The following is a 144,179-nucleotide window of genomic DNA, read 5'->3' as shown; positions in this document are numbered from 1 at the left end:
TGGTGAAACACTCAAGACTTTCCAAGTGTACTCGCTTGTCGGTCTGAACTGCATCTACCATGATGCTCAGGGGCGACTCTGCTGGGAGGTGAAGCAGTGTGCTCCCACACCCTCCTTCTACTTAAAGGCTGCCCTCGAGCAGCTGTGGGTTGACGAGCTCGTGGAGAGGCACCTGCGCGCCTGGAGAGATACTACGTTCCAAGGATACGGCAGCCTGCTCAGCAACCCCGAGTCATTTTGCCTAATCTCTGCTGAAGAGGGATAATAATCCAGAAACACGTGTTCAGAGATGGCCAGCACTAATCTGCACCAGCCTGGTGAAACACTCAAGACTTTCCAAGTGTACTCGCTTGTCGATCTGAACTGCATCTACCATGATGCCCAGGGGCGACTCTGCTGGGAGGTGAAGCAGTGTGCTCCCACACCCTCCTTCTACTTAAAGGCTGCCCTCGAGCCGCTGTGGGCTGACGAGCTCGTGGAGAGGCACCTGCGCGCCTCGAGAGATACTACGTTCCAAGGATACGGCAGCCTGCTCAGCAACCCGAGTCATTTTGCCTAATCTCTGCTGAAGACGGATAATAATCCAGAAACATGTGTCCAGAGATGGCCAGCACTAAACTGCACCCACCTGGTGAAACACTCAAGACTTTCCAAGTGTACTCGCTTGTCGATCTGAACTGCATCTACCATGATGCCCAGGGGCGACTCTGCTGGGAGGTGAAGCAGTGTGCTCCCACATCCTCCTTCTACTTAAAGGCTGCCCTCGAGCCGCTGTGGGCTGACGAGCTCGTGGAGAGGCACCTGCGCTCCTGGAGAGATACTACGTTCCAAGGATACGGCAGCCTGCTCAGCAACCCCGAGTCATTTTGCCTAATCTCTGCTGAAGACGGATAATAATCCAGAAACACGTGTCCAGAGATGGCCAGCACTAATCTGCACCCACCTGGTGAAACACTCAAGACTTTCCAAGTGTACTCGCTTGTCGATCTGAACTGCATCTACCATGATGCCCAGGGGCGACTCTGCTGGGAGGTGAAGCAGTGTGCTCCCACACCCTCCTTCTACTTAAAGGCTGCCCTCGAGCCGCTGTGGGCTGACGAGCTCGTGGAGAGGCACCTGCGCGCCTGGAGAGATACTACGTTCCAAGGATACGGCAGCCTGCTCAGCAACCCTGAGTCATTTTGCCTAATCTCTGCTGAAGACGGATAATAATCCAGAAACACGTGTCCAGAGATGGCCAGCACTAATCTGCACCCACCTGGTGAAACACTCAAGACTTTCCAAGTGTACTCGCTTGTCGATCTGAGCTGCATCTACCATGATGCCCAGGGGCGACTATGCTGGGAGGTGAAGCAGTGTGCTCCCACACCCTCCTTCTACTTAAAGGCTGCCCTCGAGCCGCTGTGGGCTGATGAGCTCGTGGAGAGGCACCTGCGCGCCTGGAGAGATACTACGTTCCAAGGATACGGCAGCCTGCTCAGCAACCCCGAGTCATTTTGCCTAATCTCTGCTGAAGACGGATAATAATCCAGAAACACGTGTTCAGAGATGGCCAGCACTAATCTGCACCCACCTGGTGAAACACTTAAGACTTTCCAAGTGTACTCGCTTGTCGATCTGAACTGCATCTACCATGATGCCCAGGGGCGACTCTGCTGGGAGGTGAAGTAGTGTGCTCCCACACCCTCCTTCTACTTAAAGGCTGCCCTCGAGCCGCTGTGGGCTGACGAGCTCGTGGAGAGGCACCTGCGCGCCTGGAGAGATACTACGTTCCAAGGATACGGCAGCCTGCTCAGCAACCCCGAGTCATTTTGCCTAATCTCTTCTGAAGACGGATAATAATCCAGAAACACGCGTTCAGAGATGGCCAGCACTAATCTGCACCCACCTGGTGAAACACTTAAGACTTTCCAAGTGTACTCGCTTGTCGATCTGAACTGCATCTACCATGATGCCCAGGGGCGACTCTGCTGGGAGGTGAAGTAGTGTGCTCCCACACCCTCCTTCTACTTAAAGGCTGCCCTCGAGCCGCTGTGGGCTGACGAGCTCGTGGAGAGGCACCTGCGCGCCTGGAGAGATACTACGTTCCAAGGATACGGCAGCCTGCTCAGCAACCCCGAGTCATTTTGCCTAATCTCTGCTGAAGACGGATAATAATCCAGAAACACGTGTCCAGAGATGGCCAGCACTAATCTGCACCCACCTGGTGAAACACTCAAGACTTTCCAAGTGTACTCGCTTGTCGATCTGAACTGCATCTACCATGATGCCCAGGGGCGACTCTGCTGGGAGGTGAAGCAGTGTGCTCCCACACCCTCCTTCTACTTAAAGGCTGCCCTCGAGCCGCTGTGGGCTGACGAGCTCGTGGAGAGGCACCTGCGCGCCTGGAGAGATACTACGTTCCAAGGATACGGCAGCCTGCTCAGCAACCCCGAGTCATTTTGCCTAATCTCTGCTGAAGACGGATAATAATCCAGAAACACATGTCCAGAGATGGCCAGCACTAATCTGCACCCACCTGGTGAAACACTCAAGACTTTCCAAGTGTACTCGCTTGTCGATCTGAACTGCATCTACCATGATGCCCAGGGGCGACTCTGCTGGGAGGTGAAGCAGTGTGCTCCCACACCCTCCTTCTACTTAAAGGCTGCCCTCGAGCCGCTGTGGGCTGACGAGCTCGTGGAGAGGCACCTGCGCGCCTGGAGAGATACTACGTTCCAAGGATACGGCAGCCTGCTCAGCAACACCGAGTCATTTTGCCTAATCTCTGCTGAAGACGGATAATAATCCAGAAACACGTGTCCAGAGATGGCCAGCACTAATCTGCACCCACCTGGTGAAACACTCAAGACTTTCCAAGTGTACTCGCTTGTCGATCTGAACTGCATCTACCATGATGCCCAGGGGCGACTCTACTGGGAGGTGAAGTAGTGTGCTCCCACACCCTCCTTCTACTTAAAGGCTGCCCTCGAGCCGCTGTGGGCTGACGAGCTCGTGGAGAGGCACCTGCGCGCCTGGAGAGATACTACGTTCCAAGCATACGGCAGCCTGCTCAACAACCCCGAGTCATTTTGCCTAATCTCTGCTGAAGACGGATAATAATCCAGAAACACGTGTCCAGAGATGGCCAGCACTAATCTGCACCCACCTGGTGAAACACTCAAGACTTTCCAAGTGTACTCGCTTGTCGATCTGAACTGCATCTACCATGATGCCCAGGGGCGACTCTGCTGGGAGGTGAAGCAGTGTGCTCCCACACCCTCCTTCTACTTAAAGGCTGCCCTCGAGCCGCTGTGGGCTGACGAGCTCGTGGAGAGGCACCTGCCCGCATGGAGAGATACTACGTTCCAAGGATACGGCAGCCTGCTCAGCAACCCCGAGTCATTTTGCCTAATCTCTGCTGAAGACGGATAATAATCCAGAAACACGTGTCCAGAGATGGCCAGCACTAATCTGCACCCACCTGGTGAAACACTCAAGACTTTCCAAGTGTACTCGCTTGTCGATCTGAACTGCATCTACCATGATGCCCAGGGGCGACTCTGCTGGGAGGTGAAGCAGTGTGCTCCCACACCCTCCTTCTACTTAAAGGCTGCCCTCGAGCCGCTGTGGGCTGACGAGCTCGTGGAGAGGCACCTGCCCGCCTGGAGAGATACTACGTTCCAAGGATACGGCAGCCTGCTCAGCAACCCCGAGTCATTTTGCCTAATCTCTGCTGAAGACGGATAATAATCCAGAAACACGTGTCCAGAGATGGCCAGCACTAATCTGCACCCACCTGGTGAAACACTCAAGACTTTCCAAGTGTACTCGCTTGTCGATCTGAACTGCATCTACCATGATGCCCAGGGGCGACTCTGCTGGGAGGTGAAGCAGTGTGCTCCCACACCCTCCTTCTACTTAAAGGCTGCCCTCGAGCCGCTGTGGGCTGACGAGCTCGTGGAGAGGCACCTGCGCGCCTGGAGAGATACTACGTTCCAAGGATACGGCAGCCTGCTTAGCAACCCCGAGTCATTTTGCCTAATCTCTGCTGAAGACGGATAATAATCCAGAAACACGTGTCCAGGGATGGCCAGCACTAATCTGCACCCACCTGGTGAAACACTCAAGACTTTCCAAGTGTACTCGCTTGTCGATCTGAACTGCATCTACCATGATGCCCAGGGGCGACTCTGCTGGGAGGTGAAGCAGTGTGCTCCCACACCCTCCTTCTGCATTTAAAATGACTAGTAACTGCCACCAAGACATTCGTATAACTTGGGGTGCCCGAATTAGCCTGAATTGTCACTCTTGTAGGAGTGTTTTGGTTAGTAATTGTGTTGGTACTGTCATTGGCAGTGCTGACGAGGCCCCTGGCATTTATTTTGTTACAGATTAAGCACTGTCTAACTATAACAAATCTACCATACCTACCTAGCCTCTTGAGGATGTACTATCTTGCCAATATCCTCCCTCAGTTTCTGCTCTCACAGTGTGCTAGTTGGAGTAGGAGTCTCAAAGTTGACACGAGAATGGACGTAAGAATGAATTGATATGGACGTAAGAATGATTTTCATATGGTTGACCTCTGTAATGGCACTGAGAACATAGAAAAGACAATGGAAGGGAATACAACGTGTGAAATTACCAATTGCTAAGATGAAAGAATTCATTCAATGTTTTTGTTGTGATGTATTCAGTGCTTACACCCTTTGTGGCACGAAAAATACCAGCTGCAGGATGGTTATGAAGGCTCTACTGGTGGGGTCTTCAAACTGAGGGCAGCCCCCCCTTGGGGGTCTCAAGTGACCCCGGAGGCGGGAGGAGGTGGGGGGGTGGCAGGATGTTGACAAACCAAGCATTATGCCAATAATAGTGCTCCGTTTAAGCTGAAAAGAATAAGCGGCAGAAAGTTGCTCCGTAATGGGCCATCACTAACATGCTTTGTCATTTATATCCTAGATGGGAGTATGTGTCAAAAGGGAAGGGACTCCAAATATTCTACAAAACTCCCACCCCCAATTCTAATAATCACACTGTTGCCAATCATGTATTTCATTGCATTTTTAAAGCGCTATCAGAACTTAGCTGCAATGTTTCAAATACGTCTAAACATATGTAAACATTGCTAATTTAATAGAATAATTGTGAAAAATTCTGAAGGAGCCTGATGATTTTTTTTTCTTCACTGGGGGGTGCGGCAATAAACAGATTGAAGACCCCTGCTCTACATTCAGTGTAATATAAGGCAATAATGTAAGGTGGATTTGTAGAGCTCTGCTTGTCACCCGTGTTTGTCTCCAGGCACTGAAATGGAGGCTTATAGGATAGGAAACAATCCACCTTGGTCACTGTGGGTTGTCATTTCCTCCCCTACAGCTTGTTGCCAGTAAATGATAGTTGAGGCTGAAGCAAGTATCAGTTTGTTACAGTAGGAGCCGGAGGCGTCGAAGGAAATGAAGAAGAACATTGGTGCAGCGGTTCTTAACCTATTAACAAGCCCTAAGCAATTTCTATGATTTGAACCTCTAAACAATAAACAAACTACAGAAACAAGTTCACATCAAGCAAATACACAAATTATTAAAGACTATTTAATTCACATACAAAAAAAGTATACAGACTTTAAAATTGTAATTTTAGAGGGAAAGTTGGAACATTTCAAAGTTTGGTTTTATTTCTGAAACAGGAAGCAGTATGCTAGACTCTAGCAGATTACAGATTTTCTTTTTTTTCTAATGCATTCTTTTTGTTGGCTCATACCAGTTCCTCGATTGAGACCACTACACTCTGTTTGGAGCACTTATGCTGCACCCATATATAAAGCTTAGAATAATAATTTAGGGCATTATTATTATGCTGCTCAGTCGGACCGCCGACCAATATCGTGACTGTCAGGAGACCGCACAACAGGCAGATGGCAGTCTGACCACTGGATTACAATGAAACTGCTCCATACCACGACGGCTTGTGCTGCAGCCATTAAAAATGGCCGCAGCACAAGCCGCTGTGGTATGAAGCACCTCCATGCACCATGTGCTATGCACCCGGTGCCATGTGGTGCATGGCACATGATGCATGGAGGTGTGTGGGGGCACCACAAGTGTCCCCAAGACCACATTGCTGTGGCTTACGAGGGACTAGGGCCCTGCTTGACACCCCCAAAACCCGTTTCCAACAGCCTTATCATGGCGGTCTATCCGAGATGAAAGGACTGTCAGAAAGGGGTATCGTAATCCCAACGGTGGTGCCTGCCTTGGCACCACCTCTTTTCAGGACTACAATTTCGATCACTGCCCATCGAGATCTGAGATCCTGGCAGAGGCAGCGGTCTTCCCTCCGGCAGCTTGTGGTCTGACTGCCGGCATTGTAATCCGGCAGTGAGACCGATGGCCTGTCGGTGGCGGTCCAACCAAATTCTAAATCAGCCCCTTCATTTTTAACCTTCACATTTACGAAGTGTTTTACAGTTATGAATTTTGCCTTTTTTATGTTTCTATACTTTATTGATCTGATATTATGACTTTGTTTTAAAAACAGTTGCAGACTGTCCTGGTCCCCAGGTTAAGAACTTCTATATCTCCTCCAGTCTGACCAAAGTGTTTGGAGTGTAGGAACTTTTTATAAGTTGCCTGCAGCAAGTACAAGTGCACTCAGTCTCCCATACCTTGCAAAATACATATAAAGCATGTCTTTACAAGTTCAAAACTGGCCTGATTTTCAAATGTTGGCCACTTTTTTAGCTACCCAGCTCACTAAAGGGGCCACTTTTATTTTGGTGCCCAGGCCTATTTTTTGCCAAAGTCCGACCCTGAGTACCACCTGCCACCTAATCACACCCCAAATGCATGCAGACAAATAGGAAAACTGGTTTATGTTGGTTTCATATCTCTGCTTCACACACAAACTTTGAATTCAAGAGTACAACAGTCATTAGTGCTGGCACCCAGAGCATTCTGTTTAGCATAGGTAACCGGAGCGTTCCATTGGCATGCTAATAAGATTTGAAGATGCATATGATGTCATTATCTTTATGAATGTAAATTATTGTTAAAAAATAATAGGTGCATAATCATTGTTTTTAAATATGTGAAAACAATAGAAAATATGGAGAATAATCTGTGGGAAGAGATTACATGTTTCGTCCCTATCCAAGTTTAGGACCCACAATGTGCCTTCATCATGGAATGGAATAAACAATGATACAGATCATTCCAGTACCTACAAGAGTGGCAATGCACAGAGATTCATTCTCAAGTGGTCTACAGACATATGCATAGCAGCTACACATAAACAAAGCATTAAAGCACTGGACAGTCATGCTCTGAGCCGCTGGATTTATGCAGCAATGGAGGACCATATTGTGCGGCAGGGCAAGCCAAATTATGAAGCTAGCAGGGGCGGCTCTAGGCTCATGGTGGCCCTGGGCAGGGAGCGTAGGTAGGGGGCCCTGGAAGAGGGGGTCCGGGCGGGTCGGGGCGCAGAGGGCCAGAGGCCAGTGAAGAGGGGGGGGGGGTCAAGTGTTTGGAAGTGGAACAGAGCCAGAGGCCCCCAAATCCCTGCCAGAGGCCGCCACACAAATATGTGTCCATCCTCAGAGGATTATTATATTAAGGATATATATTGGCGTGGTGGCCCCTAGGATTTGGTGGCCCTGTGCAGGTGCACAGCTTGCACATGCCTAAGGCCGCCCCTGAAGCTAGAAAAAAAAAATTATGACAGATTATACAGCACATTCTGTGGCGTTATCCGGGCACTGTTTTACCACAATATTTACCAATATCTGAGTAAAACTGCCACCCATTCTCATGCTCATTTAGAACAAGCAACGTCAACAAACAACAAAGTGCTTGAAGGAATGCTTGAATTAATCTAAAACAAAGCTAGCAATAATTACAGCAATCAACAACTTAAAACATGGCCAGTGTGCAGCAAATTCAATACCCTTTGATCCACTTTTTGAGAACTGTGACTTATAGAGAAGTTGATTAATTATGAGCTATAGCTGTCAAATTCATATTTATGCAGAAAACACTACAGCCAAATAATTGTGTTTTTCTGTGCCTATGGTTGGTATTTAACAAAATATGTGCAGAATAATTGGTGTATCCTACACACTTTATTTAGTCAACACATGAACATGCATCAATTCATCACAGTTCATTTCATTTAAGTTAATTTATGAAAGCATAAGGAATTGTATTGTATTTGCATTTATATAGTGCTTAGGCCCCCTGACGAGGCACTGAAGCAAGTTATGATGGACAGCACTCTGCAGCAGAGTATGAATTGCTGTAGTGTATCACAGTTCCAGGGGCCGTGATTGAGGGTAGAAGGATAGTCAAGTTTTATGAGTTTCATCTCAAAGTACATGTGATAAGGTTATAGCCATAACTACTTCTTGTTGAAGAAGGCTGATGAATAAAATTACAAACCCAACTTGGACAAGTTTTTGTATCAAAATATATACATCTAAAAATCTGAAAAGATGGAAGAGGAAAATAAGAAAGGATTGTAGCGCAAATAAGTCCAATTGTCCCACGGGTCTCAATGTGGTCTCTATGTTCTCCTTGGGCACCATGTTCTCAATTGTCTGCAAAATCAGAGCGATTTGTTACAGGTGCACAGAGTTCTTTGTACTGTACATGTTGTGTTTCTTGTTGACTGCTGTGTTCCACGGTCCATGAAGGAATGTATGGCAATTCGACATTCTGATGGTGTGACGTGAAGAACCTCTCCTCTCACATTGTCTTGTAATGTTTATACATTTGTTGGGCCGTTGAATAGGCAGTGGCGTAGCTAGGGGAGTGGGGAGGGGTGGTTCACCCCGAGCAGCACTCTTTTTGGGGGCAGCGGAGTTGAGTACCACCACCCCCCCACCCCCGGGAACAAGTTGTCCGTCAGACGCCACCCACTCCCCCAAACAAGTCGTTCGTCGCCTGCCGCCCCCCAACCCCGCTCTTACCTGCACCGGGCAGCATCCTTAGGGCCTACCCCAGGTGGCAGTAGGTCTAGCTGCGCCATTGTGAATTGCTTTGTGTCTAGATCCTTGCAAGGGGTGATGTCTGACGAAGGGATAAAGAATGTGAGTTTGATTGTGCATAACGTTGTTGGAAAGTTACAGTATGGGGTGCTATCTTAAAATGGAAGAATTGTAAGTAAGAATCTACCATCCTCTAAAGTTATTGATTGCCTTGATGAATCTGAGATAGACTTAGATCTTGTCTTCACAACAATAGAGACACCAATTATCCTACATTAACTCACAAAAAAGATCAACAATGAATCTGCATTGGTGTTGTCATTCACCAGATAATCCCTTCTTGCATCTTTGGGATACTACATGGGTGATCGTTTCTTCATCAGATCATTTGAGTTGTTGGGCATATTTCATTGGGTTTAGCTCTAACCATTACCAAGGACCCATCTAATGCAGGAATTCTCAGTGCACACTTTCCAAAAGGTTAGACCTAGTCCATAGCAATGATATTAGAAACATCCTTATGAGGTAAAAGAAGATCAATATTTTCTATAAGTGTTCCTGTATTGTTTCCACTTTCAGGCAGAGTCACGGTTCTCCACGGGCGTTTGCGAGATGAGACGCTACACAATCCAAAGGAAAGTAAACAGTAGCATGATTACATTTTGCATATTAACAGTATGTTTGCTCTGAGATCATCAAGAACTGCTGAGATCATCATTTTATGGGATTTTGTAAAGTTTGTAAAAATTTCCTCAAATCAGCAATTAGTCCCTACCGACCACCACTGAATACTGTGTATATACTGAATTTTAATCTTTTCAACTTTTACATTGTTTTTAACTAATTACTGTTCTTGATATTCCAATGTATTTGTATAGCATACTTTTATGATTTTAAAATAATCGAATAAAGTGATTTTGACTCTGACTCAGTATGTTTGCTCTGAAAGTTAATGCATGCTCAACTTACAGAGCGCATTGTCTCCCATATTGTACCTAAAGTTAGTGTAACAGGGTGGTACAGGTGCAAAGACCTTGAAGATTTGACCGAAAGCTGAAATTACTGAATTAATTTGATCCCTGTTTGTATGGAATCTTAATATCAAATTAAACCAGATACCAAAAGTGGGCACATGGATGATATTTGTTGGTGGATTTTGTTGTTGTTGCAAGATTACACATTTTACGGAGCTCAGCCTTGGCAGTGCTCATTTCATACATATTTGACCAGGAGATTGTACTGTCACCAAGCCCTGACATGTATTGGAGAGAGGCTACATGGCACACAGAGCATTAAGAGAAGAGAAATGTGGTATTTCGAAAATGGTAATGTCAAATCCATCTTTACTATTAAAGAGGATTTATCACCACCATTCCAAAGCTATTAAACATGAATAGCTACTCCTTTCCAATCAGAATTTAAAGATTAAAAGGCATTTAATGATACCTCAATGTTAGCCTATGGAAGCAGTAGGCCTCACAGCAGTGAAAAACAAATTTAGCTGTTTGTCACTGCCAGGCCATGTAAAAATTAAAAGTACATGTCTTTTCTTTTTGTTATACAGCTCCTAACCTTAGGGTCACTTAGAACCTACTGTTGGGGTGACATGTATGTAACAAGCATTTGCAATGCAATAGGTCTCGCATTAGGAAAGTGTGAGCTATAGGTATTGTAAATGAATTTTTTTTAAAATATGTGTTGGCTTTGAAAATATATAAATTAATAGCATTGTTATTCACAAAGCCAATAGCTTACACTTTCCTAATGCGAGTCCTATTGGCTATGGCAATGCTTGTTGGTAGCAAGCAAGGACAGTGCTGTTGTGGTGCTGAGTGATGATGTGGTTGGGCTGAGTGATGTGGTGGTGTATTAGAGTGATGTGGTGGTGTATTAGAGTGATGTGGTGGTGTATTAGAGTGATGTGGTGGTGCCCCTGAGTGATGTGGTGGTGTCCCTGAGTGATGTAGTGGTGTCCGAGTGATGTAGTGATGTCCCGAGTGATGTGGTGGTGTCCCTGAGTGATGTGGTGGTGTTCTTGAGTGATGTGGTGGTGTCCCTGAGTGATGTGGTGGTGCCCCTGAGTGATGTGGTGGTGTTCCCTACTGATGTGGTGGTGTCCCTGAGTGATATGGTGGTGTCCCCGAGTGATGTGCTGGTGTCCCCGAGTGATGTGCTGGTGTCCCTGAGTGATGTGGTGGTGGTGTCCCCGAGTGATGTGGTGGTGTCCCCGAGTGATGTGGTGGTGTTCCTGAGTGATGTGGTGGTGACCCTGAGTGATGTGGTGGTGTCCCTGAGTGATGTGGTTGTGTCCCTGAGTGATGTGGTGGTGCCCCTGAGTGGTGCCCCTGTGTGATGTGGTGGTGTCCCTGTGTGATGTGGTGGTGTCCCTGAGTGATGTGATGGTGATCCTGAGTGATGTGGTGGTGTCCCTGAGTGATGTGGTGGTGTCCCTGAGTGATGTAGTGGTGTCCCTGAGTGATGTGGTGGTGCCCCTGAGTGAAGTGGTGGTGCCCCCGAGTGATGTGTTGGTGCCCCTGAGTGATGTGGTGGTGTCCCCGAGTGATGTGGTGGTGTCCCCGAGTGATATGGTGGTGTCCCTGAGTGATGAGGTGGTGTCCCTGAGTGATGTGGTGGTATTCCGGAGTGATGTGGTGGTATCCCTGAGTGATGTGGTGGTGCCCCTGAGTGATGTGGTGGTGCCCCTGAGTGATGTGGTGGTGTTCCTGAGTGATGTGGTGGTGTTCCTGAGGGATGTGGTGGAGTCCCAGAGTGATGTGGTGGTGTCCCCGAGTGATGTGGTGGTGCCCCTGAGTGGTGACCCTGAGTGATGTGGTGGTGTTCCTGAGTGATGTGGTGGTGCCCCTGAGTGGTGACCCTGAGTGATGTGGTGGTGTTCCTGAGTGATGTGGTGGTGTTCCTGAGTGATGTGGTGGTGTCCCTGAGTGATGTGGTGGTGACCCCGAGTGATGTGGTGGTGTCCCCGAGTGATGTGGTGGTGTCCCTAAGTGATGTGGTGGTGCCCCTGAGTGATGTGGCGGTGCCCCTGAGTGATGTGGCGGTGCCCCTGAGTGATGTGGTGGTGCCCCTGAGTGATGTGGTGGTGTCCCTGAGTGATGTGGCGGTGCCCCTGAGTGATGTGGTGGTGCCCCTGAGTGATGTGGTGGTGCCCCTGAGTGATGGCGATTGCTTACTCAATAGCTAGGCTCAACCTGATAAAAAGGGGAGTTTAAGGCTAGGCAAGTGGTTTTAAATGCAAAGTCGAAATGGCAGTATACTGCACACACATGCCCTGCAATGGCAGGCCTGAGACAGGCTTGAAAGACTACTTGTGTGGGTGGCACAACCAGTGCTGCAGGCCCACTAGTAGTATTTAGTGTACTTACCCTGGGTACATGGTATACCACCTTACAAGGGACTTCCAGGTAAAATAAATATGCCAATCAGGTATATGCCACTGTCAACATGTTTAAATGAGAAGCACATGCACTTTAGCGCTGGTCAGAAGTGGTAAAGTGCTCTGAGTACTAAGACCAACAAAAAGATACAGCCAAAACTGGAGGGAAGCAGGCAAAAAATTGCGGAAAGACCACCCTAAACATAACAGGTCCAACAATGTAGTGTTTACCTAATTAATTCAATTTACAGAAAATTAATATTATGGCTATGCTAAAAATTGTGAGAAGAATACAGTTTCTAATAGAGACATTGAAATAGCAAAAAATGGAGCGCTTGAGAATAAAGAGCAGATGAAACATACAAAAAAGGGTTTGGGGAAAAGGGCAGAGTGACATAGGAAAGAAGATGCAAGAGGGTACTGAGAATGGTTAGCTACCTTCTGCAGGGGTGCAGGGTGGGGTGGGTGGGTTGGGGTATTTTTCTGAATGTTTTTTAGTTTCTACGGCTCTTTTGTGTCCCTTTCTTAGGACGCCGTGGCTGTGCGTGTCTCCCATGGTGTGATTGCTTGTGAGGATGGGGGGTGAGCTACTTTTACTTTATACGATATTGATTGCACATATATCCTGACTTGCACACCCCACCCCCAACAACGTGGTCCTCAGTCACTTTGCTCGCCCTTATCGCTGTGGGGGTGCGTGCAGCAGCACGGCGTTCCTTCTTTTCTTCCTTTTTAGTGCTCCCCCCTTTTTCTTATCTTCTGGGTCAGTATAGCGAATGACTGTAACTCCTGTTGCCGTTCTGGTTCCTCAGTTATGTACCAGTATAATAATTTGGTGGTCGGTGGGCACGTGACGGGCTACGATGGGCACTGATTGGAAATATGGCATCTATATTCTGATTGCTGCAGACTATTGCTGATAACCGTTTTTATCGATGCCTTAATGTTTTGATGCCTGATTCGTGACCCGCTATGGGAACTCAGATGATTAACTGCAACTGATCCTGCTATAATTTCTATTATAAAATTAACCTTCTTTGATCCTGAATCCAGCGGTCGCACTCAGCTCCTCTACGATTGAACTACTTGCTTGCAAAATACTGGGTGACTGCCGTGAAACCCCCTTATTGATTTACGTGCTTTTCATATTGTTTCGTGGCCGGCCTAATTGGTTGTAGGCCCGTATTTGTATGCTACTATCTGCACAATAAAGGTTTTCAAAAAAAAAAAGAGAATGGTTAGCTATGGGTGAGACAATAAAAGAGAGCGAAGTGAAGAAGAGGAAGGAAAGAGTATAAGACTTGAGGCAAAGGGGTGGATGGATTAGGTAAGTGAAAGAATTGGAGGGGACGAGAATCAAAAGAGTGGATAAGGTCAAGAGTTCATAACTCTAAAGGGAAGAGGGAAAGAATGAAAAGAGTAGAAAACAAACTAATTGAAATTATAATATTCACCTCTGTAGAATAAGTTTATAACCAATTAAATATGCCAAGTTCAAAAGCTTTTACCTGCAGGTTACAGATATCTCAACAGCTAGCACTGTCAGTCTCACTGGAATTGTACAAGTACACGTGTGGGTGGTGTGGGTGGTGGTGTGAGGACAGAAGTAGATCAAAGGGTAGTAGTAACTGTAGTGCTAATCGTGCAGTTTTAGCCAACAGGAAGCAGGGTGTACAGTAAATCTCATGCAACGAACGTGATTATTGTGAAACTCTTCTGTGAGTCTTCAGGCTGTTCTGTCCCCTTGTGCTGTTTGGAGAACAAACAAACATAGGATGCGAATAAAAGCCAAATAATACTGATCAAATGTAATTTCCCACAAGTTGTGACCTTGATAGCCTTGGAGAACATGAGTTGTACAATTCACCTTTGACAATAGTTTCATCATCCACAAAAATGGTCTAACTGTGTTAGTTCCGTTTATTTTCATGACTTCTAAAGCAATAAAAGAGAATAAAATCAACACCTGAATCGCAAACATGCTTTATTGGATAAGGTATGTATAAACTGGAAACCCGTTCCTTAAATACCGGTTGAGTTTCGGCTTTCAATACAAAACAAAGGCTGCCTGGTCACTCCAGGTTAAAAATGTCATGCTTTTACCACATTTACTTTGATGATTGTCTGTAAAAGCCACAGTTAGGTCACACATTGTATATGATGGACCACAAATGCTTGTTTTTCTTGCAAATCCTCATTGGCGTTCAAGATGGCACTGGAGTGGGCACTAGAGAATATTTAACAAGAGCGAGTTAATAAAACAAGTGCACTGGGTTTTAACCAATATATATACACATAGATACATATATATATATATATATATATATATATATATATATATATATATATATATATATACATATATATATATATATATATTTTTTTTTTTTTTTTTTTTTTACTGCTCCCAGCTTGGTGTCGTCGTGCGAGGTGCACTCAAGGAGAGGCGAAGAGCTCCAAGCTTCAGCTCCAATAAACAGGTAAAAAGGCACCAGTCTGCTGTTCCCTTTTCACAGTCCTGCTACCATCGTAGATGTGATGACTATGACACGACAGACGCTGGACGCTAGGACCCTGTGGGTCACAGGGTGGTGACCAGGTCACCGGACACCACTTCCTGCAGAGGGACAGGAAAGGACATTCTGCAGCAGGACAAGGACGAGGACGGACGTGCCCTGACGGACGGACACCATATAATAATAAAGAATTATCTCCTCACACTACCTGGTGTCCTGAGTGGTTCCTGCATGCTGCGCAGCGACGATACGACATCTGGCGACGAAGGTGGTCGGAAACGGTGAAACTACGCGACCACGAGACCACAGGATCAACAGAGCGGCTGCGGAGGTCGCTGCAGGTCGCTGCTGACGCAAGGAGCTACACGGGAGCCCACCCCGATAAGCGTCCAACACAACGAAAGCAGGAATAAAAGTGCGGTAAGAGGAGCAGTAACGGAAGCGGCAGAAGCGCCGGGGAGAAATTGAAGAGCGCGCTAAAGAAAACAGAGCGCGTAGTATCGCGAGAGCGATCGAAGTCTCGGCGGCCATTTTAGAGACAGGCAGCAAGGACCAATAGCAACGCGGCCACAGCAGTCGGCCATTTTAAAGTCAGGCAATAGCGAGATTTCGATCGCGAAATCTCGCGAGAAGCAAGGCAGCCATTTTGTGAAGGACAATAAGAGAAAAGTGCACCAAAAACAAAAGGCAGCCATCAGAAAGCCAGGCAAGACGACTAAAAAGGCACAAGAAGCACCGAAGAGGCTGAAAAAGGGACAACAGTGTCACCATAAGAAAAGAGTATAAAAGAAGGAAACAAAGAAGAAAGATATCAACATAAATAGCTCAAAATAAAAGAGTCTAAAGAAAATGCCAGACACAAAGTCACAGAGTGCACAATACCGCAGACCAGTGCCTTTCATTGTATCGGAGCCACAAGTGGGCATCCGGTGGGAAAAATGGATCATAAAATTTGAAAGATACATGAAGGCGACTGACGTGGTAAATGAAAAGAAATTAGACCTATTCTTAAACTTAGTGGGGGATGAGGTGGATGATCTCCTCATAACACTGCCACAGAGCGAACTAGAAACATACGACAAATTAATAAAATGCCTGACGGCCAAGTTCGACCCGCAAAGAAACGTCGACTTTGAGAGATACTCGTTTCACATGGCATATCAGCAGCCAGAAGAGTCAATGGATGACTTCGCAACAAGACTGAGGAAGCTAGTAGCACATTGCGAATTTGAAAAGTACGACAATGAACAGGCACTTCGCCTCAAACTGATAGAAGGCTGCCGAGACACGGAATTTCGCACAAGGCTACTAAAAGAACCGACAACAGTAGACAAAATTCTAGATCTGGCAAGGGCAGAAGCAAGAGCAATGATACAAGCAAAACAGATGGACCGAAAGGGAGAACAAATACATAGAATGTCAGACACCGGCAAGAAAGGGAACTGGAAAGGAGGACAGAAGGAACAAGCGGCAAAGAAACAAAGTTCCCAATGCTACCGGTGCGGTTTGGAATTCCCTCACAGAGGATCATGCCCAGCATTTGGTCAAACATGCAGAAAATGCAACAGAAGTAACCACTTTGCTACCATGTGTCAAGGTGGACAGTTCAAAAGTGAACGTGGCAGGCCCGGAAAGCCAAGAACAGCAACAACAAAACATGTACGACACATGGAAGCGACGGAGAGGAATTCGTCAGGAGAGTCAGGAGAAGAAGAAGAAGAGGATGAAACAACAAGAAAGGTAGAACGCCTATATCTCATGACCACGGATGAAGGGCATGAAGAGGAACACATCAGACTAATAGACAGGAAATCAATAAAGAAGACGGATTGGGTGACCATTGAAGTGGGGCCCCATCAAACAAACTTTGTACTGGACAGCGGAGCCACGTGCAATATCATGTGTGCAACAGAATATGATAAGATGAAGACGAAGCCGCCGCTACAACCGTCAAGTGTAAGAGTATTCACATGGGGTGCCCAAAATCCCGTGACAAACATGGGAAAATTCACAGACACCATGACGCATAAGGGCAAGACTGTCATAGAAGAAATACATGTGTTACGAGGAGACATTCCCGCACCGTGTCTATTGAGCAATGTAACTGCAGAAGTGATGGGCCTTCTGAAAATGATGTATCACATGTCGGAAAAGGAAAGCATACTACAAGAATTCCCAAAACTAACGGAAGGATTAGGAAAGCTAAAAGGAAAGCAAATAACATTGCACATAAATGAGGCTGTCAGGCCAGTCGCACAGCATCACCGAAGGGTCCCAATACATCTACAACCTCAAGTGGAGGAAGAAATAAAGGCCCTACTGGCACAGGACATCATTGAGCCAGCAGAAGGACCAACACCATGGGTGTCCCCGATAGTGGCTGTACCGAAGAAAGACACCACACAGATAAGAATCTGTGTGGACATGAGAGTACCGAACACAGCCATCGAAAGAGAAAGACATCCAGGGCCACATCTGGACGACATGATAAGCTGCCTGACAGGAATGAGAAAATTCTCCAAATTAGACTTGTGCAAGGGATACCATCAATTGGAACTGGACGAGCAGTCCAGATACATAACGACCTTCTCAACGCACCTAGGACTGTTTCGCTACAAAAGGCTGAGCTTTGGAATATCTTCAGCAGCAGAAATATTCCAAGAAACGATCAGGCAGATAATAAGACCGATAACGAACAGTCTTAACTACAGCGATGACATTCTGGTCTTCGGGAAGTCAGACGGAGAACATGACACGGCACTGAGGGAAGTATGCTCACGGCTGGTAGAGGTAGGCCTGACAGTAAATGAGAAGAAATGCGAGCTGGGAAGAGAAGAATTAGTGTTCTTTGGACACATATTCCAACGGAAAGGAATGAGGCCAGACAGGAGTAAGATAGACACGCTCGAAAAGACGAGTGAACCAAAAGACGTCGCTGATGTACGCTCGTTTCTTGGCCTGGCCAGCTACTGCTCGAGGTACATAAAAGACTTCGCAACGGTGAGCACACCATTAAGAGAACTAACAAAACAAGGGCACCCATTCAAATGGACCACAGAATGCACAAAAGCGTTTGAAGAAATAAGAGCATCAGTGACGGCAGTAGACCATTTGGCGTACTTCGACCCGAACTTATGCACTGGACTAACAGTAGACGCCAGCCCGGTAGGTCTGGGTGCAATACTAGCACAACACAAACCTGGGAAAGATTCACCTCGACAGATAGTAGCATACGGGAGCAAAAGCCTGTCAGATGTTGAGAGAGCATACTCTCAACCAGAAAAGGAGAGCTTGGCAGTAGTATGGGCATGTGAGCACTACCACATGTTCATATATGGAAAACCGTTCACCATAGTGACAGACCACCAAGCGCTAGTGACTATCTACGGCAACCCAAAAGCGAAAATACCACCAAGAATAGAGAGGTGGGGAATAAGGCTGATGGACTATAATTTCAAAATAATACACAAACCAGGCAAAGACCAAAACCCAGCTGATTACATGTCGCGACATCCGCTCCCATATCGGACCGGTGGTAACACAATGGCAGAAGAATACCTGAACTTCATCGTGAAACAAAACACCCCAGCGTCAATAACGAGTGAAGAACTGGAGCAAGAGACAAAAAGAGATCTGACGATGAAGGCAATAGGAACGGTAGTGAGGCTACAGAGATGGAGACATGTTAATAGCAACACCGTCACAGAAGAAGGGGTCGACAAAGAAGAACTGCTGGCATTCAAAAAGATCAGCGAAGAACTGTCGGAGACAGAGAACGGAATCCTGATGAGAGGGTCAAGGATTGTAATACCACCCAGACTAAGAAAGAGAACAATTAAGATCGCACATGAGTCACATAGAGGAATAGTAGCGACAAAGAAGATGTTGAGAGAAAGAGTGTGGTTCCCAGGACTAGACAGCATGGTGGAGGAAGAAGTGTCACAATGTCACACCTGTCAAGTAACTGGATCATCTAGTAAGCCCACACCGTTGAAGATGTCGGAGTTGCCATCAGCAGTATGGACCGAACTGGCCGCAGATTTCTATGGGCCACTGGAGACCGGAAAATACCTGTTGGTAGTCATCGACGAATTTTCGAGATTCCCAATAGTGAGGGAAGTGTCCTCGACATCGGCAAGTGCCACCTTACCAGTGCTAGACGACATATTTGCTGCCTGGGGCTCACCACAAACATTGAAAACAGACAATGGTCCTCCATTTTCAGGAGAAGAATTCCGCAGGTTCATGGACTACCTGGGAGTCAAACACAGGAAAATAACTCCCCTGTGGCCACAAGCCAACGGAATGGCAGAACGATTTATGGGGACCATCAAAAGAGCCATCAAGCGAGCAAAACTGTCACAGATCTCAATTGGACAGGCGCTCTGTCAGGTGCTGCGAGATTATAGGAACACTCCTCACAGCGCCACGGGCAGATGTCCAGCAGAACTGGTGCTAGGAAGAGCAAGCAAAACCAGACTACCACAGATAGAGGCCATAGCAGACACCAACAGACAAGAGATCGCTGAAAGAGACAGCAAAGAGAAAAGGAAAATGAAAGAATACGCTGACAAGAAGAGAAATGCGGCTGAACACCAACTAAAGGAAGGAGACTTAGTAATAGTGAAACAAACACAGCAAAGGAAGTCTGACAGCCCTTTTGCAAAAGATCAGCTGGTAGTGACTGGAGTAAATGGGTCAATGGTGACTGCAGTCTCAGACCATCGGAAGGTAACAAGAAACAGCTCACACTTCAAGGAGTTCAAGATGGAAGAAGGAGAAAGAGCAATAACGACACCGGAAGTGGAGGAAAGAGAGCAAGGAACAAACGGGGGAGTGACAACACAAAAAGAAGAAGGTGGAGGACAAGAACAAAGCGGAGAACAAAGACCAAGAAGAGAATGCAAAAAGACAAAGAGACTGCTAGAAGAAATGTAGAGTCTCTCTCTCTCTCTCTCTCTCTCTCTCTCTCTCTCTCTCTCTCTCTCTCTCTCTCTCTCTCTCTCTCTCTCTCTCTCTCTCTCTCTCTCTCTCTCTCTCTCTCTCTCTCTCTCTCTCTCTCTCCTTTTTGCCCTCTGTCACAAGACTTCACTGTGTGGACAGTATACCGAGAATTTGTGCATGTGGAAAAGTTTGTTGTGACACGGGGGGAGATGTGATGACCATGACACGACAGACGCTGGACGCTAGGACCCTGTGGGTCACAGGGTGGTGACCAGGTCACCGGACACCACTTCCTGCAGAGGGACAGGAAAGGACATTCTGCAGCAGGACAAGGACGAGGACGGACGTGCCCTGACGGACGAACACCATATAATAATAAAGAATTATCTCCTCACACTACCTGGTGTCCTGAGTGGTTCCTGCATGCTGCGCAGCGACGATACGACAGTAGCCTTACGCGTTTCGAATACTTTCTTCCTCAGAGGCTGATGGTGAAGGAAAGCAACATGCAGTATCCAATCACAGTCCCTTTTCTAGCTTGATAACACGAAGCAGGGGGCAACAGGGGCAAGTATCCCACGAGCCTCTGACATGGAGCAGAGGCGCTGGATCTGAAGACACACGCAGACTGGGGCTCAATCCATGAGCTTGAAATACCCACAGTAAAGAAAGATGCAACGAGAATGAAATGGATGCAAATAATAATCTTTTCCGACCACAACTCCCACAAAGCAGTGCACAGGCTCATCATGAGCAGCCCATCAGAGGGCGTGTTATCAAGCTAGAAAAGGGACTGTGATTGGATACTGCATGTTGCTTTCCTTCACCATCAGCCTCTGAGGAAGAAAGTATTCGAAACGTGTAAGGCTACGATGGTAGCAGGACTGTGAAAAGGGAACAGCAGGCTGGCGCCTTTTTACCTGTTTTTTGGAGCTGAAGCTTGGAGCTCTTCGCCTCTCCTTGAGTGCACCTCGCACGACGACACCAAGCTGGGAGCAGTAATATATATATATATATATATATATATATATATATATATATATATATATATATATATATATATATATATATATATATATATATATATATATATATATATATATATATATATATATATATATAAATGAAAATAATGCACCAGAAGTAATGCTTGCTTCAGTGATAGACACTCTTCTATTTTTGTTTTTATTTTATTCTTACATGAAGATACTGGTGGAATAAGTCTAGCATGTAAGTGTCTATTGTATAAAACAAGACAAAATACAAACAATCATATTAAATATACCAACTTAAAATTGCGAATAAATGTACATATAATTTTACAGGCGTAAAAGTACATTATTTTTATTCTTCAACTGACGAATATAACAAGAACTGTTTCAAAAGTATTTTGTGGCATTTTATGCTCAACCCTCGATCGTAAAGTTCTAGTAAATTTGTGAAATCAAAATCATTTAACCAGGTGACTTGAAACAGATCTCTGCCTCTGAAAAACGTATCTAAATTTAAGCTGACTTTAACCACAACTTTCCAAATGCATTATGATGTCCAGAGAACTGGTTAAATCTTGTCAGACAATAAATTGCGATTCATCGAATATCGACAGGCTTACTAAGGAATACTACGTTAGAATAAGATACATTTTTGAACAGTAGAAAAACAAATCTTGAAAATCCGTGACCACATTGAACAGTGAAGAAAGACTACTACATTGAGGAAAAGTCCAATTTCTTATCAATTAATCAAGCTGTGGTAGAGGACCTCAAATATAGTACATACCTGCAGATCATAAAACAAATGGGCTCAGCTGGTATTTTGCTTTTAAATGTATGCAAGGTCATAAAGAGCATAAACAGGCAATGTTCCTTTTCAAAAATCCACATTTGAAATACACAGTATGAAAAATCAGCCTATTTTGTTAGTGTCCCCACACACTGCTCCGTGGTACATTCTATAAGCTTCACCTACTAAAATGCTGCAGCACAGAACCCATCATGTTTTTCTTCTGTTGCAGTATAAGAAGTTGGCAGTCTAGTTCTTTAGTAGAACTCTGTAGATCAGCCATCACATATGACTTCTGCAGTGTGACAGGGCAACAGTCTTATAACAAGTAACACTTTATCCTGGCAGTCTATCCAACACACCATGTATCCTCAAAACTAACAGCATTGTATGAGGTACCAGTGCTGAACTTGGTCGGACTGGGACAGAAAATAAGACCGGGCAATTAATAAAAGTGGTATCAATTAGCCAATAACCAAAAAAAGTGGCAAATTGCAAATTAGGGAATTTTGATCTTGTATAAACACACTTTATATAAATGATTTTCAGGGAATTGGAAACTGTATGCATGTGTGCTTGCTGCAGCCAATGCTTGTGATAATATCATGCAAATCAACAGTAAAAACTAACCCATCAGATAATAAACTGGTCCACAATCTGCCATTAAAACAGCTCATGCACTGCTCTGTTAGACTCGCCTTTCTAGTAGTGCCAGATAGCCCTATAGGCTAGTCCGCCCCTGGTGCTCGTGTCTGTACAGCACAGCCGCAGACCTCAGTTGGTTTGCTGGTCAATGGCTCCATGGTTGGACAATTACAAAAAAAGACTATGGTTAAAAAATTGCGGCTCGCTATTATAAATTAAAATATGAGAGGTTTTGCAGAACTCATGTTGTGATAAAATCCAAAGTACACAATTTTAGGAAAATGTATTCTGAAGTGCTTTGGCTCTGAAACAGGGTACAAATCTATTAGGATATTAATTTTTATTTACATCAGTGATTGGGATTATCCACTAAAGAAACCTGGGTGTCATGATGTTATGATGAAAAGTCAGGACTCCAGTGCAAAGCCGAAATTATGTGATGGAAGTATAGATCTATAGATAGTCATAACAGCCCATCAGTCAGGGACTAGACGTTTGTTGTGGCCATATTGCAAGATCAGCCAGCCCAAGTCTGAAGGTTTGCGAAGAGAAGGTGCATTGAAAACCGGGCAGAAGAGTGACGGTCTGAGGGACCAGTAGGAGATACAATATGAAAGGAAGGGAAGTGAAAATATTTTTATACAGCACTATCACCTAATCATTTTCTTTGATTTTAACTACAAAATACACAAAGAAGGAGAGTGAATTATACATCAAAAATAGACATCTTATTAAATATTTTGTTTCATTCAGGAACAAAAAACGAAAAGATTGAAATTCGAATGGGACGGTTGAGGCGTTTCAAAATGTACTTTTAGTTCTAAAAGACGGTATGGTAGACTAGAGTAGCACTTTGTCATTTTTGCTCTTAAATTATGCTGTGTTTTTGTTGGTGCATACCAGTATTTTACTTGAGGCGACCAATTGTTCATACAAGATTCTGTTTGCAGTACTTGGTCTGCTTCTTCGAATTAAGATAAGGATAGCAACTTAATTTTTAGCCCACAGTTTCAAATTCTTTCCCATTTACAGATATGCCAACAAATGTTGCTACATTTCCAGCAAAAAGCAGAACATACCTTTAATAGAAGATAATACGTATATTTGTAAAGTGCAAGTTCACCCATTCCAGTACCATAGCTGAGTAGACCCACCCAGGTTTGAAGCTGTGACTGTAGAGGTCAAAAACATGTCCCTAGAGCAGTGGCATACGTCCACTGAGCCATCAGACATAAATGAGCAACAACCATTTACACCATTCTAAGGCAGTGGTCGAAGTACATTTAAAAAAGTATGGGGACTGTGATGCTGTGCGCAGGGGTCGGCAGGGTGATTGAATGTGGGGTGGAGTCAAAGGCGTGGCTAACATGACAATATATTTCTTTTACCTTCTGGTAACTACAATAAGGTACAGATGGGAAACATCCTTTACGACGCAACTTTTACTACGCAGTGCCTTTACAACGCAGGTTTTTCAACGCAAGTCATTACAACGAATTGCGCTGGGGGGCGCTGTAGGATAGGTAATAGTTTAATTTACTATCCAACACCTTCCCTACTATCCACGGGGACTGTAGTTGGAATAGTAAATGAAACTATTCACTATCCAGCACCCCCCAACGCAAGTCGTTGTAACGACTTGCGTTGAAAAACCTGCGTTGTAAAGGCATGCATGCTAAAAGCATGTGTTGTAACAACATACATCCTGTACAGATTCAATGAAAAATAAATGCAAGTTAAGTTATACAGCGGGATATGTACTATTGTACGTTATGAACCCTTTATTATTTAATACAGTGCACAAGAGAGCCACAAATTTGAATCCCAGTTGTAGTGGAGAATAGTGACTTGCGTATGTTTAATGCTAGAAGGTCCCAGCCCGTAACAGAAAGAACTGGGAGTATGTAAGTCATTATTTTAAACTTGCATTACATACAGTATAAGATAGGCTAATACAAATGTGCAAACTGGTTTAATATAAAGTGCTTCCAAAATATAGATTGCAGTAATACCCAGACTGTACATGGTGAATTATTTTTGTAACCGTCCATTAAAAGCACACACTTGACAGGTCAGCTGGTAACTCCCTTGCAATAAAACTGTCATCATGAAGCTCCAAGTGATTACATATATTAAAGCCAAGCACACTTTACAGTTTGCAGATGAACCAGTTGTGCACATTTATGTTTTGTTCAGGCAAGCAGGCACCCTGGCAAGATGTCTCGTTTAGCTCTCTGCCCCTCCCTTGGTTTCCGTGCAGGGCCGGACTGGGCGTTGCGGGCACCGGGCAATCCCCCGGTGCGCCGCAAGGGTGGGGGACAGTTTTGGGCCCCTGGGGGCCGTTTTTGTAACTGCACAGGAGAATCCCTGCCTGACACTTCTGCTAATGCATTTCAGCTCTCAGAATTAAGCGTCCAGTCCCGAGATGGTACTCTTTTCTCTAAAAGTAGGTGAACTGTTGTACTTTAAATTAGAAATGTATGGGCACGTCGTACCTCTCTGAACCCGCTCACCTCGACCACTGGTCTGTGGTGGTAAACTAGCGCTGCGCCAGCTCTTCAGCTGTTTCTGACAACACCTTAAACTTGTGGCCGAGAGTGGGTCTTAAATTAGCGCCTTCGAGTGTGCACTTTATGCGATAGCGCCACAGGAAGTGACCAGTGGTAGAAGAAAGCAGCTTAATCGAGACTAGTCAGCCTTGGTAGTTGACAACCCCTGGCTCAGGGCACAAGTCATAAAAAAAGAAGTGGGGGGACGCTGTCACTGGAAGTGACGTCACAACAGGAAGTGACGTTACGAAAGGTGCCGAGCTCCTCGTCCCAGAGAGGCCAAAGAGTGAAGTCCAGCTGTTTGGCAGGGGGGACAGCGTCCCCCCGGTAAAATAAGTGGGGGGACCGTGCCCCCCGCGTGGTACCCCGACTCGAGCCCTGCCCTGGCTACTGACAATTCCGGAGGAACTCTCCTAAAAGAAATTTAGGGCACATTTTAAAAATAATTCTTCTCTGGAGATGAGTAGGGAAAGTGCATGACTTTGGAAACTGAGACAAGTGCAAGCTGTGCCGTTTTGTAGACCAGGAAGGTGGCACGCAACAACGCTCATTCAGGGAAAGTGATTATTGTGACACTCCACTGGGAGTCGCTAGGTTGTCCTGTTCCCAACTGCGGTTTGGAGAACAAAGCAAAATGGGGCGTGAACGACAAAAGTTCGACCGATCAAAAGTCACTTCCGAAAAGTTGTGTCCTTGATAGCCATGGAGAACTGGGCAGGCTCCAGATGGCAACACTAACCAACCAGCTTAGAAACGGGGACATTTGGTAAGCCACATAACAGTTCATGTACACTGTCCGCATGTCTGGGTGAGATGAATGGATGGAGATATGCATGGCGAAATATGTGAAGTGTATAATGTGGGCTATCTCACTCCAAATATAAAATATTCGCATTTGTAGATGAATGTAGGACGTAACTAAATGTATTTTTATATTTTAAAATGTTGCTAATTATCAATAAAAAGTAAGTTTTGATATCACCCCGGGCGCATACTATTGTGAGCCCCTTTTAATTAGATAGGTTGCTAAGTTTACATTTTTGAGTTGCCGGAGGTCTTTGTTCACTGATGTTCTTGTGCCTTAGGAACTCCAATTTCAGAGCAGGTGGTCCTCTCTTTCTTATTATTAAGGGCCAGATGTACCACCCTTCCAATTTGGGGATCGCTACTTGGAATTTACAATGTGTTTCAGACACTGTTTGCGATTCCTAATCGGGTTGCAAATTCCCTGCCTCATTAATATTCATGAGGCAAGTGCAATTTGTGACCCATTGGGAATGGCCAGCATTCGCAGGGATGGTGTCCTGCTGGGGTCAGGGGACCACCATGTCTCTGACTGCTTTTTAAATAAAGCTGTTTTTTAAAAAAAAATGCAGCCCGTTTTCCTTAAAGGAAAACGGGATGCATTTCAAAAAGAAAAATGAAACATTACTGTTTCATTTTTTTTAAAGTAGGCAGTGGTCCCTGGGACCACTGCTAGCTCTTAAAAATTATTTCCCCTGCCAGTCACAAAGGAAAAGGGGACCCCTGGGGACCAATTCCCGTTTGCAAGTGGCTTACCATCTATTTGAAATGGGTGATAAACTGTGAGTGTTTTGCGGCCGCAAAACAATCTTATATTAAAGTGCAAGTCTCTAATAGGAAGGGACGCCCTTGGCTCGCCCCTTCCTAATAGGCAGTCGCAAGCCTTATTTTACGAGTCAGTAATAGGTTACCGACTCGCAAAATATGGTTTGTAAATAGGGCAGACCTATTTTGCGGTCGCAAACGGGCTGATTTCCCATTTGCAAAAAACAGTCATACATCTGGCCCTTAATACTCACCAACAACCTTCTATAGCACAGCTTAAGAACCTGAGGGCATAATAACAAGGCAGCACCATAACATTATCGCCGCTTTTGCGGCTGTTTTTGGCCGAAAAGCAGCAATAATTTTATCGCCCTATCAGCAAAGACACGCTATCGCGTGTTTTGCTGACTTAGCACCCATTTCCAGCACGCCTAACTTTGCATCGCTAATGAGATGCAAAGTAGGAATGTCTGTGAAATCAACCAGGGAAAATATTGTGAAGGCAGCTTCGCGATATTAACAAGGAAGAGTAGCGATTATTTAAATTGCGTTAAGCATGCCTTAACGCAGTAATTTAACGTCTGTTAAATTCCTGACTAAGGCATACTTAACATAGGGGTTGGATTCTGTGGCTAAGATCACAGGCCCTATCATCTAGGATAGCGCCGTTTTCCAACATGGAAAACGGCGATATCCACACAATCTCTGGAATTTTTATCGCCTCGGCGACTCGCGTTGTTGATAACGCCTTAACCGGGCGATAAATTCCAGAGATAGCCGGCAAAAAATATGCAAGCGCTAAGCGCGCTTTGCGATATTTATCACCAGTCCTTGTTAATATACCCCCTGGTTATTTATAAATATATTAATATATGCGTTCTAATTAGCACAAAGTGAAAAAATGAGCACTAAGGGTTCTTCCTTTCCAAAACTATTCTGATATTTTCATGGGAATTAACACATTTTCTAACAAGTGCCATCTCATCTCATTGACACATCAAGCAGGCTGCATATGTCTGAAAATTCTGATATATTTTCTATTCAAGTAGGCTACCAAGAGACATCTTGTTAAAACGTTATAGTATATTAAAATATTTTAATCCAAAATTGGAAAGAGGCATCAAAACTAACAACTTATTTCTTGTTAGGCAAAGATAACGACACTGAAAGTGACACGGATGCTGCAAGATAAACACCTAATAATGATAATAACAAAAAGTAGTTTGGTACATGTGAAGATAAAATTAAAAAGATTATACAATTTATGTAATCAGTCATAGTTAAGGTAGAAGCACCAGGAGATTTCCTAGTGAAATGAATGTCATACATTATTACTAAAAAACATTAACGTTAAGAAAACAAAATAGTAAAATCCAAAATCTATTTCAATAAAAATAGAATAGGCAAAATTATACAAAATGGTGTAAAAGGGATTAAGGGAATTCGAGTTTTTAATGTTGTAAACCAAAAAAATGACAACAAGCATTGGAAATGCAATCGGTCTCGCATTAGGAAAGTTTGAGCTATTGGTCTTATAAATGATTTTTTTTTATTTATGTGTTGTTTTTGAAAATAGCTAAATTAATAGCTTTGTCAATTACAATGCCAATAGTTATATCTTTCGCAAATGTGACACCTATAGCATTTGCAATGCAACATGTTTTGTATTTACGTGACTTATATGTATTGATATTACAAATAACAATGGATTTTAATTTTTTAAATAATTAATACTTAAATAATTAATTTAATTTGTAATGTCAATAGCTTTAAGTTTTGTAAATAACTTTTGTAAAGATTATGTTCAGTGTTTTTTATAGTGACGAAAATCCAAGAACAAAAGTGAAATATTAACATCTTTTTGTGATTTGTAATAAAGCTTGAAAGCTTGAAAATAGCTTGAAACATTAAAAGAACATATTTGAACCAGTGATGCTGTGGTGGTGCTGAGTGATGCTGTGGTTGCGCTGAGTGATGCTGTGGTTGCGCTGAGTCATGCTGTGTTACACTGAGTGATGCTGTGGTTGCACTGAGTGATGCTGTGTTTGCGCCGAGTGATTCTGTGTTTGCGCTGAGTGATGCTGTGTTTGCGCTGGGTGATGCTGGGGTGGTGTTGAGTGGTGCTGTGGTGGTGCTGAGTGATGCTGCGGTGGAGCGGAGTGTTAATGTGGTGGTGCTGAGTGATAATGTGTTGGTGCTGAGGGATGCTGGGGTAGCGCTGAGTGATGCTGGGGTGGTGCTGAGTGATGATGTGGTGATGCTGAGTGGTGCTATGGTGGTGCTGACTGTTGCTGGGGTGGTGCTGAGTGATGCTGTGGTGTTGCTGAGTGATGCTGTGGTGATGCTGTGGTGGTGCAGTGTGGTGCTGTGGTGGTGGATAGTGGTGCTGTGGTGGTTCAGTGTGGTGCTGTGGTGGTTCTGTGGTGGCACTGAGTGGTGCTGCTGAGTGATGCTGTGGTGGTGCGGAGTGATGCTGTGGTGGTGTTGAGTGGTGCTGTGGTGGTGCTGAGTGGTGCTGTGGTGGTGCTGAGTGGTGCATTCAGTGGTGCTGAGTGATGCTGTGGCATTCAGTGGTGCTGTGGCATTGAGTGGTGCTGAGTGATGCTGCGGCATTGAGTGATGCTGTCGCGTTGAGTGATGCTGTGGCGCTGAGTGTTGCTGTGGCGTTGAGTGGTGCTGTGGCATTGAGTGGTGCTGTAGTGTTGAGTGGTGCTGTGGCATTGAGTGGTGCTGTGGTGTTGAGTGGTGGAGTGGGGGGAATGGATGGATGGATGGAGCAAGATGGATGGATGGATGGATGGATGGAGTGGGATGGATGGGCTGAGAGGAGCTAGTTACACACACAAACATGTAAGCTCGTGGCTTGCTCCTTCTTCCGGTAATCGATTCCGTTCGGGCAGAGCAGAGCCGTGAGGACGGGGGTGGGGCAGCGTCTTTGGGTGTGGGGCAGTGGTCTCTGTGGTGGGGCGGGGCACAGAACCCGGAAAGGCAGATAAGTGTTTAGGAATGGGGGCACGGACAGTGGAGGAAGGCGAGAGCTGATATGTGAGAGAAACAGAGTCAACAAATGCTGGAAAGAGCAGAGATGGAAATATGTGGAAGGGAGGGACTGTGAATGGAGGAGGAGGTAGGCAAATAGAGGGAGGGTAGGACTGGGGCATGAGAAACTAGCAAGGGAGAAGGGTAGGCGGAGAGTGCAGTTTACCTTGGAACGATTGGCTTGATTCACTGTCAGTCAAATGTTAGATCCGTCCACTCGATTGCCTCTTTCTATGCTTTAAATGCAGCCCTTATCCACAATTAGACATCAACACACTCAAACTGCCACAGCTATTGCGAGCCTCTTCAACATACAGCCACACCAACTACACACCCTTATAAGCCCAAAAAACCTAATGCTAAGAAACCACACATCTTCCATAACAAAGAAAATGCTAAATGAACAATAGAGGTAAAAATACATCATTTGTTAAATTATGCGAGCGTAATGTAGTGAAGGAGAGTAGCCGCCAGCAGTCAGCCTTTGGAGAAATTGAATTACTACTTCAGTTTTCAAGTGCAGCAGGTAGACTGCACAAAGATAGAAGCAGTTAAAGAGCTTGGACAGGCAGGAAAGTGCACGTACACCGCACTTTACAATCAGACGTAACATGTTGGACATTAGACATTGGGTTTGAAAACTGGTAGTATTTATTGACGCTCTATGGTACTTTAATTTTATTTAGAGAAAGAAAATTAAGCAGCCGATGCCAAAACAACATAAATAAAACAGAACTTGCAACGGTTACAACGCAGCAACCGGTTTCGTATCAGCTTGGATTGCAGGCTTCATTCCTTACTTTATGCTCTAGCTATCATGTTTTCGAGTTCAGTTCAGTGTCACATTAAAAGAAAGCGATGCAATACTCATGATAGTGAAAGGGGTCATTAGCACTGCTCCAAGCTGGTCCCAAAGCCAGCCATTTCCCATCACGCTTTGCTACAGTTTAGTCGTAATTTTGTTTTTGCAGTGGCCTAATTCAGAGTGGAAATCCTATCATTTAGCAGTTCGAGGGCAGAGTGGAAAGTTTCTCATGTTTCAGTTAGGAGCAAAGTCGTCAACAGTTCTCGCTTTTCACAGGCTGCAACCAGCTCCGCGTGACGCCTTTCTGGAGGAGAAATAAAAGATACAAATTCAACACAAAAAAGTAGAGCGAAGAATAATGAACCTTTGACATAAAAAAAAATAAAAAAACGAGACACGGCCTGCCGGCCGTGAAAGTGAAAGTACGGCCGTCCGGCCGTGAATAATTAGGGGAGGAGCAACCAGGAGAGAGCAGGAGCGGAGGCCCCAAGCTGGGGAACAGATGGCTGGCGATTTGATGCTGTGCACGCGCATTTTAGCCTAAAAGCGCACGGGCACAGCATCAAATCGCCAGTCTAGTTAAAGTCTGTTTAAGCCCCTATAGTCTCGCAAGCTCAATGCGCATGCGCATTGACAGGCGAGACCTAAAAATGGCAGTGTCAGATAATCAAACTGGTCAAACATTTCGCCTCTGGATGCTTTCACTTTTTGGTCCTTCCCTCAGTGGAGCAAAGATGATAGTTAATCCATTGAGCGTTGTTCAGATTCAAGGACATCATCATCATTGCCTTTATTTTTTAGCCACTAAAAGCTTGGGGCATCATAACGGTGTCAGCCTGACACTGTTGCGAATTGGAACCGCCCAACCATTGGTTGGCGGTTCCGACTACACAATTTGGATGTAACGGGCCTACAGTGGCCCCCGCATGGCTCGTGGGTGGTGGGGCGGGTGCTGTGGGGGGGGGGGTTGCAAGAGGGCACTGGGTGGGTCAAGGGGGTCTGGTGGAGGGGGAAACTTACCTTGATGCCGGGTCCTGCGTCTCTGTTCCTGCTCTTCTGCCTCCGACTCCAGGAACAGTAAGCAGGCAGTCAGTCTCCCCCCCCTAAAAGCCAATGACAATGCTGCAATGCAGCGTTGTGATTGGTCTGAGCGCTGTGACTCGCTGCTCAGCCAGGGGCTGGAGGGGTGGGCATGTTCTCCATGCAGGCTGTAATGCAACCTTCATGGAGAACGGGGAAAGTGTGTATGACTGGTTTGGGCGGCCTAAGGAAGCCGACCAAAGAGTCATTGTGCAGTCAGGAGTGGGCAAACCACTCTTCCCCTGCTCCAAGAAGAGAGCAGCCCTGTCCGCCCACAAAGCAGCAGGACACAAAGCATAATATGTTAATAACTCTAAGTTATTATCATTTTATGTTTCTACTTGGCAGTGCTTAAAAGCAGTCAAGCGAAGCTCCTCCGCAGTTGCGGAGGAGATGCCACTGCCGGCCTATGGGTGGTCGGAAACATCCATTTTCCAATGGCAGCTTGTGCGGTTGGCAGAAAAGGCCCACAGCACAAGCCGCCATTGGAAAATATATGTTTTTAAACATTACTGCTCTGTGTGGCAGGCACCTCACTGTGCCTGCCACACGGTGCAGGGATGTTATGGTGCACCCCAGTGCCCATAGCAGAGGGGCTGGGGAAAATGGGGCCCGTCTAGGGGCCCCCAAAGTCACTTTCCGACAGCCTTTCCATGTCAGAAAGGCCAAAATGGTAAGGCTATCGGAAACCAACATTGTAATCCCAACTGAGGAGCCGAGGCTTGCACCGCCATCATTCATGGGATTACAATTCGGCTCCTCTTCTGATGGACTATATGAGCCCGTCAGAAGAGGAGCAGGATCCCCCGCGAGTTTCCCTGCCGTCATCGTAATACAGCGGTCAGAGGGAAACCCTCGATGCCGGGCGGAAAGTCTCCAAAAGTCTATCGAATGGCTTTCGGACCAACATCGAAATCGGGCCCTTAGTGTAGGCTAAAGCTGGAATCTGTAGCCGTCAAGGGTGATTTATTTGGAAAGGCTGAACTCTATAACCAGGCACAGTTCCACATGGCCATGTACCTTCATTGAGAGGTGTCCTGTTTTTCTTTATTGCCATAAAACTTTGCTTGGCAGTGAACTGGGGGGCAGCCAGATGACCCTTAGAGAGGAATTTGAGCTTCTGTTGTACCACTTGTGATCAGAAATCAATAGTTCTCCTGTTCTTTTTTCTGGCGTCCTTTAACGTCCAGGCAGCTTCTAAGGAGATGGTGGTGAGGTGCTATTTTCATCCTGTAATCTAGCCAGTGAATGGAGAATTACCTACATGAATAACTGGCAAAATCGTACTGGAGGACGGGTGACAGGGGCCCTAGTGCAAGCAAGGAAAAGCAACATAATTTACATTTTCTAAAAGCTACTTTTCTAGTACAGACGCCAAATAGATACTTTCTCCATTGAATAACAATTTTGATTTAAAAAAGTGGAAAATAACTTTCAACTAGGTTTCTAATATTTTAATATGTTACATTCGTATTGACCATTAGCCTTGCTCTAGGAAAATGAAACTTGTTCTATTCAATGAGAAACAGCATTTAGCAACTTTTCCCTCTGGCGATGTTCTTTTCTTAGGTATTTGACAAAGAAAGTATGTCCCACTTTTATACATTAAGCATCCATTCTGGGTGCCTAATGGGTGAACACACAGAAGTGACTTACCTAATGTATAAAAGTAGATTTCCTACATGACAGAGCTCTGTGCTCTGTCATGCATAAGTAAAGTGGTCATTTATTTGCTTTGCTGGGAAAGATTAGTTAGAAATTTGGGGCCAGATGTAGGTAATCCCATTTTACCGATTCTTAAATACCGAATCATACAGAATCGGTATTTCAGAATCGGAAAATGGGATGTAGGTAAAAAATGGGTAAAAATTACCGATTCTGTAACATTGGGAATCCCCAATCTGTATTTACCGATTCGGAAAATACCGAATCGGTAAATACCGAATCGGTAAAACCCATTCAACCCTATGGGCCTCCTGGCCCATAGGAATGAATGGGATTTACTGATTCGGTATTTACCGATTCGGTAAATATCGAATTGGTAATTTTGAAAAGAAGCCATGTGAGCCAGTCAAAAAATCAGGAACACCCACCACACCCCACAACAAAGCAACAGAGAAACCATGCAATCAGATGCAACTACCCCTCCCCAGTACCTGGAGGTGGCCACACCCATGCAGGTGCAGAGCAACTGAACTGTTTGGAGAGCTGGAGGAAACACAGAGGAGCAGACTGCCCTGAGCACAGCAGAGCATCAAGATGGAGTCCCAGGAAGGCCAGAAGGATAGAGCTAAGCGTAAGAGGAAGATGAAATTCAGCCCATCTGAACTCCAGGTGCTGGTGGAGGAGGTGGTGAAAAACCACACCCTGCTGTTTGGCAAACAGTCTCTGCATGTTGCAGAGTCTGTAAAACTGAACACCAGGCTGGAGATACAGACAAAAGCCAATGCCATTGGGGTCATGCATAGGGACATAGATAACCTCAAAAAAAGGTGGTATGATCTGCGGATCATCACCAAAAAGAAAATTGCAACACAGAGGAAAGAAGCTGGAGCCACAGGTGGTGTGAGGAGCCATGCACCAAGACTGACTGACCTGGAGCAGCTTGTTGAATCCACCCTGGAACCTGAAAGCATACATGGGATTGGGGATGCTGACAGCTCAGCTAGAGCTGCAAGAAAACAAGGTAAGATGCACTGACATGAAACTCCACCCTATTCCCTGGTCCCTTCCCCAATGTGGGTGTCTGCATCACAATCCAGAACTGGTTTTAGTTCTTACAACCAATGCATCATGGGAGAGGTAGTCATAGGGACATACATCATTGCAGTCAACATAGAATCCAGTATGGCATGCCACACACTACACCCATAAGCAGTTGAGGACTAGGCAATTGTGTGATATGAATGTGATTTAATAATGACACAGAGGTGATCAACACCACTGACCCATTGTCCATATCTGCCCGCAGGAGAGTCATCGGGCAGTACTGCGCAAGAAAGGGAGGAGAGTGCACCGGCAACGGAGATGAGGGAGAAAACACCAGACAGATCAGGACCAAGCACTGTACCTGAAACTTCATCCACAGCGCAGGCAGCCAGTGCACTGGAGCAAGCCACCACACCACAGCCACTGTCAACTCTGCTCTTTGGGTCACAGAGTTTGGAAGCACCTGCACTTTCCCCAACACCAACCTCAGGGTCCAGCGCCTGCAGGCAAAGGGCATTTTAGTGATGCATAGACAGGTTCGCATATTGAACAGCAGGATGTCTAACATTGACAGGGAGATTGGCTCCATGGCACAAGGAATTAACTCCATGGCAGAGGGGATGAGGGAAATGTCACAGTGCATGAGTGCCCTCTGTGAAAAACTAGAGAGTGACCACTCTGAGAGGCGCAGGGAACGTCAGTGCATGCAGCAACATACCAAAGCCATGAACCGGCTTGCCACTGCAACCACCCTGCTATGCCGGCGCTCAGTCACCATGCAGGATAACATTGTGCACTGTTGCAGTGATTTGTCGAGGGGGATGGGGAGAGTCCCCTCTGTCATGGAGGTTTTGCTGACAGAGCAGGCAGCCACTGCTGGAGACACCGGTGTCGGGGACACAGAAGACTCCACCAGCAGGAGTGGCTCTAGCACTCCTGTTCCTGACATTCGTAGGAGCAGCAGGCTCCAACCTGCTGACCCAGGCACCACTGCGCACGTTGACACACAGCCCCGTACATCCCGCACTGTAGTGCGTGGGCGCAAACATTGACAATGCCCTCAAATCACAGGACAGGTCACAGTGAGGTCAACTGTGGCCACCCAGTGCGGAATAGAGATATTGTACTACCATGGTCTGATATCAGTGAAGTGCTGTAGTGACTATTAAACTACGTACTTCAAACACTATGCATGCCTGTGTCTCCTTACTTACTTAGAAATATCTGCGTGTGATTTCTGGACGTCTCAGTCTACCATCTGTTGCTGGTGCTGCTCCTGCTGCATTACGGCTCTGCCTGTTCTGCTCCATCATCAATGTCCTCATGATGTGTGATCTCAGCCTCTGTGCCTTCCTTGGTGGCAGTATTGTGCAGCATGGCACAGGTCTCAATTATTTTGCAGCAGATGATTGGAGTGTACTGCTGTGCACCTCCACTCTTATGGAGGCAGCGAAACCTGCTTTTCAGTAGTCCAAAAGTGCGTTCTACAACGCTGCGTGTTGCTCTGTGTGCCACAATGTAACGCCTCTCACTCCTGGTAGATGGATTCAAGTAGGGGTGAGGACAAAGGACCGCAGAGCATATGCACTATAACCTAGGTGTAAAAGAGAGTGATAATTTGGCCCTCTAGATCTACAAAGATCTCCTCTCCCCCTCTTTGTATACATTAGTCACATACTCATGATTGATCCATCTGCATTGACGATCAGGGTGTGTCACTGTTATTTACCTAGCAGGTATCCATCCCCGAATTCTCCGGCAACAAGGTGTGTGTATATCCCACTATTCTGGAAGATGTAGGAGTCGTGGGTACTCCCTGGGAATTTGGCCACAATGTCTGTTATGATGTTGCCAGCGTTGCATATCATATGCGTTGACTTCCGGTTCCTGTAAATGTGTTCTGTTGCTGCAGGTGGGCATAGTGGGATGTGGGTGCCATCTATACAGCCTATCACGTGAGGGAAGTGTGACAGTTGATAGAAATCTGTTTTGGTCTTAGCAAGTTCCGCAGGTGTGTCAGGGAACCGAATGTAATGATGCATCCTCTGCATCATGGCCTCAAGGAACTTCCTGAAGAAACGGGACAGGCAGCTCTGAGACACACCACCTACTGCAGCAATCACACTCTGGTAGCTCCCAGAGGCAAGCAGGTGTAGGCTGCACAGCACCTGCACATGCGGTGGGATGGCGTGGGCCCTTGGTGTTGGGTGTTCCAGGTGTGGATGGAGGTCTCTGATCAAGTCCAGGATGGTTTGGGGGTGTATGCAATAGAAGGGGGTTCCCCAGAGCAAATAAGTGATATAGGCAGGAAAGAAGGGGAAATCACAGGAGCAAATAGAAAAAATCACCCTGCCAGGAAAAATAATCAATGGTCTCAGGTGGGATCCAGTTCTGATTAGGGGGAGCAATATCCAATGAATACCCACGACCAGGAAGGCAGATGGACCGCAGTCAAGTCATTCTTTGTAGAAAATATATATTTTTTATTTTATTTGTTTTGGTGCGAGTAGTCATATTTACAAAACAATCAGACAATAACAGGTTCAAAAATTCATAAAATCATCAGTACTGTTCGTCATTTCATGGGGAGAAATAAATTCATAGGAAAATACAGTGTTCCACTCACTCCGGGGGGTAAAACGGGGGTCTCAACAGACACTCACATCTAACAAGAATCATTCATACTCTAACTTGTTCAGTCACTTCATACGGGTAATTCACATTTGGCCTGCAACAAAAAAGATGGAGTTATGGTTGCATGGACGTGGGTGCAGCTTGGGGAAGGCAAGAAGGTGACATGTTGTTGCCGTTCCTTATAGTAACGCCGTATGGGACCATTGATTATTTTTCCTGGCAGGGTGATTTTTTCTATTTGCTCCTGGTTTGGGGGTGTAGCCTGTACCTTTGCAGTATCTCTGGCTCTGTCAGTTGGAAGAGCGTTATCCTCTGCTTGTAGACTTGCTCCTCCCTTCTCCATACCCTCTCTCCTGCTGCCTGTAGCCGTAGCAGCCTTGCTATGGAGTAGAATGCCGCCATTCTGGTTGCACTGCTGCATTTTGGGATCTTCTTTTATAGCCTGCACATGGTTACCACCTGCTTTCAATCCATGGTAAATACCAACTCTTAAATACCGAATTTCATGAAATTCCGTATTTTTTGGGTTTCCTACATCTCAATGGACTTTTTTTACCATTTCTTATTTACCGATTCGGTAAATAGGAAATCGGTAAATAGGGATTCGGTAAATTCCGATTCGGTAGAATACCGACTCATATTTACTGAATCAGTATATTTTTTACTCCTACATCTCATTTTCCAAATACTGGTCGGTAACGGCCGAAATTACCGAATTTCGGCCGTTTCCGACCGGTATTTGGCTACCTACATCTGGCCCTTGGTGTTAAACGGTTTGCAGTACGTTTGAGAAAAAGGCACACATGTAGTGATACTAAATGAGTATCATACCGAACCTAGTCTTAATACCACTACAAATATGTCCAAAAAGAAGCAATATGTAAGCAATAACCCTCACAGAAAAGTGTAAATCACTACTGACACCATCAGCCCTGTTCCTGCGTATATGAGTGGGAGCACTGGCGCTCCACTAGAGGCAGTTCTATGAACAGATGGAAGTTGGACAACCACAACGACACTATTACTGAAATTGTTGTGATCACTTCTATAGAAAACCAAAGCTACTTAGGTATTTTTCAAACTATGATCAAGATCTATAAAACAGGGCAGTGACTGGATACTCTGTCACAAAATATTTTGAGATGCAGACCAGGCCAAGGAGGCCACTGACCATATCAATACTTCCATTGCCTTATCAAAGTGGAAGCGTTGGATTAAAGTTTTTATTGGAAATGAAGTATTTTATTTCTGGTGAACATTGCAAGGTCCCTGATAAAAAAAAATTAAAAACTGATTATACTTTGGCTGACCTTGCTGCTACTCAACCTGGTCCGACAGCTCTGAATATAATATTTCTGGTCTATATTGTTAAGAAAAGAGTTACTAATATTCTTTATGAACAATATTTGATCCACTTTTTTTTCTAAAATGGATAGATGCCAGGGCCTTTATGTTCTTGAAGTTGTCCCTCCTTCTAAGTCCATCAAAGACAATAGAAAGTATTTCATACAAGATCAATATTTTTCTACTATTCAGATAATACTCATGAACATGCCAAAAAAGAGCAGCTCACAACGGAGAGACTCCAATCTATTTCTCCTCTCATAAAGGCTGAATTGCTTCTTCTTTCACAGATGATCTTTATTCATAGCAAACCCTCTTATTCTTGACAATGTCCATATAGTCCTTTGCAGCACTTCAACTCAGCCTTTTTATCAACACTAACTTCATCTTTCACAAAGGCATTTAATCAAAGAAGAGGTGTTAGAAAATCTGCTGAAACTCATGTATTGAGCTCATTTTCAATCAACAACACTCTGTTCAAAAGGTAAAAAAAAAGTTGAAAGCTGTCTCAAATCTCAAACTTTTCACCTCTTTTTTTTCTTTACCGCCATTACGTAATTGACAGGATATTCAGTCTGTGGACTGTTACCAGCTCCTGATCAGATGGTCCAACTGGGTCTTAAGGATGCCTTATTCATTGTCCCTGTTGATCAGGCAAACAGGAAATTTTTTCAAATCGTGCGATTAAGATATATTTTTCAACATACATCACTTCCATTTAGCATTTTTCTGCACCAGAAATGTATAAAACCAGCTGAATTTCGCTTTAGATTTCAACAAACCTAGTACTAATGTATCTAGAATATCCCATTCCAATGACCCAGTATTAGACATGGCTTCGCTCTCATCATTTATCGGATTTCAACCCTGATGATGGGGTTTGGATAGGCTTAATTGTTGTGAATTTGAGATAGAGGATGAATCTGAGGGTACAATGACGTTTTTGATGAATTTGAAGTAAGAGGGACTTTCTCTCAAGGAAAAGGGAAAACCTTTGGGTATTATGACTGGGCATAACTTGAACCCAGATGAAGAGATGCATAAGGATTTTATGAACAGTTATACTTTTACACCAATTCCTATCCATCAAACTTGTATACACTGGTGAGAACCTTAGAGGTTCCCCACCACAAAAGTTAATGACACCATCAACCTAACCTTAACTGTACTGTCAGAAGAGACACATTCCCAAAGTAGCAAGCCATTTCTGGGTAGGTCACTCTAATCAATGTAACGTGTACTAATTCTGTAATGCTAGAATATTTTGAAAGATTGCAATCATCGTTCCAGTGGTACTCCGTGCTTTGGAAAGGCCTGAGAGGTGCAGAAGACCAAACTCTAGGTCTAGGCCAAAATGGTGGTTCTGGCTGCCAAATACAGAACATATGAGGTCAGGGACAAGGCGACTGGCAAAGAGGGAGGTGGAAACGATATGCATCCCCGGAATCTGTATTGAGGGGCACGGCTTGGTCAATGACCCAATGGGAAGAGCTCCAGCATTTGCAAATTGCTAAAGAATATTATATGAGACCAGGAATAGTCAACTGCAGTGGTACAAAGCCTATCATCAAGGACTTGCCCCTCCCCAGTTATCTACCCAGAGATAGAGAGACATTAGATCAGCCAATATCTGAAGATTAAATCTGAGCGTAATAAGCAGTATGCCTATCGGAAAAACCCTGGGTTTCCCAATTAGTTCTACAGTTGTCCTTGTTATACCAGGAGGCCCTGCTGTATAATTTCTGCGGTGCCCATGTAGTTGTCATACATAAACAAGGTAAATCTACCCTTGAATGTGCCTCCTATCACCCAATCTCCCTGATCCAATACCGTATTGCTTCTTTTTTCCCAGAATCCAAAATCCTTGCTAAAGTGCTGTCCAACAACCTGGTGGGAGTGATCCGCACCTTGGTACACTGGGATCAAAATGGCTTCATGCGCAGGAGGGGCGTGCAACATTGTATACTCCACCTACATGTGTTGCAGACAAAAATCTCAATTGATTTTGAGAAGGCATTTTATACGATCGAACGGCCCTATCTGATGGCTTTCCTCGAAAAGATGAATATTGGTCAGAGATTTTATGCTATTGTCAAACTCCTCTATAAACTCCCATGGGAGGCAGGGTGAGTGAATGGATTGATATCTTACCTGTTCCCCATAAGGCGGGCCCGAGGCAGGGATGCCCCCATCCCCTCTCCTGTTTGCATTAGCAGATGAGCAGCCAGCAGAATGGATACGCATCAACACCCGGTTCTGTGGAATCCAAGTACATAGAGACCATGAAGCGCTCTATGCAGATAACTCCTTACCATATGTTAGATGCCCAAAGTACACGATCCCCTGCCTAATACAGATATGAAATATATATGAGGAATACTCAGGCCTTAGGGTTAACTGGGATAAATCAGTGGTGTTCCTTAGAGGGGCCTGGGAAGGAGGTCTACGGCCCTTTGCGGTGGGCCTCTGCCTTTAAATACCTGAGGATACATGTGCCCCTAGATCCGATGCGCTGCCAGGAACTTAATATAGATCCAATCCTCAGCCAGCTACACTCCCAGTTCGATGCATGGGACAAGTCGCTGGGTTTGATCATGGGCTGGGCTGGGGTGCCCTTTTTACAATGATTGATCTACCCCAATGGCTATATCTCCTTCACAATTTCTCACATACCCTCCCTGGGGGATTCTTCACCTAACTACAAGCTACCATTCTATTTCAGGTGACAAGGCCCTCACGATGGCATTCAATAAATGTGTGCAGCACCCATATGGTGGGGGATGGGGCTGGTGGACATTTGAGGATACTATCAGGCCTCACAGTTATTGCCTATTAATGACTGGCTGTACGCAGATAAGGTGGACTCCTCCGTTCAGTTGGAGGTGACTTGGGTGGGTTTACCGGTGCTCAGTGCACAGTTTTATTGCCACAGAGTGTCCAGGGATCGTCCTGAGGTTACCTGGAACATGATTGATTGCAGGCACAAGTCACTGCGAGACATTAAATATTGTGGGAGGCTTACTAAGCAAACCACTCTATGGTTTGGGATGTGGCTACCTGTGGTCCCTGATCTGGGAGTATTTGCAGGGTGGGAAACTATTGGGATCTCTACAATAGGTGACATATGGGAGGCAACACACACTAAATCTTTTGGTACGTTGCAGGATGAGTTTGTGCTCCACAGAACGCATTTTTTTCTACACCTCCAGCTCCGACATGCCCTGGAGAAATCAGTTGAACGGTATGGGGAGATTCCAGATTTTAACTCAGACCTCAGCTAAAACCTAAGCTGTTGATGGAGCGGCGTGGTGGAGGAACCATCTCCTCTATCTATAGAACTCTCATAGTTAACATGCCGGACCAGATGCATTTACTGAGGGAAAGATGGGAAAGCGACATTGGTGGAGGAGGACAGGGAAGAGGAGAAAATGGCATCTAGGGAGCTAGTGATACTGGTTATGCTCCGCCTCATCCAATTAAAATATTTCCACAGGGAGTATTTTACCACCGTTACGTTTACAAAAAAATGGGAAGGAGCCCCACCCCGGCTTGCAGTAAATATGGAGGAGCTGAGGGTACTATCTTGCATATGGTATGGAAGTGCCCAGCAATAGCTAGATATTGATCAAGTATACATGCAGGATGGCTGAGGTAGTGGGCATACCCACTGAGGTCACCCCCCTGGATGGTATTACTGGGAATAATGTCAGGCTGGGAAGAAATTGGGAGCACGGGCCTTGATAATTGCTAAATGGGGAATAGCACAGAAACAGAGAGCAGCTTCTACCCCAACTGTGGCAGAGTGGAAGAAATATTACACAATCTAGTACCCATGGTGGAATATGGTGGACTAGCTGGAAAATAAATGGGTCTGCAGTGGTGATGGTTGGGGGAAAAACACCAGGTGGGGTCAGCTGTATTGTTGTTGTCTTTCTGCTGTTCTACCTGCCTTGTTTTCCAGGAGAAATCTAATAAAAAGAGGTTTTTTAAAAAAAGATCCCAATCATCAAGGCACCGATCTATCTTTTCCACATACATTGAGATTACATATCACTCTCTTTAACACATGAAACCTCTGTGTAGACATATTTCACATGCAGAGTGGCCCAAATGAAGGAGAAAAGTTACTCGCTCTCTCTGATTATGCCTCAGTACCTCTCGGATACTATGTGTGAAGCTTTGAAAATATTTCTATGAAAATGTTGTTTTTCTCTGACAATAATGAAAATAATGTATGAATGAACTATTTCCTGATTGACGATTCTGTGTTACTAAAAACTATGCCTTGGCTAGATGAAATCAATATTTATATGTTTCACATGCAGCGCAACCCACATGCATTAGGGGAGATACTAGTCCTCTGAGTTTGGTTCTCAGGCCCTCTAAAATATGATATATTTAATTTTTTTGAACATCTGCAAAAAACGTACTTATTTTTCAATGATGACAATGAATGTAATGTATGACGAAATTCTTCGCTGCAATAAAGAGATGTTACTTTAAGGCATTAAACTCCCTTTCCACTCAAACAACGGTTAAAAAACGTATGTTCCAAGATGGCTGACACTTTTTTGACTCAGTCCATAGATGACTAATCACTACACCCTGACAGAAATAAACTGTCGCTACTAGAGCCACACTTGACTTTAACACCCCCTCACAAAATAGGGAACACACCTACTCCATTTACTGAAATTAAAATTACTAATATTTAATGATAAAACATTTCATGTCATAAACACATGCACTACCTACAAAATATCTCTTATGGACCAACTTCTTAGACAATCCAGATGCCAAGTACCTAAAGTTCATTATCTAAGGAAGGCTCCAGACAATCACCCTCCATAGACCACTTCTCCCACCTCACAGAGCGGGAGGGACAATAATGAGAATGGGAAGTTCATTCGAAAAGGTAAAGAATTCCTCAAAAGTGAATATAGCTGAAAGATTGTTTTATAGTTTTAGGTGACCTGTGTATACGCATTGTGGATAGGACAATTGTGTGTTTTATATGGAATATTTTATGATGTTTTAAGAATTGTGATTTTATGATTTGCATTAATGTAGTTTTAAGAACGTTTAAAGACCATTGGTCTAAATAAACTTGTTCTTGGAAATAAAAAAGATAATGAATTTTGATAGAATCCATTTGACGCAAGGACTAACAACATACCCTTCTGCACTGACTGCACTCCTTTTCTGCCACCAACAGGTAAGGGCTTCCTCCATGACACCCAAAATGTTTCTACCCTGGATTGCCCTCCTCCCCTAAGATCTAGCTACCTTCTCGAGGACCAGACATTTTAGTTTCCAACAGTACTTTCTTAAGAAAATATTATGTCTTCCGCAACTTATACACTTGGCTATTATGGTAATTCTTTGGTGCACGACACAAGTATGCAGTGTTACACAAGTGCAGAAGAAACAACACTGCTTGCACAGTCAGCATGATGGGCGCTTTTGCATGAGAACTAGTGCTAACTATTTCATGCACGGGTTTACATAATTAACTTAAGCACAGGGTTTAGATGAACAGGACGAAACACAGATTTGCTGTTTCTCTGGAACTCTGAAAATCTGAAGTCTATGATCATGATGAAACAAGGATTGTGCAAGCAAGAAGAGTAAAGACTAGACTAAATGAAAAGTGTTTAGGGTCATTTGACCATTTGAATTATTACGCCAAACTCAAGATTTTCAAACTGTACAAATACCTTTATATTATAACAAAGCATATGATTATTAATTACACCGGTGGAATTTCCAAATTGTAGACCTTTTGATGTGTCCATCAATATTGTCTTCTTCTTCACACTTTAGTCATCTGTTACAAAACCTATTAGGTTAGTTTGAAGACGTTATCAAATTTGGAATCCTGGAAATAAAGTCTTTGAGGATTTTCGGACAAGATGGTTTATTTCAGTCTTTTCAGTACAATTTATGAACCTTATAAAAAAATATCGGGCACCAAATACCATAAAATTGTACAAATCAGCTTGGAAGTCCTGTTCTCACAAGTGTGAGGTATCAAACATTGATTCCACTTTGACACAGGCAAGTATAATAGGACATTTAATACTCTTTAGGTCAGTTAAATCCATGGGCAATCACTTTTTAATCTACAAATTAATTGAGGTATTAGATTATCAAAACCCATTTTCCAGTTATTCTTCTGTGTGGTATGTGAACCTTGACTCCAATCCTGATTTATGCATTATTTTTTAACATTTGCTTTTTCTCCGTAACACAGTCCTCAAAAGTACTTTGACATTGACATGATGTGGTCCTCAATGTACAAAACCTCAACTAAATAAATAAATGGTATAATCATGAGAACGATAACGTTTAAGCTCTCTCGCAAAGTGTATTCATCATTTGCTATCCTCTCAGGTGTTGGGCTGCAGACGCATCCTTCAGATAATTTACCTTTTCTTTACACACATACGCAGTAAAACCTTTTCATGTATTATCTTGGTCTATCACTTTCTAGCAATGTTAAGTGACAGTCACTGTACATCTTTGTTTCCACTGATGGGTCACGGAGTCTGAAGGCAAGCTGCAGCAGTATCTAGCTGTGCTGCCCTTGTCACCTACTCCTATCAGAACACTAGTGTTTTTGGGAAAACAGAGGCATCCCCTCCATGATCCCCTCAGGTACTCTAGGGCAGAAAGCATAGACTTCTCTATTACGGCCTATTCCGCAACCAGAAACAGTCACTACCAACTATCGGTAGGCTGGAGCCTTCATTTTCTTTTCATGCAAATTCAATAACGGACTTACATTTTACTCGTTTTCAGAGAGGGAAAAATGCAAATTCCAATCCTGTTATTTTTATTTCCAAATAATTTATCCGATGCTGAAAAGTATTTTGCCTGACTTTTACCTTTGATTGAGTTGTACAAGAATGTATTGTTTAACAGGAATACATTACACATAGTAATATTTTATTTCTTTTTTCTGTTATTTTACTTTGTCTTGCAAGATGTTCCAATAATACAAATAATTGTGCATTTTCTGCTCTTCAAAACTTGCCCAAAAAAATGTCAAACTTGTGAAAAGAAATTGAGAGTATAAAGGGGACTCAATACAAAAAGGTATTTCTAGAATGTAATCTCTCTGAACATTGCCTCGTTTAAGCGGGGAACTGAAACACCCCACCTTGACTCTCCAGAAAGTGGATGGTTCTACACTACTGCTCTTAAGATTTACAGTTTCTGAAGCACACGCAATTATTTAGAATGTAATAGTACAATAGCATAAAGAGAAAACATTTTTTGTGTTCTTGGGCTTGTCCAATCCTTTTATTTTTCAAATATACTTTTAAGCCCTGAGGAATTCGTGGGGTTACACCCGTATACGATGAAACTTGTTGATATAAGGGAGTGAAAGACTTTGAAAAATAAAAGGACTGGACAAGCCCAAGAACACGAAAAAAATGTTATTCTCTTTATGCTATTGTACTATTACATTCTAAATAATTGTGTGTGCTTCAGAAACTGTAAAGTGTATGTTCAATCTTTTGATTGAGATATTAGGAGGAACTGGGTGAATATTCTCCTCTTCTGAATGCACAGCAGGACATATGTAATTTGCTTTATATTTTGTGTGAATTTGTATGAGCGCCTGAGGTCTCTATCTCACCCATCTTTGGTTACTGCTCTTAAGAGCCTAGATTGAAAGACTGCAGCTAATCAGTACGGAGGGTCAATTTCTCAAAGGTTAGCGGGCATACATTTCTCACAATGACCTACGCCTGGCCATTTTTAAACAGGTTACAACCTTCATAGTTACTTGATGTAATGATGTAATCAACTCAAGGATTTCTGCCCAACATTTTCCTGTAACTCATCAGAACAACTGCTGTTGTCCTAGTTTGTCTTCAATTGCAAACTTCTAGAAATAGATGCAACCAGCCAGCTGTACTGCATGATTGAATGAAACATGCTGGTTAAATCACTGAAACCAGGATGCACACTTGTTTGAGGCACTGATTCTGGGGTCGACTCATTGAAAGTCACTAATCATAGTTGGCATAGCTAAACCTCTAATGAGTGTCACTCTCCGCAAAGACAAGATTGTTCTGAATTAAAGAACATGTAAAACCTGTTGCTTTTCCAGAAAATGATGCAGGACCACCATTTTCAATCAAATATGCACTTTTGACTGCAGGGGGGAAGTATAGGGATGATTCAGGACTAGATTAACCCAATAACAGGAATCCCTTCAGAAGCCTCAAGCATGATCACGTGTGTAACTCTCTTGCTCTACTTCATTGCACTTCCTGAGCACAGCTGCAAGAGTAATGCATTCCACTACTCGTCATGTATGACACCCAATGTTAATAATGACCATTGACTAATGCATGCATTATCAATAAGACAACCAATTCTCTTTTTTCAGGATTGACCTCTTGGACGGCTTGCGCTTCTTTGTTTTTTTTTATAAACTCAACCTGAGGTGTTGTGCTTTTGCATTGTGCACTAATTTAATCTCACAGTGCACTTTTATCTTGCCAGTGCTCTCCATCCAGCCAAATCTTTGATGTCCTCTAATACACCCCTCAGAGTAGTTTTAGAAGGACGTATTGTTCCATAAATATGAAGTCCTTCCTTCACTTTCACACATCTCTGACATTTAATTTGACCTCTACATATATGCACTATTGACTAATGAAACTGTGATTGTCAAATACCTCTTCAGGTAAGTATGGACAGGGTGAAGATAATAGTCCATTTAAGCATTTAAAACTGATATTCCAGATAAATCTTAAATTTGCCAATCATCCATCTTTCTGATTAATGAATACAGGGGCGCCCTTTAATACTTAGATGACGGTCCACGACTGTAGGTTTCTGTTCTAACAGCTCAGGCTGGTCCTTTGTCAATAAGAGAAAGACCATTATTTGTGTTGGTTAGCTTATGAAGACATCTTGCAGCAACCTGTAGGTTTTAAACCTCTATCAAACTAATTTAAAATAGGGAAGCTTCTGAGGGCAAACATCAGTGATACTTTTTCATCTGTCTGTCTTCAGCAATGATTTCTGATGTGTCAGCTAATTGAAACACTTTTATTATAACTATTTATTACAAGGAAAGGGAGGGTAAAGGAGGCTCTCTGAGGGTTTAACGCTGCCCTCAAAATAGAGATTACAGGACAAATCCCTTCAGTCCTGTATAAGCAAACAACTAAACTTAGACTGTATTTGAGGTCAATCTAATGGTTAAATATGAATCTTAATAGTCAAGAATTCTTAAGTCAAGTAGAAAAATATATTAATTTCAGAAATTCTTCTAAGGCCTATGAAGAATTTCTGAAATTAATGAATCTTCCTCCTTGATTTAAGATTTTTGGTTATATTTAATCATTAGATTGACCTCAAATACAGTCTAAGTTTACTTGTATTATAACCACTGCTCTGCAGATGTAGAGAGCAGAAATGTGCTGGTTTGCTGTGTGTGTCATAGACAGCTGCAATAATGTAACCACAAAAGATAAATATAATATCCCCTGAATGTTGGTATAAAAACAGGCTATTGCTGCCGATGGGTGCTGCTATGATTTCCAGATATATATTCACTGTGGACACTAAACAGATCTACAGAGATGCAATTCCCTAAAAAAGAGTGGGGCTTTGTGCTTTACTTATGCGGAGTACAATTTCAGATTTGTATTGGTAGTTTGGTGCATTTACTGCAGGGATTTGTACACAAACAACATGTCAAATACAGATGAGGCCTATGCAGTCTTTAACACTTCTACAACCATTTAAAGATGTTTTAAGTTTAATGAGTATTTGTAGTTACATTTCAGATATTGTACATATTCCTAACGGATATTGACAGTTTTAAAAGTTATAACACTTATTATTAATTAATAAGAAGGTCAAATAAAATAGGCTTCCATTTTGGATCTTAAACAATTAATATTATTTGTATTTCTACAGTGCTGCAAAAAGATGAAATGGAAAGGAGGGGAGCCATTTGCCTTACAAGCACCTGAACAGTTGAAAAAGCCATATAGTTTCACCAATTTTGCAAAAGCAAGCAAAGTACCACAGGCCAGGATGCAGATTCAGACCAGGTGGCTGAGATGGTTTCAATCACCCATTAAAGGACGTAATTGGTTGGAACAGAGAAATCCCTATAAATACCTGTTATAACTTTCTCATAAAATCATTTTCACAAACACAGAGAACAAGACTTATTTCTTAGTTATGTGCTCTTTATTTTCAATGAGACACACTGGTAAATACTGTACTGTGTTAACTTCCAAAAGAATAAGAATAATTTTTATTTTAAGAAGCTGAAAAATGCCATCTATATTTACAAAGAATATTAACATATATGAAAATGCAAAGAAACATGAAAAATACAGTTTCAATATATACAATCTAAGCTTTCCAAACATTCACAAACAATAAATAACATTTTATGAAGTCATCTGTATTTGTAACAGTCTTCAAAATATTCAAGTTTCTTGGTACAAGCAAAACATGGTTGCAATGTGATTATTAAATCTATTCCTCATCAATAACATGTTGCATTTTTATTTCAAATTCAATAGTTTTATAAACCACGTTGTGCAACAACCTTTCCATTAATGAAGCAACATATTACTTGCAACCTTCTATCTTCAAGTTATGTTTACAGCCTGCCAACCATATCAGCAAGTCTAGCGACGTGAAGCTGCGAGAGATTAACCAGTGTTTCACTTGGTCCATGCATGCTCTTTTTTGTAGGCCGCAATGCAAAACAACCATCCCTGCTATATGATTTTTCATATATAATGAATAATGTTTTTGTGTTCCCCTTAAATGTAGATCAAAACATAATATTCAAATTGGTTGGTGAATCTGAGAGAGGCTACCTAAAAGTCAATTATGGCCTGTATCCTAACTTTTGCCCAATAATTTCTGCTCACTATGCGACTGGTTACGGAGAGTGTCTGTGGGAATGTTTATTAATAGAGGGCAGGCCTTTAGGAGTGAGTGTGGCAAACCTGTGTTTGCTTTGTGTGAAAAAAAATGATTTAGAAAACACAGGCAGGACAGAAAGTTAAGACAGTCTTAAAAGAATAAATGTCTCAGTAAAGTGGCGGTGATTCAATCTTAAAAATCTTCCATTAACAGGAACACCATCAATTTGGAAAACACGAAGAGTGATTTATAGGTTTTCCATACCCAAATATTTAAGACACAGTAAGTTCTAATTCTTTAATAGCAGTCACTGCAATATTGGAGCAGAAATGAAATGGAACACACTAATTTTGTACAAAAACAGTTACATATTATTTTATTTCATATCGATGTTCTGGGAGGCAGAAGTTAGACATTTTCCAGTTTGATACACAAGAATTTAACAAGTATGTAATGTAGGAATTTAGGTCCTTTTTCAATTACCACAATGTTTTCTCAGTCTATATAGCATATGTATGTTTACATATTCCAGCTTTTCTGTTGTAAAATGCTTCAACTAGCTTAAGCCTATGCATTTCTTTCCAGGTCTTATTAAATATACTTTCCAGTATTTCGGCCAGAACATTTAACAGTGCACTAGAGCAATAGATATGATTTGCAATGAAATACTGATCTGCAGCAGTAGGAAAACTGGCTATTCCTAAAGAATGTGACACCCCCATGCCCAGTTTCATTGAATCTAAGCCTAATGTCCATAGAGCCAAAGACTCTAGGGTTTGAACAATAAACTTTGACCAGGGACACTATGACAGGGCTGCCATGTGTGTCAGTGAGAGCATGGTCTTTGGTGGATATATGAACATGTATGTGTATATATGAATGGGTATATGTATATGGGTGAATGAGAGTCTGTGTTGTATGTGCTGTGGCAGAGGGAAGACCTTTCACTATATGTGGCACTATTACATGTAGAACACAACCACTGTTTTAAATGGGAGAAATGTACAGTGCAGAAAAATATTCTGCAAAAAAGGTTCATAATATTAAACATTTTTCTGAACTTTAAATGTTTCCCACTTACAAAATGGCAATATTTGTCAGCTATAAATATGACACAATGTCAACCAGTCACTGGGAACAAGATCCCTGCTGTGTGAAAATGTCACACTTTGAAATGGGAGAACATTATAGTGAAGAATTAACTTTATGTTTGTATGAATTTCATAAAACTCATCATTTAACTTTTCTCCCATTCCAAAGTGTGACATTTACAAACAGCATGCAGCGTGCACCCAGTGGCCTGTGGACACACTGCCATGTTTATAACAGACAAATACCACTATTTGTTTAAATAGGAGGAATTTAAAGTGAAGAAACATGCTTCATAAAATATTAAGACGTAATTGGCATTATTGAAAGTGGAGAAACACATTGACTCAATGTTTCATAGAAGCATTTTTATCCACTTAAAATTTCTCCCATTTAAAAAAAATGACAGTATTTGTCAGTTATAAATATATGACAGTGTCTACTGGGCATTGGGAGCAAAAGGCCTGCTGTTTGTAAATGCAACAATGAAATGTGATAAAATTCAAATGAAAAGTTGACTTAATCTTAAAGTTAACTCTTCATTTAAATGTTCTCCCATTTAAAAACATTCAGAAACATCATTTTGTTCTCATTCTCCAATATTGAGTAGACAATGATTATTTAAGAGTTAAATACCTCAGTGATTCGGTTCTTCACTTCTGTGCCCTGGGTCTTAAGTCAAACGCCAGCACTGCTCATTATCAGGCCCTGCTATCTGCAGCCTAAAGATAATAATGTAAAATAACAAAAGCCTTCCCTTAACTTTAAAAGGGAAACGTGACCCTGTGTATATTTAAAAATTAACTTAAGTTCGTGAGCTACTCCTAAGGTGTCTGTGAGTTACTGGTAGCTCGTGATTAACTGGTTGGAGGCGCTTGACCTAGATGTTTGGTGGAGCTGCTATGGTTAAACTACAACGTCATAAGGGTAACCTTGTTTCAGGAGTGGAGAATCCATGCTGGCCTTCAGAATACCTATATGAGGTACCATTTAAATATGGTGTCCCTAAATGGAGATTAATTGCATAGTCAATGGCTATCCTCAAAATGTGTCAAAGGCCCTGTCCTTCTGGAGCACTGTTGGGTATCCTTGTCTCAAGCTCTGTGGAAAATAGGTGCACCTATTTATTCCAGGAGGTTGCTGGGAGGTGTGTTGCAGGGTACAGAGGGTAGCAGCCTTGAAGGAGAGACTATTGGCCACTTCTGTGAACTGTGTGAACACATGGAATCACAGAATGTTTAGGCAGGAACTGTGAAAAATATAAATCTGTCATAAACATTCAGCATTATTTTATACACAAATAGAAAAACTGAGCCACCAAGGCCACTGAATAAGCAGCTGCACAGAGATCAGGAAGGTGTGGATACAGAGCTGAGGGCCATATAGAACATTACGTTTCTGTGTTTTTGCGTATTTCTATATTTCAGCTTCCAGTTTTACCACTGCTTTACTTTAATCACCTTAACATTTATATGTCCTACAATTTTCTTACAACAGTGGCAAATGCGAACAAGGAAAACAATAGCATCCTTTTCCAGGGTTGTTCTTTTTTGCAAGATAGTGACCGTACCCTCATCCATGGTCAGTTGTAAAGCAATGTTAGTGGTTATTGAGCACTGCATTATGGGTTGGGAATATAAGGTCTAACTACAGTAAAGTAGTTCCATGTGTCTAGATGAAGGGCAAAATGTCACTTTGCCTAGAGTTGGAAAACCCTTTGCAATAGCCCAGATTATATCTGTATGCTGCTTCAATCACTGGCTCGGAATTGTGAGATATGGTTTTATTTAGAAGGTCATGTCCAAAATCAATAGAGCATAGAGCTAAGTCTGATGCACCATTTCCTTACTTAAACATGTGGCAATAACTACATGGCTGTAGCATAAGATTACATTTTGCACTTCGAACAAAATCACGGTGGACCAAGACATCAAAAGAGTAAACCACATGTGAGATGCAAAATGAGTATGTCATTAAAGATATGTGCTCAACTCATGAGTACATAACAAATTAATGATGCACAAGTATTTCTGTTATTGAATAATATGCACTATACAAAAATGGTTTTGAGCTCTTACCCTTGCTCTAATGATAGGGGAATATATATCCAGTTAAGATTCAAAAATATATGCTTATGTTAATAACTGCTGGACACTACGACTTCTATTCGGTTTCTAAATCTGATCTTATATCGTCTCAAATGATTGGCTGAAATAAATAGAATTAAATATGATGTTTAACACCCAAGATCATTCTACTGTAAAGTGGTACATCAAAATGAGAACATCGATTATTCAGGCACCGAAAATATATGAATAAGTCATGTGATTATGTACTTCTTGAACCAGCTGAGATGGGTAACTGTTTTGCCAACAGGCAATACTGGTATCAAGCTTTGTGTGTGCTTGGTCAGTAACATCAAACTCCTTCTTGATTCTGAAAGTTGAAATTGTTTTTTAAATATTGAAGGTCTATTTCTTAAACAGCAACATGTCTTCTTCCATACACCTTCTCCACTGCTCTGCAGCAGCTCTGTATTTGCAATTCGAAATCTACAACACAAAATGAAAAGCATGTGTGAATTCCAGCAAAAGTATGCATAAATAACATGAAAGGTAAGAAACACATCAGTAGATACAATTGATATATTTTCCCAATCATAACACTTTCATTGCACTCCACTAATCCCCCAACTTCTGAATACACATCAGTGGTAAACAGTTGCATTGTCTAGTAGCTGTAAAAAGACTGACTGTTCAAGCAATAAAGTTATGTTACATTTATGTTATTATTACATATTGTAAAAGTAGAAAATACTAGAAAATTGGAAGTTTCACTAAAAGATAGCTTTTAGTCATGGAAAATCCTCTTCAAAAGAACACTGGTACCAGTCATTAGCAAAAGTTCTCGAAAAAGAATAGACTCAAGCAAATAGCTCATCAAGTTCATAACCCTTATTCCAGATCATTACCCCATTTCCTACATCTAGGAAACTGGGCCAGTAAAAGAATGCAGAAAAGGCAATATGATGCGCAAAAATGGTCGTAGAGACAGTTTTCCCACATTAGAAAGTAAAAATTAGAAGAGGCAAAACAGGGCATAAAGACAGATCCAATACTGTGCACCAACTGGGGGATTTCCATGCCAGACGCTACAACTGAACTTAAAATGAGACCGTCTGCGTAACATCACAATTTCAGCATATCATCAAAGAGAGATACAGATGAATACAATGAACTTCCATAAAAAAGTATGTGTTACTGTGGCATGTCTGTGCTGGATTATCTGCACTTTCCACCAAAAAAGTGATGTAATTAGCTGTATGCTGAATTTCTGATCCGTTCAGCGTAGGTCACAGAAGGCCCAATTTCCAGCATATCCACATAAGATAAACTTTCACAAAAGGAACCTAAATAAAACTCCAGGTTCCTAGCACAGGCATTTTATTAGGATGTCCAAACTGGAGTGAGGGGATCTCGGAGCCAACCAGACGGAAAAGTGGATCCTTGTAGTATTGTACGAGTTAAGCATTGACAATATGAGAGCCACTCAAGAATTTAGTTTGAAGGAAAGGAATGAAGGCAGGGAAAGGGAATATCTTTGTATCACTGGCTTATAAATTGTACAATAACATAATGAAGATGATGGGTTTCATCAAAGGAAGTGGTATAAATGGAAAAATGAGCGAACCTTGTTGCACAGACAAAGGAAGTTAGTAGTGATGGTTAAGAATGCCAAGGATACCAAGAAGTGATGGTGGTGAGCAGAAAAGGAAGTGAACTCTTGCAGTGTCTTGCCCTCCATGCTTTAGGAGAAACCCTGGACATATTGCACAGCTTGCCTACTTGAAGAAGCCCCAAGTTGAGAAGTACATTGAATGTTTGAAATGGAATTGTCATGAATGTTACACCTTTGTTGGTGTCCCTCCCATTATCAAAGGCGTCTCCCATTGCCGTTACATGGGGGCACCTATTTTGTCTTACCCATACCAACAACTATGAAAAACTCTGACCAATTAGTGGGGATTCATATTCATAAGCACCATATGCTTGCACAAAAATCTATGGTTATGATTGTTCGAGCCAGGGTATCTCATTTTCAGGCCCTGACGCCCATGAATGTCATAATGTACACAATATTTTAACAATCAGCCATATGGTCCTTTATTGCAACATTGTCTAAAGAGCTCACCATAGAGACTTAAAGCCACAAAAAGCAATCATAACTAGATATTCTGGAAAATGATTTATAAAAGTGGAATAATGTTGCAATATTTTTTTAAGTAACTATAATGCAGATCTGTGATTTTAATATGTTTTTTTAATCTTTGTTAATATTTGAGAGTGGAAACATGAGGTCTTCTCCTCGTTGTTTTTTTTACATACAAATTCATCTAGCAAGGTCAACAATGTGCCAATAGCTTTCTAATGGCTTTGAATTAGAAGTATGCAATGAAGTAGCACATTAAAATGTACTATTTGGGTCATTTCAAGGAAGCAGCTGTAATTTCCTCATGTATTTAGAAAGGAAGTTCGAAACTGAACTTCATAGAAGAGATGGGAAGTGCCTGGCCCATCTTACAGGGTGCAGTCTGACTAGAATTAGGCACAAGATTTATTGCAGTCATATAATAAAGCCTTTGCACTAAGGCAGTTTGGAGTACGTAAAGTACTAGTACTACTTTTGTACACTCTCTTACATGCTTTTGTGATTTGGGTCAGAAACATCTTAAATGCCAATAAAAGGTAAATATTTATTGGAATATTCTGATACAGTTACCACAAAAAGAAAGCACTGTGCCCTTGTTGCAACTTCACTAATAGGGGTTAGATGTTTTAAGTCCGATTCACGAAAGCATGTAAGAGTACGCAAAACATTACTCCTGTAGTACTTTTTTCCCCTCCTCGTAAATGCTACATTGATTTGGCCCCAGATTTTTGTTATGATGCTAGATGGAACTTAGCTCTGCTCGTTCTGTTAAGTCTTAGCTCTTAAAATGTATTAAGAGGTGCTGTAGTGTGTTGTGCATCAACTCCTAATTACTTTTACTCTTAGGGTATATTTAGTGAAATCCACGGTCTACAACCCTGAATTCCTAAGACTCGGACCCCTTATTCGAAAATGTTTTATTCTATTCAGTATAAAATTGTGAGTCGTCCCTAGGTGTTTAAGGGTGTTCTAGGTTTTGATGGGATCTGCAGTCTCACCACAATAGGCTGGAGGATAGTGAAGGCTCTAAAAACTTGGTCTTGGCATCTACTAGGAGCCAAATTAGCACTTAAAAGGCCGACTTAATGTGGTTACAAATCCTCAGACTCTATCACAGCCTAGCAACCTGATTTTACGGGAGATTATGTGGCCTTATGGCTAGAGGGGTCTACCTTGAAGCTGGGGAACTGGGTTTGAGTCTTCGAAGGGAAGCTCAATATCTTGTGATTCTGGGCAAATCACTTAATCTCCCCGAGCCTAAAAAAATTAATGTGTCCGGAGATAACGCAACTGTGCTGGAGTAAAGTGCTCTGACACCTTTGGGTTGAGTATGTGCTATATAAAACTCCCCCACCCCCAAAATGTGGAGCCTTTTCATATTGGCAATGAGATTTGAAGAGCATACTGTGCACACTGTTGCAGGTACTACAAAGATCTTGTCAAAAGATTCAAAATATTTGAACAATTCCAGCAAAGTCATTTAAAGTACCTTCCTTTGTCACAAACAAAGAATGTTTGTTGACAACTACTCCTTTCTGTGGGTTTTTTAACAGCAAAACTAAACAAAGTGAAATATTTCACATTGATATTTATAGAGGAGGTATAATGTAGAGATCTTACCAGTCATTCTGTTTGCTGGATGCATGATCTTGACATTTCACAAATACCACATGTCCCTTGCCCCTTTTCAATTGGGCGAGTGTACCATCCTTCGAGCAGAACACCAACCTGTGGATAAACAAACAGAGCCAAAGAGGTAAGCCCCAAATCCTGATTTTTGCTCAAATCTATCTTTTTAATTGAAAATCAGGAGTCAGATCATCAGCAGATATTCAGAATTACAACTAAGTAAATGATTGACATTTGAAAATTTACCATGGATCAAGCCATAATGAACATAGGGTGTGAATTACTCAAAATAAGATACTCATCTCAAATGATAACATGAACATGCCATGTTGAGCTTCAAAGAGGTTGGATCAGCAGACACGCAAGAGCTTGCATGCAGTTGTTTCAATGGACCAGTTAGGCAGAGGTCTTCAAACTTTTTGCTGCCGAGACCCCCCCCTGTGAAAATGTTGAAGGCGTAAGGAGTCTCTCCTAACAAAAATTTCTAGAATCTAGTACTTCTCGTCATTTACAACCATAAATGCCCCCAATTCCCACAGCAAATTATTTTTACAGTGGGGAAATAATATTAAACAGTGTTTAGCAAAGCAAAGGTCAGTGAGCATGGGGGTGTGGTCAGGGGTGTAGCTAAAAACAAAGGGTCTCATTTATGAAGAATTGGCATAGGGCAGCGCTGCAAGTGTTCTTGCTGTGCTTCCCTATGCCAGTGTGAAAGGGCAGCAATGCACCATATTTATAAAATACTGTGCATTCCTGTCATTTCCTCTTGCGTTGGCGCACACATTGCTGCCTAGCACCAACATAGCAAGCAAAAAATACAATGGGTATGGCTCTAATCAGTAAGGCTGAGCCCATAAATAGCAAAACAACCAGAGATGCCAGTACTGATCACTATTCAAATGACTTTGACGGACACAAAAGCTACTAGTCAGTCTGTGTACAGATTATCCAATAATCTTTATTTAATTGAAAAACACAATCAATTTTTTAATAAACTTTTTTTCAAGGGTGACAACGCCAGTTTTAACAAGAAATGTTAAAGAAGTGTTAGAAAAATATAGACACCACAACTAGTTCTGGAAGATCACAACCTAATTAATTCAATCAAAACTTTCATCTTTCATCCCACATTTCCTCAATCATACTACTCAACATTCACACACATACTCATGACCCCATAGGACAAAAAAAGAATTTTTAGACCTTTAAACGGACTAGGGGGCCTAAAACCAAACAATGCAAAAGTTCAATGTGAAGACTTGGCTGTGCACCAAATCTTTAGATAACAATAACAACGTCAAGAGAAAATTTAGACAACGCACAACCAGCCCTATCTGCCTAAGCAGAGCATTTGTTTGATATACAACATCAAACCAAAGGGTCTACGCGTTTCGAATCCCTTTTATTCTTGGGGTTCTCCTCAGGACACAGAATACTATTTTGTGGATCAACCAATGATCAATAAAGTTATTGTTCAACCAGGGGGGCGTAGTGAATTCGATTTTTCGAAAGATGGCGTCATGTAGGAGTCGGATTAGCTGACTTATGAAATGGTTGTACTTTCTGAAATCCAAGATTGTATCTAATGTGACCGGACGTCAGACGGGAAGAGCCAAGTAGTGTGGCGTAATTCTTGTTGCTTAAAGTCACAGTAATAAAGTTTCCGGCATGGCGTTTTGAATGCGCGGTTGCCGTAATCGTGACTGTCCCTTCATGCATTTGAGGCTGTGTTTTGCTCGAACGGCATGGTTCTTCGAGTGGCAGCGAAGTCTGCACTTCATGCGTTTGAAGCTGCGTTTTGCTTGAACAGCGTGGCTCTTCGAGTGGAAGCAAAGTCTGCTACTAGTGCCTCTGGGTAGCACCAACATAGGCAGGATTGTTTTGTGCAGGAAGGGGCACCTTTCTTCACAAAAACAATCCTGAGATGCGTTTTCTTCTTTCTAAGTGAGCTGCAGAATGAAGCATACATGGAAAGAGGAAAAAGCGAGGATAACTTAAAACATTTCTCCTCGTTACACCTCCGCTAGCGAGGCATAGGTTTTTGACGCTGCCCCAGGTTTACATGATTTTGTAAATATGGTGCTGCATCAAATTCCATGGGAACCCCATGCAACGCCCATGGAACACCTACTTGGCGCAGAGTAAGGCAGCGCAGTGAGCTGCTTTCTCTTATTCATATCTATGAGGCCATGCAAAGACGTGCCGGGTGACTTTGCGCCACCTCATAGGTATGGTTGAGACGCTTGTGCCGATGGAGTGTTAAAAAAGTTTTTCAGGTCTTTCACTATCAGGCACCTACATATAAAATAATGGGCAGCGTAACTGAAAAACAAATGTAAAAAGTTGTTACTCAGTGGGAAATGCCCTGTAGTACATTATGAAACCTGTATTAGTTAATGCACTACAGAGGTCTGTGTGTAACCAGAGAGACACAGAAATAAATCTTGGTTGGTGCAGTGGAGTATAGTGACTTGTGTATTTTTCGTGCTATGAGGTCACAGCCTGTGACAGAAAGCACTGTGAATATGTAAGTCATTATGTTATACTTGCATTGCATTACACAAAGTAGAGATAGACTGATACAAAATGTGTAAATAGGTTTACGATACAAATGGTGCTTCCAAATGTAGATTTTAGTCATACCAGAGCGCTTGTAATGCAATCTTTTTTTTCTTACATAACTGTCCCTTCAACACCTCCTCAGGGGTATTAAAGGCTATGTAAATACAGTTATGATTGAAAGCAAGCACTTCACAGCTCAGTTGTTAAGTCTTTGGACTACCACTAAAAAAACAAATCTTTGTCAACACAAAGCCTGAAGTGATTCACTGGTGCCAAGCACCCTTTGCACTTGCAGATTACCTAATAGGGCACATTCGCATTTCTTTCAGGCGACCAGGCACCCTGGCCTGAAAGCTTTTCACAGCAAAGGAGACTCAGCTGGAGCATTTTAACACCTTGGCTGCTAGGGGTTTTCCCGCTGGGTGCTGCCATTCCATAAATCCCACTTTACATGACACAATCGAAATTAGCCATCAAGGGACGGCTGTCTTTTTCCAAAACGAAAGCAAATGTTTTGGATTGTTTGCACATGTAAGGCTGGGGAATGTGCGACTCCACAGCCCCCCTGGGGGTCGCGCCCACAGATTGAAGACCACAAAACTGAAATTTATTTGCATACTCTGAGTATGCAAATAAAATTCTGTTTTGTGGGCCCATTCCAGCATAATTTTATATTTTTGTTTACATAATGATTTTGATTACAGGGTGGCGGTAAAAGGCATTTTTACTTTTTGGATTTAAGAGCAGGGGCGGGAATATGAAACACTTTTTAGCAGAGAGCGGAGTTATGTATATTCTTTTTCACAGTTTGAAATGCGTATAGGAAAGTAAGACAAGAAAGGGTCGGACACCTGCAAATGGCACTTTGAGAAGGTATTTGGGAAAGGGAAAAATGTTTCTTAGGAAAAATGTGTGGTACTCCCAAGATTCCATTGTGTAGGATGCCCATGGCTGAGAAACAGAAGGATTACAAAGCTAAACATAGAAAGATGGGGCTTTTACTATGTGTACCATCAAAGTACTATGAATGACGGAAAATAAAATAAACATTATGGGTTAAAAAGAGAGAATGAATGTGGGCTTTAAAGTTAAATACTGTGCAGTAATAAAACATATGGGAAATTTCTGAAACTATTAAGTTTGATTTAAGCAGGAACTCACAGCAAAGGAAAAGGCCCTACTTCATCCTGTGTTGGTTACCTTTAACGGCATCATAGTGACAGACCACCATCGAGAAAGAGGAATTTATAAGGCCTTTTCCTTAAACTCATAGAGTTAGTTTGGCACCCACAGAAGAAGCCGAAGTATCACATCCTGTACCTAGATCTTAATTCTGCAGTCCTGCACTTTATGCCTGGTGTTCCATGCATCTCACAAAACATATCTCGGGGTCACAGCCACCAGAGCAGTCCAGGCGGTGAGAACAATCAACCACATACAATATCCTATTTCTGCAATGATTACATTTTGCAGCATGATTGCTAAAATCTAATTTCAACATGCTTTATGATAATTATTGCAGATACATGCTTTAATGTGATGGACACATGATACACTGTGACAACAAAAAATATAGAACCTAAAAGAGCCCTACCCACCTGCATACCTATACCCAAATCTCTCTCCATCAAGTAGGCTGTTGTGGCCCTTTACTTATGTGTGGTCCTTTTTGTCCAACTCGCATTTCATTTTTAATTACTCTAGAGCACTTCTCAATGTGTGACTGGCTGATCCATAAATGTAATATAACCTATGTTATGTGATTCATCCATCTCCCAGATCTATCTTTCATACGGCCTACGTAACCCTTCTACATCCATCTCTTTATTTATCATCCATCTACAATTAGTAATTTTTAATTGTCTTTATCAATCTTTTAACGTCTCAACAAGAACTGGCCATCACAGGAATGATAGGTTTGTGTCCAGAGAAAACCATTCGTTTTTTTTAAAGAACCCTCACCCAACAACCTAGTTGGTGGCATGCTTCATCATCGGGTTCCCACCCAAGGCACTGTGTGCACCTCGGGTGTGCTGCGATGCCTGAACTTCAGCAGAGCAGGGTTTTTTGGTGTGTGTAGTGATTTGTGATTTAAAACATTTAATATTGGGGCCCTATGGCAGGGTTAAAAATTACAGGGGAAGTGAACTAGCCTCCCAAATGCCTCACTCTCTTGTTGATATTGATTTATCAATCTTTCCTCATCTATCTATACACTTTTTGCTTTATTTTCCTATCTGTTTCCTCCAACAGTGTTCATGTTTCTTTAATAGTTGTATCCATTTATCTTTATCCATTTATTTTAATTGATCTTCATGTATCCATTAACCTTCCTCAGTCAACTTTAATCCTTCTGTTATCCATCTGTTGTTTTTACGCTGTCTTTATCCAACTACGCAAAATATTGTGTATCTATAGCATTAGTCACTCACAAAACTTACCAGCAAAATTAAATCCAATCCTTCACATTTGTTAATAATGCCAGCAATGCACATTTGATGGACTTATTAATCTTATGATGCCTGTGGCCGCAGTTGATAAGCTAGTAGTCATTGTTAATGTTACTGCTGCAGGAAACTTCACTCACTATACAATAATGGATTGGTTGTAGACACCAAAATTTTCTTTTTCTAACTTGATAAATGAATGACAGTGACAGAGTAGAGAAAAACAATTACTTTTTTTGTGTTTCTCCTGATTTTACTCTGACTTTCTGGATGTCCAGCGTGTAGGTGGTCCACCAGTCTGACCAACTAAAGATTGAATCTTTTTCCCACTGCATCTTCAGCATTAGCAGATCTCCAATATCCACCTCAGTGTACAGTAAGAAGGAATAGGTCTTGTTCGTGGAAACCTCCGGCCTGCAAAATAAAACAGATGTATCGCAGACTTTAATATTGTCAAAGTGTTAAGTCCTAGTGACATAGGACATTCTCAATGTGTGGGAACACAATTACCACATCAAATCCAATGAGTGTAGTGCTGAAAAGGTAGATATATGCTAGAGAATGATGTAATGATGATCAAGGTATTAGCTTCAGTGGTTAAAAAAGAGTGAGTTATTGGGTCATGCAAAGAGCCTTCTCTTATACTAAAACACGTAAGTGTTTAAATATTCCGAAACCAACTTGGTTCTGAGCTTTGTGGAACTCATCTGTTCCAATTAAGGATTGACCCAAGGCCATAAAAACACAAAAGTTAACCATAGCACATGGACAATGTGAAAAATATAGATCTGTTAAAGTAGACAATTGTTGGAGTAAACGGAAACCATACTGCATATTATCATAAACTCGTCATTAGAAACATGGATGAAACATGCAATGATAAGTATCCAAAAACATCAAACAGTTGACTCACAATATAATTGCCATGTCGACGTGCTCATCATGAGTGCCATAAAGAGAGACCAGGAGTGGTTGATTTGTCATTGTGAAGTTCTTTTTCCCGAAGAAATGCACTTTCACTTGATAATGAAACACTGCAGTGGGAGAGTAAACACATTGCATCACTACAAGTTCATGAATATGTCGTAGCAGAACTCATTTACTCATTTCTGTTTCCTTTCCAAATGGGTGTCAGAGATGGAGGGTACAATGTTAGTACATGAAGCCAGATTTTGATGATATTGATCTAGGATAAATATCTATACAATGAGTATCAAAGGGAGTCCTTCAAATTTTTAAGCTCAACCTGAAAATCAGTCATGGTACATGATGGGATTTCATATTTTCACCTACCCATCAGGCCATACTGTGAGATGCTGCCGTTTAAGTCTAACATGTCTAAACAAATCTCTATGGATCTCGGTGAAGGATAAGTGTTGGTGTTAAATATACATCTGACTTTTTGACTAGTTTGTGTATGGAAAGTTTTGAGGTGATCCGTTAAACAGGAGCTGAGAAAAAAGGGAGGTCCCAAATCACGAAATCCCCATGCATTTTCCATAGACTTATACAATAAGGGCTACCGCAAAAACTGCAGAACGGAACTACACCAAATTTAGCAGGAAACTAGATCTTGGTTCGCAGATTGTGCTTTTTGGTGATTTTGTGTAAATCCATTGAGTAGTTTTTGAGAAATTAAGGGTCAGAAATATTTGTATATCTGGATGGTTGGGTCTGTGATAGTCCCGCAAGACTCTCGCGGGAGCACCAATTCAAAATAGAGTGTTCTGATTGGCCTTGGAGCTATTTTTTTCTTGGGCAATTTGCTCCCGCAGGACTCAGATACCCGCGGGAGCAAAAACTCGGATTGGCTGCCAGCAACATCCGATTAATGTTGCTGGCATCCATTACAGGACTCAGGACGTAATCCCCTGTCCTGTAGTTATGCAAAAAAAAATAATATAGGGGGGCAGGGTAGGGAAACCCTGATATCCTGCCCACCTTGGCCCCATGGGGTGAGGGGGACCCACCCAGCCAAAATTGAAAAAAATACTGTAATTTTTTCAGCAATCCTGCTGGATTGTTAAAAAAAATCAAAAGAACGTTGAGCTTCTTTGTTACCCCACAGAACCTGTGCTAATTTTCATGGATGCTTTCAAATAACTTTTAAGGTTGAAATAGCTCACATTTAGCAGATCTGCCAGATTTAGACTAAAGTGCTTGAGTGTGTTCGAAAGATTTGTCATCAATGTGCAATCCCTCCTTATAGGGTCAACGCATTCTGTGCCTATAAAGTTCCTAAGAGTATCTATCCTCCGGCGAGTGAAAAAGGTAGTAACGCCATCGTATTATGGCTGCCAATCCCATTATAAAAGTACTTACCAGACCCATTGCAAAGCGTAATGCCTCGATTGGTGCCATCATATTTAAATTGCAAGTAGAACGCAAGATCTACCCCTCGGTCTCTGTGCATAAAGTGCCATTGATCTATTGTTATAATTTCCGCACCCTATAACAATGTCAGAGGGATTTTCCTCTTATATACTGTTATTAAATGGTTAAAATACCTTCTTCCCATTTCGCCATAAAGTGCTTTATGTGCTTTAACATGAATAGTAATATTATATAATATAAGAAATAAAGGAAAGTACTTAAAGGCCTCTTTTTAATAGTCAAATGGCCACTTTTTCTGTGGAAGTTTGTCCGTAGGACTAGAGATCACAAAACACGACTGGAAGGGGTAAGCAAGTGACGAAGGAGTAGCTTATTGCAAAATACATTTAGATGTAAAACATCAAGGGGAATGCACATAATCCAGTGCTTAATTTGGCCGGGTGATGGGCACCAACTCAAATTTTTAGTGACTGAGACTTATATGTCACCACTGGTATTGTAATCCATAACAAGTGAGAATGAAAGAAAGAAAAGAAGGGAAAGATGGTGGAAAATGAAAAAGGGAGAAAGCAATCTGTAGGATTGAGATAAAGAGACAAGAAGTGCAGGGTGGTGGAAGAGAAAGGCATGCGCTGGAAGCAAGAATAGGGAACCTTGGTATTAGGTAACCATAGCATTTGGCAATTACGGTGGCAGGCTTTTAAGAAACGCTTTGAACTCTGCTCTTCTGTTTTTTTTCACAATTTAAGCACCAGTACAACTTCCAAGGTGGGTGAACATTAAGAGACACAAATGTGTAAAGACCAAGTACCAACACAAGGGAAACAGTTCTGGCAAAGGACAATAATAACTGAAGAGCCATGTAGGAAATATTTGTCCAAAACAGGTCCAGGGGGCTGGATCTATTCCAGAATTTCAAGATAACTACATACAATGTAGTTTCATACAATTATTTTAAATGGAATGTACAGTGGTAATACTGATATTTGGATTGACTGCAGCAATACTGAGCATATAAGGGACACATCAATTAGAAAGCTTTTCACTTAAGGGTAGACAGCGCTGGTAGTCAATGACTGTATTTGACTCTAGTTAAAATTTGTATCCGAGTATTTAGCTTCAGCACTACAAACCATTAATGACTAGTGTATTTAATAGCAAGGTGGTTCTATTGTTGGCTTACCCTACTAAATACAGATGGACACTGCGTATTCTTTATTGTCATAAAAAATCATCATTACAATGTAAAATCTACCAGCTACGACCCCATTTTTTTTTCACAGAAAATTAGAACGTGGCGTAAAAGAGATCACATATATAAAAAGGCGGTTTTGCTTCAGGTAAGGGAATTTAACCACTGTATTATGAATGTAAGTGATGGCTTGTTGCAACTAGTCCAGATATGACAATATTTCTATACTGTGCAATCTATCTACCTCAAGAAATAAGTAGAACCAGTTGGTACTCAATAGCGAAGAAGGAAAAAACTTTAACCACCACAGTCAGACTGCATTAGAGACATACCTTTGTATGGCATCTGAGATCGGGTCTTCAAATACATTTTGCTGCTTCGCTTGCCCCGAACCTTGTTGACCATATAGCCCAGGGTATTGCAGCGGTTCTTCCGACAGCTGAGACAAAGCCCCTTCTCGAACGCTTCCTTCGAGTTGCAACGATAAGCCATACTTTGCTTCTCGTCATGAAGCAGAGAGTCAATGAAGAGGTGAATAGAACGTTCATGAGAACACTTGACTAGCTGGTCAATATCTTAGAAAAAGGAAACCGGAAATAAATTAAATTGACAAAAAGTGATATCATTCAATATAAGTCATTCCTGTCATGAGTTTAAATTACAGATATGTGGTGTCTCCTCCCTACCTGTAACAGTAGGAAACTTAAAAGTAAGATGTATTGCTATATTACAGCCATTCAAATATAATTCCTGTACTTGTATCATGAAGTAATAAATGACCAAAGATTCACATAACTCAAATTATATAAAACCTCCAACTACTCCAATACACTGGATCTTAATACATTTGAATACAGTTATAAAATCACAAAATAGCTACCCCAAATTAAGATACTAAAAGTGAAAAAAAGTTAACTGCATGACATGGTTGCATAATTATCTAACACCTATCAAACAGAGTCAACCTTCTCTCTAGATTCTTAATGTCTCCAACTGTTAAGCTGCAAGGGCATAAAAATAGGCTTTAACAGGTCTCTCATCCACTAGGAACACCTGGAGGAATCTTTCATCATTGAATCCTTGCCCTGATACCTCGAGCATATGAGCAGGTTCAACCTTGACCCTCAAGGGAGCACTTCCAGGGAGAGGGGATCTAAGAATTACAATTTCATAAGGGATTTCCCAATTCTATTTAATTCACATATCCTTTGAGAAGGTTAAAGGAAAGTACAGTGCTTTGGACGGTTAATTACTCCTGCAGGTCAACTTCTGTCTGAAAGGACTATGGTAGTGGAAGTGGAGACAACCTTACAGCATACTTCCCTCTCCATATTTGTTTGATTTTGTGCATAAATATCTAGAAAAACACCATAGAATATACTAGCTTTTCTTTACATATTTAACATCCAGTCTTTTGGGATATTAAAAGATTCTTGAAATTTACGAGGAAGGTTGCAAGGTCTTAGAGACTCACCATAGAAAGATAAAACCTCAGTTGTCACATCATTTAACTCACCCACCCTCTTTTATCAGGATGATTGATCGCCTTGACTGGAGATATGTTTCTTAAATATTCATAGTCAAATAAGCAAAGCTTAATTTTGTCTATCGTCCAAGACATAGGTTTGATTATAATCTTGCCCAATATCTTTGGAACCAAATTGCCTTCTTGCTCAATTTACAGGTAAATGTATCGTAATGTAATTCTATCTATTCTAGCAATGTCGACAAATGACTTTTTGGGGTAATCAGTCTTTCGCCTTCCTCTGCAAATAACACTATCAACCTATCATGGCACGTGGCTTAATCTTCTGTAATACCACTCTCTTATTATTGAGAAAAAGATTCAATTAGATGGGGATAAAACAAACTGGTGCCTGCCCCCCACATCATGGGGAACAGTTGGATTGTTTAAGGGGTTGGTATATATTACACTGCCTGAATTACAACTGCGTTGTGAACTGTAATTACAGTAAAATCTCTCTTCTCAGCAGAGAACCTCCCAAAGTTTCATCCAATCTACTGAATCAAATGCTATTTTCTGATTCACAAAAGCTAAACACTTCTTAAGAACAACAGACTTTGGTGAGAAAAATGAAGAATAGAAAGAGCTTCTCTCAGTTTATCCTTGCATGTACGCCAGGAAGGATAAAGAAACATTATATATATATATATATATATATATATATAAGCTCCAGCCTGTCCCTCGATGCACTTTCCGTGCGGACAAGAACGGGACACCAGATGACGCCACAGCCAGACTTAAAGTACTTTCACTTGTGATGTATTTTTATTCGTGCATACAGGGTGCAAAGCCTATATATATATATATATATATATATATATATATATATATATATATATATATATATATATATATATATATATATATATATATATATATATATATATATATAAAGCTCCGCTGCCAAAGGACAGAAGGACCAGCACTCGTGTCAGTTAAATCCCACTTAAGATTTATTCGCACAAAACAATACAAACGACAGACGCGTTTCAGCCTTAGCTGGCGTAAGCACACAATAGTAATTACCCACAGTGCTGCTTCACTGAAAACGGGATACGGACTACACTTTGTGCTGAGCAATCGATATTTATTAATATGTATGTATATATATATCACGCTCGCTGGGGAGGTCCAACTAGTAAGCCGCACTCTGACACACAACAGCTTTTCCCCAAATCAGCTTTTATTTGGTATGAACAACCATTCTTTCCAGTTCAATAGCGATGCGCCGCTGCCCTGACGCGTTTCGAGGTAGTCTCTTTATCAAAGGGTGAAGCGGTCCCGAGTGCATGCTGGGCATTACCTTCCATATTTATGCGATATCGTACGCCATCAATTGGCCATAAGTTGCTTGCTGGGAGGTGTAGTCCCGATATGTCCTCAGATGTATGCACTCAAAATTACAGACAAATTCAAGGCTCTCCATGAGCCCCCAGAAGCCTGGCTGTTCTTATCCTTTTCGTCCTGTGTATTGCATGTAGAGCCCCGTGAATTGTGAACTCAGCAACCCTCACTTCCGAAGGGGGGGCGGGCTTAGCGCCAGGACAGCCGCTTTAACATCACGCTCGCTGGGGAGGTCCAACTAGTAAGCCGCACTCTGACACACGACAGCTTTTCCCCAAATCAGCTTTTATTTGGTATGAACAACCATTCTTTCCAGTTCAATAGCGATGCGCCGCTGCCCTGACGCGTTTTGAGGTAGTCTCTTTATCAAAGGGTGAAGCGGTCCGAGTGCATGCTGGGCATTACCTTCCATATTTATGCGATATCGTACGCCATCAATTGGCCATACATTGCATACTGGTAGTTGTAGTCCTGATATGTCCTTAGATGGATGCATTCAAGGCTCTCCATGAGCCCCCGGAAACCTGGCTGTTCTTATCCTTTTCGTCCTGTGTATTGCATGTAGAGCCCCGTGAATCGTGAACTCAGCAACCCTCACTTCCGAGGGGGGTGGGCTTAGCGGCAGGACAGCCGCTTATGGAAGGTAATGCCCAGCATGCACTCGGGACCGCTTCACCCGTTGATAAAGAGACTACCTCGAAACGCGTCAGGGCAGCGGCGCATCGCTATTGAACTGGAAAGAATGGCTGTTCATACCAAATAAAAGCTGATTTGGGGAAAAGCTGTCGTGTGTCAGAGTGCGGCTTACTAGTTGGACCTCCCCAGCGAGCGTGATATATATATATATATATATATATATATATATATATATATATATATATATATATATATATATATATATATATATATATATATATATATATTTTTTTTTTTTTTTATCCTTCCACTGAATCTATTGAGAAGCAACTTCACAAAAGCAGTACTTAGAGTCCAGAAGGATAAGGAAAAATGTGTGTCACTAATTATGAGATTTAAGGTTTTTTTAAATAGAAGGCTTTGCTGTGAAATAACAGATTTGTTCATAACAAGGATAAGGAAACCAGCAAAAACCTTAAATAATCTTTAAAGATTAAATATATTAAAGGAGGTCATGCTAAACACTCTGAGATGTTTAAGATTGTGCATCAAGTTTATAGAGTCATTGGTGAAATTCAACCCTACTATAAATGTTGTTTTGTAATTGGAAATCCAGATATGATGTTGAAATGGGAGGTGGTTACCATCTACTTTTGGAACTTGAGTGATACATTGAGTAATAAAGTAATTCAGATATCCTAATGGGAGTATTATAAAGGAAGTATTTGGTTAAAAATGTGCACTTAATTTTAAACCATGGGTTTTTACTTATGAACTCATTTCTTTTTAGCTAGTGTTTCATGCACATGAAATATGTAATTTTTTTATCTTAAAGGCCCTTTTATAGAAATCCAGCAATAACAATAAAGTGAATTTCTCTGCAAGTTTCTGGTTTAAACATTATTATAGCCCTGCTGGTGGTGTCGCTGTTATTCCACATTTTTTCTGTAATTACCAATCAGAGTACATAAACGTCTCTCAGCTGCCTGCTTGGTGGAAAGTCAAGAGCTACAAAATGAATTAATGTGAAATATTCCTATGTCTGAATCCATTGGCAGTAATCATGTTTATAAAATTACTTGGATCAGTTGAGCATGCACACAGCATCCTTCTGAAAACTATAACCCCATGTGGTGAACAGTCCTTATTAGCTAATTCTTCTACAGTGTCCTGAATTTCAAACCTAACTTTAAAAAATTTCAGTTTGCAAGAAATACCTCCAAATCCATTTCCAGCTATTATCCGTAGAGCTTCTCCGAGGTTGCAGCCTGGCTGGAAGCTTCCTCCATTGGGATAGATGTCTATGTGCCCGACAGGTTTTTGAATACCGATACTGCGGTCTGGAGATCCCCTTGTGTACGTATGCAGAACATCGACAAAATCTGCATCATCAGGAGAAAGGCGAATTATGTCTTCGGCATATTCAAAGTTTGGCCCTGCAGGATCCAGACCTGAAGGAAAGAAAGGTTGTAAATGTTTTAATTCAAACAGCAGTTAACGTTGCATAACATATTTTCAAGTTATGTGGGTGGACATCTGGAACTAACGAGGTAACTTGTAAATATTTAGTTATGGATCTTATATATATAGGATAGTCCTCTTCTAGTGTTCTAGTGACATCGCAGACACCGTGACACCTATAGTTCCATCCATGAAATTCCAGGTCAAAGAAGGAAAAATAATCGATGCACAAGCTAGGAGAAAGCTCCCTACACACCATGGACGTTATTTTTTGTTGAATTTCAGAAACAAACTCCTGCATTGGGGGTTGTTTCTGAAATAACAGGTAAAAAAAGCCAGTAGGCCTTCTTTTTTACAGTTTGGCGTAAATGCTCCTTATGGACCAGCAGTAGCTTCTTTGCCAAATGTATCCCCTCCACAGCCCTCAGTATGAGGCTTGGAAAATTGCCCACTATTTCACAAACCTTGAGATTATGGATAACATGAGTGATGAAAATCTGGCCCATTACGACTTGGGGCCTGAGGGTTCATTATAAAAGGAGGAATTACTGGGAAATTTGTAAATTCGAGCCTGATCCCCCAGTAATTCCTCATTTTATGTCTGCCCTTTCAAACTGAGATTTCAGCTGTTTCCACTAGCCTAAGTCGTCTTGTTAAATTAAGAGATTTGCTGTGTTCCCACAAACCTCCTAAATCCAATGGGGACTGATAACTGATGTCGACATCCCGTCGGAATTAAGAAGCCACTTGTAAAGAGGGACCAAGTGGCTGCACCAGCAAAATGAATAAACAACAAGAATCCACTTGATTGGGCGATGTGTTCCCTACTGTGGTGGGGAGCACATAGTGTTTTTAAAATATCCCTCACACACCAACAGGACCCTTGGTGTCATGCTTCATCATTGGGGTCTTCGCACCCCTCTACGGGATGCGGTGTGCTGCGACCTACGACTACGCTGGAGCACTGATATTACAGACTATGCGTGGTGCGTGTGAGGGTTGGTTGTGAGTATGTGGTGAGGTAGTTTAAGTGAGTGAATGGTTAAAAAGTGCCTGCCTCGTGGGGTAGGTCAGAACTATTTTAATGAGCCCCAAGCTGGTACTATTAAAATGGGTACGCACCACGCATAGTCTGTAATATCCGTGCTCCCGCGTAGTCGTAGGTCGCAGCACGCCGCATCCCGTAGAGGGGTGCGAAGACCCCAATGATGAAGCATGACACCAAGGGTCCTGTTGGTGTGCGAGGGGTATTTTAAAAACACTATGTGATCCCCACCACAGTAGGGAGCACATCGCCCGATCTGGTGGATTCTTGTTGTTTATTTATATTGTTTGGGAGAATGAATCCACCCCCTATCTCTCTCTCCCCTTTTGTTAATTATTGCACCAGCAAACTGCCCATTACCTCCTCGTTAGTCTTCCTCGCCACATGACTTACAAAGTGAGCTTCAGCTCCACACCAGAACCCTCCAAAGCAAAAAGTCAGCCTCCCATGCCTCCCATCCCATCCCAAGATGGCCGACCCATTACCACCTGACCTCTATAAGAGGCGGGCCGGCCCAACCCATCAGCCTGTTTTTTTAGTTCTGCGCTGCCGATTCTCCAGAGCGTCTGATCAGGTAAGTTGGGCTGAGGTCCTGCTCCAGCAGGTCCTGGTGCCCTAAGGGGGAGGCCCTGCTCCAGCGGGCTCACACTCTGGTTCCCCTACCTTCTGGCCCTCGCACTGTCCATTTGGCAGCCGTGCCTTCTCTGTTCTCCTTTGTTCTTTGGTTGGGGCACGTTTTCTGTGGACACTTCGTGTCTTTGGGGTCCAGTTTTTCGGCCCTCCCGGTGTTTTTCTGTCCCAGGCTGGTCTTCCTGCTCGTGGTTGCCTCTTTCTGGGGTGGTTCTTCCTCTCGCTGGCCTGTTGGATTTTGCCCTCTTCCGTGGGGGACCCATCGTGGTCCGTTGGTTTCTTGTGAGTTTCCATGAAGCCGCTTGGCTTTGGTATGTGCTCACTTTGTTAGTCATGTGGCGAGGAAGACTAACAAGGAGGTAATGCCCCGGTTACTTACCAGTAATCTTCATTACACCGAGTATAGTCTTCCTCGCCACATGAGTTCCCATCCCTCCCTCCCTGTCTGGCTATTGGCTTCATGTTTGTGCTTGGTAGTTTCAGGCTGAAGGGTTGGGCTGGCCCGCCTCTAATAGAGGTCAGGTGGCAATGGGTCGGCCATCTTGGGGAGGCATGGGAGGCTGACTTTTTGCTTTGGGGGGTTATGGTGTGGAGCTGAAGCTCATTTTGTAAGTCATGTGGTGAGGAAGACTATACTCGGAGTAATGAAGATTACCGCTAAGTAACCGGGGCATTATCTAGCAGGCTTAAAATGGCGATCTTTTATGCTTTTAAGTAAATGACCTAATACAGCATTTTCAAAGCTCCGTTGATGTGATTTGCCAAGAATGAATTGTCAGCCCTGAGGCAGCATGTGCACCCACTCAAGGGCCTTGCCTCTCTAGACCAATCACAGGATAGCGGAGTCTTTATTAAAACCACCTGCGCACGAGAAGTCACGCAACCAACGTCAGTGTCATGGCGTGCTACGTCTACTCTTTAACAAAGACCGTATGAACTATAATAACCCCAGTGCCCAGCTGGAGTCAGGAATGGCGGGAAACACGCTGGCAGAAGAGCAAAGGCTACCAATTCAGCTCAATAACGGCGGAAATTACAGCCCATGCTGCTATAGATAAAAATAAACAATACAAAAGAAAGAGGGACCGCCAAGATGCTTGCTCAAGGTATAAACAAACAAACTAATCAAATACAGAGTTTGGGAAAGAAACCCGCGCAGCGTGCAGCTGTGAAATCGAGTAACTTTGAAAGCGGCAACAAATGGCTGGCAGAGTTTCGAACATATGTCCGCTTTGAAAAATGGCAGGTTTGACGTGCAGGTCAAGCCTGAATTCATCCTCAAAGTTTGCAACAGTTACAGCTGAAAATGATTGTCAGTCACTCAGTCAACCCATCTTTATTCGGCAGTAGGCCATAAAAGCATAAAAACATTTCTAAATACAAAATATTATAATTTAAATAAGACACATTAAACACATCGATTGTAAACTGTTAGCCTAAAAAACGGGAGAGGTTTATGGACACAGGACCCCGCGATATATCTCCAGATGAAAACAAGCACTGGAAAAACAATAAGTCTGGTCTTAGCAAACAGGGTTTGACAGTTATTGTTTATTTTTGATTGCAAGCGTAGTCCAAAAAGAAAAGATTATCAATAAAAACAGTAAATGAAAAATAATAAAAATTTGTATAATATAATTTGAATAGAAATGTTGGGATGCTTTCAAGAAGCCTAATGTACTTAGGATAGGTAGGTAGAAAAGCCCACATTAGTTTCAATTATCATCAGAGAAAAATATATTACTATTGATGCTTGATTTACTGCAATCTGAAGACATCATAAAAAAACAATGGTCATGGATGGGAAGGAAAAATGGAATTGCCAAACAAACTATTGGCCCACCAGTCAAGCAATTGGAGTGCATTATTTTCTGGCTACCATCTGCATGTGATCAGGTAAAGCGCCATAACTCACAGTACAAGAGTCAATGGCTCAAATAAGCCACTCTGTTTCGCACTGCTGCCTGATGTGGTGGGCTTAAACAAATGACAGCTGAACAGGCCAATAGATAACGTTGGCTAACAAAAGCCTTGCGCCCACCTATTGCCTATTTTTCCCTCCACATTACACTTCCTGTCTTTTTATCTCCCTACTGTTTCATAATGGTTTTCTCTCTTTGTTACTGCTGAACTCTCACTTCCGACTTCACTTTTCCTTTGCTACTTTTCTATCATCCTCTGTTCTCCGATTGATGTCTTCTTCTTTTTGCTCTGGGTGAAAGTCTAATGGTCAAATATAGTCCTGGTGCCTACAAACGTGTGCTGGTGTCCACTACCTGAAAGCACCGGCACAAATTCAACACTTCCTTGAAAACCTGATCAACCACCAAACTGAGGAGCCAACCCTCGGGGAAGCATCAGATTGAAGATGTACAGATCAAAACCAGCCCAATGATCAGCTGTCCTTTGGTACATCCATAGATGTTAGGAGTAGATGTTTATATATATATTCTACGGTACAGTTCTATGGCCGCCGGTTCAAAGATTCTGGACTTTAATGAGAAGCTTGGTTAAAAAGATGCTCAAGAAGGAGGTGCGGAGAAGAATCCTTCTACAATGATCAGAGAACAAGGTCTTGTATCATGGTTCAACAGATCTTCAAGAAGAGACACTTTCTAGCTCACTGCAGTGAAGCAGTTTGTAATCACTGCAGCGGGCAAATCAATTCTCCTTTTGGCGACCAATGGTAGAGGCTATGGAACTTTAAAGGATTTATGGTATTTCTTCTTATGACTGCTAAAGATCCTACCCTAACCAGTGAGCCCATTAATTCCATGTCAAGACCTGGTTATTTCACTACGGAGAGTATGTTCCAAGCGTGGAGAAAATAGAGAAGGTGAGGTGGTAAAAATGAGAGTAAATGCTGCCATCACCCAATCTAGCAGGGTTTCAAAACCTCATAGGTGGAGGAACAACCCTCCTTCATGAGTTCGGATTCACTCTTACACCTCAGCTCCGGTGTTTACAAGGAGAACATTTATTGCAACTGGTCGTCCATGCGAACTCATATAGTTTTTCTTCCCTATCGGCTTTCATAAAATCATAGCAAACTCATATGTGGCCACATTGTAAAGCAAATTTGACATGCGCTACTTGTATCGCCTCTGTGGTAATTTAATGTTGTGCTTGGTGCACACACCTTATACTACCATATTGTGAAAGTATATTTCTCTGGAGATGATATGTCATATATTTGTGAATGTTTTTTGATAAGCATTCTGATGTGGTGGTGATATATTCATGTTGTTGTTTTTTGCAGCTTGCTATTTGTCCTGCTTTATTGCAATGTGATGTTGTGTTGTACTGTGGTTGTTGTTTTTGTTTCTATTTTGACTATTTAATTGTACTCTCACCTTTTATCTTTTCACTGTGCTATGTTGCTTTGTATATGATATTGTGTTATGTTCTGTTGTTTACTATAACTGTTCCATATTTCCTACCAAAAGCAGCACATCTGTAAAGCTCTTATGACAATCAACCATTATCCACTGTCTAAGGTGGTAAAACAGCACCGCTCCAGCTTTTGAACTATGTAAAGTGCAAGTCATCCCAAAACTTTAGCAGAGCCCTTGTCTTAATTAGTGTTTGTAGCCCACACTAAACGTGAGAAGGCCCATAGTGTGCTGTGTTTTATATTCACATCAAAGATAGCAAGGCGTGAGGACTAGCTGTGCCAAAAATGCGTAGAAACTCAACCTGGGAAGAATTCTCTTGTGAAACCCCATTCCATAATCATTTCCAGTGTTTGCAGGAAACATCTGAAGCAAATAAACCATTCCAGCACTCTGGCTGCCCCATTCACTGAAAGACACTGGAGCCACTCACTGTGAAATGGCTGAGAAGTCATATACACAAGCTCTTTAGATGACTACAAGCCTGGCTGGTACACACAACAGACAATATCTGCACAGCAGATGCACAGTGACCTCCCAGCACCAACTGAGGACAGAATAAGCCGATTAGGTCTAGGGAAGAGGCAGCCAAACTTCAGGGGTGCAGTCCTGAAATTGACAGCCTTTTAAAGGCACATCTATGTTAGGATCCCATTTTCTATGTAGGCCAGCCCACCTCTATGCGATTCACGTCAGAGGGTATCAAGGGTAAACCACAAGGGGGTGCTCCAGCACTGTTGCAGCTGGGGCTCAACTGAAGTGGTGCATATTCATCCAGATGCCGTAGGTAGTTTTCCATCCATGCTTCCTGTTGTATCAGTTATCTTATTAATCATTTACAGGACTTTTGGTCCACCAGGAGGAATGAGCTGCAGGCACTTACAGGCATGTGGCATAACAGGAAGTTGCAGGACCTGCTCATGTGGCCTGTGATGTATGCACAGGAAATGGGTACTGCACATAGGTTGTGTCCTGTGTAGCTGGAAGCAAAAGCTACACTAAGTCCTGATAAAGCGCGCGGTAGAGCAGGAAGAAATAGATAATCTCAGAACCTGTGATGGAGCACGGACCAAGCACTGTATGCAGGGTTGTCGTGCATGCAGTAAGATGCGACAGCTGTACTATGTAGTCTTAAGGTGTGATGTGGTCCAACAATAATCGAGAGGTGGTCATAGAATCTTGGGCGTATCATGTGTCGCATCGAAGTATGCGGAGTCCCAGACTACTGTACATATATTCCAACTTGGACTTCTCCTGTCATTATAGTCAAGTGATATGATCAACAGGTTAATGCAGGTTAAATCCTGTGCTTCACACATCCTCCATTCTAACACATACCTTTTGCAAAAGGAGTAGTCCAAAATAAGCCTCACAGCGCTAGACGATGACAGAGTTCATACCAGCTACTAAAATAAACAGCATTTAGAAACTGTGTAAAAGAGCACTGGCCTTCAGGGTAAAAGGAGGGCATGCCGCCATTTTAAATCCCAGCGGTCTGATACACATTGTTGCGGGACGTGTTCTTAATGTTGCAGTGTATGCTCTGCACATCATAGAAAAAACTAAACAGGTTTGCCTGACTTTTGACTTACAAAAGTGTAAAACAAGTTCCGGTACACATCAACAAGACATGTGAAAGTACAGATTATCTAGAAATTTCAGGAACCATTCATTCAAAGTCGATGCTTTCAAGTTGAGAATACGAGGCGGGGCCTTTTCTCAGAAAGATAGGGTTGTCGACAAAAGCTGTCATTATCTCACTGACTTGCAGATCCTCTAATGCTTGGGTACTCGCAATAATTTCCCCAGGGACCGAAACGTATTGCTGACAGTAGGGTGAGGGTCAGTGCGGTATAAGTTGGGCATGGGGGAAGCGAAGCATGTAATTTTTTTTTTTTTGTAAACAGATTTTTATTGGCTTTTCAAGGTGACATCATAGGAAAAACAGCCCAGAGGGCACAACATGTGATCAAACGGTGCAATTAAAGTCCAGTGCAGTTATCCCCCCGCCCATTGTCATAAGGTCCGCCTTCTGAAGCATGTACATGTTATGGACTGTGACTGGTGGGGTTATTTTGAGGGTAAATTATATCCTTCCTATGCCTTTGTCCCCTCAATTGCCATTATGTGAGAGAGGTTGCTGCACCACAGAAGGTTCGAGCCAGATACCTGGCTCTGACTCAGCTCGAGGTTCTCTGGGATCCCCGAGCCCAAAACTAACCAAACCTTCCTGAGGCTTCAGCCTGCTAGCCACACTCTAACCTCATAGCCAAAAAATAAAAGACAAAGCATTAACTTTGATGTAAACCGTGAAATTGAAAGAGATACCCCTCTAGTGGCTAAATTGTACAATATGAAACCGGAAGACGTGGGCTCAATCCCGGCTCCACCACTTGACCAAATTGTGTGATCCCAGGCAGTTGTTTTATTTCCCTCTGCCTCCTTTCTCTTCGTTATGAAAGTACTTTGAAATACATACGCTCAGAATCTGCTCGGTGGAAAGCGTTCTCTTGTGTTTGATAAAAGAAACTATTAATTTGTTCCAAGTACAATAACAACCTTTTCCGCCCAGAGGGTGCACTTGACACAAGACTTGTCTCTTGGTTTACTTAATGGTTTTGTTGGTAGGGCGGCGGAAGGCATTATTGTTTCCAAGTTCATGTACGAAAATGTTGCTTCTAAAAATGCCTCTCAATGCAATCTTATGTACTGAAGTGAAATGCTTCTGCATGATGTAGAGAGCCATTCGGGCTCTCTCCTACATTGTATCCACTTCATACACGCACGCACGCATACCCCGGGGCGGGCTCGCGCCGGGGTATAAATAAACATGGCGGAAGACCGCTCGGGGTCTTTCCGGCTAACTGTGCAACTGTCTCTGTGTCCATTTACTATATGCCCCTACCCACGTGTTGAGCCTATCCTAACACGCCACATTGGCGACGAGGGTGGGATACCTTCACGCGTGCCGAGCAGTTGTATCCGCTCGGGGTCTTTCCGGCTAACTGTGCAACTGTCTCTGTGTTCATTTACTATATGCCCCTCACCCACGTGTTGGGCCTATCCTAACACGCCACACATGTTAATGAAACACAAGTTTGAATTGTGAAGAGAATTTGTTTGTTTGTTGCACAATGTTTTTAAAATTAACACATCCCTGAAGAGGAGGTTGCAGGACACCTTCCTTGTTTCTTTTCCTTTAGTTTAGTTAACATGTAAATAACTGCTTGCCCCTTTAATAGTTTTCTTAATGTCAATTCTCTGTCAAGTAAACAGCAGCTCAGTGCTGCTGCTCAGCAGGGGGTACATGTAAAGGTAAGGGGGGGTGCAGGAGTTCTCTGACCCTCCTTTGAGTATCCCTGCTCTAATGAGTGTTTCCGCGAACCACGAACCACACAATTCCAGGGTATAACCCCTTCCCTGCGGGGGTAATTCCCCCATGGTGTGGGGGGGGCGCACGCGGCGCTGCGGTTGCTCGTGAAGAGACCAGCTCATCATGAGTCACTGTGGAGCTGTGCTCATGACGAGCTGGTCTCGTCACGACCCCACCCACTGATTAATTTGCCCGTACAGATGGGGAATAAATCGCGCGTGGGCAGCGTGGAGCCGTTATGAGGAGACCAGCTCGTCATGAGCACAGCTCCACTGTGACTCATGACGAGCTGGTCTCGTCATGAGCACCTTAAGAACAGAGCTTGTGAGTGAGGTTAGCAGCAGGGCGACTTTGTGGAAAGTCTCTTCACCTCTTTGTAAACCAAAGGGCCTGATTCAGAGCTTAGCAGTGTGGATTTAAATATCTATACCGCCAAGACTGTGGTCCACCCGCCTGATTTTAATGCGACAGAGCACCCGTTAAAGCACAGGGGAGACTACCCCATCTCCGCCATAATTGAATCCCTCTGATGAAGTAAGGGCTGTCGAAGGCTGACTTCTAATTCTGCCCAACTAAATAAAATGGGCAGAATTAAAGGTCAGTTTTCACTTCCTAATACCACCAGGAAAACCCTGGCGGTAAGAGGTAGTCAAATTATATAACACTCCCCTCGCCATGGAAGAGGTCTCCCATGCCGATGGGAGCATTGTCTTTTGTATTTTCAAGAAGACAATCCCACTTCGGGATTTCGTTTTTGAAAATAGAAAAGAAAACAGTTTGCTTTACGGCTCCATCATGCTTGACGAAGCCATGCATCAAACTGCAAAAAGAATTGACTGGAACCGCTGTGACAGTGGTTCCTTGCAATGCTTTCAGAAATGACCGCCCACCTGGCTGTCATTTCATAAATTGGCGGGCGGGGGTGCAGTCAAGGCAACAGAGTCAATTACTCCATAGTCATGACTGCCAAACCTCCAATCGCCAAATTATGAATCGGCCACTCGGTGTTTAAAATCGGGGGTTGTAAACTCAGCTGTATCCCCAGAAATTGTTGATGAGCTTACCTTGTAGGGCTAGATCAATTATAACTCACAACTAATTAATGCTGAAGCCAAGTCGGATTTGAATCATAACAAATAACACCTGTACAGAGAAATACATTTACAGACAAAGATCTGCAGTAATTACAGAACAATAACCATACAGAGAACCCCTTACAGAGAAAATAGGTTTAACAGAACAACTTTACAGAGAAGACCCTACAGAAAAAATAAAGTTTCAAAACCTATATTTACAGTGAAACTACATCAGAGAAATACCCTGCCAGAGACTGCCCTACAATGAAAACCAGTTACTGAGAAATGCCTTTGCGGAGAAATGTCAATAACGAAACTTCAACAACCATTTTTCTTTTAGCATTAGGAATACTGCTACACTGCAACCTCTGATGAATTTATTGACATGAAAAAGGTAGATTATCAACTGTCTCTTACATTTTTACTTACCCTAATTCCAAACCTACCCCCAACACTCCCTGGTTGACCAAGTATAAAATGTGGTATAACCATAGCTTGTCCATAAAAATGTAACCACCTCCGTCCGTCCTACAAATGTCCAAGAGTAGGGGCATTTATATTGCACTTGCAATGGGCGCGTGTCCTAGAAATTAAACATGGTGATTCCCTTTGTTTCTAAGAAGCCACCAGTGGGACTTCGGTGCAGGTGATTTCACCACTTCTGCTCTCCTCAGGGTCTCAGACCACTTTGAGTGTTGCCCTCCTGCTCAAAAAAGTAGGCAGAATAGGCAAGTGTTGACACTTGGGCAGGAGGAAGGAGATCTTAGCGCCATAACCCTGCATGTTTACTTAGCAGCCATTTTAATGTAGCCTCTGTGACCAAGGGATAAGATGAAAGAAGCCAAAGCTGGCATAATAGCTATGCAGCTACCAGAAATGTAATAGGACATAAGATACTGAGCCTTTTGGAAGGGATGATTTGCTTCCAGCAACCTTAAACTCATCATTAAACTGAAGATATATCGGGTCTCATAAGGAGGGAGAGGTTCAGCAATGCCGGTCGATCCCCTCACTATTGATGAATGAATGAATGGATGAATGAATGAGCAAATTACACAGTGCACGGCTACCCCAAAGAGTGTGTAGCCGCAAACGGGCTAAGCCCTGGTATGTACCGACCAACCAAATACGTATTGCCCTATAGAGAAAAGGCAGGGTTTAGGTCTTTTTCGGAATATGGTCTCAGAGGGGATCAGGCGAGGTTCACGAGGAGCTCATTCCATGCCTTGGCAGCAAGAAAGGAAACGGCTCTGCCTCCCTTTGGGACATGTTTGGAGCGTTGGATGGACAGAGATGAGGCAGAAGCAAAGCACAACAGTCTACAGGGAAGATACGGGATGAACCCCTGGATTATGCTGCCACCCCTCTGAGTATACACAGAACTTGGGCAGTGGGGGTATTAGCTACCTTATAAAAAGGGGTGCACTTTGGGGTCCCTCCCTCAATATCATGACCCAGCTATGGTGTCTGATAATTGCCTTAAAGGGTCAGCTCTCAGTGGGTTCATCGATTGGGGTCTAATGCAGACCCGGTGACTATTAATGTCTGCCTACAAGTATCGTCTAAATAGTTGTGTTCTTGGAGTGTAGTTTCCTGACGGAATAAAGATTGCCTTTTGCAAGTGGCAATACCAATAGACATCCACCGGTAGCATAAGTCACCTATGGGCACTGCTTATGCCTGTATGGAATGTGCTTAAAACTGTAGGAAACAGACCATCCACCATCACTAGGTATCTACCACGCCATCATAACCACATCTTTTCCCGCTCTTTTCTCCTACACCTGTGCATAGACGGTGTAACGTGCTTACTGTGACATGGTGTGAGCCATCTCAGCTATAAACGTACAACAGCAAAACAATTTCCATGTATGCCACACTACAGAAGTGTAACAAAGGCTCCTGCAGCCCGTGCGGTGCAAAGGGGTCCTCAACACTTCAAGTGGACGACCCCCCAACCCAATTCAGCCCAAAACCAATGAATATTGATGAGACCTTGGAGGCTCGGGCCACCATCACATTCTGCCGGGGGGCTCCATCATTTAGCGTTACGCCACTACCACACTACACTCAAGTCCTTTCCATCCAGCCATAAACCAGCATCTATCTACCTCTCACTACTTTTGGTAAAATGGTCGCCCGACAAAACATTAGGAGCACAACATCACAACACTATCCACATAAGCCACACAAGAGGCACACTTTTCCATTCTAATCACTCCCATGGAGTGTGGTATGCAAAAGTAAAAATGTACTTTGGTGCCTCCTTCGGAGTATGGAGAGGTACATAAATTCAAGAATAATAACTTGGGTGAGTGCAAATGGCAGTGTGGGATGGCAGCACATGCGCCATTTTGTGTCCCATCCCACGTATTGGAGACTCTTCGGTCCTTGTTTGGGTGACATTCCATTCTCGACTAGTGTTATAGGAAAAGATCTGAGAGGATAACATCACCTTCCACCAATCAACCCATCCCACGTATTGGAGACTCTTCGGTCCTTGTTTGGGTGACATTCCATTCTCGACTAGTGTTATAGGAAAAGATCTGAGAGGATAACATCACCTTCCACCAATCAACTGAGACAATGAAGGCCCATGCAGAAACTCTGGAGACTCTTTAAAAGATGCACCAATGGCAGACACATGATACCAAGCAAGAACTAGCAGCCTTGCTAAACAAGTACGCAGCGACAGGGGAACACACTGAAATCAAGATTTCACAGCAGTGGATTCCCTGATCAACCTTTTGAAGATACATGAGAAACCAAGATCTCACAAGGGAAAGTGCTAATCACAGAGGTTCAATTCCAAACAGATAAGACTAAAGTCTTAGAAATGCTCTCACTACAACAAGGTACACTTGGTTAGAGGCCCTGAGAAATCATAATTAGGTCTTCAAAAGAAAACCTGTAGCATCTCTTCATAGACATGCTTGGCCTTTATGTGATTCTGAAAAACCCCAGAATCAAGGTGCAGGGATTTAAACTATGTCCAAAGTGTGGATTCAGATATGACTTCCAGAGTCCGCTAGGCCGATATCTAAGTTAACAACAACTACCAGGAAGGTGCTTATAGAGGTTGATCTCGAGGGAAGGATGCCTCAACCAAGGTACTGTTAGTTTCCTTCCCAGCAGTGACTGTCCACTTTTTTGGAGAGACCAACAACCAACACAGAGAGATCCAGAACGTATATTGGTTATTTGATTTTGATTATACACACTTCTTGTTTATCATGGCGAGTTAAGTAGGTTCCAAGGACGATCGTGATGAAGTGGATCAGGCTAACTATAGGTAAGAAATTTGAAAATAGGCAATTTGCATTTCATTCGGATTCAGCTACGAAGTCCTTGCCGGCATTCTGTAAAAAGCTTAACCAGAGATGTACGGGTTGTGAAGGAGGAGCAGAGCCCTGGAGAGCCTTCAGGTTATCAAACCCCAGCAATATCTCTATGGGCAGCTAGAGTCAGAGTTCCATCGAGCGTTCACATCTCACGCTCCCTGACTCCTGAAAGATCACCAGAGGGCGTTCATGAAGCAGAAGAGCCAGAGACTGTACTTAAGCCTTTCGTGATCCTTTTATTGAAATGATGAAAATAAACCTTTGGCAAGGAACTGCAATTCCTGGTTGCATTTCCTGTTTAATTTTTTTATTTTTAATAAACAATGACATCCAGATACTTGCTAAAGGGCGAGCCAACAGATTGCATTCAGACATGCGCTCACCAGTTAATGAAAGCCAGATCATCGTCATCCCTTGGAAGTCCTTGCAGAGCAGCCTGTACCATCTATGCGCAGTTCACAATGCAGATTCTGTTCTAACAACAGCCACTATTCCAGAGGGGAACTTGGAAGCATCCGAACTGTACAGACCAGCGACAGATCTGACCCAATGAACATATTCAAAGATACAGGCGGCTCTTGTCCATGTATGGTGCCTCATCAGTGGAAGGGGTAGACTAAAGCTACATCCTGGGACCACTTGTGTACTGTCCTCTAACCTTGGGATGTGAAATCCTTCTACAACATTGTATGTGATCTTTATGCTGAGCAACCCCAAATCTTTTCTTTCCCATTTCTTATGCCCTAAATTCTTGTCAATTGCTATAAATGGCCTTTAAGGACAATCCAATAAAATTGGCTTAAGTCGCTCTGAAGTGTTTACAGATTTGCGTGTGAAATAGCGAGAGATGGCGAGATGAGGCTGAACTGATCTGATTTGTGGCTTAACTTGGCGGGGGAGCCACAAGCTCCAATTGAATAAGACTCCCAGATTCCACGCGGGATGAAAAACTGAAGTGGGCTCATAAGTGCAGGCCGATCGGACAAGAAGGGGCTGTGTGTTATCTGAGAGGAGGAGGATCCCGGTCATGCTGCCACTGGGACAAGGCCAGATGCCCAGCTTCCAGGAGCTATCTTCTAGCTGTTAATGGAACCTTGACTTAGCTGGAGTGTGAATTGTGTGACACTAGTGGACCTCCTTGTTAGAAAATCATTTTCTGCAAACAGGTTGGCCAGTGGTTGCATGCCAATGTCAAAGAAGCAGGGAACAGCAGCAACCTTGAGGCATTTCTCTTTACACCTTCGCCATCTCAGATAAAATTTTCCAAATCTGACAATCCTTATTCTGAGCTCAGTAGTAGACATGTGTTCATCGTAAACATTGTCAGGTGCAACATTAAAATATTGCAGGTGAATGTTTGCACTTGATTATGATGTTGATGCAATGCTTGAGACCTTCCGACAAGTTACCTTTGAGCAAAACAGGGTTTTGTGCAAATTTAGGATGGCGCGTTTTTTCTCCTACAAAACCCGACATTTTATAAACTCTTCTGAGTTCCATGTGAATCCTGATTTGTGCGAAAACAGGAATTTGTGCACAAATTAGCCTTCTGAGTTGTGTAGGCAAACCAACACAGCAAGTAGTTTTCTTCAACCCACCACCCCAGTATTTCTCAATTGATAACCAGGGAAAATGCCAACAGTGAAAACAGAAAAAAAACAAAAAAAAGCCAAACATGTAAATTGAGCCAAATCTCCTATTTTTATTTTGATCTCACATTCTATCAGAAGTACTGCGAATCAGATGAGACGAATGCACAGTAAAATACTGTTGTCTGAGGCACTACAATTTGCCGGGTGTGGCATCACTGCATGAATATAGGGGCATCTCATAATAAAGCCTAAGGGGTGGTGGGGGTTACCATTGGAAAACTTGGTATTACTCTTGTACTCAAAAGGAAATGAGCAACAACTTGGATTGATAGTTATTGCAATTACTTCCACATTCTGTTGAATTAAAAAATACTACTGTAGAGTAAACACGGGCCCTCTTTTACTGGTGGTCATTTTTGCCTCTGCCGGGCACTGCTTGCAGCGGTATTTTCATAATGTAATACTGCATTCTCAGGATGACGTAAGGTGGTTCTTCTGTATTGCTTTAACTAGTAGAATATTAGGAATATCTGGTAATCTGGCTCCCACACATTCCCCTCATTGTTGTGACAATTTAAGTCAGGGCCCTACTTCTTTGCCTCCTCTAATGGTGAGATGTATTTGGTACATAAGACAACTGCAAGTACTTCAGGCAAGGGACACCACAATGTCATAAGTGCTCTTACCTGTAATCCTTTGAACTTTCTTTTTAGTTAAACTTCCTGCAACCCCAGCAGCGTGTGCACCAAGACTATATCCCAACAAGTGAACATTATCAACTGGATAATTAAACTCCCCCTTGGAAAAGCAAAACAAAAAAACGTGCATTTTAGAAATGTACCCGCAAATTTGGGGATATCAATTTTCAGATTAAAACAACATCAATAAATAAGTGGAATTTACAAGAACAAATGTACAGTTTTTGTCATCAGACATGGAGGTTAAGGTTTACTATCTCTTAGAACTGTAAATGGTCTGTGAGTGGGGTGAGGATTTTTATTGTACCAACACAGAATAGGCAGATGTTACATATATATTAGCTTTCAGGCTCTCACAGGGCTTCGAGTAATGTGGGCCAGTGAAGGCCTTCCATGCCTTCCCAAGTGGAAAAGCTATGAACAGCCCTGGGTCGGAGTCCCCGTAGGCCACCAGCCCAGGGCTCCAATCCCCGGCCTCTCGGGTTTTATGCTCAAGGCCAGACTGGCCGTAGCAGGCACTGAGCATTTCCCCGGTGGGCCGGAGGGGTGGCGGACGGTTTTGCAGCTGTGGGACCATTTTGTAGTGAGTGCAGTGTTCCAATATCGGCTATCTGTAACAAAATGGAGAGCGGTGCTTCTCACTAGCTGGTTGCTGTTCCCAGTTCGGCCCTGTATATGTTGACCTCCTACTCACCAACCAAACAAAATTGTTTACTTAGAGGTTGCTACTACACCCTAGGGTCTCAGTATTCTGTAACAGGTCAAACTAATTTTCTTTAGGAATTTTTAAGAGAATTTTATAGGACTGCCCTGTATGCAATCGCATTCACATCTTGCTGTCTTTAAAGACTCATTTTGGTGGATTGAATTAATCGCTCAGCACTCATCTCTGCCTTGATCTAACAATTGTAGCAACGGCAAATCACCCTTGTATCCTTCCCCGTCAGCTAACTGAGTATTGTTTAATTGGGAATACATGTTATGAAACAATACTCAGAGGTGAAATATTCAGCCCTAAAGTCATAGGAAATACTACTACTATCCAATAGCAATTATATCTAAACTATTATAGGAGTCACCACAAGGATTCCAAGTTCACCAATGGATTGGCTAGATTTCTCCTAACCCCGTGGAGATCCACTAGGGATTGTTAAAGAATGACACGCCAAAATAGTACTGGACAATGGTTAAGACACAAACTGGCGCTATGAATCAAACATAATTCAATGCAATATGACTTCCATCACAAGCTTTGCAAGGCACTTACCTCCATCCAGTCTATAAACTTGGCAACATCCTGTCCCACCAGCTGAGTGTAGCCAGCAGATACCGGATAGTGCTGCTGGGCCCGGCTGAGCCAGTCCACCACCACCACATTAGAGTCAGGCTCCCGCTTGTACAAGGCATCTACCAACTTTGGTACCCAACTCTCGTACATTCCCGTCACCTGAAATTGATAAAAGTTCAATTTTTGCTTAAAGATGCAGGAGCAGTAGCGTCATCACAGGCATACCTTTAACAAATGGAACATCGATATCAACAAAATAAGAACTTGCCTGAAAATATACACTGATTTTTATAATTTAATTTTGTTATATTTTTAAAGAGTACAGGAATTCTTAAACAAATCCTAGATGAACTTCAGGCTGAGATGGAAATGATACAAAATTACTAAAAGAATCAAATACACAAAGACAAAAGGAAAGAGGCATCATCATTAAATAATTAAAATCCTCCAATGCCTAATATACATATATGACATACACAGAAACTTCAAACATCACACTGAAATAAACAAGGATACGCTACACATCAAAACAAATTTAATTTTAAGCCTATGCAATAGTTTACAAAACAGTAAACTGTGGCAATCTATACATTTAAGCCGTGTCAATATCTAATTTTGAAAGGATTTAAGTGTTGTTCTTCTGTGTACATAGTGTTTCGATTAGGCATGTGTGAAGTTTTTATTACACGTGAGAAATATCGATTATCACCCTACCCAATGTTTTGTTGAGTTTCCTGCTATGATCCATGTTTAAACCCTGGTAGAATATTTTCCCGCGAATGGGCAATATTTCCAAACCAACTCCCAAAAATGAGTTCCCCCCGACTTCTGCTAGAATCATTCAGCTCCCACTGAACCATTAAGCATATCCAATTGCCATGTAAATACCAGCGAGACAGCTAGGATGTTCCTAAAATCACGGTAAAAGGATACGTCGACATTCTTCCCGATCCAGCGATACACACCAACACCTCTCTAAAGGCCAGCACAATTCCCATGCCTAATGCCTAGTAAGTGGGGACCATTCATCCCACGAACAATTCTTCAACTGCGCAATACTACGAAACTTGGATCTCAACAATACTTGGAAAATGAAGACCATGGATCGGATTCCCTTTGTTGTTGGAATATCATCCCACATGACAACAGTGAAATCTGAGCTTTCGTCCCAGGATAAGTGTTTGCTCTAGTGGCAGGATTAGGGTCAACATCCTAAATTCTGGTGGACCAACCTTTCTTATTCAGGATAATCTCTCTGCTGGCATGGTTACAATTCTTCAAACCACTATCACTGGATAACGACAGAACCCCGGGATCACGAGTATCCCCATGGATTACAGGTCACGGCCGTATCAAGAACAGAAGATCTATTTTCCCTCCATGACATCAATATTAGTGTATCTTACGTAGTGTGTACTTTCTACCGTCCTCAGCAAACAAGGGCAGGTAACACATTCCTGCTGAAGGTATGATCTGCATCAATAAACACCGCAGTGATACTCAACTGAGAGGCACCTTAGACTGGGTTTGGCACCACATCATAACCATGGATTACTCCGCAACTCTATCAAAAGCTAGTCTACTGCATCAGTCGTTTACTCAGCTGAGAAGGATTCAGCATTGTTAACAGCAACCCCATAGGGCTTCAACAAATAACCACAAGATCCCTCAAACCCCTGAAGGCCTAGCCCAAATGTACACAAAAAATACCTTCCCAAACTACTTCCTCATAGAGCACTAGAAGTCTAAATACAACTCAAAAAACTTTCTAACACACCATTGATCTGCCAGCTTTAGGGCGGTGTGACGGGTGCCACTGCACAGGGTGCTGACTTCATGGGGGTATGTTTGTTTTGAAAGTCCCTGCTGCCACTTTCCTTGCCTCCAATTTTCAGCCAACAATAAAAATATCAAGAAAACTCCAGTGATTAATGTTCAGAGTTTTGTCTGGTGGACGTTTTGACTCCTCATAAAGTAGCGCAGAGGGTTTATCTGCCTGCTGCCATGTACCATGCAGATCCCAAAGTTAATATAATGTAAATAGGTCAGTAGGTTATGCCTTTTGTCGGAGAGATCCTTTTATGCGTTGCAGTTTATAAGTTAAAATCCTAATATCGAACAGTGAACTTTAAAAGGGCTTTCATTATCCTGATGTTGCAAAAAGGGTTCATTTGGGTAGATATCAATTCTTATTAAAGAGAACACCCAACCATGGTGCTACATTTTAAAATCTGAGTCTGTGCTCTTCCAGACCAAGCATTCTTAAACAATACTGCCTACCAGTATGGATGAGTTGTGACTCCTATACCTTGCAGGCCTCTGTCTTAAGTAACATTTACTATACACTGATTTACACATGTACGATTTATTGTCTCCATGTGTCTGATATAAATTGCTCTGACACCCTACACTGGTATGAGTAACAGTATGAAACTAATTGAATGCATCTGAGAGAGTGGTTATGGAGACTCGATTACCACTATTAAATGGTGGTAGTGAGGGGATCCGTGGCGGAGGTGGTCATTGGGGGGCACTAACAAGCATTACTGCACCGGGCACCACCAGAGCTAAAGCCGGCCCTGATTTTGCAACCAGTGCCTACAAGCTGCCAATTCTGAATGACTCCGAATACAAAGTCACTCGGCCAACTTAACGTGTTGAAAGCCTTGACAGCTCAAAAGGCCACACACTGGGCTATATCCGTATGGAAAACTCCATGTCCAGTATCAAGCCTTTTAGCATAGACCAGGTTAACTTTTTTTGACAGCCACTCAACGCACGTTAAAAATCCAAACCCACCAAAGCTAAGAGACACAAGACTCCCTCAATCAGGGGACTAATGAACGACAGGAGCAAGACAAGGCTAACCATGATGCCCCTTCTTAAAAAAATCGAAATCATACAGTTGAAGCTCTGACTGAACACAGGTTAATTCACACCTTTGTCTTCTTACTCCACCGCCTCTTTTCTATCATTTACTCTACGCTGTCTGTAAGCCCTCCTGTGTCTTTCTTACTCTATATTGTCTATATTAGCTATCTCTGCATCACTTCTTTTTCAGTTTTATTTCTCGTTTTTCAAAATTCCCGGCTTTTTCCTTCTTATGCTCATCACATTCCTTGAATGTGAATACATTTGAATATTTTTCTCCTAATCCAGAGATGATTTCAATATCTGTGATTATGTTGACTTGTATAATATAAGAGAGATATGTGTCATACATGCTGATTATTCAGGGCTATAAAAATATATAAAATAAATAAATGAGTTTGATTACCATCAGCCTAGCACCAATAAAACAACAGACAAAAAAGCCCAAGACCTACCGAAAATGATTGACACAAAGTCCAAAAGCGCAAAATCCTGTACAATGGTGACATGAAAAGCCCTGGTGAAGACCATCATAACCAAACCTCAGTAGAAACCAACTCATCAGTCAACACCAGAAATAGCTTAGGGCAAAACTGAAGAACAAAAGCCTATTGTAAGCATATGATATTATCCACAATCACCATTTGGCTTGTCAGCTTTCCCCCGCCCCAACCTCCGATTTTCAGTTGGTGACGAGACTTCACGGATATTGAACCTGCGGGACTTTTTCAACAATAGAACTCCTGCACGTCTGGCACCGTCCAAGAAACTTCAGATATGGTCCGCCCGGTTTCCCATCCTGTTCCTGGACACAGTGAGCTCATGATCCAGGAGGACCTCGGGACGTGGGTTTGAGTTATATCCCGGCATGCTGTGCGGTCAACAAAATCACACCTTCTTCAGAAGAACTGGGGCACCAAGAAATAGTACAATTCATTATGTGCAATTTGAGGTCCAGTTCTTCTGGAAGGCACCTAGATCTGAAGCCACAATTTCTTTTTTTCATTTTTCATAGTTTCCCCAATTTCAAAGTGTAAGAATGAGTAAGCCGGTGGAAGGATTACCTCCTACAGTTCCTACCATGTCGCCCTCTTTCCAAACCAAACCACATTCCCACAAACGCGGTAATTAAAGGCTTAAAACGAGCAGGCCAGCCAAAAATATGAAGCCTCCATAATTAAAACAAGGGGTGGTCTTTTTCACACACAGCTGGGCTGGAACTACATAACATCAAACGTTTTACTACAAGAAAAGGGGCACAGCATACAGAATACCAGCTAAGAAGATTATCCCACATATTAACACCCGCTCTTCACCCTCCAGAGAGTTTTCTAACAGGGATTATAAAATAGGGGCATTCCATAACTTCTTTAGTCTGCTATAAAGAAATTAAAACCTCATCCTAGATAAGAACAAGGTCTGCTCGGCTACCCATAGAAAGTCTCCAACTTCTGATTTGGTGTCAGTAGAAGCCTTCGGGTCCTGCCACTTTTAGGTGCCAGCTCATACACTCATCAATGTGTGACCTTGGTCCTGCAGTTGTTTAAACTCTCATGAATCAAGAATAGCAAGAAGTTAGGGTGACTTTGGAGACTGGTGTAAGGTGATCTGTCCCCCCCCCACATCGAGTACAGGTGTGACCGCCACCAGGAAGTGTTTCATTGTGGAAAATGTTTGCCGCCCTAAGGTACTTGTCTTTACTAGTTTCAGCCGACGGCCACAGTCAAAAAGGTGGAGCTACAAGGTCTGAGAGGAATTTGTTTAAGTAGGGGCAAAGGTGGCACTGGTGTACAGAGAGAGAGAGTCAGTTGAACAAAGAGCTCTTATGTTTGTGGAAGGGGACTCTGTCTTGGTCTTTCTGGAGGTCTTCAAGAGATGGGACACTGAAGGGTGTGGTTGGAGCAGGTCTGTTTGAGCCTCTGAGTTTGAACTTATATTGTGCACCCCTTGGGTGGTGTACTGTCTGGATTGGAATGTCAGACGGATCATGGGACAAAATAGTTTATCAGTACTTAACTTATCGATGGAACTTGTTTTATTAGACTTGTTTCTATCGTTATCTCCCCCACAGCCCTGCCCATGTTTCTCCTTTACGTATGTACTACCTCAATGCTGCTCAGCACACTTGGACTGCCTAACCTATATGTAGAATACTGCTTATTGTATGAATCTTGCTCAAAAACTGTTGTGAAGCGCTCCGATACCCTCGGGTCAGGCAAGCGCTATATAAAACTCCTTAATAATGATAAGTTGCAGTAGGGGTATTGTTTTTGATTGACATGGGGTTGGAGATCGGTAATTCCATGTATTTTAATTTTTAGGTGAATGGCGACAACAGTTACACTCATACAGTGTATTGCAGAGGGATGTTGCTGAGTTTTTCTTACAGACATAGGGGACTTTTAACTGTATGCTTTTTGTGTTTATCATTGGAAAGATTTCAAAGAAAAAGCCCAAATGGAAATGTAGGTTTCCAAAATTCTCAAAGAGCTCCTAACCCCGTTTACAAATGTCTTTAAATACTTTCAACTATTGACAATTGCCACTGTCGCGATATGCCTTCAAACAAAGCATTTGGAATGAACCCTGAGAGACAGTTTGGAAGAGAAGAAGGGTGGGCCTGCAAAGATTAACCCCTTGCCTGAGGGGCTAATTCCCCCGCTTTGCTGGGGGCGGGGAGCGCGCACAGCGCCCCGGTGCTCATGACGAGCTCAGATCGTCATGAGCCACGGTGGCGTGTCCTCATGACGAGCTGAGCTCATCATGGCCACACCCGTTTCTTTAGAACGCTCAGCACAGAGGGGGAATTAGTCCCGGCTGCGAGCATTGTGGCCGTTACGACGAGCTCCGCTCATCATGAGCACACGGCCACCGTGGCTCATGACGAGCTGAGCTCGTCATGAGCATCAGAGGGGTTAACGAGAGCCCCAAAATACCTTATACCAAACCTGCTGTATGAACAAGCATCAAGTCAAGGGATGGACGCGGATGTTTTCACATCTGTCACTCATCTGCCGGCCCTTCCAAAATATTGAAACAGGTCTCCTCTGGCACTCCGGCTGAAATAAAGGATTTAACCTGCCAGCTGCCATTGGAAGGTAGCTAAGAGTCCAAGGCGGTGAAAAGTGCACTGAGCATGGCTAAAAGTCATCTGCATCAGAGCCGAGATTTGCAAACTGTGCTTATTAGACATTTTCATAATGGACATATATTATCTGTATCTAAATAGAAGAACCCCAGGACCAGTGCATGTGTGTGCCTACATCCACCATTCATCTACATGTGCCATGCATGTGTTTTCAAATCTCTCCCAGATCCTGAAACCTCAAATTCTAAACAGCCTCCTGTTTATTTTTATGAACTAAAAAAGAAGCTTTCACTGTACTAAAGAGAGAGGGGTTTAGACTCCACCCACAACTTGTTTCACCCAAGAACAGGATTTGATTCGGCAGACAGGTGTGTGCTTCCACTGAAAAGGAGTGCTTAAGTTTGCACTTTTTGGCTTTTAGCAAAGCTTATGCTCAATACAAGCACAACTGAGGTTTTCTTTATGGAAGCAATTCAATGAAAGGTTATAGGCTCAGACTTGCCAACTAAAACAAACATTTCAACGTGTGAGGATGGGGCTGGGCCCGGGAGGGGCAGGGCCTAATGCCAAGAAGTACCTAAGAGGCACTTTTGCTCCAATCCCCTACAACCCTAAAATAAAAAAAGATATTGAGGCTGGTGCCGATGCCCTGGAGTGTTTTCACTCCCCTTAATAGAAATCGGCAATTCAAAACCTTCAGAGCTAAAACTCCACTGTTAACACTGGTTTTCCGCTCTTCTCTGTGACCGTGACTGTGTGAGTTCTCAGTTCTGTACGGATGTATATATATATATATATATATTCACTGAAAAAACAAAAGGTTACAGGAACGTTATAATTATGCTCAGATTTCACTCGTAAAAAACCCCTGAAGTTCAGCAGTTAGTTACTTAAGCTAACTATCACTCAGGCCTCTGCAATGCACTGCTTATGACCTTACAAATCACATCACTCATGACATGGTCTGTGAAATACGTAAAAATCTGTATTTGTAAAGCACAAACTATCACCCTTATGGGTCTCAAGGCACTGGGGGGCGTCGTGGAAATTAAGTGAGCTATTGTCCATAGTCACATGGTACCGAGCTGAGCTACCACCAGAGCCGGTGATTGAACCATGAATCCTCTGCTCCGAAGTCAGCTGCCCTGGCCGCTGCACCACACCTCTCCAGTGACATCACTGATGACATCTCAAATGACATTACTGATGACATCATACACAGAACTACTCTCACACAATGTACTTTTTTTACCCCTCCGCCTATTTTTCGCCCCCCCCCGTCCCACCCTTTACGGATCCCTCCGATACTTTCCATGTGCAACACAAATTACCGTCTCACTCTTTTTGGGAAATTTCAATAAGTTTCACCAAACTGCGCCAAAGTTATAGGCAAGTTAGAAGCTTTTCCTATGGAAACGAGGTCCTAACTATAACGGATATATATATATATATATATATATATATATATATATATATATATATATATATATATATATATATATATATATATATATATATATATATATATAATGCTTTTCCCATGGAAACTAGGTCCTAACTATAACTACCTACTGGCAACCGCCAGTAGGTGTAATATATATATATATATATAACATTAAGTATGTTTGTGACTGCACAAGCTGCAACTAAGCACTCAGTGGTAACTAACTCACTTCAGCGGATGGGAACAACTTGCAAAGTGAAAGCGGTGAAGACGGATCACTTTCACTTTGTAAACAGCTGCTTCCATCATCAGCTTTCCCCTCTATTAACTGTGTCCCTCTCACACTGGGACAGCTGTGGAATGAGTTATATGTTCTGTGACCCCGTCACCCAGGGGGCAGTGCGGTTACCTTATAGGCGCACTGAGAAAATGTGTGCTGGGATACATTTCTGCTGTTTCTTGCAGGGCTGCGGCCAGGGTCAGACTGGGAACCCAAAGCAGCCCTGGCAAATGTTCTCAGACCTGTCCCCATATGGTGCATAGAGAGCGAGCGAGCCTGACCACTACAAAGGGGGTTTTGGGGGGTTTCCCCCTGACAAAATCTGGGGGGGAAATTGTGTATTCTACACACATGTGTCATTATATACTCATTTGTACTAGCTTTTAAAGCATAGCAAATGATGACCCTACAGTGCACCAGGATAATGCAATTTTTGGGGGGCTCTTCAACCATTCCCTAATTATCACACCCCAACTGTGTCTCTCATCTCTCCATAGCCCCTCTCTCTATGTGTGTAATTTTTTTATAGCACCTCTCATACCAGTGTAGGGTGTTGAAGCACGTTATATCACACACACATATAATGACAATGAATCATACATGTATAAATCAGTGTATAGAAAATGGCACATAAGACATAGGGGACTACAAGGGATAGGATTCACGTCATCCATACTCCTAGGCACTTTTAAAGAGTGCTTGTCTGGAGATGAAAAAACTCAGGAGTCAGAACATAACACAGTGGTAAGGGTTGGCCTTAGTAAGAAAAGAATCTCTGTGACAAAAGCATGAACCCACTGAGCTTTGCACATAAAATACTGTTCTTTGATATGCATGGTACACATTCTTTGCAGCAGACATATTAACCCTCTGCACTACCTTATATGAGCCAAAACTGCCACCAGACAAAACTTCCATCTCTCTCCAGCAGGGACACTGTTCACCAAACTTGACACCGTTATTGCTGCCAAAAACTGCTTAATATTCAAGGAACGTTGCAGTGCGTTTAAACTGGTGCACTGCTACAAAACGGGCCCCTCTAACAAAACTGGCCTCTCACCCTTCCAGCCTTCCGGGGAAATGACCAATGCCCAGTATGGCCAGTCTGGCCTTGGGGCCCAGCTTCAGTTGCTGAGGCATACAGGCAGTGATAGGCTGCTCATTTTGGAAAATGACGCTATTACTGCACACCGTGCAATTTTCGATCTATTCTTGGCAAAAAACTGACACCACCGCGTGGGAACAATGCAAACTTCCAGACTCGAACGGCTGCTCTATGGGGCCTTTCTGGGGTGTGGGGGCGTTTTTTGTGATTTTTTTTTTAATTCAGAAAAAAATCACGTCACCCTAAATTATCTCAGCGGATCCTGACTTCGAGTAATTACGCGTAATTCCGGTTAGGCCTGCCCTTTCGCACACTATGGGGCAGTATTACAAGCCCCTTGCGCCTCTTTTACGCCACTGTTGCGTCACTTTTGTGACGTAGCAGCGGCGCAAAAGATGCGCCATGGTGCGGCGTATTTACAACGTGACGCATCTAGGAGATGCGCCACGTTGTAAAGCCCTGTGCCAGAAGGAGGCGTTCCTGCGCAGGGGAGGCGTTTTCCAGCGCAGGAACGCCTCCTAAAAGTGACTGAGTGAAATCTACAAGATTTCACTCAGTCACTTTGGGGTCCATGTTGCGTCAAAACCCTGCGCCTACTTGAAGCAGGTGTATGGATTGAGGCAGCATTGTAAGAATAGCCCCCCCAGAGCATTGCTGGAGCTGCGTCGCGCTTGCGACGCAACTCCAGCAATGCGCCACTTTTATGGCACAGATGCGTGACGCATCTGTGCCGTTTTTGCCCTAGGTTGGGCGGCGCTTTGCTATGGTGGCGGAGGCATGGCGCACAATAAGTGGCACATCCCTGCTAATATGCAGGGATGCGTCACCTATTGTAAATCTACCCCCAGGATCGCTTTAATATAAACTGTTCATGCTTTCTTATTAGCATTGCTAAATATTATGCGCAATGACAAAACCAACAGGTGTCCCTTTTGAAAAGTGTGACTGAAGCCTTCTCTGTTCCGACTTCATTTTACTAGTCACTTTGTAAACAAACCGTGGCCTTTCAAAGGCAGCTGAGTACTGCTGAGGTTCGTAGTGTTCAAGGCTGGGACTGGGACATGCGGGGACTCTTGAAGCATTATTACGCGAGGCTGCTCAGGCCCCCTGAGTAGACTCCGCCCACAGTCCAAATCTGTCTCATTAATATTCATGAGTCTGCCTGTGCTTGCACAGCGCCGCTCTATAAATAATTTCGCTGCAGAGGCCCGAGGTGGTGACGTCGCAGCGGGTACACACAGGCCTACATCTGGCCGCCTGTGGCCACCTGGGTTAAATTATTGGCAACTACAAAGGGTTTTGTGAACGTCAATTTCATGCATTTGCTGTTCAGTTTTAAAGGTCAGAGCTTCGAAAGAAATCAGTTCCGCCATCTTCACAATGAGTACCTGATGTGAGTCATCAACCTATGCACGCACGACAAGATGTATCCAGCCGTGTGCTTTGATGCATTCTGGGAAATGTAGTCTTGGTTTGCTTCCAAGAAACCAAGTGGAGCAGCATACATATGCGGAAGCTTAGTTAGTACCTGAAAAGCACTGTCTGAAAACAAGGTCTGCACTGCCAACATGCAGCCAGCTGGCAGGCACATATTCCGTGGTGCACCACCCTGAAGCTTTTATTTTCTAAAGTACATGCGCAGTTGTTGCAATTTATTTCGAAAGGTTTTCCACAGAGCTGCTAGGGTGACTGGAGTTATTTGGGTGCAAGGTACGATTGTGTGGTGCTGATAAAACCGTTTTCTTTTGTTTAGAACATTTTGAGGATGGAAAATAAATTTGATAAAACTGTAAAAAATAAAACTGGTTGCAGTCTTCCCTCATTTTCTAAGTCAATAGCACCCACTGTTGCTCCAGACTGATGCCATATTTAAACTAGATGCATTTATAAACAATACAATCTAAACATGACTCATTTACATAATCATATATTTATGTGAACATGGGCCATAGATTTGGCTCTCTTGGACATTCGTTGGACACCTGCCTGATCTATGCTGTTGAGGGCTATGACTTATCGCTTGAGGAAATTGATTGCTATTTGATAACCGCTTAACATCTTTGTGCCAACAAGAGCTTTGTTATTGATGAGGGAGGCAGTGCAAAAGAACGGCTCATGCACCCTGTTGTGAAAAGTTAGAATGTGGAAAATCACAAGAAACAAACAGACAGGGTCTTAATGAGCCTTTTCCGTGAAAATATATCTTTGGATGATATCTAAAAAGATTCAAAACATGGCCACCTCCACTGAGGCGGGAGTAGACTTTCTCTGTTCTGTCTGTAATCGTCATGCCAAAGGGCGGTCTGGTGCAAGATCCATGCCAGGTTTTCAAGGCAGCTATCTCCTATGTAAATGATGAATTAAGATTCACAGAGATTGGATGAGTCGAAACTGGAGGGGAAAAAAAGAGTGGCATCACAATGAACATGTGACCTCGCCCACAACCTAGATATCCCTGTAGTAACTTGTTTGCCACCTCCTGCTTGAAACCCAAAATGTCAGAAATATCTGGAGGCTAGCTTTCAACAAGCTCTATTCCTATTGCGGGGGATGAAGTAAGCTTTTGTGTCTGCTCTTGGGAACTTTCTGTCCTTCCTCAGGGTTACCTTCGTACACTTGTGCTATAATTTGAGAGGTGTGCCACTCCTGGCAAGCTCTCTTTCTAATGATCACATGCAATTTTATATTCTGTGTAAATTGAAATTCTATTAGAAGTCGGGCACGCCATGGACAATGCTGGACACCCATCCAGGAATACAACTACAAATCTGGTGTCAGCCTGAGAGGCTAATTCTGGTATTAAAAACAGAATTTATATTCATAAACTAGTATTTTAAAAGTTGCACTCAAACTGGTGGTTTGAGATGTTTTGTGCTTATAAAATTGAAACAAGCCTTAGAAACACGGTAACAAAAATGTATTCAAGTATTTACCTTTATTCTTTTTTTTTTTAACTGTGTATAGTTTGTTGAAACTTTACTGGACAAAAAACCCTAACTATTTGACTAAGTATTTTTCAGGTAAATGCCTTGCTTCAGGGGAGAGTTTAATTGTTCTGTACCCAGTACTGTACTAACATGTTTGGTACACCCTAGTAGGTGCTGAATATAAACCAAGGAGGCTCAACGTTTTTCTCCTCCTAGGTACTTTTTAAAGACTACAAAAGCAGAATGTTGGTAGGACCTTTACTATCTTTTGGCTTGAGAACGGTTCATTATATATTTACGTATGCTAAAGTGTATTTTCCCTCTTTGCTGCCATTGGTCACCGGTAGCACATTCGATCGATGACAAGCGGGCAAGTTGCTTTGACAAATTACTTTGTAATGTATGTGCTTTAAGATGCTTAGAAAAAATAAAATAAGTGGAAAGGTCACGTTTTTTTTTGCCCGTCAACGGTCCTCGGCTCACACCTTTCCCTAACATACTGGGGCAGAGTTCCACCTCTTTGTTTTACTGATTTGGTTATCTGTAGATCTAAGAACGGTAAGAACAAACACAGTGTAAACATTTAAAATCTAAAAAATTATGTCAAAAGGTTCTCCTCTGCGTTATGAGGGCATGAGTCTGAACCTAATGTTCTCAAAATAGTTTCCCAAGATTTAGACTGGCCTGGCGGGAAACTGCATCCGGTTGAAGCCTGTTCCATTGCCAAGTTTGACACTGAAAAACGTCATCACCATGAAGATCTTAGGTGCTAAAGGTGAATCGCATTGTGCAGGAAACAAATATGTAATATATCACCCTAAGAATGTTAAGATATGTGCATAGGTAAATTTGGAGATGCTTAATAGTTTCTAGTCTGCAAAATCAGGTTCTTCTTTTATCCAAAAATGCTCATCCAGTTAGTAAAATAAAAACACAAGTGAAAGGAGCTGTCAAAAAAGGCACAGTGGTGGCTCCTCTGTTAAGGCAGAGGTGTGTCGCCCCACTACTTTTCACAGTGTAAACAAAGCAAAAATAAAATGAGAATAACTCGATGTTATTACATTTTTTTTTCTTGCTGCAGCAGCTTTGCGGACCAGGACGGGGCTACTCGGCTCACAGAGCAGGGAGAGGAGTGTTGGGCACTCTGTAAGTGCGCATGAATGTTTAGCCGGCCGTCTTGGGCCGGCCACACAGTCATGCTCACATTGCATGTTCTCCACCAAGGTTTGATTACAGCCTGAGCAGAAGACATGCCCAGGCTCCCAGTCCCAGTCTGAGCACCGAACCACAGCGCTCAGACCAATCATAACACTGCATTGCAGCGTTGTGATTGGCTTAGGGGAGCCTGGGTGCTTCCTGTTCCGGCCGGACGCGGAGAGTCGACAGAGGAGAGTCGCAGCAAGGAAACGTTTCTTTTTCTCCCCCCGCCCTCTGCCCCACCACCCTCAATCTGTGCCGGCTGCCACTGAAGACACTTTCCCAGGATTCATAGAAGTCTTTGTGAATGGCGCTCCCATCGGTATCACAAAGATTCAACTGAATAATCATCTGAACTTCTTGAAAATACAATTTTGTGCCTTTTTACCTCTAAACTGCACGCACTTTGTGAAACTTTCAAAACCAACGCAACGTTTTTGGTAAAACTTCCTCTCTTTCTATAATAAGGAGAACGCTCACCATATACCCTCGGGCGGCTAATCTGCTAAGGCGGAAGAGCGCCACCCCTCAGGAAAAATAAAATGATGCTAGCAGCATGTTATCATTTTATTTTTCAGTACTCCTCTGTAGGGGCGGGGTGGACAGCCTACAGAGCAGTGGGGAGGATGGTGGCCTCCCTAATTCGCATGACGGTTTTGCCGGCCGCCTTGTGCCGGTCAAGTCTTTATGCACACTTGGCATGTTCTCTACCAGGCTGTGTTGCACAGCCTGGGTGGAGAACATGCCAAGGCTCCCAGTCTGAGCGCTGAACCACGGGGCTCAGACCAATTACGACGCTGTTGTTATGCAGCGTCGTGATTGGCTAGGGGAGTCTGGGAGCCTGGGTGCTTCCTGTTCCAGCTTCCTGGCGTTGACGGAAGATGAAGAGAGGATAAAAGAGAAGCGGTGGCTGGCAATGCCTGATAAGGCTAGAGTTGGTAAAATTGCCCAAAAAGTATAAGTTTCGTTATGATTTTTGTTAGGTATGGACCAGAATGGTTCAAGCATCCATTTCTAAGGCTCTTTAGAGGGTAGACATTTGGAAGTATTGTAACAATAATACAAAGGGATAATCACTCATTACCTGACTGAGTCTCTTTTTAATTCAGTATAAGTCAACTCTTTTTTTTGTGATATCCTAAAATCGGGCCCGGAATTCGCCCACCTGGGCCGGCACAGGACACATAGCCATGTTTCATGTGTTTTGCACTGATTGTGCTGAGGCCTATAATACTGTGCACTTTCCCCAGGTCGGAGGTCCTCAAAGATGGTTTCTCATTTATGCTTGTCTCAATACACTTATTTCTTTGCATTTATTATTATGGTTTATATTTATCATCCGTATTGACAGTGTGGTTCAATTTCTATACTGTAGTGTACCTTTAATAGTGTTCCCATTTACATATAGAGAGTGCATGTGTAAAATGCTGAAAAAATTCTCAGGAGCTTTTTCACACATTAGATCAGTAACGACAATGTTTTTTACAAAGTATTGCGGGCCAGATTTACAATCCCCTTGCGCCTCTTTTACGCTGCCGTTGGCAGTGGCGGCGCAAAAGATGCCCCATTCTGCGGGGTGTTTACAACGTGACGCATCTGGGAGATGCCTCACGTTGTAAAGCCCTGCGCCAGAAGGAGGCGTTCCTGCACAGGGGGGTGGGGGGCGTTCCAGCGCAGGAACGCCTCCTAAAAGTGGCTGAGTGAAATCTACAAGATTTCACTCAGTCACTTTTGAGCCCATGCTGCGTCAAAACCCTGCGCCTGCTTGATGCAGGCATAAGGATTGATGCATTGTTAAAATAGGGCCCCTCAGAGCATTGCTGGTGCTGCGTCGCGCGTGCGACGCAACTCCAGCAATGCAGCACCTTTTCGTCACAGATGCGTGACGCATCTGTGACGTTTTTGCCCCATGGTGCGCCGCATTGTAAATGCGGTGCATCTCTGGTGGCGGAGGCGTGGTGCACAATAACTGGCGCATCCCTGCGGATTTGCAGGGATACGCCAGTTATTTTAAATCTGCCCCATTCTTAGATTATAGTAGTTTCGCCAGAAGTAAAACACGGGCAAAGAACAGCTGGGACTGCACCTCTTCACGCAGTGCTGCAACCTCCTCGGCCATGGGAACACATACCTGCCGCTGCCACCACTTTTACAAAAGCATTTTATTTATGTGACAAACTTTGACACAGAAGGCAATGCTATACTGACATATAAGTACAAAATCTTCACAGGCCCTGTGCTTGTACCACAAAGAGCAGCGCCTGCTTTCCTGCACAGTCATTAAAATATTTTTAGACCTCCATGGGCGGTATACAACCGTTACAACGCAACTTTTACAACTACCTACCATTACAACGCGACCATTACAACGCATACCATTACAACGCATTGCGCTGGGGGGCGCTCTAGGATAGGGAATAAGTTTAATTTACTATCCAACACCTTCCCTAGTGTCCACGGGGACTGGAGTTGGAATAGTAAATTATACTTACCACTATCCAGCACCTCTAAGCGCTATGCGTTGTAATGGTATGCGTTGTAATGGTCGTGTTGTAATGGTAGGTAGTTGTAATGGTATGCGTTATAACGTCATACATCCCAATGGGCCCGGGTTTAGCCATAAATGAAAAACAGTGAACGATAAAGCCAGTAGGTCTGGCTTCAATGTGCTAACACGTTCCATCACTGACGTTACAAATTCTGTAAACCAGAACGTTAGGCTTGAACAACGATGGTAGAAAAAGTAGCAAAAAGGACTGATTTCTATATAAAATGGATATATGATATGTGAGATAACGAAATGAATGTGGCAAACAGTGTGATGATTGTGTGAGAGGTAAAATAGTCCACCATTCATTCCACGTGGGGCACTTCCTAGAGGTTGAATAAAAACACCAAGCAGCCAATTGCATGTGGTGAGAAAGTAAGACACCTCCGAGGAAGTGCGAAAGCCCACTCTCTATACGACAACCGTAAGTAAGCAGACAGCTGCGCTCACAATCGGTCTTTTGGTCTCGAGCTGCACGCAGAAACCATACAACGTAGCGTGCTTGTCGAAGCACGCAATGAATCTTGGGTGAAAAAAGTCCTGAGTCAGGAAGGAACGTTGGCCTACTGCACGCGCCCCCTCATATCCCGCCCAATCTAGCAGCAAGGAAGCTGAGGTCGGAGATTTTTATTGGTTCCTGGACCAACCACCAATGTCCTGCCAGGACAGCTGCTTCCCCAATAGACTCCTCAAAGTTCCCTGTGACCTCACGCAGCCCTGACAGAGCACAACACACAATCACAAGTGACAGTTTACCAACTGCCAACACACCAGAGTAACACTCCAATAATGTTGTGTCTGGATATCTGTAAAATTTTCCAGCAAGACATCTGAGCATCGGTCTATTCCTGGGCATGCAATGCGTCCAGGAGGAGCAGGTGGAAAAAGTGCCCTCACTGAAGCATACGTCATGGGGGCTGCAGCTCAGCAGACCACCACGAAATCCCTGGCACAGCAGATAGGACAGCAGGGACTGAGCCGGTGCTAACATCAACGAAGCAGCACCGCCAAGTTTCCAAAGTCCATGCCTGATGTGCTGCTCCAGTCCAGTTTCTTTATTTGAATTCTCCAACTTGTGGTCTTGTTTATGGCATTATAACACAGGACTACAAGACCCAGAATTCAAAGGAAAAAACTGGAATGGTGCAGCACATCATGCATGGACCTAGGAAAGTTGGCATCTATGTTGATGTGACCATTCTTTAAAGTTTTTGTACATTTCTAGGGCCTTTTGCTGGCACTAATGGACTATTTTTGGCTTTGAACTTATGTGCTTCCAGGAGATGTGTGTGTGTGCTGGGGTAATCTGCAGGGAGTGCTTAATTTGAGCCGGTGGTGTTCGGTGCTCAGCGCAGGCACCTAATTGCCAACACTGAGTTTTACAACAGTCTGACACATGATGGCGTTGTTTGTGTTTTTTAGAGATGGGCACCACAACAGTTGTTTATCAATTCAATATACATTAAAATGACTAATACTGGCCACCCAAGCCCTTCTTATAGCATTGGGGGGGCCTGGAATAGTCTGAAGCACAACACTTGAAGGCGTGTGATGTTCGTAAGTGTATTTGTACTGTCACCGGCAGCGCTGGACGGGGCAATGGGTGGTGCAAGCTGCAGAGGCCTCCTGACGACAGCCCTGGCACTTACTTCTTTACAAATTAAGCTCTGGTTTCACCATATGTATGAGGGAACTTCTAAAACTAGATGTTCTGACAATGCAGACATTTCGGCGCTGAAGTTGTAACAGAGTGCAAACAATGTGCTAAAATATGTATAACATAATGTACACGGCTTGTTCTATTTCTACCGGAACCATAACTGACATGGGTGCAATGCATTAAAAATATTTTTGCATGTAAGTGATATTCATATGGTTTCCGGAAGACTTAATGTCACCAAGGACACAATGCCTCCATTTGGGGATTTTTGTTTGGCAGTCTGATGCATTATGGTTCCTGAAGTCCTTGTTCATTTGAGATGATTCATTATGACTAACACACAGGAAAACAATGATCTATAAAAGAAATGCCCAGGAGAGGAGTTTAGACATGGATTCTTCAGGTAACCTAAATTCTAGTCAGATCAATTCTTAAAAAAAGAAGTAAATCCGCACCTGTAAAAGCATCTATGAACAGAAGCAGATTTAAACCTTTTTGGAATCTACGAACAACTGCAGTGGTACGCAGGCCCGACTCCAGGAATTTTTATTTGGGTGGGCCACTGCGGGCTCGATTTGTCGCATATATGTCTGGGCAGGCCTGCTTCAGGGCCCTCCTTTATCACTACTTAGTCTTACAAGGCCCAGTAAAACACACTCTTTTCTAAATCTCTTTCTAAATATTATCACTCTAAAAAAGTGTTTTTTCCATGTAATGTTCCTTTGATGGGAAGAGGAGGTTTCTGAGGTGGGAGTATCAGGCAAGCAACACTTCTCGGGCTCCCTCTGTGCGAGCCTTCAGGGAGAATCCCTCTTCACCTCTTCATTACTACCGCCACCTGACCGGGGACTCTGCAACACACTCTCTTACAGGCTTGATTATCCACTACTCCTCTCCAGTGCACCTTATCTCACAGCTGACCTTGAACCCCAGCCCCATATCAGGCACCATCGGGCTCCACTTTCATTTTTCTCGGTAAAAACATTAGTAAAATCACCTTCAAACTTGGAACATTGAATATAGCAATAAATATAATTAGCACACACTTTAAAGTATGTTCCACGGTAGCCCTTATGACCCGACTGCTAATTAAATAAACAAAAACAGAAAGGCCATGACAGGGCCGGCTTTAGCGCTGATGCGAAAATCTTTTTTGGCGCCACACCAATTACAGTGCCCCTCATCCCTCCATGGCCCCCCTATTGACCACCTCCTCGGATTCCCTCACTGTCACACGCCACAAGTGCACTCATCTCCCCATAGCCCCTCCCCTCATGACCTCCTCCTCGGATTCCCTCACTGCCACCCTCCACCAGTGCCCCTCATCTCTCTGTAGCCCCTCCCCCTCATGACCTCCTCCTCAGACTTCCTCACTACCACCCTCCACCAGTGCCCCATATCCTTCCCTAGCTCCCCCTCCACCCCATGATCTCTTCCTCGGATTCCCTCACTGTCACCCTCCAACAGTGCCCCTCATCGCTCCATAGCCCCTCCCACTCCCACTGGGGTGGCTGAGTGAGCTAAAGAATGGTGATGGATTAAACCCAGATCAGTTGACTGGGGGTGAGGGTTTGATTTGCTCAAACGCTCCGTCCATCATCCCCTTTTGTATCGCTTTATTCGCCCTAAGTTGGCAGGGTATGCTCAGACGTGAGTCCCTTGCTCACTTGGCCACTGGATTCAAGATAGCCTGGCTGATGAGGATTATGAATCCAAAACCGGTCCCAGGATACTTGTTTCCGGTTCAGCGAAGACATGGCTTGGCAGTTCGGGCTGGACTGTTCCCATGAGGCACAGGGTCAGACTGATTTGCATATGGCCATGTCTGAACTGGGGTGGCAGAGTGGGCTAAAGAACGGTGATGGATTAAACCCAGATCTGTTGACTGGGTGTGAGTGTTTGATTGGTTCAGATGCTCCGTCCATCATCACCCCCTTTTGTACCACATGTTTGGTGGGCCTGGCCCACCCAGCCCACTCGCTAGAACCGGGCCTGGTGGTACGCCTGGAAAGATGCAGCAGATACCACTGTCCTGTCCATCTCAGGGGACATTTTTATGATTTGCTGTTTCCCCAATCTGGAATTGCCACCAAGCAGAATTGTGCTTTGGGAAATGGCAGCCCACTGTGCAAATGCACATATCTTTTTTTGTCTACTCCGGGAATACATTTCCCTGTGGAAAGCCCATTAACCTCACGCCATCAAGACATTTGGGAGTGTCCCATAGGCCTGGAAGTAAATTTACTCTAGCCTTTTTCTGGGTGACATCTTCATCATTTCCAGGGTGAGAAGGGCTCATAGACAATTTTGTGAATGTCCACAAGGGCATCAATGTATTGGGGTTCATAACTCTCATGACAAAACACATCTGGATCGGGACATGATGCGTATTTGTAAAGGGCGCGCTTACCCAAAGGGTATCTTGGTGCTGAATAACAGATGTTTATTGTTACCCAACTCAACTATACTCATTGTATCAACCTCAGAAGGATGAAAGGCCGAGTGGCCCTGCAGGGATTTGAACCTGTGACCATGAGGTCAAATACAGGCCCCTACAGCTGGCGCATTAGTTAACTAAGCCTGCACACTCCATCACTTGCGTGAGGTTGATTATAGTGCATATGCAACCGGGTGAGATGGACTATTCCACAGCAGGAAATGCATTTATGACTGCTAGAAATTCTTCAGTGGACACCTGACAGGTGAGCAATTTTCAGCCACAAACTTATATTTACATCCAAAAAAGGCCTTGTGCATTGAAACATTTATGTTTGTAGAACGATGAAGCATCGCTACCACTACACTTCAACTGTGCTCGACAGAAAGGGTCCTTACCGTCCATCCGTGGATCACCACAAAGGTCTTACTCGTGTGGTTGAAGTTGCAGCGTGAGACAGATTCTCCTTCGCCTGGGACCAGGAAGCAGAGATCTTCCTCTGGTTCTTCAATTGTCCTCAGTGAAAATTTGCTTTCGATGTCATTGAAGTCGATTGTGTCCTGTGTGGGGATGACTGCAAGAGACACATGCAAAGACAACATTAATCTTCACAAACTAGAGGAAATCACCTGTGGCTTCTCAATAAATATAAAGGTCCAGGTTTTAGTCAGTTTTTAAATGTCTTACACTGTTGCACATATGGTAAACGAGATAAAGGTGGTGCGTTACTACTCCATTCGCAATCCATGAATGTGCAATTTGCACACTATCTGGTTGGCGAATGGGACTACAATTTGCGATGTAACATATCATATCATATCATAAACTGAGCATTTGTAGTGGGTCACAAAATTATCTACCTAATGAATATTAATTGGGCCTGTTGCCAAAAATCCTCCCAATATGTCGAATTCAATACATCCACTTTCCAGCCAGGAATAACTCTTCTAACAGCCAAGTATAACATTAAGATTAAGCTAAAAATGTAGGACTACCATATTAGGAAACAATGGTTGATTCAAGCTCTCTCCCTCCCAGGCAACTTCCTCTCATTAGCTGATCATTTCAAAGATCAGCCAATTGAGGAGCAGGCGCGGACTTGAACGATTGGCTCACCTCCCATCAGGGCTCTGGATGAGCCAATTGCTTGTCCTGGCAAAAACGACCACATTTGGTAATGCCTGCCAACTTCTACGGCTACCTCACAGGCATGCAGGTCAGGAAAGAATACGACAATTTTGAAATCACCCTTCTAGACATGCCCAGTTTGTGTCTCTGTAAAATGCTGCACATCCCTACAAGTGTCTGTCATAGTCAAGAGTGGGACAGCAGCAGACCAGTCTGCCAGCCTCCCCCTGCTTTTTGTGGGAGTGGTGGGCAAATCTTTCTTTCACACTATATCACAGTTCACAACGTCAGGCCCCAACAATCTCTAAGCCTATTGCCCTCAGAGATTGTCCTCCTCTATCCTTCTGCTATCATTTCATATCCAAATAACTGACTAGCCTCTCCACCACATAAAATGTACTTGCATGTTTCACTATACTAATTCAACACTAATCCTCTGTGGGTCCCGGAGTAGCGTGCTACCCGCCGAAAAAGCGCTTCGATGCCTCGTCAGGGGTAGTAAGCGCTATTTTTATGCAATTACAATACCATACAATTACAATATCTGCTACATTTTACATCTTTCTGATGTCCTTCAACAGGTAAATCTACACATGTACCATGGTGAGAAGTAAACTGCCTCTAGCTTACAATTGCCTCAATTTTCTCTTTTGTTTTAGTCAATGTTACCCCGAAGAGTACTGATATAAGCTGGACTGGCCCACCCAATCTTCCAACCCATGATTCAGCCTTCGGTGGCTTGGTCGGTGTGCCAGGCATCTCACCACATTGAAGTGAGAAAACATATACCCAGCTGTTTTCGATAAAGCAGAGTCAGAAAACCCACAAAAGTCTACACCATAAGGAGACGCTGTTGCGACTTGGCACAATAATCCTAAATTTCTGTCAAGTTTGGTGTCGAACCTCATGATACTTCAAATTGAATGAAATAGGAAAATGCACTATTTGAGACTCAATGTGGTTTTCTATTTCCTCTTCTCAACAAACTAAGTTCTAAAATTGTCAAAGTTCTGGGCATGGCTCAGCACTGTAACCCCTATAAGAAATTAATATTCCACTTTACATTGCTGGGAACCAAACTTTTCAAAATCTTCAAATCATTTAAAAAGGCTTATAGGTTCATCAAAAAAGAGTTTCCCCAGTGTGCCTTTTATAAAACTTGAAGAGTCCCTTGAGGCACAAGAATAAATATTACTTTAGCCGCGGAACATATTGATACTCACTGCTCATCCCCACCCTGGTATAACCTAACTGACTAACTTTGCTCTACGGTCAAAGTCAAAGTCAAAAAGATTTTATTTGTGTAGGTACTCAGCCGAGGACCACAAATATAACATAAGATAAAAAGTGAACTTTACATAAGATAAGTACATTACAAATTAGAATAAAACCAACATGGACTTAAAAAATTTGTACAGATTATAACATACAAATTCGTTCGGGGGATCTATGGCCACTGCTAATATTTCTTTTTCCTTTGTTAGCCTACAGGATCTGTATATCGGTGAAATATAATGAGCGCGAGCTGCTACCACTTTAGAGTTGGGGCAAATAAACAGTAAGTGCTCCACAGTCTGCTCACCCCCTTGACATAACAAACATAAGTGGGAGAGATCTCCAGGTAACCATTTTTCTTTATAGGCTTGTACAGGTAAAATCCCAGCTCGATACATAAAAATTACCCTCCTTGCACTATGAGAAAGACAAAAAGAGATATATGGCTGTATATGTTTATACTCTATAAGTGTAGTGAATGGCTTGAATATTTTTAGCCTATAGCTGTGAGCGTAGTCCAGATCATAACTCAACCTAGGTGTGAAACATTTGAGAAAGAGTTTTAGTTGAGACACGGACCAAGTCAGCAAGATTTCTGTAGAAATTTCAGCCATTTGGAACGCCGCTAACATGTTCACTAAGAAAGGTTGTTTCACTACATCTTTGCCAAAAGTCTCTTTTTGTAGCAGAAATCTAAGAGTTCCTTCCGTAGCATGAAGGAGATGGTAAGCCCATCTAATTATGTTTGCCACGGCAGTGGCAAAAGCGCTAGTAATTCCGAATTCCAGCCGTAGGACCTGAACTGGAGTAGCAGTTGAAACCTTCATTAGTTTCTTCAAGATTTTTCCCTCCTGACGGTCCATGAAGCCCCATTGTTGAATGGGAATATATTCTGTGGCATAAGACAGGACCGCTGGTATTTTAACTTTATATATTTTTATTAATGAGGAAAAGTGCCTGCTCCCCGTGGCGTTGTATAGTCTAGATAATGCTCCTGCATGTAAATCAGATTTTTTCGTTAACTTTTCGATATGCTTTGTATTTGTTAGATTCTTAGAAAGAATCCTGCCGAGGTAGATATATTCTTTTTCTTCATCGACCTTTTCGTCTCCTAGCCTCCAATTATATTTGACACTTTTCTTCCTCCCAGAAAAGGCTACGACTTTGGTTTTTCTTACGTTCGGGATCAAAAAATTGTCATTTGAATATTTGAACAAGATATCCAAAGATTTTTGCAGACCAAATGGTGTAAGATCGAATAGGACTATATCGTCCGCATAGAGCAATAAATGAACTCTTTGTTGATTAATTTTTGGGGGCAGGCTTGAGCCCTTTTGTAGATGATTTGGCAAATCGTAGAGATATAACGAAAACAACATGGGAGCTAGTAAACAACCCTGTTTAAGGCCGTTTTCGGTGTATATTATTTTCGTTAATCCTTTTTCGCCCCCCATTTGGACTCGACACCATGTAGTTGTATGGAGACTTATTATTGCCTGCAGCAAATGATCATTGATTCCCAAACTCCTCAGTTTTTTCCACAGTGTGGGGCGATCCACTCGATCGAATGCGGTCGAGTAATCTATGAAAGCCATGTAGACCGTCTGTTTTCTTCGTGTGACGTATTTGTCCAGAAAAAACTGGATAATTGCAATGTTGTCCGTAACAGAATGTTTGGGTCTGAAGCCTGCCTGGAACATGGGTATCAAACCCATCGAAAAGGCCCAGTTTTTTAATTGCAATAGTACCTCTGCTGCGAAGATTTTACCGGTAGCGTCCATCAGGGCTATTTGGCGGTAATTTCCTGCTACCGTTTTGCAACCTTTTTTGTAAATAGGGATAATAGTGCTCCCTTGCCATGACTTGGGAACTTGTCCAGTAGAGAAAATATAGTTGAAAAGTGGGGTTAGTAGAAGGCTCCATTCCCTAGAATTTGTCTGCAGGGCCCTTATAGGAATTTGGTCGGGACCAAAGGCTCCTGAGCTTCTTGCCCTCCGAATGTGTGTTTCAACCATTATAGTTGTTGTTTTCGGGATTATTTTTTCCAAAACTTTTTCCTTTGCTTTATCTGGACTGTCTGCTTGTAGTTTGTCCACGTTTTTTTTGTAAAGTTCTGCCAAGTAAATTTCCCACTCTTTCGGGGGAACAGGTACTGCTTGTAATTTCTTTTTTGTCCCTGATATCTTGGCTATTATGGACCAATAAGTTCTTTGGTTTGGTTCTTTGGCAGCAATTTGTAATTCAACCCAATTACGATCTTGAAGGATTTTTCTCTCACATGTTTTTTCTCTTCTAAGTTGGTTTTTCAATTTGTTTATTTCTTTCTTTTTAGTAGGAGAGGGGTGTAAGTATTGCGCACGTATCAATTTGTTTAGGGTTTTCTTTGTCAGTGAATTCCCTATTTTGTTGTTATTTTTTCTTTTTAGGTTAGTATTAGTTCTTTGGAGATTCATTTCAATTAATACCTCCTTTAGTTCGATGAGCATGGTCTCGAAGTTTTCTATAGGGTCTTCGGAATATAGATTCCTTAAGAACTGTTGGTGATCGACCAGATGTGTCATTTTACTCAAAGAGGTAGGATTCCAAAAGATACGTCTCTGATCGCTGTTTACTAGAGTTTCCTTTCTATCGAGGGTCATCAGGCCTTCTTCTGCTGACGGAGCCGACCAACTAGTTCTAAGTTGCATGACGGCATGATCACTCTCTGTAGTAAAATTGGAGCATAGATGGTACATAGTTTCAAGCTGGTCTTTGCCACAGATAATATAATCTATTATAGATGGTCTCCCGTTTCCATGTCTTGTATACGCTGCCGGGATGTCGCCTTCCACACTCCCATTGAGGATTATTCCATTTATGGAGAGCAGTACTGTTAACAATGTTTTCCCTCTTTTATTAGATCGAATATCGTTGGGGAATTGAGGGATTAATGGTTCCAGGCTTTCTTCTTCCAGAATTTTTCCCCATTTTTTTATTTCTGTATTGGAAATTTTCCCATTGAAATCTCCCGTGATTATATAGGGTGAAAACTCATGGGCTTCAATTATTTGTACAATAATTTGCAAGGTCTCATCATATAAGGTGTCGTGCTTTTTTCCTGGAGGGGCGTATACATTGAAGAGCAACATTATTTTAATTATAGTCAGGTTGTAGGCTTTCAGAGACAGTTTCATACATTGCACGTTCTCACTATTGGTTTCCACCGTCTCTTGTGCCCACAGATGATCCTCTCTCATTAAAATAGCCAATCCCCCTTTGGCATGGCCCCGGTTTGAGGCTTTTGCACATATGCTATACACATAGTAACCTTTTTGTGAGAAGGGCTCGGTTGCCCAGGTTTCTTGTAGGGTCAGTATGTCGGGCTGGTTACTAAGGACTTTCTTCATTTTTTTCTTTGTTCTACCAGCGATATTCCACGTTGTAACCTTTAGACCTTGGTTAAACAGGGTATTTTAGTTGGGTAGAACCTTTGTTATAGTTTAAGATCCCTGGGAGCCAGGTCCATGAGTTCTCCATTTTATTTTCAGCAAAATTTTCCTTTGGTTCCATATGCCACACTTCCCTCTCCCCTTTTTTTACTCGGATTTTCAGTAACTCTTCTCCCTGTTCTATATCTCTATCTTGTATACCCTCTGTGTATCTTAAAGTCCCCAAGGATCTTTGTCCCTCGTTCGAGTGCAGTGTAGAAAAGAGTTGCGTTTTGTTATTGAAAGTTGGGTATTTTTTGTTTCCTTTAAGCACAGCTTTCACTATGACATCATAACCGAATCGGTAAATTATCTCTTTTTCCTTCAGAATAATACTTGGTATTACTGGGGACCAAAACGAGACTATTGCGATTTTACTTTGACCTTGCTTTGGGAATGATACCAGGTCGATGTCACTGCTTGTCATAGATTGAAGAGTCTTTATATTCTGTAAAAGGTGAAGGATCCTGCTTCTATTAAGAGGGATATTGTCAGTGGGAAATAGTTCTTCAAATTGTAGAACCTTAGATTGTGTGTCATTCCTGCAGTCATTTTCCTTTTCAGAAAAAGCTTTTTCAGCATTTTCATATGTTGTCGTAATAGCTGTGTTTAATGGGAGATATACATCCGCCTTTGGGTTCAAGGATTTCTTCCTGTCAATACTTGTACCTTTGGGGGATTCTTCTTTTTTACTCCTACATGGCGTACTTTTCTCGTCGTTTTTCTCCTGTAATTCTTTTTGTGGTGTTATAATTTTTTGGAATTTCAATTTACGTGCTTGCTTTTTATGAATCCTTCTCGTAGGTTTTTTCTTCCTTTTATTTTTTCCCTTTAGCGTAACATCCTTAGTAGAGTTTGGTGTCATTTCTCCTGAAGATGTTTCAGATTTAATTTCTACATTTGATTCCTCGACTTCTTTTACAGAGTCTTTGTCGAATCTTTCCGTTCCCATTTTTTTGTTGAAAATCGGGAATTGTTTTTGCTTTTTTGGGTGGTTTTCTCTAAACAGACGTTTCAAGGAGTATATAGTGGATTCATTAAAAAGTTCCTTTTTTTCCCTATTGTCTGTTGTTTTAAAATCGTCATCTGATGTCTGAGTAGAAGAGTGGCAATAACTTTGCTTGTTATCATTTTCTTGTCGTCGGTTGGTATCCTCTAGTTTTCCTTCTGTGTTTTTGGAGGACTCCTTTTTCCTTTTCTCTTCTACTAAAAACTTCAGAATGCCAATTTGGACATCCAAAGTTTGGTCTGAGTTTTCAAGGATGTTACCTAAAAAGGAGAGAACTGATTCGAGAATTTCTTGTAGTGTAAAGAAAGCCTTAGATAGGGGACTAGAAGATTTTTCAGGATTATTGTTTTCTGTTAAAAAGGGATCCAAAAAGGAATCTTGTTCATGTATAGAACGTTTTTTTGTGTCTGTGTTTGTTGACTTTAGCTCTGAACCGTTCTCTTCTGCTTTTTGGTTGGATATACATAAGTCTTTTAGTGTTAGAGGGCTCCCATTACCCTTTATCAAGAGCATATCAGAGTTCAAACTTTTTTGTTCTGCTGTCAAATTAAAAATACTCAGGTCTTCTGTTTTGTGTACACCTTCATGGGTTTTTATAGGCGTTGATGATTTCACCGCACTAGAATTGGAGATTTCGGGTTGTTGTTCTATTGCTGTATAAGTAGACTTGTTATGAAACACAATATCGCTGACATTATGAGACAGATGGGGGGATGCCGATAAACAAGATCGATCTTCCAGACTCCCTGATTTTTTACTTTCACTGGCAGACATTGTTTTTTCCGGTTTCTTTTTTGCTGGTAAAGACGAGAAGTATTCACTGATTGCTGGGGTCAGGCTGTTGCGGCCAGCTTTTATTCCTTTGTCAGTGGATTTTCTAACAGCTTCCTCGGTTCCCATTCGTTTCATAAAGATTGTTCGCGAGCGTAGTTTCTTTAGACCCATTTGTGAGGAGACCGTGCCACTTATATCGCAGGAGAGGTAGAGAGGAAAGATTGTTACCTTTCTTCGATGTTCTGACTCTGCGGTAATCAGTATATGTTTTTAGGGCGTAGATGTTAATGGGTTGGCCCGTCCCGTCCTCGGTCGTCCCCGGACGGCCACAGACGGCCCGCCCTTTGCCCGGGCTTCGCCCGGCGTCCCGCTTAGCGTGGAGGGTGTGTCTTAAATAGGAGGAGCAGGGGGCGGGAAGAGACTCCAGGTGCGCTCAGGTCTCCACGCGCTGTACCCTGGGTCTCGCAGTCCCAGCCCCTGTCAGGCAGCCTCCGACGAGTAGAGTGAAGGAGCCTGTCTCCTAGGCTTCCCGGAGCAACAGGCAGTTAGTGGGCGAGAGAGATCTCGGCAGGAAAAAGCGCACAGAAGCAGCTACGAGCGGCACCCGCGAAGCGGGGGCCGCGAGCTGTTATAGCGCTACAAGCCAATCAGGGTGAAGCAAGCAATCAGCTGAGGCGGAGCAGGGGCGGGAAGAGACTCCAGGTGCGCTCAGGTCTCCACGCGCTGTACCCTGGGTCTCGCAGTCCCAGCCCCTGTCAGGCAGCCTCCGACGAGTAGAGTGAAGGAGCCTGTCTCCTAGGCTTCCCGGAGCAACAGGCAGTTAGTGGGCGAGAGAGATCTCGGCAGGAAAAAGCGCACAGAAGCAGCTACGAGCGGCACCCGCGAAGCGGGGGCCGCGAGCTGTTATAGCGCTACAAGCCAATCAGGGTGAAGCAAGCAATCAGCTGAGGCGGAGCAGGGGCGGGAAGAGACTCCAGGTGCGCTCAGGTCTCCATGCGCTGTACCCTGGGTCTCGCAGTCCCAGCCCCTGTCAGGCAGCCTCCGACGAGTAGAGTGAAGGAGCCTGTCTCCTAGGCTTCCCGGAGCAACAGGCAGTTAGTGGGCGAGAGAGATCTCGGCAGGAAAAAGCGCACAGAAGCAGCTACGAGCAGCACCCGCGAAGCGGGGGCCGCGAGCTGTTATAGCGCTACAAGCCAATCAGGGTGAAGCAAGCAATCAGCTGAGGCGGAGCAGGGGCGGGAAGAGACTCCAGGTGCGCTCAGGTCTCCACGCGCTGTACCCTGGGTCTCGCAGTCCCAGCCCCTGTCAGGCAGCCTCCGACGAGTAGAGTGAAGGAGCCTGTCTCCTAGGCTTCCCGGAGCAACAGGCAGTTAGTGGGCGAGAGAGATCTCGGCAGGAAAAAGCGCACAGAAGCAGCTACGAGCGGCACCCGCGAAGCGGGGGCCGCGAGCTGTTATAGCGCTACAAGCCAATCAGGGTGAAGCAAGCAATCAGCTGAGGCGGAGCAGGGGCGGGAAGAGACTCCAGGTGCGCTCAGGTCTCCACGCGCTGTACCCTGGGTCTCGCAGTCCCAGCCCCTGTCAGGCAGCCTCCGACGAGTAGAGTGAAGGAGCCTGTCTCCTAGGCTTCCCGGAGCAACAGGCAGTTAGTGGGCGAGAGAGATCTCGGCAGGAAAAAGCGCACAGAAGCAGCTACGAGCTCTACGGCATACCTGCGGATGCATCACTCAATAGCAAAAGACACAAAAAAGAACAATCATTTTTTTTTTAAACAGGAATGTCTACCCACATACATTGAAATGGCTTTGTGTGGGCATGACATTTTCTGAATGATTTATGGTTCAGGAGCTGGAAGAGACGGGTTTCTACAGACAGGGCTTAAAGTATCAGGAAACCGGTTATTTAGTTGCAGACACAATGTTGTATGTTTTGTCACATGACTCTTTTTTTTTTTGCTCCAGTGGACTGACGTGTTAAAGGGTAAGTCTTCGATTCAGGCAACACGAAGTATTATTTGATGATAGATACAAATTTGATTCCTGCAGAATTTTTTGCAGATTGGTTTATATACTTCGGAAAACTCTTCTGAAATGGGTGAACCTTAGAATCCTAGCATATATAGGCTAGATTGGAGAACATTTTGAATAAGTGCAACAAATAGAAGGCATTTGCTAGTAATTTACCACCACATTCCTGCTTGTCTTCCTATAGATCCAACCTGTGTCTTCCACACACTGCTGTTTTATTGTAGCTATACTTCGGACAATGACCCTGACACATAGATCAGTCAAAGCAGTTACCAAGCAACGCAGAATCAAAAGTGACACAACCCCTCTACGCAAAAGAATACCACTGCGAAACTAGTCTAGTTAAGAACCAGAAAGAGAAAGACTAAGAAGACAATAAAATGAAAAGAATAGCGAAACTCTCTATTATTTGCTTTAATACAAATTAAAAGTGTTTCTCAAACCCTGAAGAAGGCCAATCACAAATCAAGGAATAGCTGAAACATTTTCCCACTATAGCATTTTTTCTGCAAGCTAAAAAACATTGTGTCATTCGTAACAGTCAACTACGAAGGATCATTACTCTGTTCACACTGCTTCACAGTTCAAACTAAGTATTTGCAGTGGAATTAGTTTTTAAGGAGAATGTGAGGGCGAACCAACTGTAGTCCTAAATGAGCTAATCAATAATGTATACTTTTGCAGGAGATGCGAATTTAAAGTTACAATACGTTCATAAAACCATATTGTTTTAGGGACTATTTTAGTCTTGGTAGCTCAACGTGTAGTTTTGGCTCTTTCAAAAATTAGGTTGGACTAAAGGGGTTGGGAAGTGCATGTTCTAACTTAAATTCCTATCGATATCATGCTGCGTAATCAAAAGAGCCATCACTGAACGATGATATCTTGTCTTTTTGTACATGTCCGCCATGTTCTTTGTTGTGCCATGGGTCAGTGTAATGGTGTAAAATCAAACCCTGCTGTGGCACGTAAAGGACCGCATGAGCGCTGTGAAAAAAGGAGCATGAAACATGAAATCATATGGTGGAAAAGCAAACAGATGTTACTTCGCTTGGATCCTGCGGAGATCTATTGAAGCCACGTTTTGCCAAATCTGATCCAGATTAGCGTGTGCAGATTCCGTCATTAAAATAAAAGGCTCCTAAAAATACATAGCATTCCTTCGATTCTTATGTAACAGTTTAGGGGCCACTGGCAGTCTACCATCCTGCCAGGCGGGAAGTGTCTACTTACAGGCTGAGGGGCCCAACGCTTGCCTATCCTTATAATCTATGGTGCAGACTGGAGGTTAATTTGCTAAAAGTTTTTGCTAGGGGCTAACTTTTATCCCAGGAAGAAAACCAGGGCTTCCACCATCTTCGGCCCCTGCTAGGTCGCTAAATGCCAGTTGGTGTGCTTACTACTAAACATTACACTAATACAAATGTGATATATTGCTCTATTGCACATCACCTAGTGTTGTAACAGGGGCATAATACAGACCCCTGGATCACCCGCGGTGCGGGGGCCCCCGAGCTGCAAGTCGGCCTCCGAGCTACAGGGGGCCTCCTCAGCACCGTACTTAGGCCTGAGCGCTCCGTATTGAATCCGGAGCGGGGGCACCTCCATGACATTGCAGTGGGGCCCCTTAAACTTTCGTTACACCACTGAGTTGTAAGGATGGAGTAGATGAACGATTTCATTATGTTTCTAAGTATGTGCCCTGGCAAACACCGGCTCAAAATAAGCACTGGTGTGGACATCCAGGGACCCTCTAAACACCCCATTTAGAGTGAGCTGAATGACTCACCCCTTATTGTTACCAAGACCCTTTTCTACAAATATATTATGGCTTGGTAATAATTGTATTTTCACCTGTCCTAGACTATGTGGCTCAGAGCAGTCACATAGGCATCAAGTTAGCTAGCTGGCGTCTGGAGAGCGTTGTCAGGGCAACCAGCCATGAGACAGCCAATTACTTGAGAACATGATGAATAAAGCTACACTGATTCAATTGTTGGTAGGTGCAAGTAGCAATTTTTCCCTATCTCTTTAAGGGAATGCAGCGAGCAGCACAAGCTAATCGCAGTTGGAGCTCTGAAGCCGTGAAGGACAGGAGGTGACGTTTTGGTTGGTTCAAACCAGTGGGCACTATCTCGTGGTTCATCGTGTCCGGGATAATTATTCTGTCCTCCCCCATATAAAGTCCTTATGGGGTATTCACAATTCCCATACAAGCATGCTCACCGGTCAAGTCGCCCACGGTCTTAGTCGTCATCTTTTGAATTATATCTTCTGACCAAGCATCCGTATCATTCAGTAGGGTTACCCTCTACAAGTAATCTGTCGTTTCAGAAAAATTATGTTTGTATCTTTTGGTGCCGGATCCTTAAGTACGTAAAAATGTCACAAGTTTTTAGACAGAACTATATCTAAAACCTATGGATTTTCAGCTATTATACTCCTCGATTTAGCTCAGACCCAAAGGCTGAAAATAGCTGTTCTTGAATTACAATTTTCGACAACATTGTCTGAAATGTTTAGAGGCAGACAGGGAAATTGCAGCATAAACAGGGGTAATATTGTAATATTGTAACACCTTTCATTTGCCTGTCTTCACTCTGGCAACTAAAAGCAGTCAGAGACATTCAAGGAGAAATTCTTGGAAGTGGTGTTAACATCCAACCGCACTGGAATTTCTGAAACTATTATCTTGTACAAAGAACAAAGTTCCCTTTGTGGAACTACCTGTTGGCTCTAAATAACTCTCTCAGTTGGAAAATTGGTCTGTAACACTAAAGCTTTAAGGACACCTTAAGAAACAAGAATCTTGGGGGGACGTGCCCAAAGTCCCTCTATCTATGCAATGCGAGGTGCTGTTAAAGAACTATCCAGTCCTCCCCACCTTGTCTATCGATCTGCTTTTCTATATCCCCCTCTCTCCCTAACGATGGTATTTCCCTTCCCCTTCTAGCACTGGAGGGATATTCCATCGTTGAGAAAGCGGGTGTTGACAAGAGTTAAAATGTGTAAACTCGCACCACTTGAACGTAAATGGAGAAAAGAAAACACAAAACACAATATAATGCTATTAATCCGCCTTTTGTGCTTAAAGGCGGCCGAACACAAAACGGAACTGCCGTCTCTATTTCAGTACAAAGAACCGCCTGAGGGAACGACCGAAGCTTCTCGAAATATGAGCGCTAGGAGGCAGTTAAACTGTCAAGTCAACAATTCGAAGCAAGAAAGAAACCGTGTCTGCCGGTGTTTGAATGGCGAGTCAGCACTCAAGAATGAGGGACGGCCCTGTCACCCACGACAGCCGGAAATCACGACTCCCGCCCAGCACTGGGATCCCAGCAGCAGGCGGCGGGGCAGGTTCTCGTACTCACCCGTGACACTCTGCAGAATCATAGCGCCGAGACGCTATGCAGAACTTCCTCCTACAGGGGACTCAAGCAAGGCTATTTTTACACTTCTGCGTGCACTCCACGCACATTTTGGTTTTGCTCAGCACATTTATTTGTATCTATTTATTTCTTTATTCAATGGCAGTGTTGAGCAGGAAATAGACCGTCGAGGCCATGACATTGAAAATATGGGAGAATGGTTGAGTACCAGGGCTGATGACTCTTATCTAACGCCGCACTCTGTCCTAATGACAGGCGGGGAAGAGATGCCACACTGTCCTGTTGTTTTTTCCTGCCCTTCTCAGAAGGAAGTGTCTGCAACAGTGCCTAGATGTTGACAATAAGAGACAGATGGTGACCAAGTTTGATGTCAAGTTTCTCCTCCCTGAGGTTAGTTTTTTTTTTAAGTCCTGTGGTGGTCAGTTGGGGTTGTGTAGTCTCAGTGGATAACAAAGTTTACTTGGAGGCTTCTTAAAGCAGCGTAAAATAACAGCCATCAAAGAGCGGTTTAGGAGATGAGGTGCATGCAACAGGCCCCCTATGAAGAAGGACATACATGTGTCTCCCTGGAAAGGTAGAGACACGTGAGAGAAACACATGAAATTATATCAGGGGCACTGCTGGGGGTGACAAGCAGATTCCACTGGACAGGTACCTGTGTAGAACAAGAGAAGGGAGATAAAGCTGGTCAAATATGACGCTGTGGAATAAAATAAAGGCGCCCCTGAGAGAGAAGCATGGTAAACGTAGTGTGCAAACATCTGCAAGGAGGGCACAGCGGAAATCAAAAACAAAATTCAGACATGAAAAGTAAAAAATATATATTTAAAAAGAGCTATATGTCGGCCGCATAAGTCTATAGTAAGTGGGTAGAATGTTAGTTCACAACGGCGAGATGCATTGCAGACTTTCAGGCTATCTAAATGGGAAAATAAACATTGAAATACATTTAAATTTGATGACTATCCCCTCAAGAATTAACCATGTACACTACTAGAAGGAACAGAACTTCCTTTGTGTGAAAGGAAGAAAGACTGAGATCTTGGTGGGAATAGAAACCAAGAAAACACTGTCATGCAATGTATGTTTGTTGACACAAAACTCTACTGGTGTATCCGTGTTGGATATTGGTTTCAATTCCAGTTTTACAGGCATGGGGTGCTGGTAGTTTATTTAAGATTTAAAATTACATTTTTGAAAGAGGTGGTGGCCAACTCACTGAATAATACATTTTATACAATTCATTTGAAAACAGTTAAGGAGGAAAGGCATTAGAAAAATCTGCTCACTTTAGAAAAACACAGTCTTCCATTTAGCACTTTCTGAGAGAGACTAGAGGCCATACTTCCGGTGCCACCACCCTGAACCAAAATTTTGGAATTTGATACAGGGGAGACAGGGGGACATCAGTGACTTCAATTCTGAAGGAGTGAATTATAAAATGCCACATTTCATTCCATTAACAAATGAGCACATATCACGTCAAATGTGCCCTTTCCGCTTTTTTGCCATTTGGAGTAAATCCTTTCCATACTTTACTTCCATCCGTCTTCCACTTTTCACCTTTAAAGTCCCTGCAATGTGAGACGCCAACTGAAGCCTTCAGGCTTGTTTCTGAAACTTCCATGTCTACCATAATTTCTTGCAAAAGTGCTGGACTTTAAAGTCTCACCACTGCTACTTCCAGTGAATATTTCTTCATCATGGAGCAGAACTTTGCTGACAACAAAGAAAGAGGACTGGCACTGCAACTGTTGTTAGTTACTGCCTCATGCTCTGGTTGTGATTGGTTGATTAAAAGCCAATGAGGATCAGTGTGTATGTGATTTCCGGGCCAGGTTTAACCGGGCAAGCGCAGAACAAAATAATTCGAGCACTAGGTCTACAAATAGGAAATACTCGGAGAGCATTCTCGAGAAAGGAACACAACTTGCCAACCTTCAAAGGAGCAATGGAGGCAAGACTTCAATGTGGACTTTAACGCTCTTCAAGACGAAAACCAAGACCTCAACTTGCCCACTTATATGGAGGGACCAGATACCTCCAACAAGCGACCTCAACACATCACATAAGCCACTGCCAGCCTGACAAGAGAATCCTGCTTACATCTTCTACCACACCCAATGGAAGGCTCCTCAAGGGGTCTAAAACCAAACAACTTTCCAGTGAAAAGGCCATTTGGCAACAAAGTGTCATAATATCAAACAACTAAATAAAAAAATTAAACGCTATTCTTACTACTTTTGCTTCTCCCTGTACTGGGAGCAAGAGGTTTTACTTTCAACGTTATGTAAACACTGCTACAAGAAGAAAGATGAATGTATGCGGTTTCGCTCTTTGTCTTCAATAACACTGTGGCCGCAGGCTACGATTCAGGAGCTAAGAAGGTTATAACATGGCCATGATTTGACACCCAGTTCCAGGACGGTCTTCTGCTGTGCACAATCTCTTTAGTATGGCAGTCTGCACCACATATTACGTTTTCATTCCTTTGAGTAATATCACATTTCTAGTAGGCTCCTGTCAACAGATCTTCTCAACAGTAAATTCCCACAGAGGCCTTTTTCCATGTTTTTCATCAGTATTTCTACTCCCACATATATTTGGTTTCATCTATATGGAGGAACTTGACATCAGTTTCTAGAAAGATGCGAAGATGGACCTCAAGCGACTATCAGAAACTTTAGAAACGCTCAAACACTTGTGAAAGTCAAGTATACCTTTGAAAACCATCTATATGAAGGGCCTGCTACATACAGGTAGTAATAACTCATGGCGACGAGGTATTCACAGTTAACAAGTTTCAGGTTTTCTTTCTAATGTGCAGCACCAGGGCGCGCTTGTTGGTTAGCGAAGCACTTTTAATATCACATAACATGTAACACTTGTTCACTTGGTGGTGGTGGTGTTTTTAGGATTGAGTCAGACCCAACATTTGTACCCAGAGGTCCAATTGTTAGCAACAATACTCTTGCTGGAAGTGAGCATCGCTCTCCACACTATCTCAGCAGAACCTGTGCTCTGCATTTCTCACTGCCTTTGCTATCTCTGTCTCTGCTGTCTGCCTCCCTCTTTTCTCAATAGTTCATTCTCTCGCATTTATTCCACCTCTCCCACGATGTTCTTGCCTTTCCTCCACCCTCCCCACCTGAGTGTTCTTTCTGTCTTTCTCACTCCCCAGTTGTTGTTGCTGGTTTCAGTTATTCCCTTCCTCTAACGTGATTGGTCCCTGCTCTCTCGGGGCTCTGGCCCCATGCTCTCTAGTAGCTGTGTTATCTTAAGAATTGATGGGGCCCCGGGCAAGACATATTTTGGTGCCCCTTGTTCAGAAGAACTTTGAAGTTTATTACACATGTTCTGCCATTTGAAGCATTTCTGAACCCGAAGAGAATTGAATATTTTTTTAAGTTTTAGAAATGGGGCAACACAAAAATAGTTCCACTATTTCTTGCCTGGTGCCCCACAAATTCTTAGAATGCCACTGGGTAGAGATAAACAAGAGTGAGAAGCAGAGGTAGGCAGTAAATGGGAGAGTGAATAAAAAAGAGTGAGAAACAGAGGTAGGCAGTAAAAGGGAGAGTGGTTGAGGGGAAGAAAGAGAGGGTGGATAGAATTATCATATTTTGGGGGGAAGGGGGGGGCTTGTAGGGTAGGGGTAACTCTTGCTCCCCTCCTCACCCCGCCTCAGTATTACCTCCTCTCAGTTTTTCTCCCTATCCTGTTTTATATATATATATATATATATATATATATATATATATAGCGCTTACTCGACCTTAAGGCATTGGAGCGCTTTACACGAGCACCAGTTACATTACACATGGGCACAATCCTAATCCTTCTGTTCGCGGAAGCTCCCGCCCTCCCTCTCTCTCCCATTTTGTGTGATTTTTTTTTTCTTTGCAGATTCTTATAGCGCGAACTCTGTTTTCTCTCTCTCCTCTCTCTGTTTCCCTCTCTGCACTCCCTCCAAAGGTCCCCCGTCTCCCTCTCCCCGCCTCGACCCTTCTCACTCAGCCCAGCCTCTCCACAGCACTGTGGGCTCGGCTGTGGTGTGATTCGCATCCCATGACGAGGAACCGACCAATCAGCGGCGAGGAGGGGGGCAGGGTGACCTTGGCGCCGGTTCCATTCATGGGAAGTAACTTGTTCCCGGGGTAACTGTCGGTCACAGACGCATACCGCGCCCCAGCGCTTTCACAGACAGTACCCCCAAAGAGCCCGGCTCACACCACAGACCCTTCTGTCAACACGCGTACAGACCAGCTCAGACCACCTCCGAAAGCCCCCTGGGGAAAGTTGGGCGTTTGCAGGAAACATTCAAAAATCGTAGTAAAACAATTGAATGTGTTGGAACAGGAGACCTCAAGTAACAAAACTGTATTTATTTATTTTTAAAAAAATGAAAGAAAGAAAATGGGTGTCTCCTTAAAAATCCTGACCACTAACCAGTGAAAGCTGCAAAATTCACTGGCTGAGATCTGCTCAAAAGACGCAGACACCCCAGATGCACCCCCACCCCTCCCCACCTCCCCACCCCCGCACACCAGGAAACAGAGCATCTGTTCTAAGAAAAGTAGGAACTCATTTATTTATTTATTTATGCAATTTTATATAGCGCGGACTTTACCCGAAGGTGTCAGAGCGCTTCACAGAAGGACCAATAATGATATACAGGAACAAAATACAAATGCCAACAATAAGTTCAATGGATCAAAAGTGACACTAGTGAGCAACCAAAATACATGAACTTAATTGGGGGGAAATGTATGAACGCTCTCAGCAGGGGACTGGCGATTGTACCGAAATGAATGAGGGGCGTGTGAGGCCCCAGTCATCAATAACACCTGACCCCCTACAAGTGAATTTGTGTGTAAACACGAGCAGGTCGTCTAGAGTCGCAGATGTCTGGCCTCGGACGTCCCTTCGGAAAGACGCCCAGAGGCACCAAACCCGGGACACACCCTCACCCATGGCTCCTCCCACCCAAACCCTCAGGAGATGCGCTGTCTCTAACATAAACACAACCACGTCTTGTAAACTCCCCTGAGTGGCCTCTCACCTGTATCCAACTTCGGGCGCCCCCTCTCATAGACGCCCCCTCAGATGAAGTCTAAACAACAGACATCCCCTCTCCCTGCACCCGCAGACACTCAAAGAAATCCCATCTCGTGAACGCCACTCAACAGGGTGCTTGATCTAAGAGGGGGGTTCTACCCAAGAAATCCACATGGGACCTGGGTGCTATATGGTGTAGGAAAGAAGGGTCCCAGTAGAGCTTAATACATTTACATGAATTTATTATAGAAAAATCAAATGTAGTCACACGTCAGTTAATCACAATTCTTTCTTCACCACTCAACAGGGTGCAGCAGGTGCAGTGGCACCGGAGCCCAGAGGGGCCAACCAAATCCTGATTACTACTGTATTGTACACTTCAGAGAGCGGTATTAAGGCCCGATCCATCTGTCTCAGCATCCCAAGCGAATTCTCTCGCGCGTGCACCGCACACATCTCAGGGCCATCTTCGACACCCCACGCTCATCCCTGGAAGCCCACTCACAGATGGCCCCTCTGGTGGGTGTTTCGGCAGACGCGCCTCTCTCAGGTACCCCCGTTTCGAGCACCCCGAAGGTCTCCCGTCACGCACACCTCACCTCACACGTCCCTCTAGTTCTCACAGACCCCAGGTACCAACTCAGGTACCAACTCAGATACCAACTCAGAGGTGAGGCTTCCGAAGTGTATTTTCACAGCTACCTACATCCAGCGGTCTGAAGCCCTGGCCTATGTCAAGTTCGCGCTAGATAAGACAGACAAGGAATCAATAAAGGCGAATCTTCTCACGCGTGCCCTCATTCCACAGATACCCTGCCTCGCTTCTTTCGAACACAAAGAGATCCCGAGACAGAAACTCCGTGGCCCCTCACAGACACACCTCCCCCCTCCGGGGGGAACCTCGAACAAACGACCCCTTCTCGAGATATTCCCCCGTGGGCTCCGGGCCCCGGTATCACTGCACCTGCTGCACCAATCGTACCCACGCCCCGAGGCAAATGCATCCTCTCCGACGTCAGTGCTCACAGACGTCCAGATACATTCCAACACAGCTCTCTCAGAGGTTTTCAAACCCACAGATGTACAGCGCTCTGAATACCCGGTGGGTGAAGTTGGCGCTATAAATACCAAACAATAAATAAAAACGAATTTTCGCTCACACATGAACGAATTCGAAAGTTACCTGCATCACTTCTTCAAAAACTCTTGGACACCAAAATATAGCACCGCCTTCTCAGAGAGGCTTCGGCCCTCACAGACACCCCTCTCTGCTGGATTCCCCCACACACCAGAGACATCCCCACCTTGTATGGAGCCCCGGACATCACCTGTCACACAGACACCTCCGACAGGACGTCACCGCTCCGAGAGGTCCACAGACACTCCACCACACACACCCCTCACGGGTGAAACCGTTCCCGTGCGAATTCAGCCACAGAGGCGCCCACCTCACACAAATCCCACCTCCCTGTCTACAAACATTCCGAGGTTCTGAATAAGACACCCATCTGCCCCTCTCTTAGGCACACAAGCCTCATATATTCCTCCGAAATCCCTGAAGGTTTTGAAAACAGTAAAAAGAAGCGAAAAAATAAAGTTCTGTGCCCTGCTGACAGCTGTAATCCTGCTATTAAAACATCACTGTTAAAGGTGAAGAAAGCAAGGTTAATTTGTACCAGGGGTGCTGCATATCAGCCCACTCCCCGGGCACAGAAGGGGCATCTGAAGTTCGTGGGCACCCCTCTGTCCTAGCTGCGTGAATCCGGACGTAAAGCTAGGACACCAGACTTGATTGGTGAAGCTGCACAGAGTGAAGTGCCGCAGGGCACACGGTGAGTCAGCCTTACCTGTGCTGGAGGCGGGCGACTGAGGGCGCACCCCGGGCAGGGCCCAGGCGCAGAGAGTCCAGGACAGTAGGAACCAGGTGACGCCGCTCCTCATGGTGCCCAGGATCAGTCTGTGTGCGGAGCGGGGAGACAGGGAGCTACAGGGAAAGTCCTGAGTGACAGGGCCTAGAACTTAAGAGAGGGGCCCAATGAGAGGGGGCGGCTGGCTGCCCTCCCACGGACTGCCCCTGGCCACTCCCTCCTCCAGCCCTCCCCTGATCACTTTCCTGCCTCCAGGATTTGCTCCCTCGACCCTAATCCCCTCCAAACCTCAGAGCCCTCCCAGGGCGGGAGCTCGCCTCACCCCCAAGTCACCCAAACCCTCGGCCTTGAACTCTACCCGGCCCCTGCCCCTCCCCCCACCTGCTGCCTTCCCAGCAGGGCTGGTGGTGTGCCACCACCAGAGTGCCAGGGTGCCTCATGGCAGTGCCGTGTGTTCAACTTTAGCGCACACTGCACAGTGTCTGATTGGGTGTCGTGTGCACACGCACACAGACTTAGAGCAGCCGTGTGAGCTGCAGACCAGCGCACACAGCAGCAGATTGAAACACCGTGTGTTACTGTAACTCTTCAGATCGCCCGTGTGCTCTGCGAGCGGCCGGGAGCCGGCGGTGGGTGGGTGGTGGGTGTGTTCCTGCTTCTCGCCCGGGATTGGCTGCCGGGATTGGGCGCTGGCGCCTGCTCACGCGAGAAACCACGCGGGGGCGAAGCGCTGGGATCGGCTCCTACTTTCCAGGAGTCGTGTGAAAGTGGCCACATTAGCACAGGATTGGAACTCGTGAGCTGCAACGGCCCCGGCATGGAGCGGGGGGGGGGGGGGGGGGGGTGGGGAGAGATAGCACCCCTGATGAATGTCTGGGGCCAGCGCCCTACAAATGAAGGACTCACTCCGTAAATTCATAAACTCACCAGCATCAGGGGGGTTCGGAGAACACTTACTGTGAACACGCGATGGAAGGATAGACGTCTGTGGAAAAATCAACGCGAGGGAGTAGCTTGGGAAATAACATTCATACCCGTTTGAACCATACATCTAATGGCATGGAGTGCGCGCAGAGTGACGCGGGTGAACCTGAATCGAACCAGTCTGCTCGACAATCCATCCATCCATGCACCCACACACACAAACACACACATCCATTCTTTCAGACATCGGCCCATCCAACCAACCACTCACCCTCAGACACACACACCCACCTATATATCCATCCATCATCTGTCCATCCGTCTATCCATCCACCCATCCATTCATCTATCCACACACCCACCTTCACACATTCACGTATCCATACATCCACCACCAGACAACCACCCATCCAACCACCCACCCTCTCAGACACACATCCATCTATAAATCCATCCATCCATCCATTCATCCATCCACACACCCACCCTCACACATTCATGAATCCATCCATCCACCGTCACACATCTACCCATCCAACCCTCAGCCCTCTCTGAGACACTCATCCATCTATAAATCCATCCATCTATCCATTCATCCATCTACACACCCACCCTCACACATTCATGTATCCATCCATCCACCGTCAGACATCCACCCATCCAACCACCCACCCTCAGACACATACACAGATTTATCCATCCAGGCATACGCACGCGTACTTGTGAATGTGCGTGCATTGCGGAATGCGCGTGCGAAATGATGCTCTCTGGCCTTTTTATGCATCTCGTTAGAACGTGTGCACACAAACGAGGACGCTGAGTATACTCCCCATGACCTCTGAAGAGTGGGTGTGTGCACAGAATGCTGCCTCAGTACTGTGTACGTGCACTGCGGACCGCTAATGATCTATGTGTGTGCACGTCAGAATGAGTGCGTGCACGTATGGTGCTCAGTGTATCGGCGTGTGTGCATACTTCCGAATATGAGTGGTGTATGTACATACTTAAAAAACTGTGCATAGAGAGTGAGCACTGTACCAGCTTATAAGCATACTTTAGAACGTGTGCCCGAAAGGGCTGACTACACTGTGCATACTTCGGAATGCGTGTGCACGGAGGATGCACATTGTGTTGGCAGATAAGTATACTTCAGAATGTGCGTGCACCAGGAGGTGCTCTCTGTACTGGATGCATACCTCGGAATGTGTGCACAGAGGGTGCTTACTCTCCTGGCATCTAAGCGCGCTTCAGACTATGTGTGCACAGAGTGTGTCTGGTGTATTGGCGTAGGTATAGCATACCTAAGAATGTGTGTGCACAGAGGGTGATCACCGTACTGGCATATAAGCACACTTCAGAATATGTGTGCAGAGAGGGTGCTCAGTGTACTCGTAATTAATAGTGCTTAAGAATGCGCTTGCTCAGTGGGTGCTCAGTGTACTGGCACATAAACACGCTTCAAATGTAGGTGCACAGTGGGTGCTCAGTGTACTGGCACATAAACACGCTTCAAATGTAGGTGCTCAGTGTACTGGCATATAAGCGCACTTCAGAAGGTGCATGCGCAGTGGGTGCTCGCTGTACTGGCACATAAGCGCACTTCAGAAGGTGCATGCATAGTGGGTGCTCGCTGTACTGGCATATAAGCGCACTTCAGAAGGTGCATGCACAGTGGGTGCTCGCCGTACAGGCACATAAGCGCGCTTCAGAATGTGCATGCACAGTGGGTGCTCGCTGTACTGGCATATAAGCGCACTTCAGAAGGTGCATGCACAGTGGGTGCTCGCCGTACAGGCACATAAGCGCGCTTCAGAATGTGCATGCACAGTGGGTGCTCGCTGTACTGGCACAAAAGCGCGCTTCAGAATGTGTGTGCACAGAGGGTGATCACCGTTCTGGCACATAAGCACACTTCAGAATATCTGAGCACAGAGTGTGCTCAGTGTACTGGCACATAAGCGAGCTTCAGGATGTGCATGCACAGTGGGTGCTCGCTGTACTGGCACATAAGCGCGCTTCAGAATGTGCATGCACAGTGGGTGCTCGCTGTACTGGCACATAAGCGCGCTTCAGAATGTGCATGCACAGTGGGTGCTCGCTGTACTGGCACATACGCGCGCTTCAGAATGTGTGTGCACAGAGGGTGATCACCGTTCTGGCACATAAGCACACTTCAGAATATCTGAGCACAGAGTGTGCTCAGTGTACTGGCACATAAGCGCGCTTCAGGATGTGCATGCACAGTGGGTGCTCGCTGTACTGGCACATAAGCGCGCTTCAGAATGTGCATGCACAGTGGGTGCTCGCTGTACTGGCACATAAGCGCGCTTCAGAATGTGCATGCACAGTGGGTGCTCGCTGTACTGGCACATAAGCGCGCTTCAGAATGTGCATGCACAGTGGGTGCTCGCTGTACAGGCACATAAGCGCGCTTCAGAATGTTTGTGCACAGAGGGTGATCACCGTTCTGGCATATAAGCATACTTCAGAATATCTGTGCACAGAGTGTGCTCAGTGTACTGGCACATAAGCGCGCTTCAGAATGTGCATGCACAGTGGGTGCTCGCTGTACTGGCACATAAGTGCGCTTCAGAATGTGCATGCACAGTGGGTGCTCGCTGTACTGGCACATACGCGCGCTTCAGAATGTGTGTGCACAGAGGGTGATCACCGTTCTGGCATATAAGCACACTTCAGAATATCTGAGCACAGAGTGTGCTCAGTGTACTGGCACATAAGCGCGCTTCAGAATGTGCATGCACAGTGGGTGCTCGCTGTACTGGCACATAAGTGCGCTTCAGAATGTGCATGCACAGTGGGTGCTCGCTGTACTGGCACATACGCGCGCTTCAGAATGTGTGTGCACAGAGGGTGATCACCGTTCTGGCATATAAGCACACTTCAGAATATCTGAGCACAGAGTGTGCTCAGTGTACTGGCACATAAGCGCGCTTCAGAATGTGCATGCACAGTGGGTGCTCGCTGTACTGGCACATAAGCGCGCTTCAGAATGTGCATGCACAGTGGGTGCTCGCTGTACTGGCACATAGGAGCGCTTCAGAATGTGCATGCGCAGTGGGTGCTCGCTGTACTGGCACATAAGCGCGCTTCAGAATGTGCATGCGCAGTGGGTGCTCGCTGTACTGGCACATAAGCGCGCTTCAGAATGCGTCTACTGGATGCTGTTAACGGTACTCAGGAGGCGCTCTGCGAACGCTCACAGACCGGTGTATGCACACTTCCAAATGTTTCTGCAAACATGATTGTACTGTGTATGTGCAAGCATGGCACTTCCAAATGTGTGCATACTGACGTTTGTCCCTATCTCGAATACCATGACCCCGGATACGGTCTCTTCTCCATTAGGTCGACCTACTTCCCATCCCTCGTACTTTACATTACCTAATAATTGTAATTACATTTCTTTAACTTCTGTTACTTCTATTAATGTAACAAAAATTGTTACATTAAGAAACGAATGGTTTGCGCAATCCTTTACCTCAACCCTCTCTATTCATTTTGTGTGGTTTTCATTATACGGTGTTATAAATATATGTATATTTATATATATATATATATTTACACAAATTCTGAAATGTAATGAATTTTGTTAATGTAATTTACGTTTTTGGATTACTATCAATATTATAATGAAGCCAAACCTTAACTCCAAATATTTTTTCTCATTCAATTATGTTTTTTAATTATAATAAAGAAACAATTTAGCGTAGACATTGGGAAATTCCCCCCGGCCTTCCCTCACCAACCCGTCTATAATTACATGAATGAAAGACAGTATTCACATTCTTCTCATGAATTGATACTTTTAAATAAAATGTCAATATTTTATTCACTTTTTAGTCACCAGTTTAAAATAAGTTAGAATCTCTTCAGCTGGATACACCTTTAAGTGGAAATTCATTGGTGGCAGCGACACCATCGGTAGAGATGGCAGTCGAAGTGATGTCAAAGTAATAGGGTCAGGAGCAAGAAGTAATGCTAAGTATGGGGTATAATTATTGGCTGTGAAGTGAGAGTGTGTCATTGTGAAAGCTGTGCTAGTCCTTTTCACCTCCTTGGCACTAGGCCCCTCTCACGCCTTTTGTTTTACTTTGGTATTACAGTAACATTCAGTGCCTCCAGTTTCTTTTGTGGATAAACGACGGAAGTTTAATATAAAAATAAAAATGATGTCACGCTGGGAAACCTAGATCATCAGAAAATGTTTACACAATATAGTAGGCGAAACTAAGGTTATAGTTCAGAGGTTTGTCTTGAGTGTACAGAGAGCTATCAAGATGCGAATAGGTCACGCTGGAGAGACAGTGCAAGATGGTGGATAGATCTGGCCTCACATTGGAGAGACTTTTCTTGATGCAGATAGATCTGACCTCACACTGGAGAGACCTTTCAAGATGGCTGATAGATCTGGCCTCATACTGGAGGGGCCTTTCAAGATAGCGGATAGATCTGACCTCACACTGGAGAGACCTTTCAAGATGGCTGATAGATCTGGCCTCATACTGGAGGGGCCTTTCAAGATAGCGGATAGATCTGGCCTCATACTGGAGGGGCCTTTCCAGATAGCGGATATATCTGGCCTCATACTGGAGAGACCTTTCAAGATAGCGGATAGATCTGGCCTCATACTGGAGGGGCCTTTCAAGATAGCGGATAGATCTGGCCTCATACTGGAGGGGCCTTTCAAGATAGCGGATAGATCTGGCCTCATACTGGAGGGGCCTTTCAAGATAGCGGATAGATCTGGCCTCATACTGAAGAGACCTTTCCAGATAGCGGATAGATCTGGCCTCATACTGGAGAGACCTTTCCAGATAGCGAATAGATCTGGCCTCACACTGAAGAGACCTTTCCAGATAGCGGATAGATCTGGCCTCATACTGGAGAGACCTTTCAAGATAGCGGATAGATCTGGCCTCATACTGGAGGGGCCTTTCAAGATAGCGGATAGATCTGGCCTCATACTGGAGGGGCCTTTCAAGATAGCGGATAGATCTGGCCTCATACTGGAGGGGCCTTTCATGATAGCAGATAGATCTGGCCTCATACTGGAGGGGCCTTTCAAGATAGCGGATAGATCTGGCCTCATACTGGAGGGGCCTTTCAAGATAGCAGATAGATCTGGCCTCACACTGAAGAGACCTTTCCAGATAGCGGATAGATCTGGCCTCATACTGGAGAGACCTTTCAAGATAGCGGATAGATCTGGCCTCATACTGGAGGGGCCTTTCAAGATAGCGGATAGATCTGGCCTCATACTGGAGGGGCCTTTCAAGATAGCGGATAGATCTGGCCTCATACTGGAGGGGCCTTTCAAGATAGCGGATAGATCTGGCCTCATACTGAAGAGACCTTTCCAGATAGCGGATAGATCTGGCCTCATACTGGGGAGACCTTTCCAGATAGCGAATAGATCTGGCCTCACACTGAAGAGACCTTTCCAGATAGCAGATAGATCTGGCCTCATACTGGAGAGACCTTTCAAGATAGCGGATAGATCTGGCCTCATACTGGAGGGGCCTTTCAAGATAGCGGATAGATCTGGCCTCATACTGGAGGGGCCTTTCATGATAGCAGATAGATCTGGCCTCATACTGGAGGGGCCTTTCAAGATAGCGGATAGATCTGGCCTCATACTGGAGGGGCCTTTCAAGATAGCAGATAGATCTGGCCTCACACTGAAGAGACCTTTCCAGATAGCGGATAGATCTGGCCTCATACTGGAGAGACCTTTCAAGATAGCGGATAGATCTGGCCTCATACTGGAGGGGCCTTTCAAGATAGCGGATAGATCTGGCCTCACACTGAAGAGACCTTTCCAGATAGCGGATAGATCTGGCCTCATACTGGAGGGGCCTTTCAAGATAACGGATAGATCTGGCCTCATACTGGAGGGGCCTTTCAAGATAGCAGATAGATCTGGCCTCACACTGAAGAGACCTTTCCAGATAGCGGATAGATCTGGCCTCATACTGGAGGGGCCTTTCAAGATAGCAGATAGATCTGGCCTCACACTGAAGAGACCTTTCCAGATAGCGGATAGATCTGGCCTCACACTGAAGAGACCTTTCCAGATAGCGGATAGATCTGGCCTCATACTGGAGGGGCCTTTCAAGATAGCAGATAGATCTGGCCTCACACTGAAGAGACCTTTCCAGATAGCGGATAGATCTGGCCTCATACTGGAGGGGCCTTTCAAGATAGCGGATAGATCTGGCCTCATACTGGAGGGGCCTTTCAAGATAGCAGATAGATCTGGCCTCACACTGAAGAGACCTTTCCAGATAGCGGATAGATCTGGCCTCATACTGGAGTGGCCTTTCAAGATAGCGGATAGATCTGGCCTCACACTGAAGAGACCTTTCCAGATAGCGGATCGATCTGGCCTCATACTGGAGGGGCCTTTCAAGATAGCGGATAGATCTGGCCTCATACTGGAGGGGCCTTTCAAGATAGCAGATAGATCTGGCCTCACACTGAAGAGACCTTTCCAGATAGCGGATAGATCTGGCCTCATACTGGAGAGACCTTTCAAGATAGCGGATAGATCTGGCCTCATACTGGAGGGCCCTTTCAAGATAGCGGATAGATCTGGCCTCATACTGGAGGGGCCTTTCAAGATAGCAGATAGATCTGGCCTCATACTGGAGGGGCCTTTCAAGATAGCAGATAGATCTGGTCTCACACTGAAGAGACCTTTCCAGATAGCGGATAGATCTGGCCTCATACTGGAGGGGCCTTTCAAGATAGCGGATAGATCTGGCCTCATACTGGAGGGGCCTTTCAAGATAGCAGATAGATCTGGCCTCACACTGAAGAGACCTTTCCAGATAGCGGATAGATCTGGCCTCATACTGGAGGGGCCTTTCAAGATAGCGGATAGATCTGGCCTCATACTGGAGGGGCCTTTCAAGATAGCAGATAGATCTGGCCTCACACTGAAGAGACCTTTCCAGATAGCGGATAGATCTGGCCTCATACTGGAGAGACCTTTCAAGATAGCGGATAGATCTGGCCTCATACTGGAGGGGCCTTTCAAGATAGCAGATAGATCTGGCCTCACACTGGAGAGACCTTTCCAGATAGCAGATAGATCTGGCCTCACACTGAAGAGACCTTTCCAGATAGCGGATAGATCTGGCCTCATACTGGAGGGGCCTTTCAAGATAGCAGATAGATCTGGCCTCACACTGGAGAGACCTTTCAAGATGGCGGAGAGATCTGGCCTCACACTGGAGAGAGCTTGAGACCTTTCAAGATGGTGGATAGATCTGGCCTCAAACTAGAGAGACCTTTCAAGATGTGGATAGCTCTGGCCTCACACTGGAGAGACCTTTCAAGAAGGTGGATAGATCTGGCTTCACACTGGAGAGACCTTTCAAGATGGCGGATAGATCTGGCCTCACACTGGAGAGACCTTTCAAGATGGCGGATAGATCTGGCCTCACTCCAGACAGGAGGTAACATCCCTGTAAAGACTACAAGTCACTTGGGATTTACTTGTAGTCCAGTGAGACATTTGCAAGAACCTCTAAACAGAGTAAGGTGAAAAGACCTCTAAATACCGCAAGATGCAAGAATGGCAAAACAGAGCAGGGTGCAAGGACCTCAAAACAGAGCAAGGTGCAAGGACCTCAAAACAGAGCAAGGCGCAAGGACCTCAAATCAGAGCAAGGCGCAAGGACCTCTAAACAGAGCAAGGTGCAAGGACCTCTAAACAGAGCAAGGTGCAAGGATCTCAAAACAGAGCAAGGCGCAAGGACCTCTAAACAGAGCAAGGTGCAAGGATCTTAAAACAGAGCAAGGTGCAAGGACCTCTAAACAGAGCAGGGCGCAAGGACCTCAAAACAGAGCAAGGCACAAGGACCTCAAAACAGAGCAAGGCGCAAGGACCTCAAAACAGAGCAGGGTGCAAGGACCTCAAAACAGAGCAAGGTGCAAGGACCTCAAAACAGAGCAAGGCGCAAGGACCTCTAAACAGAGCAGGGTGCAAGGACCTCAAAACAGAGCAAGGCGCAAGGACCTCAAAACAGAGCAAGGTGCAAGGACCTCTAAACAGAGCAGGGTGCAAGGACCTCAAAACAGAGCAAGGTGCAAGGACCTCTAAACAGAGCAGGGTGCAAGGACCTCAAAACAGAGCAAGGTGCAAGGACCTCAAAACAGAGCAAGGTGCAAGGATCTCAAAACAGAGCAAAGTGCAAGGACCTCAAAACAGAGCAAGGTGCAAGGATCTCAAAACAGAGCAAGGTGCAAGGACCTCAAACAAAGCAAGGCGCAAGGATCTCAAAACAGAGCAAGGTGCAAGGACCTCTAAACAGAGCAGGGTGCAAGGACCTCAAACAGAGCAAGGTGCAAGGACCTCTAAACAGAGCAAGGTGCAAGGACCTCAAACAGAGCAAGGCGCAAGGATCTCAAAACAGAGCAAGGTGCAAGGACCTCTAAACAGAGCAGGGTGCAAGGACCTCAAACAGAGCAAGGTGCAAGGACCTCTAAACAGAGCAAGGCGCAAGGACCTCAAAACAGAGCAAGGTGCAATGACCTCAAAACAGAGCAGGGTGCAAGGACCTCAAAACAGAGCAAGGTGCAAGGATCTCAAAGAGCAAGGCGCAAGGACCTCAAAACAGAGCAAGGCGCAAGGACCTCAAAACAGAGCAAGGCGCAAGGACCTCTAAACAGAGCAAGGCGCAAGGACCTCAAAACAGAGCAAGGCTCAAGGACCTCTAAACAGAGCAGGGTGCAAGGACCACAAAACAGAGCAAGGCGCAAGGACCTCGAAACAGAGCAAGGCGCAAGGACCTCAAAACAAAGCAAGGTGCAAGGACCTTAAAACAGAGCAAGGTGCAAGGACTACTAAATAGAACAGGGTGCACAGATTTCTCAACAGCTCAAAGTACAAGGACCACTCAACTCAGCAAGGCTCTCTAAACAGAGCAAGGTCAAGGATCTCTAAACAAGGCAGTGTGCAAGGTCCTCCGAGCTTAGCAAGGTGCAAGGACCTCTGAATGCCGCCAGACCCGTGTAATTGCATGAACGTCACACCACACATTATGTTTAACTAATCTTGTCCCAACAAATTAACAGAATCCATCCACATATCCAGTACAACTGACCCCTAATTAATTTGTCTTCTCGTTCAAAAAAGATTCCAAATTCTGAGTTGGTATTTATTTCCTCTCCTAATAATGTTGTCAAACTCTCCACCAACTACCACAGTTTATAGAAACTGTTCATTCATATCAATCATATCCGCCATCTTGAACGGTCTCTCTAGTGTTCATTCGATCCCTGCCCCCCCCCTCACTGAGGGAAAAATCCCTTCTGCGCATTTCAGAAGAATGTAGAAGGTTAAACCAGGGTCAAACTCCTTCCTCAATCATTGTCTTGTAGGCACCACATGAGGCAACTGAAAGCAATGGTGCGGGTTCTGTAACCATCTTGCCAGTCCTCACAAAGTATTGCTGTGTAACTACATGTAGTCAAGTTCCTCCTGATAGTTCCTGCCAGCTGGAACAACCACTCTTGAGCCCACATGACATCTTCCAGAGTAGACCACAAGAAGTCAAAGTTGCCAGAAGCCAAGTTGAATCATAAGTGCTACTTTCTATTAAGGTACTAAGGAAATTTTACTTTAAAAACCCCTCCTTACATTACCGAGCCTCCATCTGTGCCTTTTGCAGGTCTTGAAATAAGACTGATACTAAAAACCTTGCTTCTTCTCCCCACCCGGGTGGATGACGCTTTTCTAACAACAGTGATTATTGGTGTTTTGTAAATGGTGAAGCAGAGATACCCAGCCGTGTTGCATCGGTTGTATGTTTGAACATTGAGTTCCTCAACAACTACCTCAACAACGTAGTCGCAGTCGTTACAACCAAAATTATTTTACTGCACATTCCTTAACCACACATTTTCGTGGTAAAGGAATGCATGGTAAATAAAATCCCTCCCACCCCTTAATAACTAACCAAAACCCCTTACACTCCCTAAAAATAACCCTGTACCCCCTACACCTAAGAATGAACCCGAAACTCTTTAAAACTACCCCAAACCTCACCACCCCCCAAAAACTATCCCATACCCTTTCACCACCAAAAAACAATCCCGAATCACCCCCAACCCCTAAAAGATAACCTGAACCTCTCCTACTCTCTAAAAACTACCCCATCCCTTAAAAACTAACACAAATCCCTTAAAATTACCTCAAATCCCACCATCTCCTTAAAACTATCTCATACCCCTCCCACCACCTAAAAACTAACCCGAATCCCTCCCACCCCCTAAAAAGTAGCTCACACCACCTAAAACCTAACCCGAATCCCTCCCATCCCCTAAAAACTAACCTGAATCCCTCCTAACCCCTAAACACTACTCCGTACCCCCACCCCCTAAAAACTAACCTGAACCCCTCATAACCCCTAAAAACTACTCCGTACCGCCACCCCCTAAAAACTAACCTGAATCCCTTAAAACTACCGCAAACCCCACCACCCCCTAAAAACTATCACATACGCCTCCCACCCCCTAAAAACGAACCCGAATCCATAACTCCCTAAAAACTACCCCAAACCCCCACCCCCTAAAACTACCCAACCCCCAACACCCTAAAAACTACCTTGAACCCCTCTTACCTGTCCCGTTCCCGTCCTTCGCTCCGCTCTCCCCGCCCATCTAGAACACTAGCCCGACTTAGCCTTAACCGTGCACATGCTTTGTTCGGGCAAGTCGTTGTTCAGCTTGCGTGACTCCGGAACTCGTTGTTCAGGATGTTTACCAATTTTTTCAAATATTACAGATAGTAAATCAGTGGCATACATGACATAGCCCAACAGTTGAGGGCTTTCTCAAGTGACCCCTGATACTCCAAAACAAAAGTGTGTAGTTTGACATGGTCTATCATTTTTTATAAACAAACTATCTCTTAGTCGAACTTCCCTCTAATATCCGTATCTGTTCTTGCCCTTACAGGTAATTATGTAAATGTAAATTGCTACTTGTATAGCGCACTACTCACCCGCAAGGGTCTCAAGGCGCTTGTACGAATACTGCTGTGGAACCCATCCTGGCTTTCCCTGTGAGGTGTCCACTCCTGGGCACCCCCAAGGTGGAGGCCAGGCATCCTTAGCACTGTGGGGACCGTTGTGGAGATTAAGCAAGCTATTGCCCAGAGTTGCAGAGTGGGACTCCATGATTGGAATAGGCACCGAGGCGAGAATTATCAGGGCCGTGGAATTTTGAGCCCAAGACCCGCCGAGGCGGGGAATTGAACCCTGGTCCCGGGCTAGACCTCTGCATCAGGGTCTGCCGCTCTAATCATTGAGCCACACTTCAGTCACATGATAAGTTTGAGAGTCTATCTTGAGGAGTTAACCATGAATTGAAAAAGATGAAAGATTGCACAATCCAAGGCATTGAACACTTAGCTACCCTTTAGGGTCAAGAAACAGCAGTTATCTTACAGCAAAGCCAAGTTACACTCGTCTTCTAGGGGCAGGCATGACAATGTTTTTTGGTATATTAATAATTGTCATCAAAAAGTTATTACTATAGTACATGTAAATCCTTCGCACTGGTTATGAAATTGACATCATAGCAACAGAACATGTCATCGAGCATTAATGAAGCAATGCTAACATCTGGATTAAGGCTCCCTCAATCAGTGAGCCAATCACTAAAATATAACTTGGCGTTATTACATGAATGCATTTATTATTTCTGATTTTCTTAAAACAGAGAGGATTCCCCTGATAGCAGCCCACCGTACAATTCTAAGTAACTCTGCTATCAAACGTCAGTAGGTCATTTCCTGAAAATGCACTAATTATTATCTGTCATTATATAAGGTAATCATGTTCATTATTGCCCAGAACCACAGAACTACAAATGCCAAGCACAGCTTCATTTTATTACCAAGCTTAGCCACAGGGTGGCCACCCTCACGGGCAGCAATCCACCCATCAGGGTCAAAATCAAAATCAGGTCATAACTTCGGGCCCAATTTAGTTATTGGCTGTCGGGCCAATGTTCCGCCAGGTTAACAGAAAAAATGTCTCTGTCGCCCGTCAGATTTACAAATGGAAACCAAGCTGGTGGTCATTTATAAAGCATTGGCAGGAACCCCTGTCATGGCGGTACCTGTCAGTCATTTCGCTGTGTGGTGCAGGACTCCGTCAACATGACGGAGCCTTGCACCAAACAGTTTTCTATTTTCTTTTAAAAAAGAAAATGCTATTTAAAAAAAAAACGAAAATACGGAAACAGGATTTTCTTTTTGAAAATAAAAAAGAGAATGCTCCCGTAACCAGGGAAGTCATCTCCCATGGCGAGGGTGGCATTATTTCTTTTTTACTGTCCCTCACTGCCATGGTTTGCCTGGCAGTGACGGACAGTAAAAAACAACTATATGTCCGCCCGTCCTAATTCGGAGAGCAAACATATTGCCGATTCTCCGACTGCTCTTACTCTGCTGGACCATCCAAGGGGTCTTACAATGGCAGAGATGGAGTAGTGTCCGCCATAGTTACACCAATGTTGCCCCTGAATATAAATCGGGCAGGCGGACCATTATCTTGGTGGCATGGATACTTTGCTGACTTTTCAATGGAGTATCCTTATCGCTAAGATAGAAGTTAGTTTGTAGAAAGCTTTGTGCGTAATGCAAGCTACTTTGAACTGTATCATTTGCTTCACCAGAAACCAGTGGAGTTTCCTCCTGGCTTCAGTCACATGATTGAACTTTCTTAGCCCTGCTGGTACTCTGACCACAAACCTTTGAAAGAGTTGTAGTTTATCAAGCACTTTATTTAAGAGACCCAGAAACTAGCAGTTACAGTAATGAAGCGTGCATGGATGCCAGTGGTTCTTGCTCGTTGATGCAGGGGCCGAGGAATGATTGAGTAGATTTTCCATAGGAAGCATAAGATATGGTAGCTGCAGGATAGCCGGCTAGCAAATCATCAATCCAGAACCCCCAGCAATTTCACCCTGCCTGCTGAAATGAGTGAAGACCCAAGATTTGTGGCCAAGTTAAGTTATTAGAAGCTCGGTTTTATTCCTGTTAAGTTTGAATAAGTTCTGACTCATCCAAGCCTAGATATCCACTACGCATAGGCTTAGGTTATGCAGGGAGTCGAGCCTAACAATAAGGTAGGTATCATTGCAGTTGTCACAGTTCGGAATCCATGGTGTCTAATTGGCTTCAGTAGCCGGCTACTCAGATGTTAAACAGCATAAGGGATAGCGGGGAGTAGTGCAAAGCGCAGCTTTTTTAAGTAAAGATAAACCACATTTATACAAAGCCACAGCCTGTGAGTAGATGGACAAAAAAGATGAAATCTGTTTGACCACTAACCTAGATAGGTCTATCTTCCTTACTCTCAGGATCAAGATAAAGTGCTTCACCGTATTCAGATCAACGGACAGATCCAATGCACTCAGGACCAATGAATCCCCATCGTCTATGATATTCAGGAGTTCGTCAACCACACACAGCAGAGCTGTTTCTGCCCCTTGCTTTGGCCGGAAACCAATTTGGGTCAATTCATCCCTTCAAGCTAGGAAGAGATTTGGGGCCATATGTATCAAGCAAATTCGCATTCGCAGAGGCCGAAATTAGCAGAATTTTGGCCTTTGCGAATGCAAATTTTGCTAAATGGTATGTATGAAAAAAAATCTGGTGCAAAACAAGGAATCGCAAAATTTGCTATTCCTTAAATGCAATGTATGAAGAAAAAAAAAATGCAAATTGTCCTTAAGGAATCGCAACTTACCACCAACTTCAAGTTGGTGGTAAGTTGCGAATTCCTTGAAAATGCACATTTTTGCTTTTTTCAAAGTGCCATGTGATGCACATACATGCCCCCTTAGGGCATGTATGTGTGCCACATGTGCACCCATGCTTATTTCAGGGGTGCAACAGGGTGTCCTTTGGACACCCCTGCACCCTTGAAATTATTCTCAATTTGCGATTCTCAAATTGCGAATCGCAAATTGAGAATAACTTCCCATTCATTCCTATGGGCCTCCAGGCCCATAGAAATGAATGGGAAAGTATTCCTTAATTGCGATTCGCAATTTGCGAATCGCAATTAAGGAATACTAAGAATTCGCAAAAAAAATGTGAATTTGTACATACATGCCAATTTGCGATTCTGAAATTGCGATTTCTAAAAAATCGCTATATCAGAATCGCAAATTAGCTTGATGATACATATGGCCCTTGTTCCACTTCATCTTCTTCCAGAAGTTTCCTGAGTACAGGAAGCTTGGGTATGTGGCTCCACTTTTCCACTATTCACTGTCAAGATTTTGCCATTTTAATTACAAGGTGATGGCTCCGGGTTTTCATTGCCCCAGCACACTTCAAGTGATAAGTGACAGGTTGGAAATTTTCGGAGCTATTATCTCCCGGCCACTAGATCCTGGCTTTTAGGACAGACACCAGATAGATCTCGTCCAGAAGATGTTATCTGTAGAGCTAGACATCAGTGTGACAAGATAACATACACAATTGCCTAAGATTTGTTGGAATCCTGATAAGATACTTACAGGCACATGCATCAATATTGCATTTTGCGATTCCTTAATTGCGAAAGATAAGGAATCGCAATTAGTAAATTGCAAACTGCAATGCATCAAGAAATCGCTATAAAAATTGCGATTTCTCAAAATTCCTTCATTGCGATTCTCTAATTGAGAATCGCAATTAAGGAATACTTACCCATCCATTCCTATGGGCCTAGAGGCCCATAGGAATGAATGGAGAGACATTCTTAATTTGCAATTCACCATTAAAAATTCGCAAATTAAGAATGCAATTTCAAGGGTGCAGGGGTGTCCAAAGGACACCCTGTTGCACCCCTGAAATCTGCTTAGGAGTACATTTTGCACACTCACATGCCCCAAGGGCATGTGTGTGTGTAAAATGGAACTTTGAAAAATGCACTTTAGTGCATTTTTCAAAGTTTTCGCAAATTACCATGAAGTTCAACTTCATGGTAATTTGCTCCCCTTATTTGCGAATTCGCAAATTTTAAAAGTTTGATGCATTGCATTTAAGGAATCTCAATTTGAGATTCCAAAAATGCAATTGCAATTTAAGAAATCGCAATTTGCGATTTCTTAAATTGCGAAAATAACAAAAATGTTAATGCATCCCAAAAATGGGAATTGCATTCGCAAACGGACGAATTTTGCGATTCACACCGTTCGCCAATGCAATTTCCTTTGATGCATGTGGCTGTTTAAGCATGTATTAGATATGACAACATATGCTGAAATCTTAAGACTAAATTGGAAATCTGCAACCCATGCTATGGGACTGTGATCTAGTAACTTAGTTATTTTTCATAGACTAGTCTAAGGCCCTAATTCCAAGTGAGCAAAGAAGGTGCGAGGGGTTCACAGCACCCACTAAACACTAAATCAGAATGTGCTGCTTACTAGGTGGTATAAATACTTCCTATATGGATTTACATGCAGAATTTGTGTTTTCCACATCAAATTCTGCACATATCGATATGCCCATCATGTTGTGTGACCAATAAGTCTCTTCAGGTTTGAAACTTCATCTGGGGAAAATGGCATGGATCCGGTTTTTACCGCAAATCTTAGGATTCCGAGCCCTGGGCAATGATGGGTTTGCGTATGGATCTGAATTTAACACCTTACTTGGAATTAGGCAATAAGGCTGATTTTCGCTGTAGTGTCCTTAAAATGATAGTCCTCCCGAAATTTTTATATTTGTTTAGAACCATTCCTTTGTTATTTTCTCAAAATAGCTTGATTAAGGCAGAGAGGGTGTGTAGTAGGTTTTTGTGGGGATATAGGCGCCCGCGACGAGCAGCTAAGTGGATGTATCTTCCTCGAGATCGGGGGGGCTGGGTGGTCCCCAGCCTTGTTATGTATTATTGGGCAGCAATGTTACAAGTTATTGGAGTGCTGATATGTGGTGATAGGGCGAATGTACCGATGTCCAACCAACCTACTATATATGAGATAGGGTTGGGTGAAGCTGCCAAGGGTGTATTGTTGGAGGTTTTGGAGCCTAGTTATTACAAAAGGACACACTTTAAAGTTCTGATCGCTGCATGTTCTATCTGGCGGAAAATTAGGAAGAAATTAGACATTCCAAATCTGAATTTCTATACGCCATTTAAAAGCAGCAGAGTGTTTCCTAGTGTCTTTCAATTATGTAATGCTTGGCTGGCAAAGGCAGGGTGCCTATACGCTGGGTGATCTGGTAGAGGATGGGCAAATTCTAGCATACAGTGATATTAGGAATAAATATAAATTACCCCCGCGTGATTTTTTTAAATATTTGCAAATACAAAGCTTTGTGTATAAACAATTGAAGACTTCACCAGTTATACTTGATAAGATACCAATCATTGAGATGATTAGGAAAAGAAGTAGAATAGGGGCACTTTATCAATATATAGTATCAACCTTCCCGGATGATTTGTCAGCTCAAAGTGCTAAGTGGGAATCTAAACTAGGAAGTACAGGTATTGATCTCGCCCCGGTAATGGACTTTGCCAGTAAGGTCATTGTCTCAGGTTCGTTGAAGACACAAAGCTATATGGCCATGCTAGATCTTTATTATACGCCAATGAAAATCGCAAAATGGGGTGCTAGGAAGGGTAATACTTGTGCTCGCTGTAATTCACTGACGGCGGACATAATACATATGCTTTACGCTTGTCCAGTACTAGTAGGGTTTTTTGACGACATCGAGCACTTTATCAATTCCGCACTCAAGATAAGCTGTTTATTGACTCCAGCACTAGTGATATTCGGGGTCGACGTGGGTAATAGCTAAGCTGGTACTCACTCCTTTTACAAATCAGCTTTTCTATTTATCGCTATGTCCCAGGCACGTCTGTGCATTACATCTCAGTGGTTATCTGCGGAAGCCCCAACATTCGCACAATGGCGAGCAAGACTGTTAGCCCTCCATAGGTTAGAATTTTCTGTTTTTTCTTGTAAAGGGGGGAGGAGTAGGCAATTGGCAACCAGGATCTGGGCGCCGGTGTCTGAATGGGTTGGCTAAAGATTTATTGTGCTACGGGGTACAGATTGATTTGTTTTCTTTTTCTCATGATTGTCGCCTATTTTGCCCTTGCCGATATTGATTGCTATTTTGTTAACTGCTCCACAAGTGTCTATCATTAGATTATTTACATGGATGTGCAATGTTATTTTTTAGCAATGTTTTTTGGGTCTAAAAACCAACTCTGCAATGTGTATCGTATTGGGTTTTTCGTATATCAAAAATAAAATAATAAATAAATAAATAAAAAGGCTGATTTTCGATATCGAAACCCCTAAATAACATGACCTCCAAGGCTGATAATGTCTCGATTTTGAAATATTTTCGCTGCAGTGGAGCGATGTTTGTATTAAGAAGTGTGATCTTTGGTCACAAAGTTGTCCTTCACTGAAAAAATCAATCTCCTTTGAACATTGACACCTTGACGACTCATAGGACTCACCGGGTTCCCTATGGAAGGAATTTCCTTTATGGTTTAAATCTCTTTATTAGTTTTGTGAGACAAAGTGATCAGTGGTCAATTAGCTGTGACATCTTATATACTATCCAACAATCCCAACTCCACAACCCTCCACCACCCCAGGAATATACTTTAAAATGATAGAATCTCTTTGTACGTTTGAGGACATTCTGTTATCTTTTTTAGAATTGTTTTCTTTAACTGATATTGAAATTGCTGAAAAACCTCAATTTATTTTTAATGTATTTTGAGCTGTGTGTTGTGTAGGTAAATGTAGAATAATTTGAAATTCTAATCTATTTATGGAATTATCAACGTTGTCATTTATAAAAGAAAAAAGACAACATTGTACTTTAGATCAACAGCACAAGACCAGCTCAGATCCCTTGAGCAGCCGCGCCCCGTTCAGCTGAGAGCGGTG

The 144,179-nt window shown here is 43.6% G+C and overlaps 1 protein-coding gene across 1 annotated transcript; it reads right to left on the bottom strand.

Annotated features, from left to right (window-relative positions):
* Nucleotides 1–48,180: 48,180 nt before the first annotated feature.
* Nucleotides 48,181–125,439, bottom strand: LPL (lipoprotein lipase). Its single transcript, XM_086947471.1, has 10 exons — nt 125,286–125,439; nt 105,711–105,886; nt 85,735–85,914; nt 84,456–84,567; nt 69,077–69,310; nt 64,687–64,929; nt 61,742–61,862; nt 61,060–61,242; nt 55,811–55,918; nt 48,181–52,533 (listed from the first exon to the last, which is right to left on the bottom strand). Coding segments are annotated over exons 1-10 (1,452 nt in total). The 5' UTR covers nt 125,380–125,439; the 3' UTR covers nt 48,181–52,532.
* Nucleotides 125,440–144,179: the final 18,740 nt, after the last annotated feature.

This window comes from Lissotriton vulgaris, chromosome 12 (assembly GCF_964263255.1).
Source record: "Lissotriton vulgaris chromosome 12, aLisVul1.2, whole genome shotgun sequence".
Classification (NCBI taxonomy): Eukaryota; Metazoa; Chordata; class Amphibia; order Caudata; family Salamandridae; genus Lissotriton; species Lissotriton vulgaris.
The sequence above is the reverse complement of the archived record's forward strand: the minus strand, read 5'-3'. Positions and strand labels throughout refer to the sequence as shown.

What these genes read in the sequence shown, in the direction of transcription:
- LPL (XM_086947471.1), bottom strand. Translation starts at nt 125,379, where the DNA reads ATGAGGAGCGGCGTCACCTGGTTCCTACTGTCCTGGACTCTCTGCGCC. An exon ending in GAAAGTTCAAAGGATTACAG is followed by an intron (nt 69,311 to 84,455) that starts GTAAGAGCACTT and finishes TCTTTCCTTCAG; the next exon opens with GTCTGGATCCTGCAGGGCCA. An exon ending in GTCGACATGGCAATTATATT is followed by an intron (nt 61,243 to 61,741) that starts GTGAGTCAACTG and finishes TTTATTTTGCAG; the next exon opens with GCCGGAGGTTTCCACGAACA.